Raw genomic sequence first — 120,393 nt, 5'->3', positions numbered from 1 at the left:
GCTTTTAAATGAAGATCCTTCCGTAAAATTGACCAAGTTGTTCCATACGACAGTCCAAGTTGCTGAGAACGGTGCCGAATCGATTCATCGCGGTTTTCACGTACACTCTCTGCTACTGCCGCTATATTCTCAATGCTTCTTGCTGGACGTGGTCTATTCGGTCGAGAATTATCCACCAATGAATATTCGGATTCAAATTTGTTGATGGTATGTCGAATAGTGTTTAAGGCAGGCCGATTATGTTGACCATAATGCGGTCTAAGCGCACGAAAAACATTTGTCACAGAACGCTGATTTTCATAATACAGTTGAACAATTTGTAGACGTTGTTGCGGTGTGAGTCTTTCCATGATGAAATGCCAAACGCTGTTCAACAAATCCACGATGACAGTTTGCCACAACTCGCGCGCGATCTGTAAAAAAAACGGAAATGAAAAAAACTCCTCTTAATTGATCACCCGTTACTTAGGGGAATTCTGGACTCCAAACTTAGCTGGAAATTAAACGTCGAAGAACGGGTAAGGAAAGGGGTAATTCGGCTAAATTTTAGTATAATGTATATCGCTTTGGAAAAAACGGTAAAAAGGGGGTGATAGAGGGGTGTATCCCCATCTTAAAACTGAAAACAGAACCTGCCGGAGGCTTATAGTTTTTAAGTAATTTAATTTTAAAGTTCTATAATTTAGCGAAAAGTTGGTGTTGCCATACACCTGAAATGAAAACAAAGTTCGCACGCAGGGATGTTCAGTGGAAGGTTCATTGTAAAACTGCAGTATTTTTTGCTGTAATTTAAAGTTGAGAAATAATTTTGAAAATAAAAACATACAACTCATTTAAACTTAAAAACAATGATATTAAGCGTATCACAAAAAATAATAAAGTAATTAAAATTAAATTAAATTAATTAACACAGTATTTTTGCGTGGAACTCCTTATCGCGTAGGCGGCCTTCGGCCGCGTTAAGAAAAAATAACCCTCATCAGTCCAACTCCGGCTACGCAATGCACAGTATTTTTGCGTAAAACTCCTTTCCGTGTTAAAACTATTGAACCCAAAATTAAAACGCCATATGCGTGTATGTAGTAAGCAGACACAATAACCCCCATTCCCATCATTAACACTAAACTCAAGTATTTAATTTTTGTTTTCATTTGCAGGCATCCGGCAACACCATACTGTTGTAATTCCAGTATTCTTCTTGTTCACGCTTAAAATTGGAATGTGATTGCTTAGGCAAATGAATTTGCATTTAATTTTAATAGATATAATTAGAATATTAGCATAAAAATCGGTACAAACACGCGTGGGAGTGTATATTTGGTGAATTTTAGTGAAATGTTAAAAAATATAGAGTGTAATGTGGTAAATTATAGTGAAGTTCCCGAGGGCATTTTGAATGTAAATAATTAAAAAATTATTATTTCCCGAATAATTTAAAGTTATAAAGAGTGTTCCTTAACACCTCACTATCATCTCCACCAAGTTTCATTAAAAAAAAACATTATAGTTTGCCAGAAATTCCAAAATATACATTGTTCTAAATTCCAGCCGGTAATTCTGGACTCCAAACTTAGCTGGAAATTAAACGTCGAAGAACGGGTAAGGAAAGCAGAAATTGCTTCATATGCCTGTAAACGTATGTTTGAAAGAAGATGGGGTCTTCAACCTAAGCATACATTATTATTGTATAATGCGGCTATTGCATGAGTGCATTTAGGTGAAATGAAGAGGGAAAGAAAAATAAGCGTATGGTCACGCGAGTCTATTATTGCGACAAACTCAGTTAACCTCGGAGAAGACTCAATACATCGTCCCAACGGTAACTTTCAACAGGAATTTTGCAACTCTCTTTCTATCTAAGGAGGAATGGAATAAGGGATTCTCACTAAACAACTTCGATACTACAGTCTATACAGATGGCAGTAAAATGGATTGTGGTGTTGGAGCTGGTATATATTCTCATAGACTTGGAATTGAAAAATATGTGCGTCTCCCTAATACCAGCAGTGTTTTCCAGGCGAAAGTACTGGCAATTGGGGAAGCTTGTAGGCTACTAACCACAGATTTCTCTTTTAAGGGCAATATCGCTGTACTTTCGGATAGCCAAGCTGCAATCCAAGCACTGGATTCAGTTACAACAACTTCTAAAGTGGTTGAACAAAGCCTTACCACCTTGAGTGAAAATCATAAAACTACTTTAATCTGGGTCCCAGAACACCAGAACTTAGAAGGTAACGAAAAAGCGGACGAACTGGCAAGAAGGGGATCTGCTATGAATAATGTTCTTGCAGTGCCGGTATTAACAAAATTAGGTGCAGTCAAAAATGCAATTTCCCTAAACTACCTTCGAATCCCGGATTTTAGATGGAGAGACCAGACGAAATGCAAAATTAGCAGAACGTTATGGCCCACCTACAACCTCAAGCAATCGTCGATATTGATAAACATGAAACGACGGGACGCCTGGAGACTAACGGCAGCCATAACTGGCTTTTGGTCTATCGGAGAACAAGCCGCCAAAATGGGCATCCCTCACAGCACATACTGCCATAGTTGTAAACAACCGGAGAAAAAGGAAACAATCTTCCATTTCCTCTGCGAATGTCCTGCCCATGGAAGGACAGAATGTTAACCCTGGGCAAACTGCTGTTCGCGAGTCTTGAACAACTATCTGGTTTAGATGTTAACAACCTAATAAGGTTCCGCATAGGCATGTATATAGTCATACTGTAAATAACTGTTAAACAAGTTGATAACGAGGATGTGGCAACAAAATGGTGCGGAAGCGCTAGTTGGATTCTGGATGAATCACAGTACTAACCAACCAACCAACCTCTTTGATTGACGAGCATTTCTGCCCAGATAAAATTTCATGAAGACCGGTCGCGTGTAATAGCATCCGATGTGCTGAAAGGAAAGGCTTTCTGTACACGAATTTAAGGAAGAACCGCCATTAACTGTGGAGTATGAGATTTCCGTTGTCGAAAGCATTTAAAGCAAGCGTGCGTAATTTTTCGGACTAAGTTCCTTTCACCATATCCAAAAATACTGTGGAGTTATGACGATGCGGATGCCGGTGATGCTCATAAGTAAGTATAAGATTATAGATCTCGTGTCTTTGACTTCCATGTGTTGGAGTTGGAGATCTTTAAAGTTAATGGCGTTACACAATCGCGCAGATCGCACAAGAGGCTCATTAAGTGCATTGTTAGTTGTATTATTAGAGAGGTTAGTTAAATGATGCGTTCTTGGACTATGAAAAGAAATATGGTTTTGAAATTGGCTTAATAACTCCTTACAGTCGATATTACCATTAATTATATAATAGACAAAGATAGACAAATATAGGGTTTTTCAGTAAGAGCGCTTCAACTTTTGAACTTTTTTGAATAAAACACAAACGGTTTGATTTTTTTAACTATAATAATTTTTTTTTTATTTTTCTCTTTTGCATGACCACCGCGTGCACGTTTTACGTCGTTCCACGTCCAATCGTTGAACCTAATTTTCGACCACTCTTTTGCATAAATCGGCCGAAATTCCAGCAATTTCGCGTTCAATATTGGCTCTGAGCTCACAAATCGTCGCCGGCTTGTTACTGTAGACCAATGACTTCACATAACCCCAAAACCGGACGGCTTGTTAAATGGACCGTAAAATGGTCGTAATGCTCTTAAAGTAGCAGCAACAGAACGGTTATTTTCATAAAAAATTTGTTCCATGATGAAATGTATACTAATGAAGTTTACAAATGACAAGCGATAAATAAAAAATATTGCGTCGTTCGCCCTCCCTATCGGAAAAAAGTTGAAGCGCACTTATTGAACAACCCTATATATTCGCCCATCATGTAATGACTGTAAGTCAAGTAATTTACGGCGACTTATATAGGTAAGGTTAGGCTAGCCTGGCTGGCAATAAGCCACGCATAGACCTTTTGGTCCCTAGCGACACCAGATGGAGACCGACCTCCATGAATACAGAAATTAGATGTGGAAAGTAGATCATGTAGGATGTCAGCGCTTTTGACGAATCTAAGCAGAGCTGTGAGATCCACTTTTGAGTCGTCCCAGACAATGGGGCTCCCAGGCATTTAAACGCGTTTTTAACCATCCCGGACAAACGTACAGAAGGTGTTCTAAAGTTTTATTAACAGTCTTTCTGCATTTCCTGCATTTCCTGCATTTGTCCGTGTTAGCAATCCCAATCTTGTACGCATGTGCAGCCAATAGATTATGACCTGTTAGCATATCTAGGTATAATAGTTCTGCAGTCCGTTAAACATTTTTGGACTTAATACAATATGAGTTTATTGCTTTTATTACTGCTTGACTGTAAAAGTATACATATATTAATTAATTAGTTATTTTTTGTTTTTGTTGTAGTCTGGCTGCTTGATAGGCTGTCTTATCCCTAGTTTTGAGCAGTAAATACCCGCTCCCACTCCGTCTAAAGTTTTAGAGCCGTCTGTATAGGTGTGAAAAGTCCTATGGCCAGGCTTCATGGCTTTGTGCCATCCCTCCTCTTCAGTTGTAGTACGAAACCTTCTCTGCCAATTAAAGTACGGGGTCATGTAGTCTGTGAAACCTGAACTCCACTTTCCAATTGAGCTGTATCCGAATGTTCTACAGGTGAATACTCCAGCAGTTACTAACCTCCTCGCGGATTTCGCTGCCAGGTTTTCCGCCATACCAGTTAAACTTTTCGATTGAACATACGTGCTTTTATTAGCTCTTGCTTTGTGAAAGTTTCGTAGTGAATCTACCAATCGTACAATATTTAAAAACACACAGCGATATAGACGCTTGAATACTGCAAGACAATACATCTTGTGCTATTTTAGCCAAACTTTTGTTTTGCAAATATAAATACAAACAAAATAAAAACATAAAAATAATAAAAACCACTAGTAAAAAAAAAATTAACATTTAAAATGCGTGTGGGGCGCTCTTCTCCCAAAGAGAGGCTCCGCTCACCAGCGTAAAAGCAACTAACAAGTGCTAACTCCAGCTACAATGTTCCGTTCTCGGCAAGTGAAATAAAGAGTATGTCATCAGCTGTACAACCTCACCTAGCAACCGCCGTTAACTCCATAACCACAACCCCTCTCTCATGGAATGAGCAATGCCAAACTCCAACTGATCCAATCAGCATTTCTCATCCCACAACTTGTCTGGTAGCTCTCACAAAAGCAGGTGAGAACAACAAGGAACTTTCTCTTCCAAAGAGAACAGAATAAGAATACAAAAACAACCAAAACCACCAAAAAACATAAAACATTAGCAAACCAAAAAACAATTACACTAGTAGGTCGTAAGGAAACCAACAAATAGCAAATGAATCCCGCATACTCTGACATCAAACAGATTTGATATACTCTCTCTTGATGATGAAAAAGAAAAAAGTAACACAAAACAGTGGGATAAACAACACTAATCAGCAGCAAAATCTAAAACTCTAAAACCACCACCTATATTTGTACAGAATGTTGAGTACATTAAGTATTTGACCGATGCGCTAAACAATCTTCCGAATTGCGTCTTTGAACTGGAAGTCCTGCAAAATAATCAAGTAAAAATTCAACCCAAAGAGTCATACCACTATACACAAATCTCTAATTTATTAAAAGAAAAAAATACTCGGTATTATACATATAAGCCCAAAGAACGAAGGGGATTTAAAGTGATACTGAAGAACTTGATCAACTCCACAGATGAAGATGAAATTGTAAAAGAATTAGGTGAACTTGGACATGAGGTTACAAATATTCATAATACCTTACACGCTACTACCAAAGCACCTTGGCCACTGTTTACACTTGAATTAAAAACCAAACCCAACAACAAATATATTTTCACTATTACACATCTACTACATTGCAAAGTTAAATTTGATTGATGTGGGGGACATCAAAAACGCACTTTGCCTCAATGCACAAACTGCCAAAAATACCGTCACACAAAAAATTTTTGTTTAAAACACCTGAGTGTGTCAAATGTGCTGGAAGTCATAAAGCCATAGAATGTCCAGTAAAGGACATTAACGAAATAAAATGTGCTCTCTGTGGTAAAAGCCACACAGCCAATTACCATGGCTGTACGATTTGTAAATCATTAAAAATACAGCAATTTCCAAGTCTCAGACAGAAAAATCCCACCACAATTACAAACACAGAAGAAAAAGTTGCATCCCAAACTACACTAGACAATATGACAACCCAACTCAGTTCTAAAACACCAAATTTATCTTATGCCCAAATAACAGCCCTAAACGCTAAAAATCATGCTCATCTATTGGAGCAACTATAAAGGAAAACAAAGAAATTTCAGAGTTGAAAGATATGATGAAACAACTAATCTCACAAATGTCTGCAATGATAAACACGATCACGCTACTTTTCGATAAATTTAATGAACAAACAAGATAAATTAAGAATTGTTCTGTGGAACACTTATGGTCTAAACTAACATCCACTGGAACTGAAAACATTTAAAAAAAAATAACATAGACGCAGCTCTAATATCTGAAACACATTTCACAGATAGAAATTATTTAAACGTTGCTAACTATACTATTTATCACACCAATCACCCTGATGACAAGGCACATGATGGAATGGCAGTAATTATAAACAAAGACATTAAATGCATTGATGTGAACCACTATAGACCAGACCACTTGCAAGCGACATCTATACAAATTCAGGACTTTAGTGGACATTTAACTTTTTCTGCCATATATTGCTCTCCTAAACATAAAAATTCTAAGACACTATACTTTGAATTTCTTAAAGCTTTTGAAGGCCGTTTTATTGCAGGCGGAGATTTCAATGCAAAGAATACCTTATAGGTATCCAGAATAACAAACACGAAAGGAAAAAATCTTTACGATGCAATAATAGAAAATAAAAGTCTCTTTTTAAGCTCTGGAGAACCAACTTATTGGCCAACTGATAAGCGGAAGCGACTTGATTTAATTGACTTTTACATTCCGAAAGATATTAAAACTGAGCAACTGGAAATAACTCCAAGCTTTGACCTCTCATCTGACCATTCTCCAATATTATTAAGCTATGAAACCAGACCTATCCTAAGCTACAACACACATAAATTTTACAATAATTATACGAACTGGGACTACAGGGTGGCTGATGAATTTTGCTACATTAAGAAACTCAAATAACTTTTTTTTAGTGTATGGAATTCATTTATTTTTTTTTTTTCAAGTTGAAGGTCATTAAATTTTATTAAATGTAGCTTAACTAGTTTTAAAAATAATTGAATTTAAATGCCCCCCATGCTCGTTGACACAAGTGCGGCATCTTAGTAAAAAGTTGTTCATTGCTGCTTTGAGAGTTGCGACAGGAATAGCCGCAATTGTTGCCCGAATGGATTGTTTTAGTTCATCCAAATTTGTTGGCTTTGTTTTATAAACTTCTTGTTTACATAAACCCCACAAGAAAAAGTCAGGTGCAGTAAGGTCAGGCGATCTGGGGGCCAACGAAATTCGGAGTTTCTTGAAATCAGTTTATTGGGAAAATTTCGTCGCAACTCTGTCATAACAGTCTGGGCTATGTGAGACGTTGCCCCATCTTGTTGAAACCACACAGAGTTGAAAGGAATTCTCTTTCGGCGTAGTTCTGGATAGAAAAATTCGTTCAGCATTTTCAAATAACGGTCTCCAGTAACCGTAACGGTGTGACCATTTTCTTCAAAAAAATAAGGCCCGACAATACAGCATGAAGAAACCGCACACCACACTGTCACGCGAAGAGGATGCAATTCCGTCTCGTGGAGTATCTGTGGGTTAGAAGTACTCCATATTCGACAATTTTGTTTGTTCACATTGCCGTTTAAATCGAAATGGGCCTCATCAGACATGAAAAGGCAGTTTAACATGTTTTGGTCTTCTTCCACCATTTGCAGGATCTTCTGGCAAAATTCCAAGCGAATCGGCAAGTCTGCTGCATTCAGTTTGTTAACCATTTGAATTTTGTAGGGAAATAAGTCTAAATCTTTGTGCATTATTGTTTGCAAAGACTGTCGGCTGACACCTAGTTGAGCAGATAAGCTTCTTGTTGAAACCCTTGGATTGCTTTGTATAGCTGCAGCTATAGCAGCGATCGTTTCCTCCGTCCGAACTGGTGGGTTTCGATGATAAGGCCTTCTTGCGACTGTTTCTTGCTCAGCAAAATTATTCACCAGTCTCATTATGGTCCATCTGCTCGGGGGATCGCCGCCAAACATCCGCCTGTACTCTCTCTGTACCAAAACTACGGACTCCAGTGCGTGATAGCGGCGGACTATCCAAATTCTTGTTTGCGTATCCCAGTTATCCATTTTAATAAATTTTAAAGATCAATCTGCAAATTAAAACAAAAATGGAACAGATAACTTAAAAAGAAAAAAAGTTATTCAATTTTTTTTTGGTAGCGGCTTTCATCAGCCACCCTGTATTTTCGTGAAATTATGGAGCAAAGCCTTAGCATTAAAGTTCCCCTAAAGAGCGAAAAAGAAATAGACTTCGCAATCGTACACTTCAATGACAGTCTAGTGTATGCAACAACAACTTCCACACCTATAATCAAGATGAGTAACAACAAACACAAATTACCCCATAAAATCTTGGAAAAAAATCAGAGGAAAACGAAAACTAAGGCAACAGTGGCAATCTACATGTTCACCAGATATTAAAGAAAGGCTGAATATAGCAACAAAACAAATTAAAGATGTATTAAAAGTGGACAAGGACGAAAAATTTGGAAAATATATCGCATCAGTGGGAGCTACTATACCTTTTCAACTTCAAATTGGGACTAAACACATTCAAATTGGGACTAAACAACTTCAAATTGGGACTAAACAACTTCAAATTGGGAATAAACACATTCAAATTGGGAATAAACACATTCAAATTGGGAATAAACACATTCAAATTGGGACTAAACACATTCAAATTGGGATATTAACACTTTAGAGTATCAGTTAACAGCAATAGTACAAGGCAGTAACACCAGAGAATGTTAATGCAATGAGAAGGTGCAAATGTTACTGTGAGCTTTTTTTAGTACAATTGAGATTTGAAAGATTTGTAATAAGGAAATTTAGCACACCGAGTTTATAGACGCCACACTGAGTTTTGCCCACACAAAAATTGAAAACACCACACATCTTTCACCTCAACACACAACACATTTCTCACCTCGTCATTAAACCAATTAAATTTTTACTATTTTCGTATTTTTGAATAACACTGTGGAACAAATTCAGGTTAGCAAAAGTTAGGTCCATTCTGAGAGTGGCGGGTGAAAATAGAGGCGAAATTAGAAGACCCGTATCGCGGCGTTTGTTTATGTTAGTTCGAATTTTTTTTTAATCGGCCTTCGAAGTTTGCAGTCAAATGCCGATTTTCAGTATATTGTTTATATGGTTTTTTGGCTATAACTCGTCGACTAATTGATATTTTTTCAATCTGTAAAAGCCAAATTATTGCTAGAGACCTGTGCAATAATAACAATTTTTGAAAAAATTGATTTCGAAAATTTTTATGGTACTTATGAGGCAAAATGTTGGAAAAATTATTTTTTTTTCATGTTTTTTGAAAATATTTTCAACAAAACTAAGTCTTTTTTACATTTTGTGTGGTCTATAATATGCTTTTCAGTTTCTTCAATAAATGTAATTTGAAAAGAGAATTACGGGATTAAATACTTTGGCAGCTACTTTGACGAAAGTCACAAAATGTTCGAAAAATTAACGTTTTCCTTATTATTTCTTAATATCTGGCAAGCAACTCATTTTTTTCGCTTTTTTTCTTATCTAAAATATAGTTTTCAATCCATGACATAAATATCATGGAAAAAAATATAGTATCAGTCGAAAATTTGTGCGATATACACACATTCATTACATAAAACTAATGTAAAAAAACCCAAAATTCCTAGTAAACACATAGTAATTAAAAATCCCCAAAACCATTAAATAAATATCGATTTCGGTAGAAGTAATTAAAAAGAGAAGTTTCAAGAATTAGGAACATTCCAAAAACAATTAAAGAAAAGGAAATGCTAAGTATGGATTAAAAAAGGGATTTTCCGAGAAGAAAGCATGCTCCAAAAATAATTAAGGAAAAGGAAATTCCCAGAATACAATTAAGAAAGGGAATTTCCAGGAACAATCAATAGCTATTAAAATAATATTTGTAAACATTTGTGTTGCATGCGAACTAATTTTAAAAATAAAGATTCAGTTAAGACTCGAAACTCAGCCGAAGCTGATGTCTTTTAATTTTCGCTCGGTCGTGATAAAATTTGCTATTCATTCTTTTGGAACCTATTTCATTTATTGAGTGATTTAAGTTAAGTGTATCAGTTTCATAAAATTAACAAAAAAAAACATTCTATAATATATATTGTATTAAAAATGTCGGAACCAACATGTAAAATGAACCATTTTTGTAATATTTGTGGACGTTTCATAGTAAGCGATGAAAAATGCGGCAATGTGACTGATTCTTTTTTGGAAATCTATAGACAATATTTCTCGCAAGAGTTTATCAATGACGTAAACTATGCCCCTAAAAAAGTTTGCTTTAATTGCTATTCAATTCTTATGCAATGGAAAAGTGAAAAGAAGAAGGCTATGCCTTTTGGTGTACCAATGATTTGGTCAGATAATAGCCCACATCAAGAAGAAAATTGCTATGGATGTACCAACTACAATAAAACTTTGAATAGAAGGAAAACAAAGAATAAAACTTATGTAGCAGTGTCAAGTGTCCAATTACCATTACCGCACTCAGAATTCGTTCCAGTACCAACATACCGAAGTACTGATCTTCAAACAGGTATCAGTACTACAACCACCCCTGCCACACCCATGGATTTCTCCTCAGAATTCAACCCTGGTGAAGGTACATCAAATAAAACATCAAAGGACCCAATCCTAATAACACAAAACCAATTGGATGGAATTGTTGCAAATTTGTGTTTGACTCAGAAAAAATCAGAACGACTGGCGTCATTTTTGAAAGGAAATAATTTGCTGACGAAAGGTACAAAAGTAACAGCATATCGAAAACGCCAAAAAGAGTTACAAAAGTTCTTCAATGTCAATGATGCAAAAAATTTCGCTTATTGCAACGATATTGAAAAGTTAATGGAGGCGATAGGGTTAACCTATAAAAAAGATGATTGGCGTCTCTTTATCGATAGTTCACTAATCAGCTTAAAAGTTGTGCTTTTGCACAAGACAAATAGAATGCCTTCTGTTCCGATTGCGTATAGCACTGACACTAGTGAAACTTTCGATAAATTGAAAGACATTCTGGAAGTAGTCGAATATAACGAACACCAATGGTGCATTTGCTGCGACCTCAAAGTAGTTTCCTTGATTACAGGCTTAACAGCATCTGGCCGTCCAAAATATCCGTGTTTTTTGTGCGATTGGGATTCACGATACGGAGAAGGTATTAAAGGAAGAAACCAGTACAAACAACATAACTGGAGTAGTCGAATTGGGCGAAAATGGCCTAATGACAATAGGCTACACGAAAGTCTTGTTCCTGAAATGAAAATTTTGTTGCCGTTGCTCCACATTAAACTTGGCATTGCTAAAAATTTTTTGAAATGTATCGCAAAAAGACCAGCAGTATTCAACCGCTTGAAAGATATTTTCCCAAGACTAAGTAAGGCCAAAATTCAGGAAGGGGTTGTTAATGGTCCCGACATACGGAAACTAATGAGTCGTCAAGATTTTGAGCAAGTTCTGACAGACCGAGAATTAAATGGATGGCTCACATTGAAAGCAGTCATCAAAGGACTTTTGGGTAAAGAACGTGAAGAAAACTACAGGCAATCTGTTGCAAACATGTTGGCAGCTTTCGCTGAAATTGGGGTTAATATGTCATACAAAATTCATCTCTTGCATCAGCATCTTGAAAAACTCGCTCAACAGTTGCCAACTGAATCTGATGAGCAAGGCGAACGTCATCACCAAACTGCGCTTCCATTTGAAATAAGGTAACTATAGAGTGTGCATATTTTGAATTCCTAGATTTTTCTAATATCTTGGTCAGAGTGCACAATTTAAACATGTTAACGATTGAAAACTATTTTCGTTTCAGGTACAGAGGAAAGAAATCTCCAGATGCGATACTCGCTGAAATTTGTTGGTGGTATAAAAACACCTTTGAAGAAGAGGAAGACGAGGAAACAGAGGAAGAAGGGGAAGACACAGATGAAAATCCAGAATATCTGTTGGACGAAATAATCGATCCCTCTGATGATGATGACGATGACCAAGACATTAGAGAGAGCAGTGATGTTGATCCACAGCCGCCTGCTAAACGGCAGCTGGCCAAATTATTAATTTAATTTATTTTATTTTTCTACTTAAAACTTTTCATTATTAACATTTCAAAATTATATTTTTTTCCATATTTTTATATTTTCTTTTTCTATGTTTCTTCAAAACCAACACTGAACAAAATTGGTAAATAAAAAATGAGAAATAAATTAATATTAAGCTCAAAAAACGCAAGTTTTGTATTATGACTGTATGCCTAAAGCGCAAATTGTCGACTAAGACAATTTTTTTTCAAATTACATTTATTTAAGAAACTGAGAAGCATATTATAGACCACACAAAATGTAAAAAAGACTTAGTTTTGTTGAAAATATTTTCAAAAAACATGAAAAAAAAATAATTTTTCCAACATTTTGCCTCATAAGTACCATAAAAATTTTCGAAATCAATTTTTTCAAAAATTGTAATTATTGCACAGGTCTCTAGCAATAATTTGGCTTTTACAGATTGAAAAAATATCAATTAGTCGACGAGTTATAGCCAAAAAACCATATAAACAATATACTGAAAATCGGCATTTGACTGCAAACTTCGAAGGCCGATTAAAAAAAAATTCGAACTAACATAAACAAACGCCGCGATACGGGTCTTCTAATTTCGCCTCTATTTTCACCCGCCACTCTCAGAATGGACCTAACTTTTGCTAACCTGAATTTGTTCCACAGTGTTATAAGCGAATACGTAAAATTTATTACACAAAATTTTTTTTCAATTACATTAAAAAAAACTAATTAAAAAAAAAAAAAATTATAAAAAAAAAGTTGGCGCCGGGGATTGATATCGAGTCTAACATGTGGCGAGGAAAAATAGGCGAGAATTGATGGCGAGTCACGTGGGGAGGATAAATACGCAGAGCGTTTATTTCTGCGCCTGCGTTGTGAACAAAAGGTTTGTGATGTCTACGTAGATACATATGTATGTATGCGCGCGACGCGAATAAGTTTTAATAAATTCTGAAAGTAATTCATGAAGTTTTTCATTACATACATTCATAAATGAACGTATACTCTATATGTACATATGTACATAAATGATGGTATATGACAATATACATAATATGTATGTATATGTCAATAGGAGGTATTTGCATTCAGAAAAAAAGAACGGTTTAAGATAAATCAACACTTATTTTATATTGTATGTCAATTTATAGTTTATGTATTCGACAGCATTTACATACATATGTATGTATGTACATTTGTATATGAAAAACAATAATGCACAAGCGCAAGAACATCATATCACATATGCAAGTATGCCCAAATAACCTTGACTTATGTATGTACACATGTCACAACACATCACATTCTTACAAGAAATCAAATACACATACGCACTAGTGAACGAGTTTCTTCCTAACAAGTGCAAAAACAATTCTGCTCTATGTATGTATATATACCCACTTTATGTCCTAGCATATATACATACATATACGAGTATACCTACTTGCCTTCTAAACTTCCTACAAAATAATTGTATTCATATGTTACTGCATCCATGCACGTTCATACATTCATGCATATATGCGCGAGCACAGCGCTCCCTTCTTGCTTCCGTGTACTTTTGTTTGCTCACATTTTCGGCGGTTTGCAACACACAGCATCTCTCTAAGGTTTCAAAACGGATAAATAATATTCTCTATTGACTGTCTGGCCCGATGGAAGGTACTCATGGTGGACTATGCCTTGGCAATCGAAGGAAACAGTGAACATCACCTTCCCGGTTCTTTTTGCTCATAGGGTATATATATCCCATCTTTTCACTGACGGACAAGAAGACGGTCGCAGTTGTTGTTTTTTATATGCATACATTTTGCGTTCGTTGAAGGTTTGTATATATTTATATAGGTACATATGCGTGTATGCGCGTTTGGCTTTCTGGATGCATCCATGGATATTAGAATATTTTCGCATCAATATGTGTATGTAAGTAGTTCAGATTTGACAAAAGAGATTAAATATAGGAATGCATATTCATATGATTGCCTTTATGGCTGTTTTACATATAAATCAATTCAAAAGAAGTATGAATAATTTTATATAGAAAATAAATTTTTAAATAACAGGTATTAGAAAAACCTGAATACACTATTTTAAATCAATTCTAATTAAACCAAATATAAAAAGTGAAATAAAAATATCGAACAAAAAACTGTGTACAGGACTTGAACTTGAGTCAAACACGGGACGATGTACTGCATACACAACACGTCTTTCACGATTGCGCTAAACTATAATTACTAATGAACTTTTCTAAATCACTCATTTATTCGATTCGCAGTTTTATATGCACATATTCTGCGTTAGTTGAAAGTTTGTATGCGTAATTATATGCATATGTATCTGTGTATGCGCGTTTGGCTTTCTGGACGGATATTAGAATGATATTTTCTCATCCATATAATTTGGATTTGATGAAAGAGATTAAAGACATATGTACATATTTTCTGTTTTGATTGATTTATATAAAAATCAGGTCATATCCAGTATGAACTATTTTATACCGAAAAGAAATTTCCATTTATGAAATACAAAAAAAACAGTATTTTAAAGAAATTTTAATTAAAATAAACTCAACAATTTTACCAAACTTTCCTGGTTTGAATTGTAAAAAAAATGTGCAAGAAAAAAAATATGACTTCAGGACTTGAACCTGAATTAAATACGTGCCAAAAACAAAACGAATAATTCCGCCGACTTTAGCTTCTGCACCACAAATTAACTGCCGCGCGGCCTTCTTAATCGCAAATTTATTCGCTTCGCTGTGGGCATGAAATAAGTCGATTTCCTTAGTAGTGTGCCGAAAAATCTTATGAACTTCCTCAGTAGTTTGGTAAACGCAGAAAAAATCTGAATTCCTGTCCTAGCGTGGTAAGTAAATATAGAAACCCTCCACTCGCGTCACTCGCGTGGTAAATATCTGCAATTCCCCACTCGTGAGGAAAGTTGAATTTGAAATTACCTTAGTTTGAATCTACAAATTAGTACTCGAAAAAAGCTCATTTAACATTTGCTCCTTCTCATTGCATTAACATTCTCTGGTAAAACAATACAAGATTTCTATCAAGAGGTTTACATGCACCTTTCATTAATAATTAATAAAATTTCCTGCATGGAAATCGGAGCGGAAGCCATGCAAATATTAACTAGGACATACAGAAATAAGGCTCTAGACACATTCATCAGAGGGCTTAAAGGAGACTTACCTCGTCTATTAGGTATTCGTGAACCGGTAGATCTTCCACAGGCCCTTCAGTTATGCCTTAAGCTTGAGAACCAACAATTTAGAGCACAATTTTCGGCCTACACTCATAATAATATTGCGGATAAAAAGCCTTTAATCCCACCCCGTGGAAATAATTCAAATAATCACCCAAACAATTTTACCCTCAAGCAGCTTACTTACCACAGTTACGACAAGCGAACATCCCAACCTGGCCACAAAAAAATCCAACAAACTTTCAACAGTTTAACAATCAGAATAAGGTCCGACCTTATCTTCCACAATATAACAATTATGACAGTAGACCACCACCGAGACCAGTTGCGCCTAAGCCACTTCCGGCTCCAGGCCCCATGGAAATCGATCAAACCTTCAAAATTAAAGACGTTAATTATCTAAATAACCCTAGAAATAATAACAAAAATATAGGTAAACGACCTCTGCAGCATCTTTACAAACACAGGAACCACATAAATGGCAAAGAAATTATCACATTGACACTCTTCAAAGTAATGACAGCAACGAAGACTATGACAACGCGCAAATCGCGACAACAGAAACTTTGAATATGACCAATCCTGGGAAGAATATTTAAACGAATACCCCGAATACGGAAATAACGTCAATGAATCCACTGACGATAATACCGATATGAACGATACTGATCCTATAGAAATCCATTTTTTAGAATAACATGCTCGTCCTTGCTGTATTTTGAATGTAAGACGAGCGACAATAAAATTCTTAAATTTTTAATTGACACCGGGTCAAATAAAAATTATATTCAACCGGCTCTTATCAAAAACCCAATACCTAACGACAATATCTTTCACGCTACTTCTGTAGGTGGGAAAACGAAAATTACCCATCATTCTTACATAAATCTGTTCAATATTAAATCAGTCAAAGTTAAAGTATTTTTATTACCAACATTGACATCATTTCATGGAATTTTGGGAAATGATTCCTTGAAAGAATTATCTGCCATAATTCACACCAAAGACAACTACATGATAATCAACAATAGCGTTAAAGTCCATATTAAACAGCAAGCCTCTCAAGCAGTAAATAACATAAACATTAGAACGTCGCATATGACAAGCGATCAAAAACAGAAAATTAATAGTTCAGTAAAAAAATATCCCCAACTTTTCGTCGAACCTGACGAAAAGTTAACTTTCACCACTGCTGTCAAAGGAGAGATAAGAACGACCACAAATGACCCAGTTTATTCCAGATTCTATGCATTTCCAGTAACACTAAAAGATGAAATTGAAAAACAAATCAAAGAGTTATTGGATCATGGCATAATACGACCTTCACGGTCTGCATATAATTCGCCCGTTTGCATCGTTCCAAAAAAAATTGGACGCTTCAAAGAAAAAAAAGTATAGAATGGTAGTCGACTACAGAAAATTAAATTCTGTTACCATTCCCGATCGGTACCCCATTCCGCAAATAAATGACGTATTAGCGCAATTGGGGAGAAACACATATTTTACTGTAATAAATTTGAAAAGTGGATTCCACCAAATACTTCTAAAGGAATCCGATATAGAAAAAACCGCTTTCTCCGTGATAACGGAAAATATGAGTTTACACGACTCCCATTCGATTTAAAAAATGCTCCCTCGATATTTCAGAGGGCACTCGATGACATCCTGCGAGAGCATATAGGAAAAATTTGCTACGTCTACATTGACGATATAGTAATTTTTGGCGAAAATGAAGAATCTCATATCAAAAACATAGAGACAATTTTTCAGACATTAGAAGCAGCAAACATGAAAGTTCAGCTCGATAAAAGTGAATTTTTGAAACAAGAAGTTGAATTTTTGGGTTTTTTAATATCTTCCCATGGCATAAGAACAAACCCGGCTAAAGTGGATGCAATTAATAAATTTCCTGCTCCAAACACTCTAAAAGATTTGCGATCTTTCCTTGGCATGCCTGGGTTTTATAGACGCTTCATAAAGGACTATGCGAAGATTGCGAAACCCTTAACAGCGATTCTCAGAGGGGAAGAGGGACGACTGTCCAAAAATATGTCCAAGAAAAAAATAGTACAACTTGACGCTAAAGCAATCGATGCTTTTAACAAATTGAAATGTTCTTTGACATCACAAGATGTCATGTTATCCTATCCAGATTTCTCTAAAGAATTTCAACTGACAACAGATGCGTCAGACTATGCGATAGGTGCTGTCCTTGCACAAGACGGAAAACCGATTATGTTCTCGTACCCTTAGTAAGAGCGAAGAGCACTACGCAACAAATGAAAAAGAGATGCTCGCTATCGTATGGGCTCTTAAATCATTAAGAAATTTTTTATATGGTTCCGCAAAAGTCAAAATATTTACAGACCATCAGCCCCTAACATATGCCTTAAGCAACAAAAACACAAATTGCAAATTGAAGAGGTGGAAGGCAATGATGGAAGAGTATAATTATGAACTGAAATTCAAACCAGGTACAACAAATAAAGTTGCCGATGCTTTGTCAAGGCCACGGGATAACTTCCAAATTAATTCAATGTCTGCTACTCAACACAGCGATGAGAGTTCATCACAAAATACAATCCAATTTACCGAAGCTCCCTTAAATGCTTTTAAAAACCAGATATTCCTCTCATACGGAGAAAAGTCTTATTATAAATTTCAAATAATTCACCCGACCTACCATAGACACATAATTAGAGAAAAGGAGTTCAATGAAGATAAAATCTTGGATATTTTCAAACGTTACCTAAATCCTTCTGTTACTAATTGCATTAAAACCGATGACGAAATTTTAGGCAAACTTCAAGAAATATTTTCCATTCAGTTCAGTCGATACAGAGTCCGTTATACCAGGAAAATACTAACCGATCTTACTAACGAAAGTGACCAAGAAAATGAGATAATAAAAGAACATTTCAGAGCTCACAGAAATGATAAAGAAAACAAACTGCAATTGTTGGAAAAATTCTATTTTCCACAGATGGCAGCCAAAATTAAAAGAATCACCTCACAGTGTAAAATCTGCAAAGAAAGTAAATATGACCGCCATCCAAATAAGATCGTTATTCAAGAAACTCCTATACCAAAATTCGCTGGGCAAATTATTCACTTGGATATTTTTATCACCGACAAAAAGGTTGTGCTCACCGCGATCGATAAGTTCTCCAAATATGCGCAGGCCCGGATTCTTAATTCAAGGGCTTCAGAGGATATTAAAGAACCATTGAGGCAGATACTTTTAGCTTTTGGTGTTCCCGAGATAGTAGTAGTAGATAATGAGAAATCCCTGAATTCGAGCTCTATTACGTTTATGTTGGAAAATCAATTTAATATTAAAATCCATAAAACACCACCTTATACCAGCTCTGCAAATGGTCAAATCGAACGATTGTATTCTACACTAACAGAAGTCATGAGATGCTTGAAAGCAGAAAATACTTACAAATCTTTCTCAGAATTATTGGACATTTCGCTCTATAAATATAACCATTCTATCCATTCCACAATAGGGAAGAAACCAGTACAAGCGTTTTTCGGGAAAAATTCAGAAAACGACTCTGCAAAACAGAAAATTGAGAGGAAGGACATCATAAAAAAATTAAAACAGAAACACGAAGCAGACATTTCTTATCATAATAAAGAGAAATCCCCATTCAAATCATACTCAATAGGAGAAATAATCTATGTTAAAATAAATAAAAGATTAGGCAATAAGCTATCACCCAGATACCGAAAAGAAATAGTGAAAGAAAACAGAAATAGCTCAATTGAGACGGAAACAGGAAGAGTAGTTCACAAAAGCCTAATAAAGAATTAATTCTATCTACCCCAATAGGTTAATCATCCCACTGTGCCGCGCAGAAACACAAATTCTGGACTACTCCAATTCACAGCTAGTTACAATAGATGCGGGAATCGAAAAACTACAAAAAGGATCATTCAAAATTATTCACTGGATAGATTTAAATGAATATGAAAAACTCATAGGAAAAATCGAGAAAACCATACAATCAGTTTTGAATCCTACCCATCCTTTGTATTCCTTCTTATCCTTCGAAACAGAAAATATAAAAAGTCATTTAAATAGATTAAGAACGAATAAAAGAAATAAACGATCAATAGATGCGATTGGCACCGCATGGAAATGGTTAGCTGGTAATCCAGACCATCATGATTTCGAAATAGTGACAAACAAACTCAATAATGTACTCGAGAACAATAACAATCAATTGATTATATAATAAATAAATTAGCTGTTAAAAAAATCAACGAATTATCCAATGTTACTAATGAGATCCTTAAGAGTATTAAAAATGAATCAAACATTGTCACTGAATTAATACTAGAATTAAAATTTAAAATGCAAGTTCTAAAGGAAGAAGTAGTAAATATAGAGTATGCCATTCATTGGGCAAATTCCCATATTGTGAACTCTTACATCCTGTCAAACTCAGAAATCAATGTCACAGAAACTGTATTGCAAAAAGAAGATTTCCCTTACATAAATATTGATGAGGCTTTAGAATTTGCAGAAGTTCGTATTGCTTCTAACGGAAGTAACATCGTTTATATTGTAGATTTGCCAACCACTCAAAAGGATAATTGTAGAAATTTAATTATACGAGCGGTAAAAATAAGAGAAAAAATTAACAAAATATTGTTTAAATCCATTTTGAAATGTAGCGAAAATAAAATATTTGGAATTTCAAATAATTGTAAATCCTATAATAATCTAATAATATGTTCTAACGCTAAAATTATAAATATAAGCAACACATCATGCATACCAAACTTGTTGAACAGCCGCGCCGCTAACTGCAGTGTAGTGAATAATCAACACATTCCTACAGTCGAAGAAATATCACCCGGAATATTGTTCCTTAATCAGTATGAGGGAAGCATTCGTGTGAACGGCGACCTGATACCACTAAAGGGCACCTTTATAATACGGCATCACAATGCCACTATCCAAGTAAACAACAAACTAATTGCAACAGATGAAATAGCGAATCAGCATCCAATGCCAGCGATTCTCCAACCTATGGCAAGCTCGGAAGTAATTGAAGAAGTGCTTTCTTTGGAAATGTTAAAACAGCTACGTGTGAACGACAGTAATTACATTGACACTTTGAATATGGGAAATAAAATACATTTTTTTATTAACGCTATACTTATCTTATCGTTGATAATGATACTTGCGTACATCGGATACAAAACATACCAAAACCGTAGAAATCAGGATCAGCCACCAATCCTACAATCTAGAGATAAAAACTCATCAGCGCTTACCATAGGAATAGAAGATTTACCAAGTCAATTTCAACCAACGTCATCGAACGTGGACGCTCGAAATTGAGGGTGGAAGAGTTAACTTCACACAAATTTAGTGCCCGCTTTGTTGTTCCCACGCGCAATAAAAGTAACCAAACACCGCTTCCGCTGGAATCGTAAACAACAACAACGCTCACGGGCAAACAGACATCGAACCGTGAGAAAGATACCTGCTGGAATTTGCTGACATCGCTCTACTACACCTCACTGCAGTCACGCGGCCCATCTACGTGACAAATTCACGATATTAATTGTAAGCAAATTTACTTTTGTCAAAATTTAAAAATTGTAAGTCAGTCCTCAAGTAGCACTCAATAAAGGAAGTCGAAACACAAACACAGTGTGTTTTGATTCGGCTGATTTGCATAATACCAAAACAACAAGACTTTAGTCAACGTAATAGCAAGCAAGACAACATGATTAACCACGAACTGCAACCGACAAACAATATAACAATAGAAATACACAATCACTAAAACAAACAATAACAACCTTAATAGTTATCTACTACTAAACAGATAACGACCTACGCATATCAATGGTATAAGTAGTGCTAAGATTGATGAAATCGAGTTAGTCTAAGACTATGAATAAAGATGGCACGGTTTGGTGCCACAAAAATTCTCTTTCACTCGAATATAAATGTTAGATATTAACTCGCGCTCTCCGCCTTCTATCTCGAAAACGGTTCACCGTATAAAAATTTTTTTTATTTTACAAAATAAGCGTCAACGTAATAGCAAGCAAGCATTCACGTTGGTTCGGCAGAAGGTAGCGAAACCTATCACTAGCAAGAAAGGTTCGACGGAGGTCGGATCGAAAAGCTTAAAGGACAAGCCAGTGTCATCAGGTTGCAACCAATATATCAAACGAGGTTTGGCGGAGGTCGGATCGCGCAGCTTTAAAGGGTGAGTCAGCGTCAGCAAGCTGAGGTTTATTAATTGGGGTCAGGTCAGGTATTCAAATACTATTCATTAAAATATTAAATAGAGGCAAGTAAGCCTGAGTTGTAAACCTAATTAGCAGATGTTTTGAACAGAATTTTAACAAAAGTGGCAAATTTTATTTGAATAAATTAATGTTGTAGTATAAGGGCAACCTGACGTTAATCAGTGGTTGCAGGAGTTCGAGGATAATGCAGCGGTCGTCAATTGGAATCAATTGCAGAAGTTTATGTAGGAAAAGCTATTTCTTAGGGGTGCGGTAAAGATATTCGTAAGAAGTCAGATAGCAGTCAAGGATTGGAACTCGCTTAAGTCCATCCTTAAGGAAGAATTAAAGGTTAAGGTTAAATTCATCGTATACTGAAGAATAGGCGTAAGCAGGTAAATGAAGGTTTATTGGAGTATCTATATTCATTGATGGAGATTGCCCGCCAGGTCAATATGGATGACGAGAGCATTATCGAATATTTTACTGTTGGTATCCCTTATACGCGTTCCAATAAGCAGATTCTATATCAAGCTCGTGATTTGGAAGACCTCAAGGAGAAGCTGCGTATCTACGAGACGGGTAGAGGGTCACAACCCAGTGTAGGCAGCAGACCATTCATTCCACAGTCTTCGCAAGATAAAGGCGCTACTAAAAATGAGGCACACAGCAATAGGACGTGTTTCAAGTGTGGAAGAGTAGGTAATCTTGCTGGCAATGTTCTCAATCGGGGATTCGGTGTTTTAAATGTAGTCAAGTCGAACACAAGGCATTCGAGTGTAAGCAGACGATACCGCGAGTGGAAGAGAAGAAGAAAATCAAAGAGTAAATGTAGTTACCGACGGTAAAGAAGAAACCAAAGCGAGGCCAGCATTAAAGGATACGTCTCTATTCCGCAAATTGCAGATAAATGGTTACAGGTTTTCAGCATTGTTAGATACGGTATCTGTGTTGTCAGATATGACACCCTACTCAATATCGGATACGTCGATTTACATCTCATAATTAAAAAGTTGTATGACATAGGCGAAAAAATTATAAAAACTATTAGGTGTTTCACTGCGATTATAGATTTGGATGGGGTCGAAGTCAATATTGAGTTCCACGTTGCTAGGGAGCGCGATATTTTGTACGACGCGATTTTGGGCAAAGATATACTGATGCAAGTAAACGTCGTCATTGACAGTGAAGGGGCGAGGTTCCAAAAGAAAAGAATTCCCGAGCAGAAGGCAAAATCTAAGGAAGTTGGCGTGAAAAGTGTGCGGAGTGAAGACGCGAATCACATTGATGAGTTCGCAAAGGAGTTTGGACAAATCCTACATTCTGTGTCCTGCAAGAGTTGCAGGTTGAACTTGATCCTTTGCCAACTGCAAAAAAGAAAAGCGTGCTTAGCCTGATTACGAACTACAGAAGTGAGAAGAAAAAGCCATCGCCAATCGAAATGAGGTTCATCTTGTCCGATGAGGTGCCAGTATATCAAAGAACGCGTCGAATGTCAGACGTCGATCAATGTTTAGTTGAAAAGCAGGTGGCTGAGGGGATGGTCGACAGTATTGTTCAGGTTAGCACATCCGAGTATGCATCTCCGATAGTACTAGTGACAAAGAAGGAAATTTGAACGAAAAGATAAAACGTGACAACTTTCCGATGCCGTGAATCGATAACATTCTGCAGAGACTTCAATCGACTACTTTTTACTCAACTTTAGATTTTCGTAGCCGATTTTTCCATTTGACGTCAGTAATTCTCTAGCGGTTTCCACGTGGTACGTTTATGCTGTGTAAGGCGAACTTATTCGGAGTAATACAATAATAGCCTACATGGACGATATAACTATTCCTTCAAAGCGTGTGGTGGAAGGGTTAACTAGTTTGGAGAGAGTGTTGGAGACGGCAGAGTTGTATGGGCTTCGAATAAAATCGGAGATGTGTCAATTTTCGAGGAGTCTAGTTACGTTTTTGGGCTATGTTGTTGAGACGTCAACCATAAAACCATCGCGAGAGATAGCTCAGGCAGTAAATGATTTTCCCATAACGTTTGCAACGTTTTGTCGGGCAGACGTGATATTTTTGTCGTTTCATTCCGAGATATTCTTTGGTCGCTAAACTATTGACTGATCTCATGGGGCAATATGTAAAGTTTCGAATCGGGGATGAACAAATAGCAGCGTTTCCACAATTGAAGATTGCTTTAGCGAATCTTCCGTTGCTAAGACTATACGATCCACCCCAGCAGACAAAAGTGCACACTGATGCATCCATGTTCGGGTATGGCGGAGTTCGTTGCAGAGAATATATAAGTAAAAAAACTATGGTTGTGGAACAGAGGTACCCCTCGTTCATTGGGCGTTGTTCCTTTCATACTATCAATACGAGATTGAGCACCATTCAGGAAGTCAGATGAGACACGCATACACTGCTTGACGATGACGGACACCTTGCGACATAGGATACAGGAAGCACAACTAAAAGACGACAAGTTGGCAGCCGTACGGAAGATTTTAGAGAATGAACTTATGGTAGTACCGACTTCGATGAAGCGAGAGGTTATCCAGATAATTCATAGAAAAGGGCATAACGCCGCGAAAAGTACGAAAGATTTGATGAAGAAAGACTTTTTTATTTACGATCTGGTACCAAAGGTAGTGCGAGTAGTCAAGAGTTGCGTAGAATGCTTGATTGCAGAGGCTTAAGCTGGGAAGAAAGAAGGGATGCTTAAACCAATCAGAAAAGAGGACAGACCTCTTGTAACATACCATTTAGACCACGTAGGACCTGCGGAAGAAACAAAAAAGCGATGTAACTATATTCTAGTAGTCGTCGATGCATTTTCCAAATTTGTTGGCTGTATCCCACTAGAAGTACCGGAAGCGATGAGGTTTTAGAGCGTTTAGAGAGGCAGATAACAACGTTTGGACATCCACTTAAGATCATGATGGATAAAGAAACTGGTCTTACTTCAAATGCATTCAAGGATTATTGCAAAAAGGAAAACATCCAACATCTAGTTACAGGGTTTGATTGAAAAGTAATGAGCCTTCCCGCGCGGAGCGTCTGCCAAGCGATCAACCGAATCGTTTGGTGGGGGAAAATGATCGCTGGACCTTCCCCTTCCACTAGAAACCGGTCCCAGTTCGCAGGCAACAGCGGTGCAGTCAACATCGCTCCGCGCGTGAAAGCTGTTTTAAAAGTGTGTTAGGATTTTGCAGTGGCGAAAATGCAGCGAATTGAACACGATTCCGGCGGATAAATTTAAAAAATGTTTCCTGCAGTGGAAGGACCGCTACCGGTGTATTGACACTCAAGGGTCCTATTTTGAAGAATATTAGTTGCATGAGCCAAAAGGTTTAATAAAACTGCTTACAAAAAATAAGGCTCATTACTTTACAATCAAACCCTGTATAACAACTGGAGTTTCGCGTGGGAACGGGCAGGTAGAGAGAGTTCATAAAATTGTCGTACCAATGTTGACGAAGCTATGCATAGAGAATCCAAAGCTATGGTATAAACACGTAGATAGAGTGCAGCAAGTAATAAACTCTACACCAACGCGAAGCTCGAAGTATTCTCCGTTCAAACTTTTGACAGGTGTTGATATACGCGTTAACGAAAATAACATTCTCAAGTTGTTGGAAGAATCGACTACAGAAGAGTTGGAAGAACAGAGAAGTAAGGCACGAGTAGAAGTGCAAGATAATATAACCCATATGCAAGAGGAGAGTATTCGAAATTTAAATAAAAACCGCAAAATACAAACCGAGTATGTGGTTGGAGAATTAGTCGCCGTTAAGCGCACTCAGTATAGCACCAGACTTAAGCGCATGCCAAAGTTCTTCGGACCGTACAAGTTAAAAGAGAATAGAAACCATGGTCATTATATCGTGGAAAAGATCGGCGATATTGAAGGACCGAGAATAACGCATACAGTGGCAGAGTACATGATGCCGTGGAACCCTTCATTGGAGGCGAATGAAACATCAGGGTGATCGAATGTGGGATTGGCAGACGAACGGAGGACTATTAGAAGAGAACATAACTTTTAGATTATAGCATATGTATAAGTAAATGGCCGCCGTAGCCGAATGGGTTGGTGCGTGATTACCATTCTGAATTCACAGAGAGGTCGTTAGTTCGAATCTCGGTGAAAGCAAAATTAATAAAAACATTTTTCTAATAGCGGTCGCCCCTCGGCAGGCAATGGCAAACCTCCGAGTGTATTTCTGCCATGAAAAAGCTCCTCATAAAAATATCTGCCGTTCGGAGTCGGCTTGAAACTGTAGGTCCCTCCATTTGTGGAACAACATCAAGACGCACATCACAAATAGGAGGAGGAGCTCGGCCAAACACCTAAAAGAAGTGTACGCGCCAATTATTTATTTTTTTTTTTTATAAGTAAATGCATCTCCGCATATTTAACGAACTTAATTGTAATGAGCATCACTGACCGAACAAAAATTGCTCGGAACTAAAACGTTAGAAAAAACGGACATTCATTCAAACAGAGGCACAGGACTGGTCGGACGCGTTTGGTTGTACCATTAAATAAAGATTGTAAACGAGTAAACTCGATTTTTTATTTGAACGGCGGAAAACGAATCCCACATGTGTGTTTATGTTGACGATGTCCAGTTATCTAAGTTGTCCATTCGACTCAATTAATATGCGAAACCATTGAAAATCTCAACAATGACTTAAGTAATGTTAATAAATGGGCTGAAAAATTACAATGAGCTATTTATAAAAAATACTTTCCTCTTGACCAATACGATAAAATTCAATATGAACAACTCTGAAATTCTTTATGTACATTGTACAAAAATTCTAGACCTCATATGCCACAAAATCCCTATTATGTGATTCTGTCTTTACTTTTTCTAAAACCATAAAAATTAGAACTAGTATGTTCTTGCTGTAAGCTTCGATTTTAAAATACAATATTGCTCTTCATTATACAAATGTATAATAAATATCAACTGATTGCCAGCTTCATAGACTTAAAATATTAAATAAATAACATGTATTAATATTTGATTAATTTTTCAGAATTCGAGCGGACTCATTATCCAGATGTATTTGCACGTGAAAGGCTTGCTGAAAAAATTGGTTTACCCGAGGCACGTATTCAGGTTTGTCTTTTCATTTTTATTTTGAAGTTTGGTTTCTACTTTTGAGTTATTGCTTTCTATCCCCATTATTATTTTATTATTCTACGATTAACTCCGCAAGGGATTTTACGGCTGTGAGCACCGTTTCAATGCAAACGCTATCGGTATCGTGAGATCCAGCTCAACTTTCTCTTAATTTGATCGTTAACATTTCCATGAATATAAGTCGGCTCATCCTTTGTAGAAACACTGAAGAGAGCTATTTTCGCTTTCCTTAAGCTTCTTAGTTAAACTTTTCCTTCCCAATGTGGTGATAGTGGCAGCGAAAATTTTCAAAACTCTACAAATTATTCCTTCTTCTGACTATGCAGATTTTTCAAGATAGATAAGTAAGTTAGACTTTTTTTATCATCTAAATTTTTTGGCTAATCTATCATCTGATTTTCCAATGAAAATTTATCTAATCTAATGTTAAGAACGTCTTTTTTAGCAGAATTCAACAAAAGTAAGTTACTCCCTTTCCATAATTGTTTATGTTTACACACGGCGTAGTTTCCAGAAATGTCCCTGTGACCGGGAACCTATGCTGCGTGGCCGCATCAAAATCCTAATTATGAAATTTGTTTAATAATACGTTCACATATGCATTAATCACCTATAAATCCATCCGTTTACATATGGCAGATTACCTGCAAAATTTACAATCAGCTGCCAATTCTGCTTTGAGAGATTTTTCTTCATAGAAATTATTTTAGGGGAATATTTCGGTGTTTTTGGTTTCTTTAATTACACTGAGCTACAAAAAAAAAAAAAAAAAAAGAAATACACCTGACAAATTACACACTGTAGGTTGTTTATATGGTCGAATAATGCAAGTTAAGGCAGCTACCTGACTGCAATACGCTAGCAATGCGTATCAGATGACACATGCGCAGCAGCGTTAGTATATAACCGCCGCTGCACCGTGTGAACCGCTATGTCAGCAAGTTAAGGCAGCTACCTGACTGCAATACGCTAGCAATGCGTATCCGATGACATATGCGCAGTAGCGTTAGTATATAGCCGCCGCTGCGCCGTGTGAACCGCTGTGTCAGCATTATGTTAGATTAAGAATTAGGCTTAGCTTAAGTATAATAATAAATTGTGAAGTCACTCTAAGTTCTGGACTGAAGGAAACCGCAACAGATTTTTACTTGCTGGAAAATAGGAGTAAGTATGAAAAAGGGGCCAAGTGGTTGGCCCCCAACTTTAATTTTTTGGTGCTCCCTGAAGGGAGCACCTTAACTGGCGCCCGAGCAGGGACCCCTCTTCTTTTTCAAAAAGATGGGGTACCTAACAAGGATCTCCGCAAAGGAATCCTTGTGGTGTAAAGGAAGTGGCAAAAAGTGAAAGTGAAAAAGTGAGTGCGCCGTGTTATAAAAAAATGTGATGAAATAGAATAAAATGAATGGAAAATAAAATTAAGTCTTATAAAATAAAATAAATCAAATTATAATTAAAACGAAATTAAAATTAGACAGGAAACTAAAAGCTAAAGCTAAAGTAAATTTTTTAATGTAAATTAACACAAAATAAATTAAGTTCAAATGAAAAAATGGAGTTAACAAAATAAAATGAAATTAAAGTAAAATAAACTAAAATAAAATATAATGATATGAAATAAAAAGTAAATATAAATTTAAAATTAGAATTAGAACTAAATAGAATTAAACAAATAAAGTAAATGTAATTAAAACTAAAACTATTGTAAAAATAAAAGTAAACAACTTGAGTGAAAACTAAACAATAATAGAAGATAACTAAACGGAAATTAAAACTGAATTTGAAATAAATTCAAATTAAATCAAATTAAGTGTTAAGCCAAAAAATTCTCGACGATTCACGGCGCAAAACGAAAAATCACGAACACTTGAAAATGCCCTTCCGCAATGTGAAGCCGCACTTGTGCAAAATAACAGCCGCAATGCGGGCTTCACAAAGGATTTCCCTGTTTAATAAGGGAATATCCGGCAAAATGGAGCGGAGTGCGACGATAATTTTGTGAGGTGCAGTGAAGGGTGAATGCTCGGTGAAAGTAGGTATCTTTCTCTTTCGAATAAAAAAATAATTATAAAATAAATATAAAGCTCGGAGTATATTGCTCAGCGATTCACCACCCACGGGGGGACCCTCCTGGCAATTTACTCACGAGGATGAAAGAATATAAAACAAAGTGTTACTTGTTACTGCACCACAGCGATTTTTCGTCTGCGCTCGGTGAAATTAGAATTGCCACAGGAGGCCGTATGCCTACGCCTGCTAGGACGGACTCCTGCGACTATAATGTCGGCCGGTTACAGTCATGTGTGCCCGCAATAGTAGTCATGCTACACCTTCCACATTGGAGATTGCATGGGGCCAAGTACTGGGTGAAGCAAGCTGTGCCTTAGTAGGTTGTCCGCAATCTGATTGCGGGTGACTAAAAAGGATAACATAGCCCTTCCGTGACCTAATAATAAAAAAAAAAGAAAACATAAGACTTTGCTTTCCTAAAAAAAAAACAAAAAAAAAAAAAATTTTATTAATTAACACAAATATTAAACAATTAAAAAAATAGTAGAGAGTTATACAAGATAAAAACTCGTTTATTCTCATCTATAGGAGAGAGAAGAAAACAAAAGGAAAACCAAAACGGAGGAAAGAACCCGAATGGAAAAAATTCTGTAAGGAAGCAAAGTCGATTAAGCAAAAAACAAATCCGTGCCGTGCCGTGCCAATAAAAAAAAAACAACAAAAAACAAGGTAACACTCAAATTTATTCATTCTTTTTTCTATTGTACTGTGCCTTAAGGTTTAGGGAAAGTATTTAAAAAATGGAGGACCTAAAAAACTCAATTACTGAATTAAATGGGGCGGTAAACGCTATCCTCGATCAACTAAAAAATTTCCATAATCGATTAGGAGCATTGGAGGGCTTAAATGGCGAATTGGGGCGGCCGATCTCGCTCATAGAGAAAAAACTGGCAGAGAAGATATTTGACTTCTCCCAATTGAGTCCTGCCAAAGAAGTAGGGCCCACGGTTATTGCTAGGGCTCCGATAACGGAGGAAGAGCTTAGAGAAATAGGCAGACTCCCCGACTGTGTAAAAGAAATTCAAGTTTTTGAAGGGAACCCCTCACAATACATTTCCTGGCTCAACAATGTAGAGTCAATTCTTAGAGATTATGAGACAATTAAAGGAAAACCATTGTATAGGTCAATAGTGCAGCATATAAGGCAAAAAATTAGGGGTAGGACCGATGCCGCCCTGGTGTCACACAATATTTTCAATAATGATTGGTTGGAGGTAAAAAGAGTGCTGTCACTTCATTACGCTGACAAGAGGGATATCCGAACCCTCGAACACCAATTAAACCAATTGATGCAAAAGGGTTCGAAACTTGACGAGTTTTATGCAACTGTTAACCATCAGTTGTCACTCATAGTCAATAAAATTAAAACGGACGAGTACTCTGAAGAAACAGTAAATGTCCTAATAGGAACTTATAGGAATCGGGCGTTGGATGTATTTATTGGTGGTCTGAATCCTGAACTTTCGAGGATGTTAATTATACAAAAGCCGCGATCGTTGCCAGAGGCATACTCAGCCTGCCTCGATATACAAAATTTGACAATGAGGAATACCCTTATCCACGCTAACACCTTTAATAGGGTAGTTGTTCCAAGGGATACCATGTCCGCTTCAAATCAGCGACCCCCAATTCCACCCAGGACACGTTTTTATAACAATTGGGCAAACAAACCATTTGGCTCGGGTCATTTCCAGGTGAATAATAATAACATGCAATGGAGAGCTGGCGGAGTCAATAACTCGGAAAATCCGGTAGTTAAAATGGAAGTGGATGGAACGGTTCAGACACGACAGGCCAATTATATGAACCGCCCGAGGAAATGGAATGCTGATAAAAGGGGACCATCTTCGTCAGCCGGGGGACCGCCAAAACAACAATGTGGGCAAAAACTCGAACAACACGATGAGACCGAGGGAAATTTTTTAACAGAGGGTCTTCCTGCTTATTTCATATAGGTGAGAAGACGGAAATCCTGTCAAGTGTGCCATATTTTACGTATGTGGCCACGAATAACAAGCAACTTAACTTCTTAATAGACACAGGCTCCAACATGAACTATATAAAAGAAAATCTGCAAACCAACACCAGATTAATCGAATCGCCTTTTAATGTCCAAACAGTAGCAGGACCACTGACAATAAAAAAAGTAGTAAGAGCAAAATTATTTAAGTGTGTGGGAAACGAGGACATACTGACCTTCTATGTACTCCTAGGCCTCGAGTCATTTGACGGCATTATTGGGGACGATACCTTGAAACAACTTGGCGCAGTCATAGACAGGAAAAATCTTATTTTAACTATTAGGCCGGGGATAAAAATAACACTTAGAAATAAGGTAGTAAACAGTCTCCACCTATTGCGGACAACGGACATACCGGACAACGCAATCGAATTAGTAAACTCCCTGCTTGGAAAATACTCTGGACTATTTGAACCCTTAAGCGACAATATTAGTGCAAAGACTTCGGTTAAGGCCGAGATAAACACCTCAACTAATGACCCCATTTACACAAAGAGTTACCCCTATCCTATCAATATGAGAAGTGAAGTGGAAAAACAAGTAGCCGAATTACTGGCGGAAGGCATTATCCGCCTTTCCAAAAGCCCCTATAATTCCCCAATATGGGTTGTCCCTAAAAAACCAAAACCCAATGGTGAAAAGCAATATAGGATGGTAGTGGACTTTAAGAGATTAAATGCAGTGACAATCTCAGATGCTTATCCAATTCCGGACATTAACGCAACATTGGCAAATTTAGGAAATGCGAAGTTCTTCACCACAATTGATTTAACATCGGGTTTTCATCAAATCCTGATGAAGGAATCTGATATTCAAAAAATAGCTTTCTCGACCATGAACGGGAAATACGAGTTTTTGCGACTTCCTTTTGGGCTGAAAAATGCCCCAGCCATTTTTCAACGTATGATCGACGACGTGCTAAAAGAATTTATTGGAAAGATATGTTACGTTTATATTGACGACATCGTCGTATTTGGGAAAGACCTTAAGGAACATGTCAAAAATGTCGCCAAGGTATTTGAGAGATTAAATGAATCTAATTTACGAGTAAATTTGGAAAAAACGAAGTTCGTAAAAACCGAGGTCGAGTTTCTAGGTTACATTATCAGTTCTGAGGGAATTCGCCCGGATCAATCCAAAGTCAAAGCCATTATCGACCTACCACCCCCAGAATCCTTGAAGGAATTAAAGAGTTTCTTAGGTATGACTTCGTATTACCGCAAATTCATTAAAGACTATGCCAAACTAGCTAAGCCACTTACCAACCTAACCCGTGGAGAAAATGCACAGATAAAAGCGAATCAGTCAAGCAAAGTTTTAATAACACTAGATAATCCGGCTTTAAGAGCTTTTAATAGTTTGAAGGAACTCCTCACCTCGTCTGAAGTTCTTGCATTTCCCGATTTCGAGAAACCATTCAATTTAACGACAGACGCGTCAGAATATGCCATAGGAGCCGTCCTCTCTCAAGGGGAACACGGCAAAGATAGGCCAATTGCCTATATTTCCCGATCCCTTAATAAATGCGAGGAAAATTACGCCACCAACGAAAAAGAAATGTTGGCTATTGTATGGACGCTGGATAACTTGCGCTCATACCTGTATGGGGCTATGAAGATTCGAATCTTTACAGACCATCAGCCCCTTACCTTCGCTCTTGGGAATAGGAACTGTTAAGAGTCGGAAGACTGATTTGTCTTGACTTCGAATTCACTTTATTTCGCTAGTGTATTTTTTCTAATGGTAATGTACATTAGTTGAGTAGGACCTTATATAGCAAAAATGTATGTACAAGATGTTACAGTAAATTAGAAACGAATATAAGTAATAGGCAAAATGATTAAAATGAGAGCGCTTAATTGGTATGTGTGTATGTATGTAATATAAGTATGCATTGAGTGTAAATGACTGTAAATGACAACAAAACGAAAGAAATTGCAAAGTCAAAGTACTGGGTTCTATTCATTGCAGCGGTTCCCAACATCCTCCGCCCGTTGAAAGTTTTAGCTTTCAAGATGATCGTCTAATGGCAACAAGCACAATTTAGTTATAGCTCTTTTGGTGATTCCTGAAGTTGTTTTTAGGCTTGCTACGCGTACTACACTATCTGGTCCAGGAATTATGTCAATAACTCGTGCCAGAGGCCAACGAAGTGGCGGCAGATTTTCGTCTTTTATGAGTACTAGAGCACCTTTTTTAAGTCCTTCCCTATGGGTTCGCCATTTGGATCGTTGTTGTAATTGGGTAAGATATTCTGTACTCCACTTCTTCCAAAATATTTGTTGCATGTGAGAAATTCGCTGCCAACGACTGAGCCTGTTAATATTCACATCAGTGATGTCTGGTTCTACTGTAGCTGTGAAAGGGCCGCCAATCAAAAAATGTCCCGGCGTAAGAACTGCAAGATCATCAGGATGCTCTGTAAGAGGAATAAGAGACCGTGAATTAATTACTGCTGAGATTTGGCAAACAAGTGTGCGGAGCTCTTCGAAGGACAGCCTCGAAGAACAAACGACTCTGTAGAAATGAAATTTCACTGACTTAACAGCAGCTTCCCAAAGTCCACCAAAATGAGGAGATCTTGGCGGTATAAACTTCCATTCGATTCCATCTTCGACACAATGTTTGGCCACTTCACGTTAATGTTCGCTACTCAGAAATAATCGCTTTAGTTCCAGCAGCTCGTTTTTGGCTCCAACAAAGTTTGTTGCGTTATCCGTCCAAATTGTTTTAGGTTTACCTCGTGCGCTGATGAATCTTTGCAACGCAGCTAGAAACGCGGGTGTCGACAAATCCTTGACGAGTTCAAGATGAACTGCCTTCGTGGCAAAGCATATGAACAAGGCGATGTAGCACTTCAGTGGTTGCCTGTTCCGAATTTCCGACTGATAATAGAACGGGCCACAAAAATCTATTCCTGTAGTAAAAAATGATCTGGCCGCTTTTACTCGTTCGCCCGGTAAATCTGCCATGATTTTTTCCATGAATTTTGGTTTCGCACGAAAACAAATGATGCATTTGTTGATAACCTGTGCCACCGTTTTCCGACCACCTATTGGCCAATATTGTAAACGAATCGTTGCAAGCAATGCCTGAGGACCTACATGTAGATATTTTAAATGGAAATAACTAATCATAGATGTTGTAAGAGGATGATGTTTTGGCATTATAATAGGATGTCGCGAATGAAAATCTAAGTTGTGTTCTTGAGACGGCCACCAACTCTCAGAAGCCCAACCGGGTCCAGAAAAGGTGATAAAGAAAACAATGCACTTTTAGAGGAAATTGTTTCTTTTCTTTGAAGTGAGGTATACTCAGCTGAAAAGTGTACCATTTGTATCATGCGAATTAAGAAGTATGTTCCATTCTGAATGTGACTAGGTGTTAAATGACCTGAGATATCCTTCTTCACAAACTTGTAAACGTAACCGTAGATGCGTTGCATAGATGCAAAAGAATTTACGTATTTGCAGTTGATTGACATATCAGAAGCAGAGCGCGTAGTTAGCAAAAAGGTTTTGCGTATTTCGGGAAGCTCTTGAGTTCGAACGCAGCATTTAGGCCACTCATTGTGCGGATTAGACAAAAACGGCGGTCCATGTTTCCACAACGAAGAATTTAGTAATTCTGTTGGTGTGGCTCCGCGTGATAGTATATCAGCAGGGTTTACAGCTGTTGGGACATAACGCCACTCCATACCATCTGTGAGATTTTGAATATTGTTAATGCGATTAGCTACGAATACGTTGAACCGGGATGAGTCCTCCTTCAACCATGAGAGCACAATACTGGAGTCTGACCAACAATAAAACATACAGCTGAAGATATTAAGTTGAGCGATGGAGTGCACTAACTGAGCAAGCAAATAGGCAGCACACAGCTCGAGCTTTGGCACAGTGAGAGATTTAATCGGAGCAACTCGCGACTTTGAGCAAAGCAGATTTATACATACGCTCTTACCATTGCTAGCACGTATGTAAACACACGTACCATATGCAGACAAACTGGCGTCACAAAAGGCATGAAGTTCCAACAATGCATTCCTTTTAGCGATGAAGCGGGGAAATGTCAAATGTTTGACATCGTTGAATTGGCTGCATAGGTTCTCCCAACTTGTTTCATGAGACATCGGTAAACTTTCGTCCCAGTCAAGTTTTTCCATCCATAGACGCTGAAGAAATATTTTTGCCTTTAATACAAATGGGCCGACTAAGCCGAGCGGATCATACAAACGGGCAATAATGGAAAGTGCAGAGCGTTTCGTTATTTTTGTTGGTTTCTGAAATGGGGTAAATGCAAAGAAAAATAAATCATGATCTGTGTTCCATTGCAACCCTAGTGCCTTTGTTATGTTGCTGCCGTCGTCAAACCTTAGAAGTTTTTCCCTATCAGCTAGAGGAATCTGCGCTATTACAGCTTGATCATTGGAGCACCACTTTCGTATTTTGAAGTTACCCTTTGCAAGTAGCTGCGAAGTTTGCCCCATTATTTCAATTGCCTCCTCAGCAGTATCGGATCCAGTGATCATGTCATCAACATAAAAATCCCGCAGTACTATCTGAGCACCAAGGGGGTAAGATTCGGCTTCATCGTTAGCAAGCTGGTGCATAGCTCTAAAAGCTAAGAATGATGCTGGTCGTGTTCCATAAGTGACAGTCTCTAATTTGTAGGTCTTAACATCTTCCATCGGGTTTTCCCTCCAAAGTATGCACTGAAGATAGTCATCTGGTGAGGTGATGCGTACGCAGCGGTACATTTTGCATATGTCACCTGTTAATGCGATGGGCCTTGACCTAAAACTAATTAAAGTTTCTGCAAGTTTTGGTTGAATTGTTGGACCTGTCATAAGAATTTCATTCAGAGAATAGTTACTTGTTGTAGAAGCTGAACCATCGAATACTACCCGTAATTTCGTTGTTGTGCTATCTTCTTTAAAAACGCAGTGATGAGGAAGATAATATGTTGGTACATTGGGGAGAGCATCCACAAGAGTCATGTGCTTTAAATCGAGATATTCTCGCATGAACGCTGAATACTGTAATTTTACGTTGTCGTTTCGCTGCAAGCGTCGTTCTAGAGAGATTAATCGGCGTAAGGCATATTGATATGAGTCACCAAGCATATTTGGACTCAGTTTGACAGGAAGACGGACTGAGTACTCGCCAGTACCCAAACGGCAATGGTTTGTTTGGAAATGTATTTCACAATCTAGTTCTTCTTTTGTTACCTTCGTGGTTCCTTCGAGACAATTTTCTGTTTCCCAAAAACTGCGGACCATTTGATCAAGTGATCCATGTGGTTCGTTGCTTTCGACGAGTTTGGATGACACCGCGCACGAAGAGCTGATGTTGCAGCGTTGTTTACCGCCAGAGACGATCCACCCGAGACGTGTCTTTTGCAAAATGTGTGTTGGTTCCTTAAGACGTATTTGGCCGACACACAACAAGTCAAAAAATATGCCGGCTCCAATTAAGAGGTCAATCCTACGAGAAGTATTAAATGATGGATCGGCCAATTTTATGCTCTTAGGTATGACCCATTGCGATATGCTGAAAGTGGTGGTTGGTTGCTGCTCAGTAATGGTGGGAATTATTGACGCCGTAATAGTGTTTGTGTAATCGCTGTGAATAGATTTAAAAATAATATTGATTGTGTACTCAACTGTTGTATCTGAGTCTCCAATTCCCGAAACTGCTACTGGGAACTTCGATTTCTTCAATTGTAGTTGGTTGGATAACCTGCTCGTAGCGAAATTTAGTTGCGAAGCTGAGTCTAAAATAGCACGACAGGGGATAAAACATCCAACACTGTTTTTTACAAACACCGTTGCGGTAGCTAGTAGTACGGATTCGTTTAGTTTAATGCTTGAGTGCTCGTTTGATATGGAGGCGCCATGGAAACCAAAGATGCTGCTGATCTGGTTGAGGAAACCTTTCTGCCAATGAGGCATTTTGGAAGGGTTGCTCTGGAATATCCTTATGAAAAAGGGTGTGATGAGCACCTTTACAACGAAAACAGTGAGTGGATTTGCATTGTTGTACTCGATGTCCAAGCTTAAGACAGTTCAGGCAAAGTTCAGCATTTTTTGCCTCTTTCCAGCGCTCGCTTGGGGAGAGTTTCGCAAATGACGGGCAAGTATAAATGAGGTGATCAAGGTGTTTGCAAAACACACATGACCTTTGCGCAGGCTTCGAGACCACAAAAGACTTGTTGCGATTCACATATTTGCTCACCTGTTTAGTTGGAGTCTTACCGAGCGTAGCAAACGCAACATTCTCCAGAGTTTGACACCTTTTTTCTAGGAACAACGCCATGCCTTCCCAAGTGGGTAGCTCACTGGATGACATTTTTTCCTCCCACATGTTTTGAGTAGCGGAGTCAAGTTTCTGCATAACGATGTGTATCAGCAAACTGTCGGCCAATTGTTCTATGCTGCCTAAAGTCTGTAATGCACGAATATGTGACAAAAATTTATCCGTTAACCGCCGGAGATTTGTTGCCACCTTTCCTTCGACACTTTCTAGTCCAAACAACTCACGGATATGTGCCTGAAAAATTAAACGCTTGTTATCAAATCGGTTATTTAGTAATTCAAGAGCTTTATCATAGTTAGATTCGCGAATTTCTAAGGACTTTATGGTGTCCAACGCGGCATCTGCAAGGCATGAGCGGAGATGTTGGAGTTTTTCCACTTTAGTTAATTCAGCTTCTCGGTCAATTATGGTGCGAAACATGGAGAAAAATTGTGGCCAATCTGAGTAGTTGCCTCTAAACGTTGGCAACTTCAGTTCCGGTAAACAAGATTTTGGTTGCTTAAGAACAACCAAGGCGAAAAATTGCGTGTGGTTGAATGTAAATGGCTATCTAAGCGGTTGGACTGTAGCTCGCGAGTGATGGCGCCTTTGACTGAAATAAATATGTTCAAAAACTGCTGTCGAGCATCAGTATCTAATTCGTCAGGATCTTCTTCTTCCAGGCGGTTTTGTGTGAGCTCAAAATTACTCCGTATGTTGTCTACCAGTTCCAATTTCAACGTGAGATCTACATGATCCAGTGAGCGTAGGGCTTCGGTTGTTGCGAGACGATGTATGGATTCCATTTGCCTAAAAATAGCTTCACTTTTCCTTTTCAGGAACCATCCTGGTCGTGCGGATAGAGAGTCTTCATTCCTTGACATTTTCACAGTGCCTTTGATAGCGATTACAAAAATTCCCAACTGTATGCGGTATACAGTACTAAGTTAGCGGTAGGATGGCGTGAGTATACAGCTGCAAAAGTAAATGCAAGTCCCGTAGGCTAGGTAGCTGACCGTGTATGCAACGGTTATGCAGGTGAATGTACTTAAGCACACGGTACTTAAGATGAGCAACAACGTTTGCTTATTAGTTTTTAGTTTTTTTTTTTGTTTTTGTTTTGTTTGTACGACGTATCAAATGTATGATCACGTCGGGGTCACCAATGTTAAGAGTCGGAAGACTGATTTGTCTTGACTTCGAATTCACTTTATTTCGCTAGTGTATTTTTTCTAATGGTAATGTACATTAGTTGAGTAGGACCTTATATAGCAAAAATGTATGTGCAAGATGTTACAGTAAATTAGAAACGAATATAAGTAATAGGCAAAATGATTAAAATGAGAGCGCTTAATTGGTATGTGTGTATGTATGTAATATAAGTATGCATTGAGTGTAAATGACTGTAAATGACAACAAAACGAAAGAAATTGCAAAGTCAAAGTGCTGGGTTCTATTCATTGCAGCGGTTCCCAACATCCTCCGCCCGTTGAAAGTTTAAGCTTTCAAGATGATCGTCTAATGGCAACAAGCACAATTTAGTTATAGCTCTTTTGGTGATTCCTGAAGTTGTTTTTAGGCTTGCTACGCGTACTACACTATCTGGTCCAGGAATTATGTCAATAACTCGTGCCAGAGGCCAACGAAGTGGCGGCAGATTTTCGTCTTTTATGAGTACTAGAGCACCTTTTTTAAGTCCTTCCCTATGGGTTCGCCATTTGGATCGTTGTTGTAATTGGGTAAGATATTCTGTACTCCACTTCTTCCAAAATATTTGTTGCATGTGAGAAATTCGCTGCCAACGACTGAGCCTGTTAATATTCACATCAGTGATGTCTGGTTCTACTGTAGCTGTGAAAGGGCCGCCAATCAAAAAATGTCCCGGCGTAAGAACTGCAAGATCATCAGGATGCTCTGTAAGAGGAATAAGAGACCGTGAATTAATTACTGCTGAGATTTGGCAAACAAGTGTGCGGAGCTCTTCGAAGGACAGCCTCGAAGAACAAACGACTCTGTAGAAATGAAATTTCACACGTACCATATGCAGACAAACTGGCGTCACAAAAGGCATGAAGTTCCAACGATGCATTCCTTTTAGCGATGAAGCGGGGAAATGTCAAATGTTTGACATCGTTGAATTGGCTGCATAGGTTCTCCCAACTTGTTTCATGAGACATCGGTAAACTTTCGTCCCAGTCAAGTTTTTCCATCCATAGACGCTGAAGAAATATTTTTGCCTTTAATACAAATGGGCCGACTAAGCCGAGCGGATCATACAAACGGGCAATAATGGAAAGTGCAGAGCGTTTCGTTATTTTTGTTGGTTTCTGAAATGGGGTAAATGCAAAGAAAAATAAATCATGATCTGTGTTCCATTGCAACCCTAGTGCCTTTGTTATGTTGCTGCCGTCGTCAAACCTTAGAAGTTTTTCCCTATCAGCTAGAGGAATCTGCGCTATTACAGCTTGATCATTGGAGCACCACTTTCGTATTTTGAAGTTACCCTTTGCAAGTAGCTGCGAAGTTTGCCCCATTATTTCAATTGCCTCCTCAGCAGTATCGGATCCAGTGATCATGTCATCAACATAAAAATCCCGCAGTACTATCTGAGCACCAAGGGGGTAAGATTCGGCTTCATCGTTAGCAAGCTGGTGCATAGCTCTAAAAGCTAAGAATGATGCTGGTCGTGTTCCATAAGTGACAGTCTCTAATTTGTAGGTCTTAACATCTTCCATCGGGTTTTCCCTCCAAAGTATGCACTGAAGATAGTCATCTGGTGAGGTGATGCGTACGCAGCGGTACATTTTGCATATGTCACCTGTTAATGCGATGGGCCTTGACCTAAAACTAATTAAAGTTTCTGCAAGTTTTGGTTGAATTGTTGGACCTGTCATAAGAATTTCATTCAGAGAATAGTTACTTGTTGTAGAAGCTGAACCATCGAATACTACCCGTAATTTCGTTGTTGTGCTATCTTCTTTAAAAACGCAGTGATGAGGAAGATAATATGTTGGTACATTGGGGAGAGCATCCACAAGAGTCATGTGCTTTAAATCGAGATATTCTCGCATGAACGCTGAATACTGTAATTTTACGTTGTCGTTTCGCTGCAAGCGTCGTTCTAGAGAGATTAATCGGCGTAAGGCATATTGATATGAGTCACCAAGCATATTTGGACTCAGTTTGACAGGAAGACGGACTGAGTACTCGCCAGTACCCAAACGGCAATGGTTTGTTTGGAAATGTATTTCACAATCTAGTTCTTCTTTTGTTACCTTCGTGGTTCCTTCGAGACAATTTTCTGTTTCCCAAAAACTGCGGACCATTTGATCAAGTGATCCATGTGGTTCGTTGCTTTCGACGAGTTTGGATGACACCGCGCACGAAGAGCTGATGTTGCAGCGTTGTTTACCGCCAGAGACGATCCACCCGAGACGTGTCTTTTGCAAAATGTGTGTTGGTTCCTTAAGACGTATTTGGCCGACACACAACAAGTCAAAAAATATGCCGGCTCCAATTAAGAGGTCAATCCTACGAGAAGTATTAAATGATGGATCGGCCAATTTTATGCTCTTAGGTATGACCCATTGCGATATGCTGAAAGTGGTGGTTGGTTGCTGCTCAGTAATGGTGGGAATTATTGACGCCGTAATAGTGTTTGTGTAATCGCTGTGAATAGATTTAAAAATAATATTGATTGTGTACTCAACTGTTGTATCTGAGTCTCCAATTCCCGAAACTGCTACTGGGAACTTCGATTTCTTCAATTGTAGTTGGTTGGATAACCTGCTCGTAGCGAAATTTAGTTGCGAAGCTGAGTCTAAAATAGCACGACAGGGGATAAAACATCCAACACTGTTTTTTACAAACACCGTTGCGGTAGCTAGTAGTACGGATTCGTTTAGTTTAATGCTTGAGTGCTCGTTTGATATGGAGGCGCCATGGAAACCAAAGATGCTGCTGATCTGGTTGAGGAAACCTTTCTGCCAATGAGGCATTTTGGAAGGGTTGCTCTGGAATATCCTTATGAAAAAGGGTGTGATGAGCACCTTTACAACGAAAACAGTGAGTGGATTTGCATTGTTGTACTCGATGTCCAAGCTTAAGACAGTTCAGGCAAAGTTCAGCATTTTTTGCCTCTTTCCAGCGCTCGCTTGGGGAGAGTTTCGCAAATGACGTGCAAGTATAAATGAGGTGATCAAGGTGTTTGCAAAACACACATGACCTTTGCGCAGGCTTCGAGACCACAAAAGACTTGTTGCGATTCACATATTTGCTCACCTGTTTAGTTGGAGTCTTACCGAGCGTAGCAAACGCAACATTCTCCAGAGTTTGACACCTTTTTTCTAGGAACAACGCCATGCCTTCCCAAGTGGGTAGCTCACTGGATGACATTTTTTCCTCCCACATGTTTTGAGTAGCGGAGTCAAGTTTCTGCATAACGATGTGTATCAGCAAACTGTCGGCCAATTGTTCTATGCTGCCTAAAGTCTGTAATGCACGAATATGTGACAAAAATTTATCCGTTAACCGCCGGAGATTTGTTGCCACCTTTCCTTCGACACTTTCTAGTCCAAACAACTCACGGATATGTGCCTGAAAAATTAAACGCTTGTTATCAAATCGGTTATTTAGTAATTCAAGAGCTTTATCATAGTTAGATTCGCGAATTTCTAAGGACTTTATGGTGTCCAACGCGGCATCTGCAAGGCATGAGCGGAGATGTTGGAGTTTTTCCACTTTAGTTAATTCAGCTTCTCGGTCAATTATGGTGCGAAACATGGAGAAAAATTGTGGCCAATCTGAGTAGTTGCCTCTAAACGTTGGCAACTTCAGTTCCGGTAAACAAGATTTTGGTTGCTTAAGAACAACCAAGGCGAAAAATTGCGTGTGGTTGAATGTAAATGGCTATCTAAGCGGTTGGACTGTAGCTCGCGAGTGATGGCGCCTTTGACTGAAATAAATATGTTCAAAACCTGCTGTCGAGCATCAGTATCTAATTCGTCAGGATCTTCTTCTTCCAGGCGGTTTTGTGTGAGCTCAAAATTACTCCGTATGTTGTCTACCAGTTCCAATTTCAACGTGAGATCTACATGATCCAGTGAGCGTAGGGCTTCGGTTGTTGCGAGACGATGTATGGATTCCATTTGCCTAAAAATAGCTTCACTTTTCCTTTTCAGGAACCATCCTGGTCGTGCGGATAGAGAGTCTTCATTCCTTGACATTTTCACAGTGCCTTTGATAGCGATTACAAAAATTCCCAATTGTATGCGGTATACAGTACTAAGTTAGCGGTAGGATGGCGTGAGTATACAGCTGCAAAAGTAAATGCAAGTCCCGTAGGCTAGGTAGCTGACCGTGTATGCAACGGTTATGCAGGTGAATGTACTTAAGCACACGGTACTTAAGATGAGCAACAACGTTTGCTTATTAGTTTTTAGTTTTTTTTTTGTTTTTGTTTTGTTTGTACGACGTATCAAATGTATGATCACGTCGGGGTCACCAATGTTAAGAGTCGGAAGACTGATTTGTCTTGACTTCGAATTCACTTTATTTCGCTAGTGTATTTTTTCTAATGGTAATGTACATAAGTTGAGTAGGACCTTATATAGCAAAAATGTATGTACAAGATGTTACAGTAAATTAGAAACGAATATAAGTAATAGGCAAAATGATTAAAATGAGAGCGCTTAATTGGTATGTGTGTATGTATGTAATATAAGTATGCATTGAGTGTAAATGACTGTAAATGACAACAAAACAAAAGAAATTGCAAAGTCAAAGTGCTGGGTTCTATTCATTGCAGCGGTTCCCAACAGGAACCATAACGCGAAACTAAAACGGTGGAAATCTCGCATAGAGGAATATAACCACGAATTGATTTACACTCCGGGTAAATCAAATTATGTGGCTGACGCCTTGTCAAGGATACGAGGACAAATCAACCACACGACTGCTACAAATTACCCTCAGGATGATTCTACAACTGAAACTGCTAGCGAGGGAAATGGTAGCCTGAGAATCGATAGTGTTGGCGATTCTTCCACCGTTACAGCAAGCGAAGCAGGCACCATCCATAGTGCAGATCAAGATGCATCAGACCTCATCCCTCATGTAGAAGCTCCAATCAATGTATTTAGGAATCAAATAATTCTCAGGGAAGGAGGTGATTTGATATGCACAGAAAATCCCTATCCAGGGTATACCAGGCACTATGTAACCCTTCCAAATTTGAACAGCAATACACTCACCGAAGTGCTGAAAGAACGCTTAAATCCATCGGTAATCAATGGAATAAAAATTCCAGAGTCTCGCATACAATTGCTCCAAGACCTATACTTACGAAATTTTTTATATTACAAAATAAGGCTAACACAAAGAATAGTTGAGGATGTAGCAAACGACGATAGAGTGGTCAGCATCATAGAAGAGGAACATAGTAGAGCTCATAGGAATGCCAAGGAAATGAGGGAACAAATCCTGGAAAATTATTACTTCCCAAAAATGGCGAGCTTACTACGAGCACACGTTACTAGGTGTCAAATCTGCTCATTAAATAAATACGACAGGCATCCACCAGTCCCACCGTTAAAAGAGACTCCAGTGCCGAAATTTTCTTGCGAAATAATTCACGTAGATATCTTTGAGTTACAGGGCGAGAAATTCCTTTCATGCATAGACAAATTCAGTAAATTCGCTAAGTTTTTCCATATCAAGGACCGTTCGGCAATCACTCTTCGTACCAAATTTGCGAAATTACTTCATTACTTCACAGCTCCAAGGATGGTGGTAACCGACAATGAAAGAGGATTCATGAGTCCGGTGGTGACCAACTATATCAAGGGGCTAGGTATAACCGTTTACCAGACGCCTATTCAGAGAAGTGAAGTAAACGGGCAAGTAGAAAAGCTGCACTCAACGATCCTCGAAATATACCGCTGTCTGCGACAGGAATTAAAAAATGTTAACCCAAAGGAATTGCTGTATATTGCAGTAGATCGGTATAACACCACAATTCATTCTGTCACTAGGCGAAAACCTAGTGACATATTCTTCAATCGGTCTGCTAGAATTAATTATCAGGGCCTTACTGACTTTAGGAAAAGGATCCACAGAGAGATACGAGCACAAATTAAGAAAAACCAAGAGCAGCGAAATCTCAGACTGAACAGAAACAGGAAACCACCCAAGAAATATGGAGTAGGGGATAAGGTGTATGTAAGGGATAAACAGACAAAAGGGAAACAAAAACCCTTGTATAAAAAAGCGACCGTGAGTAGGGATAATAGAGTTACTATACAAACAAGCGAGGGGCGAAAGATTCACAAATGCCAACTAAAGACCAAAGGATAAGAATTCTTCATTCTTTTTATGGGGGGAGGCACAGTACAAAGAAAAGCAGCTCTCTTCCAATCCATAAATTGGTGGATATTCTTTGAATATCGGGGTTCGAGTCCTCATAAGGAAGAGTGAATGAGTAAAAAATATATATAAAAAAATACATATATGTATATTACAATATATAAAAATGGCACTTTAAAAGGCACATTAAAATTAAAAATACAAATATTTTTTGGCACGTTGAAATAAAAAATAAATATAATAAAAATAACTCTCTCAACCCATAAAATTGGTGGATATTCTTTGAATATCGGGGTTCGACTCCTCATGGGTATGATGAAATGAATAGAGAGCATTCAAGAAAAAGAATGGCACTTTAAAGAAGAAAAAATTATAATTAATTTTTTTTCTTTTAACTATTAAATGGAACGTTGAAAACGTAATAAGAATTAATACACAAAATTTTAAAGTAAAAGTAAAATTTAAAAGAAAAATAGAACATATCAAAATTGCCTAGAAGTTTAAAGCACTACAATAGTTTTAGAACAAATTATTATAAGAATATCTTTAAACTTGAAATTTCATTGCAAGATAGGTTAATGCTAATCCCCGCCTCAATCGGATTCAGCATTTTTCAATATGAATCCCCAATCGTTACGGTGGAGCACGGTAGCGGCTATGTCATCAGCGGACATTTTAAATTAATCCACGCTATTGACCTAAAATACTTCGACACCGCGTTGGCAGAATTAACAACTCTGTCCAAGAAGAGGATCGGAAAAGAAGCAGCCAAATCACTCATCGACTTCCAATTAAACCAAACACGTCTGCGCCTCATTGAATTGACAGGAGAAAAAACAAGAAAAACACGATCCATCAATTGGATTGGATCCGCATGGAAATGGATTGCGGGATCCCCTGATGCCGCAGATTGGGATTATATCGTTAAAAACCAGAACGAATTGATGACGAATGACAATAACCAATACGTTATAAATAAAACGTTATTTAATGCAACGTAAGAAATAATCCAGATAAAAATTAGGCTTAGCTTAAGTATAATAATAAATTGTGAAGTCACTCTAAGTTCTGGACTGAAGGAAACCGCAACAGATTTTTACTTGCTGGAAAATAGGAGTAAGTATGAAAAAGGGGCCAAGTGGTTGGCCCCCAACTTTAATTTTTTGGTGCTCCCTGAAGGGAGCACCTTAACTTGCATAAAAATATTTTTGTTATATTTTTGTACCCTCCAATTTTTATTTATTTATAAAAACCGTTTTCTCAGACTTTGCGCGGTAATCTACGGATATCTCAGTCATTTTTCCCCCGATTTTCAATATTTTATATGTTTTGAAAATGATATTGTCAGACCTTTCAAATGATGTACAACAAGTAATTATTCAAACTAGTTAGTTGTGATTTTTATTTGATTAAACCTGGAGAAAGTGCTTTTTTATCATTTTTTTAACTTTAACAATTTTTTATTGCATAATTTTACAACAAAATTAAAGATGTTTGTTAATATTCTTTGAGTGGATTTATTAACGAAGAAATTAATGCATTACTTTCAATAATCGGATAAAAATGGCGTAAACTACGCTAGTTTTTCGTTAATAGGAAATATGGGTCATCATGTGTATTGCAGTGTGTGCAATGTATTGGTCATACATTTTTTGTCAACTTTGAAAATTGGGATGAAGTTGTTCTGACTTGGAGTAAAAAGAACAATCATATTGTTTTTTATATAAATTTTTTTGTTGATTTTACATACCTAACTTTTTCTAAAAATGTCGTTTTAAAGAAGAATCGCTCGTCTCGCGTTTGAGCGACCAACAGTAATCCGGCAACATATGTATTTTGTTTTTTCCGAGGAAACGTTTTTCAATTGAAGCAATTTCTTAATGAAACCTTTCCCCTTCTTCACCGCTGAATTATCACCCTAAGGATCTTTGCCAAAGTTTCGTATGTCTCTTTCATATCAGTAGCATATGCCAAAGGCACGGATGGCAACTCGTTGTCCTTGTGTAATAAGACAGCTTTTAAACCTAACAAAAAGCATACATCAAATTCAGGACTTATGTTTACAGAGAAATCTTTGTTTTTTAAAGCGTAAAATCAATGAAATACTCACTTTTGCACGATCCATCGATGAATAAACGCCAATTTTTCGATTGATGTTCCGTGTTAAAGCATTGAAACAATTTTTCAACATCTTTACAATAAGCAAGGTTTTGCTCATCGCCATCAATTTCAAAATTGTTATTGAAAATAGTCCGCTCAGAGTTTTTCCTTGTTAATGTTATTTTGAAATCATTTTCTACAAGATTCCATTGTTTTAATCGTGATGCCAAAACCTCAGCATGTCTGTATGAGTGTTCAAGATCACGTATTAAATCGTTCATATCTGAATTCGAAACAAAATGCCGCTCTTTTGATTCTAACGCAGCTGTGATAAAAGGTTCATCACTATGTGAACTATTAGATGAACTGTTATCACCGCTTCTTGAATCATCTACTTTTTTTACTTCAGTTAGCTTGTTTTCATTTTCTCTTAAAGATGGTTTCGTAGCAGTTAGCACTTCGGGATACTTTATACTGTTTTGAAGCGCTGACCTTGGAGGTTGGTTTGGCAAAATTAGCAGTCTTCTGGTCTGTGAATGACTTGATGATGCCAAACCATTGGGCTCGAAAATGGCAAACGATCTTTAAAACACTGACTAGATTTCCACTTTTTTAGTGATATGGAGCACGTGGAACATATATATTCTGGTTCATACCAGCGACTTTCACTATAATTGCACTCAAAGTGAAGATTGTATGCTTCAACCACGATAGTATTTGTTTTTAATAGTCTAATAGCTGTTTCAGACTAAGGTGCGTTTCATAACTATAGGACACATAACATGAATATTTAATCTTTACTCCAAACATATGTAGGTACTCTGTAAAAATAAATGAATATATGGAATAATACCGTTATTCTTCTTAGTATCAATAAACAACAACTTTTCATCGTGGTGTTTTTGTGTTTGTTTGCACCGTTACTTTGAGCACGAGTCAGAGCAATTCGTTACTACTTTTGCCGTTTCATAACTATAGATCGCATTAGGAATTGAAGCTTTAAAGTGCATTTATGTGTTCGCTGAGTACAACTTTTAATTTAAATCGTTTTTTAAGTAAATAAATATCAATATGCCACGCGGTTCAAAACTTACCGAATTAGAGAGAGGTAAAATTACTGCGTGGGAGAAGGAGGGTCTCTGCGCCTCAGAAATCGCGCGAAAATTATGTCGCAAAATTATGTAGAAACACGTAAACCTTTCATTTGTAATTTATGATAAATTGTCATTGTCAAACATTTATTTTCAATACATAAAGAATGCAATGATTTTTCCAAGTAAATAATCATTAAGGACAAAAACTGTGGTTCCACAAATGGATAGATATTCAAGGCATTTTTTTCTATTTACGGAAAACTAGCGTAGTTTACGCAATTTTTATCCGATTATTGAAAGTAATACATTAATTTCTTCGTTAATAAATGCACTCAAAGAATATTAACAAACATCTTTAATTTTGTTGTAAAATTATGCAATAAAAAATTGTTAAAGTTAAAAAAATGATAAAAAAAGCACTTTCTCCAGGTTTAATCAAATAAAAATCACAACTAACTAGTTTGAATGATTACTTGTTGTACATCATTTGAAAGGTCTGGCAATATCATTTTCAAAACATATAAAATATTGAAAATCGGGGGAAAAATGACTGAGATATCCGTAGATTACCGCGCAAAGTCTGAAAAAACGGTTTTTTATAAATAAATAAAAATTGGAGGGTACAAAAAATATAACAAAAATATTTTTATGCATTATTCGACCATATAAACAACCTACAGTGTGTAATTTATCAGGTGTATTTTCAGTGTTGCACCGTGTTATTATTAACGATATGAAGAAAATACAAGGAGACGGAATAGCTAATTTAATTGAGCAATTAATTGGCTTCTGATAATAAACAGTTGGAGGAAATCCGTATGCGACATTTTACTGAGGTTGCAAAAAATTATGGCAGCAATGGGTATGGGATATTTAATATAACATTTTATAATAAATAATAAGAGGACAAAACGTTTATGGACACACGCTTTTTACTGTAAAATTAATCCCTAATTAATAATATTTAACAAAAATTTCATTAGAATTATGTTTACAGACCTGTTTTCTTTACCGGCATCCATTTCAATTAGTTTTTATTTTGCTGTTTCTCCTTACATTCGTAATAATAATTATCGATAACACAGAAAACACAGGGTTGTATGTCGAAAAGTATCGTTATTACCTAGGATTATTTTACAATCTCAGATTTTGGGAGAGAAATTTTGTATGGGAAATCGCGCTTTTTAATTACGGATTTTGAGTTAAGCGCGAAAAAGTAGATCATCTATGTACTTATATGTGAATATATTATAACGCGCTTACGATTATTCGTACTATTTCATTCAACCGCTTCCGCCTGGCTGAGTGTCGTTAAGTGTTAAGTACGTCAAATTCAAGCGATTGAGATGAAAGTTGTATTTACATACATTTGCATATACTTGCTTGTCAAAAATCGAAAAGTAAGTAAACAATTGAAAGGGATATAAACGGCGTATTGAATTAGCGCCCGGTCCTAAAAATTTTTGCAATTTGTGATAAGTTCAACATCTTTATGAACAGCAACAAAAGCAAACCAAAGCAAAATAAAAAATATTATAATAAAAAAAACAATAGAGCCATAACAATAATAAACTCTCAAGTGTCACCAATTTTTATTCTGGGGAAGCGTGTTTGAACTAACCTTAGCGTAGACTTGTTATAACATACATACATATGCATATATAAATGGCAATAAAGGTTTATTTCTAAACAATCTGGAGTTACATACTATCCACAATGCTTAAAGAGGGAGAAATGGCAGATTACTATGAAAACAATTACTAAAAGGGTAAAAAATTTAATAGGAAAGTACGGGCGAATGTGTGTGCACATTTATGTATGGGCATTTGATAGATACATATTTAGCCATAACAATATTCAAATATGCTTGATTTGTATTTTCTTCTTCTGTTTTGTGGCTGTAGGGATAGATATCTCGTAAAGTATCGATTAAACAATTTGAAGATTATGCTCGTTGTCAAATGACATTTCACAAAACAAATTTATTTATTTATTCATTGTTATACTTTATAAATTAATTTATATTTTATAATAAAATTAATTAATTTGAATAATAATATAAATGGGGCTGGGCTACTTAGGCAAGAAGTTTAGACGTCATGGATCTTATTATGTTTTGATAGGATATCATTTATAATTTCAATCGTATATTCTTTGCTGCAGTCGAGTGTGTTTTCTAGATCTATGTGGTTTCGCGATTAAGGGCAATCCTCTATCATGTATTTGACTGAAAGTTTGGTATTACAATGGTTGCAATTTGGTCTTCCATCATTAAAGTAGTGTTGTGTGGTAAACAAGTTTTTTCTAATATCGGTCGCCCCTCGGCAGGCAATGGCAAACCTCCGAGTGTATTTCTGCCATGAAAAAGCTTTTTATAAAAAATATCTGACGGTTGGAGTCGACTTGAAACTGTCGATCCCTCCATTTGTGGAACATCATATACATATATATTGTATAATGATGACTTTTTTTGGATTTACTATCTGCCAGTTCGTTGCCCGTTATCTTAATGTGGGCAGGTATCCATAGAATGGTTATTTGTTTACTTGTTATGGTTCTGTCCAATGCAAAGCGTCGAGATGCATTGTTCTCCCCGAGTACTTTGAGAACACTAAGTCAATCCGAGCATATTCTATGGTATATATACACATATATTATTGGCGCGTACACTCTTTTTGGGTATTTGGCCGAGCTCCTCCTCCTATTTGTGGTGTGCGTCTTAATGTTGTTCCACAAATGGAGGGACCTACAGTTTCAAGCCGACCCCGAACGGCAGATATTTTCTTATAAGGAGCGTTTTCATGGCATTAGAAAAAAACTTTTCCTTAATTTTAGTCATTTACCGAGATTCAAACAGAATGTAGTTTCTGAATTCCGAATGATAGTCACGCACCAACCCATTCGGGGTTGGGTAGAGCTTGCTGGATTATGGTGAACGAATCACCCGCTTGTTCTCTCACAGCGTATGATGATGCCTCCCAAGAATATCCGTCGGTATAGCAGATGATACGCGGTGATACACTATTCTTATATACCACGCGTCGTTCTTTTTTTGGGTATTTACTGATGTGTATATTGTTGGCTTATTTCCGGTAGTTTTGTTGGCATTGGTATTTATACTTGATAGATGCTGGGAGGTGTATTGTACGTTTGAAAAGTGTTTGTATGTCCTGACATGCTATGTGATTCAGATGTCCATCCGTACGGCGTGATGCAGTGTTGAACTACACCTTCTGCAGGTGACCGACATATTGTATGGGCGGTATCTATCACTTTTTCCGGGTACAGATGTTTTTTAATAGATTATGGATTTGGTTAACTTGCCTGTGATTTTTTTGGTGTGCTCGTTTCATAATAGACTTCTTGTGAACGTGACTGAATCCTAGAGATTCTCATGCTTGTTTCGGGTTGATGTGCACGTTTCTCACGGTAATGTTGGGTTGGTCAGCAAATATGTAGTGCTTCTATTTTGTTGGCAGGTACTATTGCGGCTGTTTCTAATACCCACGAGTGGATTTTATTATCAAGCTGATTTAGGCTTATGCTAATTTCTTGTGTCATCCCGAAGGCTAGGGCAAAGGGCTAGGGCTAGGATTGTCGATTCAAATATTGCTCATTTGTTAGTAGTTTTATCAAAGTGTTTGCCTAAAAGTTAAAGAGCAGTCCAAGAGGGGGAACCCTTGTGGAATGCCGTTTTCTATTTGTGTGGTATTTGATCGAAATCCATCTACTTTGACAGTGATTCTTCTGTATGTGAAAAGGGAATGTACGAGCTTAAGGATGGTTTTTGGTACGCCTCATTCATTAAGTTCTTGTATAACTTTTGGTGCCAAGACTCTGTCGAGGGCTTTTTCAAGATCTTCCAAAACTATTACACTGTGTTTTTGATTGTTCATATTTGTTTTTACGTGTGATTCTATATACATATATAAATGGCAATAGTGTGCACACCTTGTCCTAAGTTGTAAGCGTGTTGAATGATAATTATATTCTTCGGGTACTTAGTCAAGAGTCTCTTAGTGAAAATCTTGTCTAAGATTGGGTATATTCCGGTTTTGAGTATTTCACAGTAGAGTTAGCACAGTCTGTGTTTCAAGGGGGATGATGCATTTCTTACTATGTTGGACGCATTTTATCATGTCCAGGCGTCGTTCCTTTAGGGCTTTTGAGTGTCATATTTAGTTCTAGTAGTGTTATTTCGTCCAAAGGGTAGCAGGTATTGGTGCTCCTGGTTCGTAGTTCTTCTAGATAAAATGCTTTTTCTCTTGGACTAGTTCCATGTTCAGTCAGTTTGAGCTTATCTCACTCCAATGTTCTGCGAAATTGTTTGCTATTGATATCGGGTGGGATATTGCTTTTCCATTCTCAAAGATTGGAGGGAAAGTGGGAGACACTCATGAGTTATTTTTCTTACCTTACAACATAGCGTTTTTGTGTCTAAGTCTGGACTAAGGGAGTTAAGATAGTTTGCCCACGATTCTTGTTTTGCTTTCTTGTAAGCTCTTCTTACCTGAGCGCATGCCTTTTTGTAGTTTAGAATACGAGTAAAGTTTTTAATTTCTTTAAATTTCTTCCAGGCTTTGTATTTGGCGTGTATTAACCGGTTTATTTGTGCGTCAAACCAGACTGGGATGCTTTTTGTCTTAGCTGTTTGCTTGTTCGCATCGATTCGTTTGCAGATTTACGTATGATCCTCTTTATTTGCGCTGCCTCTTTGTTGATGTTTTTAGATTCTTCGATCTGACGATATATGTGTTCAGTCTTTTGTTTGAAAATATCCCAAGTTGCTCTACTTTACTTGTATCTGCCAGTGAAATTTGCATGCTTTTTGGGATTGTGTTATGGAAGATGATTGGAAAATGATTACTTGTAACAGTCTCCGGAAAACAGATCCATGTAAATCGTGTTGCTAGCTCAGCTGTCGCCATGTTGTTGTTGTTGTAGCAGTAACCTTGCCATGTCCGTGTAGTGTAATCACCGGTCGTCTTCGTCTAGCTCATCTAACGGTAGGCCTAGGAAACTAGCTGTTTCGACAGGTTTGGTCCAGAGGGAGAGAGATGTAAGATGAGTGGTTTTGATGGGGCATGTGAAAATTTGGTTAGTGTCGTGCGCGGTGCCTTCACATGCCGGACATATGTTTAGTATGTCGGGGTCGATTCCTGATAAGTGGGAGTTTAACCTGATACAGTATCCAGAACGTAATTGTGCCAAGGTTACGCGGGTCTCTCGAGGAAGTTGGAACTTTTCGTCTGCGATGGATGGTGGTTGGACTTCGATAACGGCATTCGCGGTTCGGAAGTTTAAGAAGGTGGTAAGGTCTCCCGATTAATGTCGGTGATGGTCTGTCTGCACACTGTCCGATCCAGTAGCTATCTGTCTGTTTTGTCTTGGATCTCGTCCGCGTAGTTGAGGAAGTGCCTCCTGACACGCCTGAACAGTGGTTCAGGCTCAAGTAGATGTATACATGGGTGAGACCTGTGGAACTGCTTGCTGAGCAGTTTGCTATGCTCATTCACGCAGCAGATTGGCCTCGTCGTGTTGGTGTTGTATCGGGGACATCATCAGGTTCCAGGCGACCAGAGAGACGCAGCATAGTTTAGAACCGGTCAGCCTATTGCCTTGAAAGTCGACAGCAACATTTCCTTGTTTTTTTCCTAAGTCCTGCCGGCAAGCGACTTGAAGACCTTATTGCGATTCTGTACTTTAGTCGCAATAGCGGTTGTATGCGCTGAGAAGGAGAGCAAGCTGTCAAAGGTAACTCCCAATACTCTGTGGTTGTTTACCGTCGGAATTGGTGTGTCATCGACTTTTACCTTAAGTCACAGCTTGACTTCCTTTGTTCAGGTGGTGGTTCAGTCGTCGGCGTAGGAGACCAGAGAGACTCTTTCTGGGGATTTTCGAGATGTAGAAGTTAAAAAGCAAGGGTGAAAGGACACTACCCTGCGGAACTCCTTGCTTTATTTTCCTCCGTTGGGATGTTTGGTCTCGAAATATCACTGACGAGTGACGACCACTCAGGTAGTTCGCGGTCCACCTCTTCAGCCCTGGCGGGAGTGTCGACTGTAAAATGTCATCTAGTATCGTGGCGTGGCTGACAGTATCGAAAGCCTTTTTTAGGTCCAAAGCTAGTGGCGGTTCTCTCGCAGTGGCGATTTTGGTTAAGTCCGCGTTTTACCTGGGTGTTAATGACGGTGAGTGCCGTGGTGGTGCTATGCACTCTTCGTAAGCTATGCTGGGGTGAGGCTGGGGTCAGGTGGTTCGTAAAGAGTGGGAGTAGAAGGGTTTCAAGAGTCTTAACTTCTTGGGATAGGAGAGATATCGGACCATAGAACTCCTTTTGGTTGGCGGGTTTCCCAGGCTTCAGAAGTAGGACCACTCTCCCTAATTTCCACTTGTCAGGAATGATAGACAAATTGAATACCTTGGTGAGGTATTCCACTCCCAATGGACCCAGCTGTTTCAGCATCAGCATGTTTAGTCCGTCAGGGTCAATGGTTTCATGTGGTTGATGGCCCCCTGAACCTCATCGCTGGAGAAAGCAAGGGCGTACTGTTGTATGTCATTTTGTGCAGCTGTCGGGCGGCATTACGTTTAGATAGCTCGCGCATATCTTCGGATCCGACAAAGTACAACCGTTGAAGGTGATATTCACCTTGTCGTTGTGCTTCGTCGGATTCGACAGGGACCTTACGGTAGACCAGAGCTTGCTCACACCAGAGGTGAAGTTGCAGGACTTCAGAAGCTGTCGCGCTCGTCACGTCTACTGATGTCAGTATATTTCTTGTGTTGAGCAGTGTAGACGATCCATCATTTCATATAGCCTGGTTCCGATTGTTGGCAAACTGCTCCAACCTTACCGACTATAATATGATGATGATCTGAATTTATTTCAGGAATGTCGTTAAGTATATTTTCTGTCATGTTCACGTCGGTTTCTTTGTATATGTTCGTAAGATATAGGTCTTTGGCTTCGTGAATTTTAATACAGGGTGGGCCATATAGCGTTTGCTTTTTGAACCACCTATTTTTTTGAGAATGGTAACACAAGTGACATGTCAAATGTGTTCATAATTTATTTAAAGGCTTGACATTTACGAAATAGCGTCCCATTACGCTTGAACAAAATTGTGAAATATTGAAAACCTATTTCCATAGAGGTGTGTCTTCTTCTTCTTTTCTGATTTTCACATCGGTGGCTACGTCAACAAGCAAAATTGTCGGATTTGGGGCTCAGAAAATCCACACGTTACTGTAGAGAAGCAAATGATCCACAACGAGTCACTGTTTGGTGCGGTTTTTGGTCTGGCGGAATCATCGGGCCATTTTTTTTGAAAATGAGCGAGGAGCCGCGGTTACAGTAAGTGGTGAGCGTTACCGTGACATGCTCAACGAATTGTTTCCAAAAATTTAAGAGGATGACATGGAGGACATTTGGTTTCAACAGGACGGTGCAACTTGTCACACTGCCAAAGTTACACTCTTTTGCACACTTTAAGCTACCGTTTTTGAAAACCGAATAATCAGCCGAAATTCCGATATCAATTGGACGCCTCGGAGCTGTGATTTAAGCCCGTTGGACTATTTTTGGTGGGGAGCCGTTAAGGACAAATGCTATGCGAGCCATCCAGAGACGATTGATGCTTTTAAACACGAAATCGAAGTTGCCATTCATGAAATTGCAGCCCAAACAATCGAAAATGTGCTTAAAAATTGGGTTGATCGAATGGCCTACTGCAAAGCCAGTCGTGGCAGTCATTTGAACGATATTACTTTTTATTCATAAATGACAATGTTCAATCTTCAAAATAAAAAAAAAGTTTGAAAAAATATTGATTAGTTTTTTTTTTATAGCGGATACAAAAAGCAAATTTTACATGGCCCACCCTATAGTTTGATGTAGCTGTTCGTTGGTGGAGGTTAAGTAGTTTGATGCATTTATCGTGTTTTTAATGAAGATTAAAACCCCTGAATTTGCGTAGTTGTACTTTTTGTTGTGCTGAAATATTTTGTCTTTTTGAAGATATTTTTGTTTACTACATGCGTTTCTTGAAGAAAAATGACTACAAGATATCCTAAACCGAATTTGTTTTTTATATTATAAATCCTTGGATATTTCACTGGAGTATAGTTATGTGTATACCAAAGCTCATATGTTTGTTCTATCTATGTGTGTTTAGTGTTTATTTGGTTGTGCGTTTAATGTTTTTCTAAATGGGTTTGGAGATATGGTTACTTCTTATTGTGGGAATTTATTGATTAGCCCTGTGCACAGGGACATGCCCACGTCGTTTTTGCTATTTTTGGGATTATGTTTTTCATATGTGTTTGTTCGTGTTTTGTCTGCTTCTTCTGGGATGTTGTTTTTAACTGTTACTGTTTTTTATTGTGGTTGTGTGTTGTTGAATTTCTTCCGTGTTGTAATTTTTGATGGTGTAAATTTTGATTTTAGTTTTGTATAATTGTTTTCTCTTTCTTATGTACTTTGGCCTTATTTTATTTACTGACTTGAGTTTAAGAAAACTTGGGCATGTGGGGTCGTCTGAACGGTGACATATCTCGATGTTTTTGTATGTGTTCTTCGTATGCCCATGTTTCTTGTAGTTTTTGCATCTCATAGGGTTCGGACTGTACTCTTGTACAGGGTGAGTCATGTTTTATGTATGTAAACGCTGAATAACTTTGTCATATACCAACCGATCGACTTCAACGTACATGTTTTCGATACGTCTATTCAGTACGATTTCAACCATGGATAGCTTTACACCGAAACAAGGCGCTAAAATAGTGGCGCTATGCATCGAAAAAAGTCGCCCTATTGTTCTAAATCAACGTGCATATCGCAAAAATTATTGCGGCAAACAGGCACCGTTGACAATACTATTCGTCGTTTGGTGCCGAATATTTTTGAGCACGGGACAGAAGGAAATCGTCAACATGCCGTTCATCAACGACCAAGACGTTCCAATGAACTTGTTGAACCAGTGAGGGAGAGCTCTCCCCAGGAGCCAACAGTTTCGTATCGTCGTCACACTCAACATTTTGGCGTCAGTGAAACCACATTGCGGCGTATTTTAAAGGATGATTTAAATTTGTTTCCGTATAAAGTGCAATTGACATAAAGAATATTGCCGACAGACCATTCACGTCGCTTGGAATACGGTCAAAAAGTCGCTCGAATGGTCGACACTGAACCCAATTTTTGGATGCAAATTTTAATGACTGACGAGGCACATTTTAACATCTCTGGCAGCTGAATAAACAAAATTGCCTCATTTGGGGAATTGAGAATCCATACGAGATCCATGAAACGCCATTGCATGACCGGAAAGTAACTGTTTGGGCCGTTATTTGCACCAAAACCATCGTTGGACCATATTTCTACCGAGAAAACGAAACGGTCGATGGAAAGCGATATCGATGGATGTTGGCTCATTATATCTGCTAGCAAATGCTTGAGAAAGGTTTAGACGGTTATTGGTTTCGACAAGACGGTGCGTCATGCGACACTGCGAATGCAACAATTGAATTTCTGCAACGACAATTCCCGGGACGTCTAGTGTCAAAAAGAGGCGACATCGACTGGTCTCCCAGATCGTCTGACATAATCCCCTCGGACTTCTTTTTATGGGGTTATCTGAAAAGTAAGGTTTACGCCAACAAGCCGCCAACTATTGGCCAGCTTAAGCCAAACATTTGTACCGAAATCGACGCTATAACACCCGAAATGCTTGACAAGCGCACAAAAAGGATCGCAGTTTGTGATTGCTAATAAAGGTGGCCACTTGATTGATATTGTATTCAAAATATAGTTTTAATAAACTGTAAATAGCCAAACCAAATAAAAATACCTCACTTATAAAAATCAGTTGTTTTTGTTTTCAAAGTTATTGAATGTTTTCATACCGACACAAAATATGGCGCACCCTGTACATTTACGTGACTATTGCTGCTCCAATGCAGATTATTCTCCTGTCAACTCTTTTCGGGAGCTTTCTAATTTCTATGACTTAAGCCTTCGGATGCGATGTTTCTTAGGAAGGTGCGGCTTTGGGTTGAGTTAAGTGTTTTATGTGTGGTGATTTTCACAGGAACTTAACGCGACCCATGTGGAATCGCTACCGAGAGCTAAGAAAGGAAGAGAGACGTATTATCTGACAGAAGAGACAAGAGGCCGACATACTTGTGTACGAGGAGCTCGAGATGCTGGCCAATAATAACGGCGCCCGAAAGTTCTACCAAAAAGTTCGGCAGCTTAGAGAAGCTTTCAAGACCGGGGCGTTTTCCTGTAAGAACAACGACGGCGATCTGACGACTGACATCCAGAGCATACTTAAATTATGTTAGAGAAGATTCCGATACCCCAATCGTTGACGACGGAATTGTCGTTCCACTACCCGACCATGGCGAGGTGAGAATAGCGATAATGCGGCTAAAGAACAACAAAGCCGCGGGGGCCGACGGCTGAGCTATTCAAACATGGTGGCGAGGAACTGGTAAGGTGCATGCATCAGCTTCTATGCAAACTATCGTCGGATGACCGATGCAAAATATGCCGATTGGAATTTAAGTGTTCTCTGCCCAATCCATAAGAAGGGCGATCCTGCAATTTGTGCCAATTACCGCGGGATTAGTCTTCTAAATATCGCATGAAAGGTTCTAGCGAGCGAATTGTGTGAAAGGCTGAACTCCACCGTCAACCAACTGATTGGACCTTATCAGTGTGGCTTTAGACTTGGAAAGTCTACCGTCGACCAAATATTCACAATACGCCAAATCTTGGAAAAGACCCATGAAAGGAGAATCGACACACACCAACATTTTCGTCGATTTCAAAGCTGTATTCGACAGTACGAAAAGGAGTTATCTGCATGCCGCGATGCCTGAATTTGGTATCCCAGCAAAACTAATACGGCTTTGCAAGATGACGTTGCTCAACAAGAGCAGCGCCGTCAGAATTGGGAAGGACCTGTCCGAGCCGTTTGATACTAAACGAGGTTTCAGACAGGTTGACTCTCTGTCGTGTGACTTCTTTAACCTGATGTTGGAGAGCAACGTATGAGCCACAGAACTTAATCGCTGAAGCACAATTTTTTATAAGAGCGTACAATTGTTGGCGTATGCCGATGATATTGACATCATCGGCCTTAACATCAGCGCTGTTAGTTCTGCCTTCTCCAAACTGGATAAAGAGGCAAAGTGAATAGGAATAGCATTAACACCGATAACAAAGTCAACCTTGAAATTCAACGTAGAATCTCTCTTGCCAATAAGTGCTACTTTGGATTAAGTAGGGAACTGAGAAGTAAAGTCCTCTCTCGACGAACAAAACGAACACTGTGCAAGGCTCTCATCATGCTCGTCCTAACATATGGCGCAGAAGCGTAGACGATGACAACATCCGATGAAGCGACTCTTGGAGTGATTAAGAGAAAGATTCTGCGCAAGATTTTTGGACCATTGCACGTTAGCAACGGCGAATATCGCAGCCTATGGAACGATGAGCTATATGAGCTTTACGACGACATAGACATAACGCAGCGAATAAAGATCCAGCGGCTTCGTTGGCTGGGTCATGTCGTCCGAATGGATACAAACGCTTCGACTTTGAAAGTATTCGATGCGGTACCAGCTGGTGGTAGTAAAGGAAGAGGAAGGCCTCCTCTGCGTTGGAAAGATCAGGTGGAGAAGGACTTGGCCTCACTTGGTGTGTCCAACTAGCGTTGGTTAGCGCGAAAAAGAAACGATTGGCCCGCTTCGTTAAACTCGGTCAAAATCGCGTAAGCGGCTATCGTGTCAATTAAGAAGAAGATGAAATCAATGTATGCAGATTTTATAAATTTTTCTGGTTTAATTAACAGGTTGCCGGATCTTAATTCCGTTACCACGGTGTATTCGGTACTTTTATATCTTAAACCCTTTTCTATGTGGAATACATTGTAAAACGATAGATTTTGTCGGAAAGGTTCGCGTCGGGGTCTAAGTCCCTGAGCCTGTTTCTTGCGGGGTGTTTGGCCTCCTTCTTATTTTTTTCACTGTTTTTTCACTTCCAATTTTTTGTTTCAAATATTTGAGTATGAGTAAAATGCAGACTGTCTTATTAAGTCTCTTTATGTTTTTTCCAAATTCACTATTCCACTTTCCGTATATATATAAATACGTCTTTACGTGGCAATTGCCTGAACTGAACTAACAAAAAACAAAATTATGTAGCTGTTTTTTGTTTGTTCCGTTCAGTTCTAAGTTACGGGGGGTTAACAATGGACAACAAAGATAAATTTTGGTACATTTTACGACTTTTCTTTGATAGAAGCAAAATGCAAATCAGTCGCTGAAATTAAGGATGGTGCTTGTGGTACCGATACTGTAACAGCTATGTAATTATGTGAAATTTTGGTTTCGCCGATTCCGTTCAGGAATTTTTAATGTTAAAGAAAATGTCGATAATGTCGAATCACAGAAATAATCGAAGTTGACCGGCATGTTAGTAGCATTGTCCAAGAGCTAATGATCGACCATACGATCATAAAACAGTTGTAAGCCCTTTTCGCAAAAATTTTACGCAAAAGCAATGGATTTCTTTTTTCCCAAACTAATATGTACATATTATTTTTTACTGAATCGAGAAAGATAAATGTATGTATGCCAAATTGATGATTTGATGAGACAAGTCTTTCCATCCGTCCGTCTGTCTGTGCGTAAAAATTAATGTATGTATTGTATTATATTTCAATCAAACGCAAGTAAAATTTGGAGAAATGTGCGGTGCAACGCCTACTCTTGGACAAATGCGTGTATCTCGATAACGACTTAATACAACTCGACCAAACTTGGTATAAATATTGTTCCCCTCATTTGAATCCGACATGAATATTATTTAGATCGGATAAAAACCCGGGTCTTGTAAACGTTCCACCGATAGTCGGTTCTACGTTACCGGAACGACACGGATTTACTATAGATCCGGCCAAGGACTGTCACTCCAGCAGCACACTCCGTACATGTATGAGGGATGTTTTTGCTGCTACAACTACAAAAATAACAGCGAGTCCTGCAGTTTCTTGCAAGTACTTGTACAGGAACATAGAAATCAATGATCTCTTGCAATGTACCACATACTCTTATAAACCACAAAAGCATTGTGTTACACAAATTAATGGAAAAGTAAATAAAAGCATTGTGGTTCAATAAACTCAAATAAACTTCATTGTTTTTGTTGTAACAGCATAAAATAGTCCCCAATCATCGCCTAAGTTGGCTTGACAGTCCTTCGCCGAATATAAATTCGGGACGCTCAGGTAACCTAGAACCGAGGTTGAAACTTTTCTCCAACCATGAAAATCACGACATCTTCAATTTTTGACGCATTGTATCCAATGAGCTCATACGGAAGCAGGAATTATAATTTGGAATGTTGAATCATAAGTAATTCCTTCTAGCAAAGTTTTCAATGTATCTCTTAGTAGCTCAAGCCCATGTAGCTTAACTTATTCTCGCGCACAGTACATTCCCTGACTTTCTTCTTTAAATTTCATTATTTTGCAGTGTTGGTACACTTTGCCCGATCTTAACGAATTTATCTACTGAATGCAATATCCATTTCGTGTGATAGGAAGTTCGGTTATTTAGATATCACAACTGCATAAAACTTCGCTGCTGATCCAATTGCTGTTAGGGTTGTTTTATTATTCTTCTCTTTGGTTCAACTCTTAAGACTCTAAGCCTTTCTTTCCTCTGATCTGCACACTCTTAAGATCTCCGTTGAGGGGTGACGACTCCTATAAGTTCATTATTGCCCGAACGTTCTTTGTTTTTCTAATTTGATCGAACTGGCTGCTTGCTGTTCATCGGCGAGTACTCGTACGATGAGTTAAATTTTAAGGTGGGCGAGTCATGATTACTGACTTATTCTCTTTATCTCAAACCCCTACTGGAATTGGTGTTTAAATTCTCCATTTCAAGTGAATGCAATATTTAAACAAATTTGTTATTCGTTTTGAAAAAAATATATCGATTGGTAGCCGTTAAGTAGCGGAAGGAATCAATTCTAGAAGCTAATATTTAAAGTATTATAGTTACGTTTAATACGAAGCAATGACAAGCAAAGTCCACAAAAAATATGCGTGAGCTTTAAAGCTAGTAAGCTCATATACAAAAATATTGGTGTCGCAAAGCTACCAATTAGTGGAGAGTTCTCAATTGTTTATTAAGAACTAGGTGGGGAATAAGTTCGTAGCGTTTTGATCGAAGACTTTTATTAAACAACTAGCAAACCCGGCCCCCTTCGCTGGGCACACTAAAATAGAATAGATATGGTTTAAAACAGAAAATATATGGTTTTCATATTATTTATTTCTTTATTCTTTATTCAAGCGCTTTGGCATAAACAATATTTTTTGTTTTTCTATTTGTTTTTGAGTAAATATAAAATATAAATTGAAAATCAGGAAAAAAGAAGATTGTTTTTAAATTTCAAATCAACGCATATGAATAAACAATCGTCTTTTTTCCTGATCATCCATGAATTTTTCGTTTCAATTTATATGTTTTATTAAGAATTGGAGCTTTTTTAACCATTATCCATTTATATTTTTCAAAAAAAAAAAAAGAAAAAAATTGTTTTTTCCACGAACACATAATTTCATTCGGATTTCACATTAAATTCTCAAATTTCGTAAGAAATTATTCACTGTTCCAAAATCCACTCCAAAAAAATTCACAAACAATTTTTACATGTTGCACTTACGTTTTTTCCTTATGGCATCCAAATCAGAAAGAAATATTGACACATTGTAACTAACACTGTCAATTTGACAGTTCAGTTCCGACCCAAGCGTTAAAAAAGTAAGCGACATTATGGCTGGCTCAAAAGAACGCTGTACCCGTTGTCACTGCTCCGAATTACAACCAAACTTTACGAAACCCATTTTCAATACTTACTTAACAATGTGCATAAGTTTGGTTTAATTCGGTGCAAAGACACGGCGGGTCCACGTTTTGGCATATATTTCGAGACCCTAGTCATCAATAGGTATGAAAATTACCCCGTATTAAAGCACTTATCAACAGCTTTCATTTGATACCTATATTGTGCATACACAAGCAAAGGTTACCCGGGTCCACGTTTTGACCTATATCTGGAGACCCCAGTCACGTAGCGGCATGAAAAATACTCTGTACTAAGGCATTCACCAACAGTTTCAGTTTGATATCCATATTGTACAAACACATTCTAGGCTCCACGTTTTGGTCTTTATCTCGAGATCCTAGTCACGGAGCGGCATGAAAAATACTCTGAACTAAAGCATTCACCAACAGCTTCCATTTGATACCCATATTGTACATACACGTCCGAAGGTTACCCGGGTCCACGTTTTGACCTATATCTCGAGACCCTAGTCATCAATAGGTATGAAAATTACCCCGTATTAAAGCACTTATCAACAGCTTTCATTTGATACCCATATTGTACAAACACATTCTAGGGTCCACGATTTGGTGTCTATCTCGAGACCCTAGTCACGGAGCGGATGGAAATACTCTGAACTAAAGCATTCACCAACAGCTTCCATTTGATACCCATATTGTACATACACATCCGAAGGTTACCCGGGTCCACGTTTTGACCTATATCTCGAGACCCTATCTACCAATAGGTATCCAAATTATACGGAAACCATCTTCAATACCTCCTTAACAATGTGTGTAAGTTTGGTTTAATTCGGTGCAAAGACACGGCGGGTCCACGTTTTGGCATATATTTCCAGACCCTAGTCATCAATAGGTATGAAAATTACCCCGTATTGAAGCACTTATCAACAGCTTTCATTTGATACCCATATTGTACATACACAACCAAAGGTTACCCGGGTCCACGTTTTGACCTATATCTCGAGACCCCAGTCACGTAGCGGCATGAAAAATACTCTGTACTAAGGCATTCACCAACAGCTTCAATTTGATATCCATATTGTACGAACACATTCTAGGCTCCACGTTTTGGTCTCTATCTCGAGACCCTAGTCACGGAGCGGCATGAAAAATACTCTGTGCTAAAGAATTCACCAACAGCTTCAATTTGATACCCATATTGTACATACACATCCAAAGGTTACCCGGATCCACGTTTTGACCTATATCTCGAGCCCTATCCACCAATAGGTATCCAAACTATACGGAAACCATCTTCAATACCTTCTTAACAATGTGTGTAAGTTTGGTTTAATTCGGTGCAGACACGGCCGGTTAGCGAACACACACAAAAAGTTGACTTTATTTTATATATAAGATTTTTTTCAGTTTGTGTCCGAAAAATCCAAATATCTTACGGAACCCTATTTTTTCCAAAATAAAATGTAATCCATGTTACTCTTGGAATGGTGAAAGAATTTTTAAAATCGGTCCAGTAGTTTTTGAGCCTATTCGTTACAAACAAACAAACAAACAAAGTTTTCCTCTTTATAATATTAGTATAGATAAACATTAATTATATCAATAAGCTAATCAATTATATATTCGCCGTTGCTGTTTACAACCTTTTTCCAACTCTCGTCTAATTTGTTGATGCCGTTTCGCCAAAAATGCCCTGGTCTAGTGTCAAAGAAGTTGTTGAGCCAGTTTCTAAGGACCTCTTTCTTATCGAAGGTAACGCCCTTCATATGGTTTGACAGGAAGCGAAAAAGATGGTAATCGGGGCAAGGTCCAGAGAATATGGCGGATGCTGAAGGGCCTCTCATTCCAGCTCTTGGAGTGCGCCTTTGACGACTTGTGTAACATTGGGCCTGGTGTTGACGTGAAGGAGTATGGTTTAACCATGTCGATCAGTCCTTTTCAATCGAATACGCTCATTCACGCGGTGTAGCTAGTCAATGTAGAGCTGCTTGCTGACCGTGGGATTCCTTTCAAACATTTTCCAGTGCACCATGTCCCAGTCCCACCAAACAAATGTCATGATTTTCTTTGGATAAATATTTGGCTTGACTCTCGGCGTTGGCGAATTTTCTGGATGCACCCACTCCTTTTTTTGCTTGATATTTATATGTAGGCAGCCGCCGTGGCCGAAGGGGTTGGTGCGTGATTACCATCCGGAATTCAGAGAGAGAACGTCGATTCGAATCTCGGTGAAAGATCAAAAATTAAGAAAAAGGCAATGGTAAACCTCCGAGTGTATTTATGCCATGGAAAAGCTTCTTACAAAAAATATCTGCCGTTCGGAGTCGGCTTGAAACTGTAGGTCCCTTCATTTGTGGAACAATATCAAGAAGCACACCACAAATAGGAGGAGGACCTCGGCAATAAAACAATTTGCCTTCTAGGTATCTCAACGGGAAACTTAGGAGCTGATCGACCAGGGTTTATTGTTTTGTATCTATTGGAATAATTTACCCAGTATAGATATGAAGATTTTAAGTTGTGGTTGTAAACTCCTATTTTGGTTAGTATGTTGGTCAATTCCAGTGGTGATCTAGTTGCCATTTTTGCTGGATTATCCGCAAGAGTGTTGCCCGCTAGTGGCTAGTATGGAGTACGGCTGCTGCCTCAGTGGTAAAAACAGAGGCCTGCGGAGGTAGTAAGCCCAGCATGATGGTGGATTCATTGTCAATAACACTGTTACCAAATATAATACTTCATTCTCTTTCGATGCATCAGTATATATAAATCTGCTGATGGTGAAAGAGTTACTGATATTTAAAAATTCTTGTATGAAGACGCTGGGAGTTGTGTTTTCCTTTTTGCGATTTAATATTATTTAGCTGTTTTGAAGTAACTAAGGAGGGGAATGTATGCTGAAAAAGCCCTTAAGTTTAAATGAATATCCATCCAATAATTATATTCAATCTATTTTGAAGTGATGAACATAAATATTTAACATGATCGTTCCATGTGTATCTATTATTAAATATTATGCCAAGGATTTTAAGGCAGTGAACATTTTGTACAATTTGATTATATATAAATAATTGGCGCGTTTTGAGAAGCTTTTTCATGGCAGAAATACATTCGGAGGTTTGCCATTGCTTGGGGAAGGGCGACAGCTATTAGAAACAATTTTTTCTTCATTTTGGTCTTTGCCCGAGATTTGAACCTTCGTTCCCTCTGAATTCCGAAAGGTAGTCATTTGATTATTGAAGCTAATTAATAAGTTGTTACGTGAGAGTTTTTCTGTAAATGGTAAGATTTATAAAAATTCAATGAATGCATTTCTTTTGGAAAGTTTAGCCTTCCTTTTAAATAAGGTATTTGCACGTTTGTATACCATCATGTTTTCTTTTTTAGGGTTACGTTTGATACTTTACTACATCTTGAGTTTTTACGCCTAAGAGAGGATAATTTATCGTTCCACCAATAGGTTTCACGGTAACGAGAGGCTGCAAGTGTAATTGGAATGGATGAGCTTTGCGCTTTGACGAATTTTCTTTTGTAAGATTGCTGCAGATTTGTTAACACTGCAGTTAAACGCAATGTTAGCGAAATGCCGTTGTATCGCTCCTTGATAGGCATACGAGTTTGCCGAATATAATTTGCATCTTACAGCTTTTAGCGCGCCTAGTCGCGATGGTGGTGAAAAGAGCTGGATAGTAACCGAAAAATGGTCACTACCATGCGGCTCGTCGGATTTCATTAATGATTAGGTAATATTTAGAGGTGGCCTGCAAATGCTAAGATCTATGTGGGAAGGGTATTTCGGGTTGAGAAATGGGTTGGCGATTTTTTGGCGTCAAAAAAGTATCAGATTTGTGTTTTGAATAAATTTTGTTATAACTCTTCCTAATCTTTTAAAACAGGAAGTGACACTGGTTCAGTTGGTGAAGATAATACTCAGATATAATGTCTGTAGGAGAGATATAATTGCTAATTACAGTGAAAGTTGTATGGGGTTTGATTTTACAGCTATGGCTAGTACCAGAGAATGTTAATGCAATGAGAAGGAGCAAATGTTAAATGAGCTTTTTTCGAGTTCTAATTTATAGATTCATAATAAGGTCATTTCAAATTCAACTTTCCTGAAGAGGTCGGAATTGCAGATATTTACCACGCGAGTGACGCGAGTGGAGGGTTTCTATATTTACTTACCACGCTAGGCCAAGAATTCAGATATTTTCTGCGTTTACCATACTATTGAGGACGTTCATAAGATTTTTCGGCACACTACTAAGGAAATCGAAGCGAATAAAATTGCGATTAAGAAGGCCGCGCGGTAGTTAGTTTGTGGTGCAGAAGCTAAAGTCGGCGGAATTATTCGTTTTGTTTTTTGGCACGTATATAATTCAGGTTCAAATCCTGAAGTCATATTTTTTTTCTTGCACATTTTTTTTTTTTACAATTCAAACCAGGAAAGTTTGGTAAAATTTTTGAGTTTATTTTAATTAAAATTTCTTTAAAATACTGTTTTTTGTATTTTATAAATGGAAATTTCTTTTCGGTATAAAATAGTTCATACTGGATATGACCCGATTTTTATATAAATCAATCAAAACAGAAAATATGTACATATGTCTATAATCTATTTCATCAAATCCAAATTATATTGATGAGAAAATATCATTCTATCATCCGTCCAGAAAGCCAAACGCGCATACACAGATGCATATTCATATAATTACGCATACAAACTTTCAACTAACGCAGAATATGTGCATATAAAACTGCGAATCGAATAAATGAGTGATTTAGAAAAGATCATTAATAATTGTAGATTAGCGCAATCGTGAAAGACGTGTCGTATATGCAGTACATCGTCTCATATTTGACTCAGGTTCGAATCCTGTGCACAGTTTTTTATTCGATATTTTTATTTCATTTTTTATATTTGGTTTAATTGAAATTGATTTAAAATAGTGTATTCAGGTTTTTCTAATACCAGTTATTTAGAAATTTATTTTCTATATAACATTATTCATTTGAATTGATTTATATGTAAAACAGCCATAAAGTCAATCATATGAATATGCATTCCTATATTTAATTTCTTCAGTCAAATCTGAACTACTTACATACACATATTGATGAGAAAATATTCTAATATCCATCCAGGAAGCCTAACGCGCATACTCACATATGTGTTTAAATATATGCACAAACCACCACCATTCTAACAAAACCCAGAACACAAGCTTCTGCGCACACTTGACACATGGGATATGTATACCCTATGAGCAAAAAGAACCGGGAAGGTGATGTTGACTGCTTCCTTCGATTGCCAAGGCATAGTCCACCATGAGTACCTTCCATCGGGCCAGACAGTCAATAGAGAATATTATTTATCCGTTTTGAAACCTTAGAGAGATGCTGTGTGTTGCAAACCGCCGGAAATGTGAGCAAACAATTCTCAGATTTTGCATGATGATAACGCGCCATCGCACTGATCAAAGAGAATACAAATCGGCCTGCCGGGGGTGTTTGGAGGACTGGGTTAAACGTTGGCACATGTGTGTTGCTTCAGACGGGTCATATTTTGAAGAAGATAATATAAATTTGCCTTAAATTTAACTCTGTTTTGTTTAATTTAAACATTCCCGGTACTTTCTGATCATAAGGTACATACTTGCGGCTTTGCGAACAGCAATGTGTGATTCGCTGGAAGTCGCATTAACTCGCGACTGTCGCACAGTTAGAAGACATATTTACATACATATAAGGGTGCATACATACATACGGAGCCGCGGCCACTCGACATGACAAAAATTTAAGATTTATCAAATATTGGCAAATAATTCCACGCGAAATATTCCAATATTGACTATTTTCGAATGGTCGCGAAAATTGGTATATGGGCGGCTCGTTTTATGAATGAAATTGAAATATGAGCTCTAACTTATGAATGAACTTTTTGTTTTTCTTCTAAATTGTTCAGCGCAGTCGCTGATAGAATTATGGCCGCTGCGACTGCGTCTACGAATGTATTTTATTTTTGTAGTCGCCAGGCTTAGATTTTAGCTTTGGGCGACATGCGCATGTGAGGTATGTGTTTTTGTTGTGTTCTAGAACATTTTAGAATGTGCGGTGGCAAAGCGGCCATGGCGTTGCGCTTGCTGTTGCTTTTGCGTCTATCAAAGTACATATCGTGTTTTTGTAAGTACAATATTAGGAATATCGACTGGTGAAAGACAAAAGTACACCGAAGCAAGAAGGGAGCGCTGTGCTCGCGCATATACATATGCATGAATGTATGAACGTGCATGGATATAGTAACATATGAATGCAATTATTTTGTAGGAAGTTTAGAAGGCAAGTAGGTATATATGTATGTATATATGCTAGGACATAATACATACATAGAGCAGAATTGTTTTTGCACTTGTTAGGAAGAAACTCGCTAGTGCGTATGTGTATTTGTCTTGTAAGAATGTGATGTGCTGTGACTTGTGTACATACATAAGTCAAGGTTATTTGGGCATACATGCATATGTACATATGTATGAAAGGAAGATGATGTTCTTGCGCTTGTGCATTATTGTTTTTCATATACAAATGTACATACCTACATATGTATGTAAATCCTGTCGAATACATAAACTATAAATTGGCATACAATATAAAATAAGTGTTGATTTATCTTAAACCGTTTTTTTTTTCTTAATGCAAATACCTCCTATTGACATGTACATACATATTATGTATGTATATTGTCATATACCATAATTTATGTAGATATAGAGTATACGTTCATTTATCAATGTATGTAATGAAAAACTTCAGGAATTATTTTCAGAACTTTATTAAAATTAATTCGCGTCGCGCGCATGCACAAAACCTTGGTTCACAACGCAGGCGCAGAAATAAACGCACTGCGTATTTATCCTCCCCATGTGACTCGGCATCAATTCTCGGCGCCAATTTTTTTTTTTCGTTTTTAAATTTTTTTTTTTTAATGTAATCGTAAAAAATTTTTAATAAATTTTATGTATCCGCTTATCATTTCAAAAGTAACAAAATGGTAAAAAAATAAGCAGTCGAAGAAATAAATGCACCGCCTATTTTTCCTCGCCACATGTTAGACTCGATTTCAATTCCCAGTGCAAACCTTTTTTTATTAATTTTTTTTTTTTTAAATTCGTTTTTTTTTATGTAATTAAAAAAAAATATGTAATAAATTTTACGTATTCGCTTATTATTTCAAAAAATACGAAAATAGTAAAAATTTAATTAGTTTAATGTATTTATCCTCCCCACGTGACTCGGCATCAATTCTCGGTGCAAATTTTTTTTTTTTTAAATGTGTTTTTTTTAATGTAATCGTAAAAAATTTTTAATAAATTTTATGTATCCGCTTATCATTTCAAAAGTAACAAAATGGTAAAAAAATAAGCAGTCGAAGAAATAAACGCACCGGCTATTTTTCCTCGCCACATGTTAGACTCGAGTTCAATTCCCGGTGCAAACTTTTTTTTATAAATTTTATTTTTTAAAATCGTTTTTTTTTTTTTTAATGTAATTGAAAAAAAAAGTATTTAATACATTTTACGTATTCGCTTATTATTTCATTTTATTTCATTTATTATATTTTACTATTACGGAAATAGTACAAATTTAATTGGTTTAATGTCGAGGTGAGAAATGTGTTGTGTGTTGAGGTGAAAGATGTGTGGTGTTTCTAATTTTTGTGTGGGCAAAAGTCAGTGAGGTGTCTATAAACTCGGTGTGCTAAATGACCTTATTACAAATCTTTCAGATCTCAATTGTACTAAAAAAAGCTTACAGTAACATTTGCACCTTCTCATTGCATTAACATTCTCTGCTAGTACACTATTATTAATGGTGTCCAAATTGTGATGGAGTGTGCTACGTACTAATAACGCAACTCCCCTTTTAGCGATTGTGCTATTTAGAATCAATGTCCTTTTTATTACATAAGTTATAACTTTTGGGTAATAAGTTATAGCGTGGATTGGAAAAAAGATCGATTTATTGAAGGGATATAATTTTGTAGTTATTAATTTTTAAGAGTAGAGTAAGCTCATTATAAAACAGAAGAGGACTGGGCCAATCATCGACTTACACAGAGAGAATATAAAAAAAGTACGGCAAGCCAAACTTGAATCCTATAGAAATTTCTGCAGTAACGTCGAAGAAATGAGGCAAACAGCGAGACTTTGTAAGGCCCTTCATTTAGACCGCTCAGTAAGGCTGGATTCCATTCGAAAACCTGATGGTTCATACACCATTTCCAAATCGGAAACGTTTAATGCTCTACTCGAAACCCATTTTCCGGGTAGTAGAACTCTCTCTGAAGCAGAGAGTGGCATGAACAATGACGGTGGCAACGGTGGAACCTCTAGGTACAGCTGGTATATTGCTAGTCGGATAGTGACAAGGGAATCGATAAAGTTTTCCTTATCTTCCTATGAGAACTTTAAGTCCCCTGGACCTGACGGAATATATCCCGCAATGCTTAAAAAAGGAGGAGACAGGCTGATTGAGGCCCTGAAAAGGATCTTCACAGCCTGTCTTGCATTTGGTTATATACCATCCCAATGGCGACGCGTAAGAGTAGTATTTATTCCGAAACCAGGAAAAGATGACTATTCCCTAGCAAAAAGTTTTAGACCAATCAGTTTGACATCGTTCATGTTGGAAAAGTCTGGAACGAGTGGTGGAGAAACATATTCGAGTGGGGGTATTGCCGAGAAGTCCACTTGGTAGAAATCAACACGCTTACCAGAGTGGAAAATCATGTGAATCAGCCTTACACGATCTTGTTAGCAGGATTGAAACTGGGCTGGATGCTGACGAATACACAATGGGCGTGTTCGTGGACATTGAGGGGGCTTTTCATAATGCCACTTTCGGCTCGATATGTTCTTCTGCCGAACGACACGGAGTTAATCAAGCCATTATAAAATGGATATACTCCATGCTCTCTGAGAGGCTGTTAACCGCTGGTGGGAGCGATGACGAGCAAATCACAGTCAGGGCCAAGCAAGGATGTACCCTAGGGGGTGTTCTTTCTCCGCTGCTGTGGTGCTTCGTCGTAGACTCCCTATTAGCGGAGATGAAGGAACTCGGCTTTCACGTCCAAGCATATGCGAACGACGTCTGTGCGCTAACATCGGATAAATCCATAAGGAGGCTTTGCACGAAAGTGCAGAGGATTCTTGACAAAATCGATGACTGGTACATGAGACAAGGTCTTTCCGTTAATCCGAACAAAACAACCATAAACTTGTTTACGAGAAAACGGAGATTGGATGTACTCAGTCATCCAACACTGAAAGGTGTGACACTTGGCCTTTCCAACGAAGTTAAATATCTAGGAGTAATCTTGGATAAGAAGCTGACCTGGGAGACACACGTTTCACTGAAGGTGAATCGTGCATAGAAGATTTTTCAGCAATGCCGTAGAGCCTTTGGCAAAACTTGGAGTCTGAAACCTGCTGTGGTCCTATGGATATACACGGCACTTATCAGACTAATCATCACTTACGCTTCTGTGGTCTGGTGGCGACGGAGCATGGTTAAGTCCACAATCCGGGAACTATACAGGCTGCAAAGAAGTGTATGTTTATGCATCACGGGTGCCATGAGTACAACCTCTGGTGATGCCCTTAATGCTATGCTTAATTTGCTCCCCCTGGATCTTAAGATACAACAGGAAGCAATAAAAGCAATGTGTAGACTCCATAAATATGGTTTCTGGCACGAAGATGGAACTTCGGGACACAGAGAAATCTTTAAGTTGCTGTCGGAGCAGTATCCACTGTTTTTGGCACCTAAAGATGACCTGATACCCACAGTTTCATTCGGAAGGAAATTTGATGTCAGATTTCCATTGCGTGAGCAATGGAGGAATCCAGAATGCATGCAGGGAGGTTTGACGGATATTTTCTTTACCGATGGGTCCAAGACTGAAATAGGGTCTGGAGCCGGATGGTACTTAAACGATAGTAATAAGTATCACTATGCTATGGGGAGAATGGCAACTGTTTTCCAAACAGAAGTTTTTGCCATCCTAAAAGTAGCCGAATGGATAATCGAGAGGAGATGGAGCGGGAAACAGATTGTAGTCTTCAGTGACAGTCAGGCTGCATTGAAGGCCCTGGAGAACGCGAAGCAAACCTCAAAGATTGTTCAAGAATGTAAGAAGAAGCTTAATTCTGTCGCAAGACAAAACAGGCTTGTACTTATATGGGTTCCGGGACACTCCGGTGTTCAAGGAAACGAAATTGCCGACGAATTGGCCAACCGTGGATCAACGGTGCTCCCACAGGGGCCAGAGCCAATAATCGGAATCAGTCCCGCAGGAATCAATAATTGGATCAACGATTATGTAGGCAATCTACATAAAGAGCGATGGTCCGGTCTAGAACGCTGCAGAACTGCAAAGTGTTTTGTGACAAGTCCGAACAGAAAACTGTCAAACTTTCTACTAAAACTTAGAAGGAAAGACATTCGGTTGATGGTCGGCATCATTACAGGACACAACCCATGGGGTCAGCATATGACCACCATTGGAATCATCGAGGACCCGGTATGCCTGTCCTGCTTGGAGGAGGCGGATAGCACTGAGCACTTTCTCTGTGAGTGTCCTGCCTTTGCTAGAGCGCGACTACGAGTATTGGGTTCCGATGTCATGGAAATGAGTAATATTCGTTCTCTAAAGCTGGAGGATATTTACAGATTCGCTAAAGAATCTGGAAAATTCTCACAGGACTAACTATCTCTATCTCTGTCTCTATTCTTTCCTATCTCTTTCTCTGATACTTTTCTCCCTCCCTCCTTGACTATCTACCCCCTTTCAGAGCTTTAAATACAATGGGCTTTTTAGCCTGAGTGTTTTAGAGGCCACCAAATCTCCTGGTGCTCCTTGGCTCGACCTCTTCAAATTCAAATTCAAATTCAAGCTCATTATAATTATTGCGATAACCATCATGATTCCATTGAAGGACCTTAAGTACCATATTTGAAAATGAGATTAGGTGAAAGAAAATATCAACTATCGAACGATGAGTTTTCGAATGTAAGAAATTGTTATGTATCCATTGAGTGAGACTTTTCTAAGCTTATGTGTTCGCATGTTGTGAAATCGAGCGAATTCAGATATATCGTTGGCTCTATATTGGGAGATTGGTTGATTTAGTATTGGGCTTAGTAAATTTGTTGATATACTACTGTGGGCAAAAAGTAAGGTGAATTTGGTTGTAAAATGAAAAACATTTATTTACTCCTGTAAATCAATTTCATCCCCTTCAAAATAATCCCCTCTGGATGAAATACACTTACGCCAACTATTTTTCCAATCCCCGAAACATGCCAAATAGTCCGTTTCCGGTATAGCCATCTGCACCTTCTTCGATTCAGCTTTTATCTCCTCAATCGACTCGAAACGCATTCCCCGGAGTGGTCTCTTGAGTTTTGGGAATAGCCAGAAGTCACACGGAGTCAAATCAGGCGAATACGGTGATTGCGGAACGATATGCGCGGATTTTTGGCGAACTGATCACGAAGAACGAGTGCAGTGTGAGACGGTGCATTATCGTGATGCAAAAACCAAGAGTTGTTGGCCTATAATTCTGGTCTTTTTAGACGCATTGCTTCACGTAAACGACGCATAGCGCTCAAATGATATTCCTTATTAACAGTTTGGCCAGGTGGAAGGAATTCATAGTGCACCACACCACGAAAATCGAAAAAAACTATCATCATGACCTTTATTTTTGAACGACTTTGACGTGCTCTTTTCGGTCTGGCCTCGCCTTTAGCACGATATTCGCTTGATTGGTCGGTTGTTACAGGGTCGTAAGCATAAATCCAAGTCTCATCTCCCGTAATGATGCATTTGAGCTTGTCCTGATAGTCTGAAAGCATTGTTTCACACACATCAACGCGACGAATTTTTCCAAGAAATTGAGAGTTTTCGGTACCAAAAGAGATTTGACTTTTCGTAGGCCCAAATGGTCTTTCAAAATGGTTTTCACAGATCCTTCTGATATTCCGATCATATCAGTAAGGTCTTTAACAGTCAACCGACGATTTTTGAGCACTAACTCCTTCACTTTATTGACGTGTTGGTCATCTGTTGACGTCGATGGTCGTCCGGAGCGCTCCAAGTCATCAACACGTTCTCGACCCTCTTTGAAGTCTTTGTACCACTTATAAACATTTTTCTACGACATGGTCGAATCACCAAATGCCTTCTTCAACATGCTAAACGTTTCCGCAGCGAAATTTCATTCCGCAAACAAAATTTGATGGCACTTCTCTGTTCAATCAAATCAGACATTGTAAAAATCGAAAAATGCACTCTTGGTTGTTTGGTAAACACAAGCCTAAATATATTACTGATAATAACATTCACATGAAGGTTGGCCCAGATGTTATTAACAGTGCTGCCAACTCATGAAAAAAATAACTAGAGCGAAATTTTAATCCCGCGAAGTTTGAAAAATAAATTCACCTTACTTTTTGCCCACAGTAGTATTTGTGAGAGATGGAATATTGTCTGATAAAGTATGATCAATAGAGTATTTAGGTGCTGTACTGTTGGATGCGAATGTAGAGTTTTGAAGTGGAGAGTGTTGAGAAGAGAGAGTTTAGATTGAATTCTTGGGTTTGTTATTGGGAAGCGGGTTGGTTATGAAAAACTGGTTTTTAGGAGAATCATGTGAAATTTCAGACGCGTTGGAATTGATAATATTGTTAACAGTGTGTTGTGTTTATTCAATGGATTTGTATTTTTGACGTGATAACGTCTTATAATTCGATTTAGCCGGCTGCATGCACGAAAAAATGCGTCGTTATCTTGCTCATTCGTCGTTATCTTGCTCATTCGTCGTTATCTTGCTCATGCGTCGTTACCTTGCTTGAACTGCAAGCGAGAGCGCAGAACGAACGACAAAGGGCACAATCGGCCCCCGCATTCGGCAACGTTCGACATCTGGCTCTGTCCTACTTGAGTGAGCATATATATGTATGTATATGCGCATATGTATATAAATTCACATATTCGTATTTGCATATGCCTTCTTATTGATTATTATTAATTTGATTTACTTGAAGAATTTTAAATAAAACCAAGTGTATCACCATCATCCTTACCGAATTTATAATTAGTGACAACTAGTTGTTAATAATACCTGTTTTTTAATGTTTTTATTATTAATTTATTATTACTATACATTATATATGAAGGAAAAAATGTATAGTAAGATTTACTACATCTTATATATAAAATAAAGTCAACTTTTTGTGTGTGTTCGCTAACCGGCCGTGTCTTTGCACCGACTTAAACCAAACTTACACACATTGTTAAGAAGGTATTGAAGATGGTTTCCGTATAGTTTGGATACCTATTGGTGGATAGGGTTCGAGATATAGGTCAAAACGTGGATCCGGGTAACCTTCCGATGTGTATGTACAATATGGGTATCAAATGGAAGCTGTTGGTGAATGCTTTAGTTCAGAGTATTTCCATCCGCTCCGTGACTAGGGTCTCGAGATAGAGACCAAAACGTGGACCCTAGAATGTGTTTGTACAATATGGATATCAAATGGAAGCTGTTGGTGAATGCTTTAGTACAGAGTATTTTTCATGCCGCTCCGTGACTAGGGTTTCGAGATATAGGTCAAAACGTGGACCCGGGTAACCTTTGGTTGTGTATATACAATATGGGTATCAAATGAAAGCTGTTGATAAATGCGTTAATACGGGGTAATTTTCGTACCTATTGATGACTAGGGTCTCGAAATATATGCCAAAACGTGGACCCGCAGTGTCTTTGCACCGAATTAAACCAAACATACACAAATTGTTAAGTAGGTATTGAAGATGGTTTCCGTATAGTTTGGATACCTATTGGTGGATAGGGTCTCGAGATATAGGTCAAAACGTGAACCCGGGTAACCTTCGGATGTGTATGTACAATATGGGTATCAAATGGAAGCTGTTGGTGAATTATTTAATCGATTAAATCTTATTAAAAGTCTAACATCATACCACAGTAGCGCTCATCCTAATAGCTTTATTAATATTACAAAGGCTTTGGTGCTTTCGAAAGTTGATTATGGTCTCGCTATATACGGCAACACTTCGGAAAGACAACTCAATAAACTAAAGGGTGTTTACAATGCCGCAGCAAGACACAGTATTGGAGCTTTTCGCATTACACTTATAAAAAATATATATGCCGAGACTGGCATCCCAGATATCATCAGTAGATACGAAGAGATCACATCTAAACAAATCCCAAAAGTTATTTTGTACACGGATAAGCAGTTGGCCACTAATATAAATCAATTGGCCACAAGGAAAAGAGACCTACGATTTCCCCCAGCAATATGTGCTATCATTAAAAATGGGTATAAGATTGGCATTAATATTGAGGCATACAAACTATACTCGCCTTAAAAACCCCCTTGGCATTTCAGTACAAACTCTATAGTCATGGACCTAATGCAGCTACCAAAATCAACAACGAATCCACAAGTCTTTATAACAACGTTTAAGGAAGTGGTTTCCAAATTCAGACTGCAAAACTGGAATCTAATTTATACAGACGGTTCTAAAACGGAGCACGCTACCTCGTTTTCAATTATTAGTAGCGACCTCCGAATTGAAAAACTCTTTCGTCTTGATGAAAACAGCTCTATCTTTACCGCTGAGACTCAAGCATTGCCAGGAGCCGTTAATACGTGTAAAGTAATCCAAGGAAAACATCTGATTTGCTCTGACTCATTATCTACCATAAAAGCACTGCTTAAAATACAACACAAAAACGAGACTATTCAAAAGATCAGAAATGCATTAATCCAATACCCTACTAAGATAAGAATAATGTGGATTCCAAGTCATGTTGGCATCCGTGGAAACGAACTAGCTAAGCAAGCCGCAAAATTTGCTACAACAGCACCTATCATCACTCAAAAAACTATTAACAAAAATGACATCATAAGGTCAGTAAAATACCACTACTCACAAATAAATAGAGATAAATGGAGCAGATACATTGACGGGTACAAAAGTTTCAACGAAGAAGGATTAGCCATTAGGTATCTATATAATTTTTCCAGAAATGAACTTATAAAATATACACGCTTAAGACTCTGCCATACGCGACTAACGCACAAACATATTATGGAGAAAATACCACCGCCAACATGTCAACTTTGTCTAACCAGCGCACTAACTTTCGAACATTTAGTTTACAACTGTAGCTATATTAAGAGTATGCAACTACAATTATTCAATGAAATATGTTTTCCCAAATTGTTAAAAAATGTTACCTCAGAAAACATTACCAATACCATATTGCTCTTAAAAAGATGTGACATTTATTATTCAATTTAAACAACTTTAATAATTATCTGATCAATCTATATTAGGCCGAGGACCACAGTTGTTAGTTGCCTAGTTTTACAGTTTATTTATGTAATTTAATTATGATAGTAAATTTACTAAATAAATAAATAAATAAATAAATAAAATGTACCTTGCTTGAACTGCAAGCGAGAGCGCGGAACGTACGACAAAGGGCACAATCGGCCCCCGCGTTCGGCAACGTTCGACATCTGGCTCTCTCCTACTTGAGTGATATGTATGTGTACGTATGTGTACGTATGTATATGCGCATTTATATATTGTTTAAATTCACATATTTTTATTTGCATATGCCTTCTTCCTGTGTGCATGGTAATGAACCATTTCTCTGTTGAGAATAGGACGATGATAGGAAAAGTAGGAAATGAAAGGGGGTGTTTCGAGTGTAATGTGTCTTGAAAAAGGCAAATCGATGATGTTGCCTCTTAGTGTTGTTGACTTATTAACGTCTGATGCACAATCGACATTGAACATATCTTTCATGAATTTGATAAATGTTTCGTCATTTTTCACGTTTGTGTAAATGTAACTTGACCTATTCCATTGCGATTCCATTTACCTCCTTCTCTATGTCCATACAAAATATCTATCAAACAAATAAAATTAAAATTTTCTTATGAAAATTGCAATCATTACATCAGTATTTTCTTATGATGTTGTTACGTTAAACTATCGTCAGTAAATCGACTTTACAGACAACCTCTTTTTTTTGACAACACCAGGTCGAAAAAAATAGTTTTGAGATAATTGAATTTAAAGTTTTGAGGTGACAGCGTGACGAATCTAACTCTACCTGCTAAAACGTCTGTAGAATTGGAAATAATGTGCATATCCTTCCAAAAATTTGACAGTACATTTTTAAAGGCCACATTGAACGCTATAGTCGCGGATTGCATTGATCATATCCTGCAATTCACTCGGAGGCTCGGCAAAAAGTACTAAGTCATCAACGAACATTAAAAGTTTGATACGAAGATAAGCCACCTTAACCCCACCAGGTAGGAAATCGTTTAAATCATATAAATACAGAGATAACACGGTTGGGCTTAGCAGACAACCTTGTCGTATCCCTTGATTTGCGTAAAAAGCGGTGGAGAGTTCATCATAGAGCCAAATGTGATTTGAAGTATCTTCGTAAAACAGTTTTAATATATCTATCAAATGCATCGAGAGGCAATAAGATGCTAGTTTATAAAAAATAATATCTCGCGAGATAGTATCGAATGCACATGAGAAGTCAACAAAAAATGTAAAAGTTTTCTTCTTATCCTTGAAGTTTAGATGCACAATCGAAGACAGTTTAAAAAGAGTATCTATTTTTGAATATCCTCTCTTGAAATTCAGTAATTATTTTGTTCGCATTCGAGCAAACATTGATGCATATTAAAAGAAGACCCATAAAGGTTTTGTATAAAGTATCAAGTAGGGAAAAGCCCCTATAATTTGAGGTGCGACACGGATCCCCTTTTTGGAATAGACAACAAATTACGGCTTTTCGGAACGAGGTTGGAGTTTGCGTTTTTTTAAATATTGTGTTGAAAACTGATAATAATTCCATGCAAAAAGCTTTCAGGTGCATATTTATAAAATTCGTAATTTATACGATCAAAGCCAGGGGCCTTATTGTTTTTTTATTCCTTTAACGCAGATTTTAGCTCGTGCATTTCAAGAGACGGATCCAGAGATGGCCGGTATGGTCCAATGCATAGGAAGACCGCCATCCTGGCGAAACAATAAGGATTTGAAATGATCGGGAAATTGCAGGGTTATTATAAAATCTGGGCGAAGATTTGTTTATGTTATTAGCGAGTAGCCACCATTCGCAATTATTACTGACTGTATTTAACTAACCGATCTAATTACACTGCTACTCAAGCTTCTTCTGACTGCATAATTTGTTGTAAATGGTTCGGTCGTTTAAATATTTTACTCTGTCTGAGTCTAACATAAACGTACGCAAAAGGTTAAGGCCTTCCAACATACGATCATTGTAAGAATGGCAGTCGCACCATTCATTTTTTAGTTCAAATATCTTCTTCCCCATAATCTTACTTGCTGCAGATTTTATTTTTTCTATGATTACGCAGTTTTTTTCCTCTATTGGTAGGTCAGACCCTTTTTGATCCAGTAGCCGTGACTTCCGGAAACCCGTCGAGGGCAATATTATCTAAAACTTGCTCTATTCCTATACGTGTGTTGAAAGCTGGAATATTAGAACAGTTAAAGAGTTCTTCTAACTTAATAAAATCATTGTTCCAGATTGTGCAGTTTATGTATTGAGGTATGAGCATTGATGTACAATGAATTGGTATTAAAAATAGTTTCGATATTATTTTTGTACCCAAATACATAACCGCCACTGACACGCCCCATTCTATGGACTTGAAGAGCATGGATCCGTTTCAAATTTAAATCTTTTAATAGATGAAAACATGTTGATCTTCTATCCTTAACTAGATGCGTTTCAAACAAGAAAATGATATGAAACGAGTTTATATACTTAAAGAATTCATTCTTCATTCATCTCTTTGATATAAGCACCACAAAAGTTCATTCTATTGCAAGAACGATAGAATACAAGATTGCGCCTTCCGAATTCGCTCTGTCGTCAGGCTCTATGAATATACAAACTAAAGAGAGGGGAATACTTGTTTGTAAAGAGGAAGCAGAAAACGTTAATGATATAGAGAAGTCTCACGAGCTTGGAATAGTGTGAATTGTCAAAAATGAAGTGTAAAGTGTAAGGACTTTTCATCTCGCCCAACTCGACAGCGGGGAAGTTCTTAACAGAGCTGCTTAAGGTGAATTCTGTATATGTACTATAAGTACATTGCAGAGAACGTTAGAGTATAGAGAAGACTCAATGACGGAAACGCATGGAATTTTGCGGGCTACTGGTTTGGCGCGCGTAGTTCACCACAGACATATTTTCCACCAAAAGTTAATAGAAATATACTCAACTGGTCAAATTAAACAGCAGTTGAGTAAAATTCGCTTGGATGAAGAAAGAAAGAATGTAGGCTAGCTGCAGGCACTTTATCATAGAAAACAAATATGTTAAGTTCAATAGTGACTTAGAAACAGCAAATTATCCAAAAATATATACATATATTATGTCTGTCTAAGGCATCTCTGTTAAAATTTTGTTTAATTCCCTCCCTTCACCCAAATCAAATCCTTCATAGAAAACGTTTTATTACCAGGCACACAGGAAGATGGCATACGCAAATTTAAATATGAGAATTTATACATATGCGGCCGCATGCACTTGCCTCAGAAAACATCGTAAAAAATGTCCAAGCATTGTGATGTTGTTATGATTTCCCTTTTTAGATTACAATCTGTTAGTTTTTAACAATAAGTAATTATTTTTAAAGTAGTATTGGAATTCTTTGTTCTCTAACCAATGCTAGATAAACATTAAATTTTGCTTCAGATTATGCTAAATTATATAATTTTCTGTGTTATAATTATTATTATTATTAATTATTATTATTATTTATTATTATTATTATTTTTGTTTTTCTTTATTGTTTTTTTAAATTGTGAGTTCTGTTGGAGTTAATCGTTTTAATCTTCGTTTTCACGCTACCCGCTTTCTCCGATTGTGGTAGTTTGCGCATTTGTTTATTTTGATGATTTGTTAGTCGTTTTATATGCTTGATGCTGTATTTTCTAATTGTGTCATCTATTGTGTCGATATTGAGGTCGCTGTGGATCACGTCGTTTGGTATATACCAGCCTGCTTTTGTTATTGTTCGAAGTATTTTAGATTGCGTCCTTTGAATTATTTTGATATTGGTTTTTTTGCTGTGCCCCAGATTTCAATGCCATATTTCCAAATGGGTGAGATTATAGATTTATATATCACTACTTTGTTGTTAAGGCTTAGTTTTGAATTTTTAGCCAACAGCCAATATAATTGTCTGAACTTCTTTTTGATTTCATTTCGTTTGTTTTGTATATGTCGTTTCCAATTTAGTTTTTCATCAATAGTTATGCCAAGGTACTTTGCACTAGGAAGGATTTTTATTTCATTGTTTTTTATTGTTAATTTATGTTTCTTAGGCTTCCTGTTTGTATATATCACTTGTACCGTTTTATCTTTGTTGACTTCTATTCCCCAATTATCGAACCATGATACGGTGTTATTTATTGTTTGTTGAAGAATGTCAGTCGCGTTTTTTTCTATTTTATCCGATGCCATTAAAACCGTGTCATCCGCGAATGTGGCTATCATGCAATTTTTTGTGGTTGGGATCGGTATATCTGCTGTAAATATCAGGTACAATAGAGGGCCTAGGACACTACCTTGGGGTACACCTGCTGTCATTTGCATCATGCTTGAGCATTCGTCTTCGAACTTTATAAAAAATGTCGGTTTTCCAAATAACTTTTGAGAATGGTGAAGTGATTCCGTGGTAATATTTGGCTGAGCTTATGCAGCAGTCCTTTATGCCACACCCTGTCAAAATCTAGGTAAACAGCTATACAGAACCTTTTATTTTGCATATCATTTAATATTTTGTTTATAACTCTGTGGGCTTGTTGCACAGTTGAATCCTGTCGTCTAAATCCAAATTGATAGCTTGGTATTATATTTTTTTCTATCAAAATTTTGTCTAATCTGGCAAAGAGTATTTTTTCAAACACTTTTGAAAGAATGGGCAAGAGACTGATAGGGCGATATGATGTCGTTTCTGATGCACTTTTACCTGGTTTGGGGATTGCCGTTATTGGTGCAACTTTCCAGAGGCGTGGGAAGCATTGTGTCCTTGATATGCTGTTGAATATTTGTCGTATATATGTAATTGCTACATCAGGTAGTTCTCTTAGTATTTTACCATTTATTAGATCGAAGCCCGGTGCTTTTTTACTGTTCAGATTTTTCAAATGAAATCTGATTTCTGCTGAGGTTGTCATTTTCATTCTCTTTTCTGGGTTACTCGTATTTACATTTTGTTCAATGTGCTGATTGTCTTTTTCGTTTGAGAATATTGTTTTAAAGTGTTCAGCTAATATGTTTGCCTTCTCTTTATTGGTCTTTGCCCAAGTTCCGTGTTGTGTTTTGATGGGAGGTTTATGTGGGACTGCTTTGACTAAGTTTTTAGTTGATATCCATAGAAAATAATTGTTAACTGCCGAGGCCCCCAAGTTACATATGTATGTAATTCTCAAAGCTTTTTACCTTGGAGTTGTTTTAATAATGTTTTTAATTCAGTTGTTGATTTGTTAGGTTTTGCCTTATCTTCGGGATGTGTAGTAGTTTGCCAATTTTTACGGAGCTTCCTTTTTTGTTGTATTATTTTGTATTTTTTTTGTTGAATTTTTATAGTTGGTGTCGAAAGGGTTTTTAATTAAATGTTTATAGTCAATTGTGCTTCCAAACTTTGTCGAAAATAATTCCAGTCTGTTTTATTATTATATAGTCCTCTAAAAGTTTGTTGGTGCAGAGTTCCAAGAATTGTCATTAGAAGTGGTGAATGATCCGAAGATAGCTCTAAACATAACTTAATGGTCAGATGAGTTTGGGGAATATTTTTAACAATACATAAATCAATTAAATCTGGTTGTTATTTGATATCTGTAGGCCAGTATGTCGGCTCTCCGGTGCTTATGAAGTGCCCATTATTTTCTCTTATAGCGTCTAGTAATTTTCGGCCTTTCGAAGTTGTTAAGCTTGTTCCCCAAATAGAATTTTTTGCATTGTAGTCACCTCCAGCGATATATCGACTTCCTAGTCCAGGAATTGATCTTTTGTGTTATTGAATTTTGGCGGACAGTATACTGCTGATATTGTTATTGGTCCATTTGAGCTATTTATTGAAACTGTTGTTGCTTGTATGTTATTTTTTCTACAACCATCAAGTTCGTGGTATTTAATTGTTTTTTGACGCTTATTTCAGTTCCTCCGTGAGCCTTGTTATCTGTGTGGTTTGTGTAGTGTATGAATTGGGTATATTTACAAAAGTTTTATGAGTTGCATGAGTTTCGGATATTAGCATAATATCAATTGCTTTGTCTAGAATAAAAGTCTTGAGTTCTAGTTCGTGACGCGTAAGTCCGTTTGCGTTCCAAATTGCTATTTTTATTTTACTTAGTGCGACCATCTAGCTTCGATACCAGTATGGTTAAAATGTTCATCATGGTGACCATTTGTGTTTTTGTTTTAGTAAGTCTATTATTTTTGTTTAGTGTGTTGTTTCTTTCGGTTGGATTTTAATTCCGTTTTGGCTAAGAACTTTTATTGCAATTTAGTAATATATTTGGCAGGAAATTCAATGCATTTGTTAGGGTACACACATTTTCTACATTTTGTACATATATTGGTGGCGGTTTTTGCGCACGCTGCGTACTTGGATCTTTTTCTACTGGGTTGCTTTCTGGCTCATTGATATTTGATTCGTTATCTACATCCAAGAGATCGAAACTACAGGGTGGCGCACGAATCGTGCTACAAAAACAAAACGTAATAACTTTTTTTCTAATCAATGTATTTAACTTTTTGCTTTTTTATTGTATAGATAATTCAATTTTATTTTATGTAACTAATTAGTTTTGAAAATAATAGAACGTAAATGACCTCCATGCTCATTCACGCATATGCGACACCTGATGAGAAAATTGTCCATTGCGCACTGAAGGGTTGAAGTCGGGATCGCCTCAATTATTGTTGTGATGGACTGCTTCAATTCAGTCAAATTACTTGGTTTTGTTTTATACACCTCTTGTTTGAGATAACCGCATAAAAAAAAATCTGGTGCAGTGAGGTCAGGTGACCTTGGGGGCCAGCGGAAAGTGGAATTTCTGGATATCAATTTATTTCTAAATTTATTTGGAGCTCCTCCATAACCGGTCTGGCTATATGTGCAGTTGCTCCATCTTGCTGGAACCAAATGCTGTTAAAAGGGATACGTCTTCGCCGCAGTTCTGGATAAAAAAACTCCTTGAACATGTTTAAATAACGGTCCCCATTTATAGTTGCTGTTACACAGTTTTCTTCGAAGAAGTATGGCCCGACAATGCACCTTGAAGAAACTGCGCACCACACTGTGACTCGTTCTGGGTGCAGTTCCATCTCATGGAGTATTTGCGGATTTGATTGACTCTATATACGGCAATTTTGCTTGTTTACATTGCCGTTTAGATCAAAACGGGCCTCATCAGACATAAGCAAGCAATTTATGAAGTTGTTGTCTTCTTCGGCCATTTCAATAATTTTTTGGCAAAATTCCAGGCGAATAGGCAAATCCAGAGGGTTTAATTTGCTTGTGATTTGAACTTTGTACGGAAACAAGTTTAAGTCATCATGAACTATCCGCTGCAATGACCGTCTGCTAACTCCAATTTGCGCCGACAAATTACGAGTCGAAACTCTTGGATTTGCCTGAATTGACGATGCTACAGCCGCGATTGTGTCTTCGACCCGAACATGGGGATCTCGATGGTACGATCTGCGTGCGATGCTTCCAGATTCAGCAAACATGTTCACCAGCCTCATAATGGTCCATCTGCTCGGGGGAGTGCCGCCAAACTCCCGCCTAAATTCCCTTTGGACGGAAATGATGGACTGCAAAGCATGGTACCGCTGCACTATCCAAATCCTCTTTTCGGTATCCCAAGCCTCCATTTTTTGTAAATCTAAATACTAATCTGCAAAATAAAAAAAAAGCCGATTACTCACACAGAAAAAAAGTTATTACGTTTTGTTTTTGTAGCACGATTCGTGCGCCACCCTGTATTTGATGAAGTTGGATTGCCTAACCAATACTCTTGTAGAGTTGTTTGTGTGGAGCTTTGCATTTTAATTTTTGTTATTATTTGAGGGTTCGAGTTTGTTTGGTGATTGCATATCTCGGTTTCTCTTTAACTGTGATTGCACAAAGTCTTTTTTTTCGTTTTGCATTTGCATTCTTGTATTGTGCGTAGCTGTTGATGACGATGCGATCAGTGTAGTTGGTGCGCTACATTCAGCACTGCGTGTTGCGGTTTGAAAGATGGGATGGTTTAGCAGAAGTGGATGAAGTTGTTGTTGCTGTTGAGCTTAGAGCTGTTGCTGATGTAGTGATAATGGAGTAGTGAGTACCTGTTGCTGTCGGGCATGATGTTACTGCTGTCTCTTGCGGATAGTTGTAGGGCGTCAAAGTAGTCTTTATTACCGCATTCTCCACTTGATGGTGATTAGCCGTTAACGCTATTGGTGTTTTACATTGATCACCCCACGATAGCGGAATTGTTGATTTTCTTATTTTAGCCATAGTTTCTCTTGTTTCTATTTCTGTTTTATCAGAGTAAGTTGAGCACTGATTTGAATTTGTTATTTGCCAGGTAGATAGCGGTATACTCCGTTCACGGGGTGGAGTGCGCTCTACTGGCATTCTAATTTTGTTTATATCGTTGTTTTTATATTTTTTTTATATTGTTTATTTTACTTATGTTGTTGTGTTTTTTTTTAATAACAATACTAAATTGTGTTTTTAGCACGTTAAAGCGTCTATTTCGCGAACTAAAGATTTTTTAAATTAAAGATTTACCACTTTAAGGAGGTTGCACTCGAGAGTGAGGTGTTAATACGTCCGAACATGATAAATATTTTTAATGATTTATGTCTGTCTATTAAGCCTGCGCCCATTCAGAGGTACATCATTGTATGTACAGTAATCTTGAAATGTCTACAGTAACTTTCAAATACTCTGATTTCAGAGTAAGTTTCTAACCTTGCAGATATATGCATATGTTTTTGTGCACTTTTTATCAGTTGAAGAACTACATACGTAAAGTAATATACTAATTAACTATTTACCTACTAGACTAAGAGCCCGCGACGCCCAGACCTTCGTTAAATTATAAAAGTTGGAAATTTTTCTATATACGTCTCCTATACAGGTATAAGCAAACCCAGATTATTAAACCTGGGTCGCGGTGGCTTTGGCAGGTAACAGGTAGTAAAGGTGAGTAAAATTGAGTCTCAAATTTGTAATAGTATAAAGCTTAGTTTTTATACATTTCAACTTACAATCATATCAGAAACTGCCTCGTCCATTGGCGGACACTTAGGGCGGTAACAACCCCTCCCCAGACACCCTAACATTCTAATTATTTATAAATCTACTTTCGTCATAGTATAAAATCTAATTTTTATATATGTTATTCAGAGATCTATAAAAATAATGTTTTCACAATCCCCAGACAGTTTCGATGGTTCCCCTATCTTCCCAGACATAATGAAGTCCACTCCAGGCGTGAGCGCGATGAATATATATGTACGTTGGTGCGAGTGAAATAGCGCGATTGGTCTACGGCGATCTTTTTCTGCGCATCAGCTGTCTTATATTCTGTATAATACTCCGTATTGTATATTATTGTAGTGTGAACTGTTATACGTACAACAAGCGTTTAATAATTTATTTGCAAAATTTATTATAAAATAAGTGGTCTAGTTGTGATAAAGTGTTGTCATGGAAACGGAGGAACCGGAAAAAAACAAATTAAGTTGTTTTATTTGTAAGAAAAGTGAGGGGAAATTAATATTGCTTTCTGAAGAGACATTAAAGAAGTGCCGAACTGTTTTGAAAGTCAGAAAAAAACACAACCTTAAATATGCGAATGTTATTTTGCCTGATGAATATACAGATGGAGGTTATCACCGGGAATGCCATAAAACATTCACAGGCGTTAATAAACAGTACTACAATTCGGAGCCTGCAGATTTAAAAAAGAAAAAAAGAGTAAACAAAGAGTCGATTAGTGTAGACAATTTATCTCCAGATACACCGATAGTACCTGAGTTCACTACCGAACTCGCAACAAAATCTCCAACATCATCAGAACAAAATTTATATTCTGAATTGATAAAGCTCCAGCCTTCAACCTCCACAGAACAATCTCATTTACCGCCTCAACATACAGAACCTTCAACAATTTCACACCTTCAACAATTTTGCACCCTATGGTTTCACTAGGGCTGGAAATTCTCCATTTCAAATCGTTCCTAGAAAATGATAAAATTACTTTAACAGATGATATGATTGACGAAATAATTGAGGTACGTGAATCTAACAAAGATACACGCCCAGTTAGGAGAATCCATTTGCCGAAGCTTGCCTGGTTTCCACGCAACAACAGGGTGCGATTACAATCCGGCATTATTTAGAAAGGGAAAACTAAGACCTTACAAACTATTAAAAAAAAACGATGAATTCCAAAAAGCTTTTATAAAGTTCGGCGAAAATAAGTTAATAGAGGGCAGCAGTGAACAGAAGAACATTTTCAATAGTATTCAGAAATATATATGCAGTGTATATAATGTTCGGAATGCAATTGATGTCAATTCTGCTCGAGTTCAGATGTTTATAGACTCATACAAAGTTTCCGACATTAATGAGGCTTTCAATCGAAAAAAATTGAGAAACTTTGATGCTAGCAGTTTACCACCTTGTGAAAATGAGCTACTACAGCATTTTTTACGAGCTAATTATATTTGTACGATTTGGAACAATGCTCATTTAAGAAAACCTACTTCACATAAACCTGAAAATAATGGCTGGGTACTGGAAAATGATCAATACCATTTTAAATGGTTTGAAGGAGATCAGCTACCTACTTATGTCGGTGATTCTCTACAAACTTTGTCAGGTATGTTATAATGTTCACTGTTTATGAAGAAATTATCAACCATTCATAATTATTCTAACTTGCTTTAATTATTACAGAAGCTGATGAAGACGATGACATTCATGAGGACAAATCCGCAGAATGGAGTAGCGGTGATGAAGATAATCGAGATACCGACGAGGACGATGAAGTTGATTAAATATTTTTTTTGATTTAATAATAATGTTTGACACATTATATTTTTACTTTGTATTGTAATGGCTATAATTATAAATATAATTGAAATCTTTTTCGATTGGTTCAATTACGATCTAAATTATTCTCTCTCCTTACAGTAAAACTAACATGCATACAAATTTATCTTCTTAACTTTAAACTTCTAGAATTTTACCATCAGCTGTCGATTTTTCGTATTTTTTTCTGCACAATACTAGAAAAAATTTTCGATTGATATTTACAACTTTCGTAGATCTCCACTTGACTCAATAAAAATCGCATTATTGTATTGTTGATTTAATAATTTGTTAATATGAAAATTTTTCTGCGTTCTCCTTTAAAAATTTACTTTTTTTATCTGTTATAAATGTATATAATGAATTTTCTTGATAAATTTAGAGAACAGATCGCACTATTTCACTCGCACCAACGTACATATATATTCATCGCGCTCACGCCTGGAGTGGACTTCATTATGTCTGGGAAGATAGGGGAACCATCGAAACTGTCTGGGGATTGTGAAAACATTATTTTTATAGATCTCTGAATAACATATATAAAAATTAGATTTTATACTATGACGAAAGTAGATTTATAAATAATTAGAATGTTAGGGTGTCTGGGGAGGGGTTGTTACCGCCCTAAGTGTCCGCCAATGGACGAGGCAGTTTCTGATATGATTGTAAGTTGAAATGTATAAAAACTAAGCTTTATACTATTACAAATTTGAGACTCAATTTTACTCACCTTTACTACCTGTTACCTGCCAAAGCCACCGCGACCCAGGTTTAATAATCTGGGTTTGCTTATACCTGTATAGGAGACGTATATAGAAAAATTTCCAACTTTTATAATTTAACGAAGGTCTGGGCGTCGCGGGCTCTCACTCTATACTATCAGATAACATAAAATATTTATTTCGAAATTTTCTCCTGGTATTGAAATGTCCGACACAGAACTTTTTTATAAGCTACTTATGTAGTTTTCTGCGACTTACTGTATGCTCAAACGCGCACTTGACGCACAGCAGCTGCGTTTCATTTTCATCATGAAAAAGCCGACGACAAGTATGTGGGACACGAAGCAAGTACGTGTGTCAACCAACACGCACACATATAAGGACAGCAAATGCATGAGCGTGTTTCCGATGCATTAGGGTGTTTAGCACCATGGCAGCTACGGCTGCGCTTATTAATGCATTTTGTTCTTGTAGTCACCAGGCATAGAATTTTAGCTTTGAACGGCATCCGTATTAACAGGAATAAAGTGAGTAACCCGTGTGTGCGGTTGTGTGTACATGCATATGTGTATACAAATAGAAATTGTTTTGCTGGAAATTCAAAATACAAATATGTACATACATAGGCTAGGGCATCAAGTCTGCATACGCACATACAAATATGTATGTACATGCATATGCAAAAGATAATTGTTTTAGCATTTGTTGGGCAGGAATTCGATCATTCGAATATTTACTCCCTAATTATTGCATGAAATATATATGTACATCAGAGAACTGCACCGGCTCAGTGTAAAACATTCATACGCTTCGCTTTAACAAAAAAACAGGCCTTTGCGTTCAAACGATCGAACTTGTTCAAATAAGTTATTGTCATTGTTTATTTCAGCTCAATCAAATCATGTGCTGCGTTTTAGCTCTCCGATGTTATCACCAATCGTCTTCATAGCAGCCGTTTCGGGTATTTGCTCGTTCGGCTATACATTCATTTTTTTGAGCAAGAATAAAAGGGCTATAGAGCCAAATGAGCCGGTTTGAACACGTATGATCCCGCATGAGTTTTTGCTTGTAACTAACGATAGCAAAGTAAAAGCAAAATTTTATTTTATAATAAAACACGAAAGAAAATAATGTTAATAAGGAAACATTGCTGAAACCAACTAATCCGTTCAAATACGAAACGCAATTTACAGCGTACATTGTACGCCAACACTTGTTTGCTCGAACATGTGCTATTTACAATAATGACAATTACTTCTTTGAACAAGTTTGATCGTTTGAACGCAAAGGCCGATGCTAACTTCATTCAATGCTGCTTTTTGTTCAATGATTAGATTTGAGCCGAAGACATTAGATCATACGTGTTGACTGAGCTGAATTACGCGTTCGCCCGCATGAGCTGACTGCACTTGACCAAATATTTTGGTTCAATTGACTGAATGTGAGCAAGAAATTTAGCGTATGAACAACTCAAGAAAACAGTGAGCCATGCAGGTCTCTGATGTACATATGGTGATGCTCGTGAGGTATTTCATGGTTGCTTCAGTGCATACATATGCGTGCAACACTATATTTATTAAACTAAAATTTTATAATCATTATGCACTTTTTATTTCTGAAGTGTATGTATTGTTTATTAAATATTGCCCAAAATGAGGAACTCCCAGGAACCCCAGGACCTGAACCTTCTCTACAATTTTTCGTCGATTCAGACAAACTTAGGCTTAAAATGTAGGTGACAAAATTGTCTTTCAGAAAACCTATCTTATGTCGATATAAAAAATTTTTTTGTTTCAGAAAAAAGTTAATAAACTTTGATAATTTAGTAAAAAACGTGAAAAATGCCTTTTTTTTACTTTCAACAGCTGGTTTGCGAAAACTACGACTTCCATTGACACGAATTATATGTTGCCATGTAGGTTATATGTGTGCCTTTCGAAATTTATCCACTTCAAAGAAATATCGTTCACTGTTTTCGAGATTGCAAGTAATAACTGCACTATTGCCCCAAAAACAGGTTTTTTGGGAATATCTCGGAAACCGTTCTTTGAAAAAAAAAATTCATTTTTGGTTTCAGCGACCTCAAATTAGTCTAAAAAACGCTTTTTGGTCGATGACCATTTTTGAAAGTGAAAATTCTTAAACTAGTGTAATTGATGAGCTGTCAATTTTTGTCGTGGCAAGTGCCGGCATCTTCATATATAAGGTTTTTCAATAAGGGCGGGTAGATGTTTAAATGGAATAAAATGGAACCACATGTCGTCTAGATCCATATGGTTCAATATGGGCCATAAGAAATTGGAAGGGCCTCCACGTCTACCGAAAAATGGGCGCAATGCGCGCAACGTTTGCGTTAATGAATACCCATTTTGATAATAAAGTTTTTTCATTTGAGCGTGCTGTTCAATCGTGCAACTTGTCATGATGATTTGGCATAAACAACTGAATAATAAACAAAAGATTTGACAGATGTCACCAAAACAAAATGGCTGCCACAGTGCGCCAAAATCGACCCGCGCCAATTAGAAAACGTTTGCGTTAATGAACAGTCATTTTGATAATAACGTTTTATCATTTGAACGTGCTGTTCAATCGTGTAACTTGCCATGATGATTGGCATAAACAACTGAATAATAAACAAAAGATTTGACAGATGTCACCAAAACAAAATGGCTGCTACAGTGCGCCAAAATCGACCCGCGCCAATTGAAAAACCCTTTATTTATGTTCTTTGGTATTAGTTTAGCGGCTGACAGTTATTTGCTTCTAAATAATTGGCTTTGTACTATGATTTTGGAGTTGCTATGGTGAATAAGGAATGTTCCTTGCAGTGAAATGGATCTGTTATCTATTGTTACTTCTCCGCTATGACCATTTAGGAGAAGAATATTGGCTGTTATATCTTCGATTGTTGGTAACTGCTGATTGTTGGTAACTGCTGATTGTTGGTAGTGGTGCATATTGAAGGCAAGCTTTTGATTACATTAGGAATACAACTAGAGCTAGTAATATTAGCAAAGTTTGAGGGTTTACAGTTGATATTTCGTCTAAGGTATTCAACCGTTCTTAATTCTAAGGCTTCTATTAAATTTATAAAAGGCATTTTTTGTTCTTCGAAAAGGTTTTTTGTAGTATTAATTTAAAAATTTGATAAAATAAAGGAGTTGAAAATGCCTGTTTTGGCCCACTGTATTGAGTAATCTAACTGAACCAATTCTTCTTTAATTGTCTTAAGTCTGCGTTCTATATTTCTTATCATCTCTTTTTTTGATATTTCACTTGAACGAACTGCAGAGAACGTTAAATATAGAGAATTCTCACGAGCTACGAATAGTGTGAATTGTCAAAAATGAAGTGAAACCGCGAACACTATTTCACCTCGCTTAACTCGACAACGGGGAAGTTCTTAACAGAGCTGATTACAGTGAATTATGTACAAGTACATTGGCTCTGCTCAGTTTTTGGTTTCTGTATGAAATCAAATTGACGAATGCCGACGGCATTTTGCAAGGCATTTTTGCTTGTGCATTTTTATGTTCCCTTGATAAACGAAAATTTATTCAATTTGTATTCTCAAACAAAGGTGATGAAGAAAAAATGATTGAATTTATTATATGCGCCAACATTTCAAATCAAAGTAATTAACTTTAATATTTTGATTTAATTTACCTCTCACATATTGGTATGTGCGTTTTAGTAAATTTAAAACTAAACAAATTTGATGAAAATTTTTACTAATATTTTGAGTCGAAATTAATTCATAGCATACAAGTATTTTGGTATATCGACATATGTATTTACATTTGAATATGCATTTTTTGTTCCTTTGCCAAACGAATTTTTTTTCAATTTACATATGTATTTTACAGGGAATAATTCATATATGTATGCATTTTATAGATAGTATAAAACTTTGAAATTTAAAATAAATAAAATAAAACTTCAAAGAAACATATTTGCATACATATGTATATGGGACAACTAAGTTCTATTGCATCTTTAATAAATATAGTGTTGCACGCATATGTATGCACTGAAGCAGCATGACCTACCTCACGAGCATCGCCTTATCATATTGCATGCAATAATTAGGAAGTAAATATTCGAATGATCGAATTCCTGCAAATGCTAAAACAACTTCTTCTGCATATGCATCGACGTGTGTGCATGCACACTTGATCCCTACTATACCTATCTATATCTATATCAATTGATCAAATCAATAAATTCTGTATACAAAACGGTTCATTATTACCAGACACACAGGAAGATGGCATATGCAAATATAAATATGCGAATTGAATTCAAGCAAAACAATGCTTATTAATATACACATATGCATGTGCATACAACCGCACACACAGGGCACTCACTTTATTTCTCAAAATGCGTATGTCGTTCAAAGCTAAAATTCTATGCCTAGCGACTACAAGAACAAAATGCAGTCATAGACGCAGGCGTAGCGGCCATCATTCTAGTTGCCATAGCGCTGAACAGTCGCGGCGGCGCCGAACAGTCTCAACTATTGTACTGTGCAACAAAAACTCATCATCAAAAAATTCATTGATAAGTTCGAGCTCATAGTTCTAAGAGCAAGAACTTTCATTCATAAAACGAGCCGCCCATATGCCAATTTTCTCGACAATTCGAAAATAGTCAATATTGGAATATTTCGCGTAGAATTATTTGCCAATCTATACTAATATTATAAAGAGGAAAACTTTGTTTGTTTGTTTGTTTGTAACGAATGGGCTCAAAAACTACTGGACCGATTTTAAAAATTCCTTCACCATTCGAAAACTACATTATCCAAGAGTAACATGGATTACATTTTATTTTGGAAAAAATAGGGTTCCGTAAGATATTTGGATTTTTCGGACACAAACTGAAAAAAATCTTATATATAAAATAAAGTCAACTTTTTGTGTGTGTTCGCTAACCGGCCGTGTCTGCACCGAATTAAACCAAACTTACACACATTGTTAAGAAGGTATTGAAGATGGTTTCCGTATAGTTTGGATACCTATTGGTGGATAGGGCTCGAGATATAGGTCAAAACGTGGACCCGGGTAACCTTTGGATGTGTATGTACAATATGGGTATCAAATTGAAGCTGTTGGTGAATTCTTTAGCACAGAGTATTTTTCATGCCGCTCCGTGACTAGGGTCTCGAGATAGAGACCAAAACGTGGAGCCTAGAATGTGTTCGTACAATATGGATATCAAATTGAAGCTGTTGGTGAATGCCTTAGTACAGAGTATTTTTCATGCCGCTACGTGACTGGGGTCTCGAGATATAGGTCAAAACGTGGACCCGGGTAACCTTTGGTTGTGTATGTACAATATGGGTATCAAATGAAAGCTGTTGATAAGTGCTTTAATACGGGGTAATTTTCATACCTATTGATGACTAGGGTCTGGAAATATATGCCAAAACGTGGACCCGCCGTGTCTTTGCACCGAATTAAACCAAACTTACACACATTGTTAAGGAGGTATTGAAGATGGTTTCCGTATAATTTGGATACCTATTGGTAGATAGGGTCTCGAGATATAGGTCAAAACGTGGACCCGGGTAACCTTCGGATGTGTATGTACAATATGGGTATCAAATGGAAGCTGTTGGTGAATGCTTTAGTTCAGAGTATTTCCATCCGCTCCGTGACTGGGGTCTCGACATAGAGACCAAAACGTGGACCCTAGAATGTGTTTGTACAATATGGATATCAAATGAAAGCTGTTGATAAGTGCTTTAATACGGGGTAATTTTCATACCTATTGATGACTGGGGTCTGGAAATATATGCCAAAACGTGGAGCCGCAGTGTCTTTGCACCGAATTAAACCAAACTTACACACATTGTTAAGGAGGTATTGAAGATGGTTTCCGTATAGTTTGGATACCTATTGGTAGATAGGGTCTCGAGATATAGGTCAAAACGTGGACCCGGGTAACCTTCGGATGTGTATGTACAATATGGGTATCAAATGGAAGCTGTTGGGGAATGCTTTAGTTCAGAGTATTTCCATTCGCTCCGTGACTACGGTCTCGAGATAGAGACCAAAACGTGGACCCTAGAATGTGTTTGTACAATATGGATATCAAATGAAAGCTGTTGATAACTGCTTTAATACGGGGTAATTTTCATATCTATTGATGACTAGGGTCTCGAGATATAGGTCAAAACGTGGACCCGGGTAACCTTCGGACGTGTATGTACAATATGGGTATCAAATGGAAGCTGTTGATAAGTGCTTTAATACGGGGTAATTTTCATACCTATTGATGACTGGGGTCTGGAAATATATGCCAAAACGTGGACCCGCAGTGTCTTTGCACCGAATTAAACCAAACTTACACACATTGTTGAGGAGGTATTGAAGATGGTTTCCGTATAGGTTGGATACCTATTGGTAGATAGGGTCTCGAGATATAGGTCAAAACGTGGACCCGGGTAACCTTCGGATGTGTATGTACAATATGGGTATCAAATGGAAGCTGTTGGTGAATGCTTTAGTTCAGAGTATTTCCATCCGCTCCGTGACTAGGGTCTCGAGATAGAGACCAAATCGTGGACCCTAGAATGTGTTTGTACAATATGGGTATCAAATGAAAGCTGTTGATAAGTGCTTTAATACGGGGTAATTTTCATACCTATTGATGACTAGGGTCTCGAGATATAGGTCAAAACGTGGACCCGGGTAACCTTCGGACGTGTATGTACGATATGGGTATCAAATGGAAGCTGTTGGTGAATGTTTAAGTTCAGAGTATTTTTCATGCCGCTCCGTGACTAGGATCTCGAGATAGAGACCAAAACGTGGAGCCTAGAATGTGTTTGTACAATATGGATATCAAACTGAAACTGTTGGTGAATGCCTTAGTACAGAGTATTTTTCATGCCGCTACGTGACTGGGGTCTCCAGATATAGGTCAAAACGTGGACCCGGGTAACCTTTGGTTGTGTATGCACAATATAGGTATCAAATGAAGGCTGTTGATAAGTGCTTTAATACGGGGTAATTTTCATACCTATTGATGACTAGGGTCTCGAAATATATGCCAAAACGTGGACCCGCCGTGTCTTTGCACCGAATTAAACCAAACTTATGCACATTGTTAAGTAAGTATTGAAAATGGGTTTCGTAAAGTTTGGTTGTAATTCGGAGCAGTAGCAACGGGTACAGCGTTCTTTTGAGCCAGCCATAATGTCGCTTACTTTTTTAACGCTTGGGGCGGAACTGAACTGTCAAATTGACAGTGTTAGTTACAATGTGTCAATATTTCTTTCTGATTTGGATGCCATAAGGAAAAAACGTAAGTGCAACATGTAAAAATTGTTTGTGAATTTTTTTGGAGTGGATTTTGGAACAGTGAATAATTTCTTACGAAATTTGAGAATTTAATGTGAAATCCGAATGAAATTATGTGTTCGTGGAAAAAACAATTTTTTTCGTTTTTTTTTTTTTTTGAAAAATATAAATGGATAATGGTTAAAAAAAGCTCCAATTCTTAATAAAACATATAAATTGAAACGAAAAATTCATGGATGATCAGGAAAAAAGACGATTGTTTATTCATATGCGTTGATTTGAAATTTAAAAACAATCTTCTTTTTTCCTGATTTTCAATTTATATTTTATATTTACTCAAAAACAAATAGAAAAACAAAAAATATTGTTTATGCCAAAGCGCTTGAATAAAGAATAAAGAAATAAATAATATGAAAACCATATATTTTCTGTTCTAAACCATATCTATTCTATTTTAGTGTGCCCAGCGAAGGGGGCCGGGTTTGCTAGTATTTGATAAATCTTCAATTTTTGTCAAGTCGAGTGCCCGCGGCTTCGTACATATGTATGCATCAATATATGTACGTAAATATGTGTATATGTACAATGCTGTGCCTATGAATGTGCGCAGCGCCTATGAGTGAGCGCTGGATTTCTTGAGAAGTCTACCGTTTTATTTTGAGCTGTCGCTAGTGAGCATACATACACACAGCATATACATATGCGCAAATGTATATAAATTCACAAATTTACATTTGCATATGCCATCTTCCTGTGCGCCTGGTAATGAAGCGTTTTCTATAGAGGATTTGAAGGGATTCAACAAAGTTTTACAGACACCAGACAGACAGACATAACATACATATGTATATAATTTTGGATGATTTGGAAAAATTCAAATATATAGGTCATTTTAAAAAGCTACCTAACATTCTTTGCTTCTAATCACCAAGAAATTCTTATCGACTGCTGCTAAATTTACATAATTCAGCCCCTACTGTTAATTTTTGTTGAAAAATGTGTCTGTGGTGAAATTGTCTTCGCGAGACGAGTACCCCTCGAAAATGAACACTTTCCTGTCATTAAGACTTCTCTATATTTAACGTTCTCTGCGAACTGTATTTGAAAACGTATTTCTTATTTACGTATTATTATATATTTATGTATTTACGTTCTCTCCTGGTAATGAAGCAATTCTCTATTCAGGATTTGATTTGGTTGAAGGGAATTCAACAAAGTTTTAACAGTAGATGCCTCAGATAGACATATTTAATATATGTATGTATGCATATATTTTTGGACGATTTGCTCTTTCTAAGTCAGTACTGAACTTAGCATATTTGTTTTTTTGATAAAGTGCCTGTAACTAGCCTACAGCGTTAACATTCTTTCTTCCTTCATACAAACGAGTTTTACTCAACTGCTGTTTAGTTTGACCAGTTGAGTATATTTCTGTTAAATTTTGGTTCAAAAACGAGTACCCCTCAATATTCCATACGTTGTGTAGATTAGGTTTATTCTTGTCTGATGTAGATTTGGTTTATTGTTGTTGTATATGAGGTTTTTGTTGTCAGCTGTTACGATGAAACTAATGAGATCCCCATGTAAATGATAAATCATCACCCTTCCGTTCGGTAGTATCGTAGATTTGATAGTAGGATTTTGGAAATTTCCGTAGAATCGTGTCAGCTGATTGCTCTTTCTCTCTCTTACAAAATAAACTTAGAAAAATTTTAATTTTTATTAAAAATAACTTAAATCAATGTTGAATAATTTAATTATGGTTAAATGAATTATTTTTGGCTTTGGTTTATTATACAATTAACAATTGTAACTTATAACGCGGATGCGTGTGTATGCAAAAATATGAATGGCAACATTGTGTCGATTAACCAAACACAAACACATATAAGCCGATCTATTGTGTAAATATGTTACTAAAATAACATAAGATATAACGTTAGGATAGGTGACGCGGCTTTGCAGAGGCGAAACTGTTTCATTCTAGATTTCCAATGCCTCTTGCATTGATCACTTTCTGATGGTTTTTATTTTTAAGATTTCTTTAGCTTGAATAAATTTGCAGTGTTTAGTTGTATGCCCTAGCAGTAGGAAAATATTATCTTACCCCAAATATCGACCAGGCTATGTCGACTTTGTTAGGCAATTTATATAGATTAAATGTTTATAATAAGGCTCCTGGAGGTCTCAAAATACCATCAACATTCTTTTTGAATTGGAAAATCGATACCACTCCTTGATGACTAAGCTCATTTACAATTTCATCGTCAGGTACATTATTTGAAAACGGGGCAAATACAGTACCTTTTACGTGATGAAGATAATCATGAAAATAAGCTGATACTTCACAAATTCCCACCAGTTTCTTGATTTTAATAGTAAATTTCTGCGCAAATGTGTTACTCTTAACGAGAAGTAAGAGTTTTCCGTCGCGAAGAGTAGAAATTGAGTGAACGTCACTACTTAGTGCCCATTTACACACGGAAGAGAGAAGTGAATTTGTCTCCTGTACTGGCGACACGCTTTGCTCTTCTTATTCGCATTTCCAATCTTAAGGGGGAAGTCTACTGTGACAAGGGAAAAAACAGGCTTATTTTCCGGATTTTATTTCTAACAAAATATTGCTCGTACATAAAATCTATTTAAACTCTTATCTTTATTACATATTTAAGTTTTTGAAAAAAAAAATTTAAGTCAAAATATTCAAAATGGCCGCTGTGACACTTCTGCAAGCGCAGGTCCGCTTTTCTATACGGTGTACACGATATCTCGAGTTCTGATAAATGAATCAGCTTAAAAATTTAATTATATATTCTCTGTAATAGTGTCTCTCGTCTGACATAGGATTTTTTTGATATCGTTATTTGTTAAATTGTTATAAACAATAGTAACATCAATTTTAGGCAAAAAAAAAGAAAAAAATTTCAAGAATTTTTTTTTCAACGCCAAAATTTTTTATCGACATAATCCTACGTCAGACGAGAGTCAATACTATGTATATGATAACAATATTTTGTTTTTTTGTTTTAGATCACCGAAACGTAAGATTTCATGTACACCGTTTAGGCACCTAAGAAAAGCGGACCTGCGCTTGCAGAAGTGCCACAGCGGCCATTTTGAATATTTTGACTTAAAATTTTTTTTTCAAAAACTTAAATATATAATAAAGATAAGAGTTTAAATAGATTTTATGTACGAGCAATATTTTGTTAGAAATAAAATCCGGAAAATAAGCCTGTTTTTTCCCTTGTCACAGTAGACTTCCCCCTTAAAGCAACTTTTGACATTTGCTTCATTTCTCTGCTTGGGAAATGCACGATTATTGTTGGTAGTAAAGTAGTAATAATTTAAAATAGTTATGGGACATGTTTGTGTTGATTTCTAATTTTGCCCCCATTTCTAGATACTCAAGGTCTTTTAATAAGAGGTGTTATTTTGGTCTTCAAAGAAAAATGCTATTTTTTAATATAAATGATCAGATGTTTATTTTATTATAAAGAGGAAGGTATGCCGTTAATAGTGGAAAATAAAATCAGGCAAATGGCCACCACGACCATGTTTACAGGACAATATCCTTTTCAAGAAATTTTCCATAACCGAATTGCAAAGTGGCTGCCCTATGTCGTCGATAGCATCACGAATTCCATCTTTGAGGTCTTGAATCGACCCTGGACTTTTAGCGTAGACCGTCTCTTTCATGTGACCCTAAAGGAAAAAGTCGGAAGATGTTAAATCACAAGATCTCGGTGGCCAATTGTGATCACCTCTACTTTGGATGCTTGTGTGGCACGTAGCACCGTCATATTGAAAATAAGCGTTGTCCATATCAATACAATCCAATTCCGGGTATAAAAAATAGTTAATCATCTTTGGATAGCGCAGTTCATTTACCTGTAACACCTGTTATTGGAAAACCCTATATTATTCCCTTTAGTAAAACGTAAATTGAATACAATTTTGTTCGCCAAAGGAACACATAAATGCACATTCAAATGCCTTGCTGTCGGCATTTTGATTTCATACCGAAGTTGGGCATAGCCAATGTACAGAGAATGCTAATGTATAGAGAAGTGTCACGGGCTACGAATAGTGTGAATCGTCAAAAATGAAATCTAACCGCAAGATGGAAGTTCACATCTTCCGTTCTCGGATCAGAAAAACTTTGCTTGTATCGCTCTGTCCAGTGCTGCCATCGAAACCCCATTTACTTACTAATTCATACTCAGTGCAACTTGATTCAGATATATTTACCAATACTGGTTTTTGAGATTCGAGAATTCGAGAGCAAGTGTGGTCCAACAAACATTGTAAATTAATTTCGGCAGATGATTCTGTAACGCCAATTCCTGTTGGGTAACATACGTACACATAGGTACAGATTAGACCCTATATCAAGCGCAATCGCAGGTCATCGCAGCTGGAAATTATTTTTCCTTAAAGAGGACATACGTAAGAATATTTTAATGTATGTTTCATTTGTGCAGATTCGTGCGAACTTAGTTAAAACTTTACAAACTTCTTATAAAAAAAATAAACGGCAAATTTTAAAGTACCTATTTCGTACGGTCTGAAAACCTATTAAATAATAATTAAAAAAGATAACAAAACGTTTAGCATGTCGTACATACCTGCAACTTGAATTTCCATTGTACAACAGGACATAAACACAGTAATGCTTAGAAAAATAACACTTCCCGGAACTGCGTAAGTACGGAGCGGAGACCACGCTAACTATCACTTTTCAAATTCTCTTACTTTGGAGGCACAATTATAAGTGAATTGTTTGTGCAGTTGAAATTTCTTTTTTACTCTAAGTTACTATGACTAATGAACTAGCATTTCGCTAAATATTGCTGCATAATTTTAACATGACTATTTTCATCCAATGTCCTATGGCGGAACCACTGTGGGGTGTGGTGAAACTTTTAACAGAGCTGATTACAGCGAATTATCTCTTTAGTATATTGGCTCTGCACAGTTTTTGACTTCTGTAGGAAATCAAATTCACGAATAGCCTACGGCATTTTGCAAAGAGTTTGCTTGTGTTGTGAAAATTTATTCAATTTATATTTTCAAACAAACTTAAATGATTGATGAATGGAATGGATAATGATTCGAATATTTTGTATATGCGCCAACATTTAAAATTAAAGTAACTTTAATGTTGGTTGATTTAATTTAAAAGGAAGAAATTAAGCAAAATACATTATAAAACGACCTCACATTTAGGTGTGTGTGCGTTTTAGTAAATTTAAAACTATACAAATTTGATGAAAATTTTTACTAATTTTTTGAGTCGAAATTAATTCATAGAGCATACAAGTGTTTTGGTATACTGACATATGTATGTATGTAAATATATGTATGTATGTAAATATATGTATTAATATATAGTTATTATTATAGTATATTATAAATATATGTATATACTAGCAAACCCGGCCCCCTTCGCTGGGCACACTAAAATAGAATAGATATGGTTTAGAACAGAAAATATATGGTTTTCATATTATTTATTTCTTTATTCTTTATTCAAGCGCTTTGGCATAAACAATATTTTTTGTTTTTCTATTTGTTTTTGAGTAAATATAAAATATAAATTGAAAATCAGGAAAAAAGAAGATTGTTTTTAAATTTCAAATCAAAGCATATGAATAAACAATCGTCTTTTTTCCTGATCATCCATGAATTTTTAGTTTCAATTTATATGTTTTATTAAGAATTGGAGCTTTTTTTAACCATTATCCATTTATATTTTTCAAAAAAAAAAAAAACGAAAAAAATTGTTGTTTCCACGAACACATAATTTCATTCGGATTCCACATTAAATTCTCAAATTTCGTAAGAAATTATTCACTGTTCCAAAATCCACTCCAAAAAAATTCACAAACAATTTTTACATGTTGCACTTACGTTTTTTCCTTATGGCATCCAAATCAGAAAGAAATATTGACACATTGTAACTAACACTGTCAATTTGACAGTTCAGTTCCGCCCCAAGCGTTAAAAAAGTAAGCGACATTATGGCTGGCTCAAAAGAACGCTGTACCCGTTGCTACTGCTCCGAATTACAACCAAACTTTACGAAACCCATTTTCAATACTTACTTAACAATGTGCATAAGTTTGGTTTAATTCGGTGCAAAGACACGGCGGGTCCACGTTTTGGCATATATTTCGAGACCCTAGTCATCAATAGGTATGAAAATTACCCCGTATTAAAGCACTTATCAACAGCTTTCATTTGATACCTATATTGTGCATACACAACCAAAGGTTACCCGGGTCCACGTTTTGACCTATATCTGGAGACCCCAGTCACGTAGCGGCATGAAAAATACTCTGTACTAAGGCATTCACCAACAGTTTCAGTTTGATATCCATATTGTACAAACACATTCTAGGCTCCACGTTTTGGTCTCTATCTCGAGATCCTAGTCACGGAGCGGCATGAAAAATACTCTGAACTTAAACATTCACCAACAGCTTCCATTTGATACCCATATCGTACATACACGTCCGAAGGTTACCCGGGTCCACGTTTTGACCTATATCTCGAGACCCTAGTCATCAATAGGTATGAAAATTACCCCGTATTAAAGCACTTATCAACAGCTTTCATTTGATACCCATATTGTACAAACACATTCTAGGGTCCACGATTTGGTCTCTATCTCGAGACCCTAGTCACGGAGCGGATGGAAATACTCTGAACTAAAGCATTCACCAACAGCTTCCATTTGATACCCATATTGTACATACACATCCGAAGGTTACCCGGGTCCACGTTTTGACCTATATCTCGAGACCCTATCTACCAATAGGTATCCAACCTATACGGAAACCATCTTCAATACCTCCTTAACAATGTGTGTAAGTTTGGTTTAATTCGGTGCAAAGACACTGCGGGTCCACGTTTTGGCATATATTTCCAGACCCCAGTCATCAATAGGTATGAAAATTACCCCGTATTAAAGCACTTATCAACAGCTTCCATTTGATACCCATATTGTACATACACGTCCGAAGGTTACCCGGGTCCACGTTTTGACCTATATCTCGAGACCCTAGTCATCAATAGGTATGAAAATTACCCCGTATTAAAGCACTTATCAACAGCTTTCATTTGATATCCATATTGTACAAACACATTCTAGGGTCCACGTTTTGGTCTCTATCTCGAGACCCTAGTCACGGAGCGAATGGAAATACTCTGAACTAAAGCATTCACCAACAGCTTCCATTTGATACCCATATTGTACATACACATCCGAAGGTTACCCGGGTCCACGTTTTGACCTATATCTCGAGACCCTAGTCATCAATAGGTATGAAAATTACCCCGTATTAAAGCACTTATCAACAGCTTTCATTTGATACCCATATTGTACAAACACATTCTAGGGTCCACGATTTGGTGTCTATCTCGAGACCCTAGTCACGGAGCGGATGGAAATACTCTGAACTAAAGCATTCACCAACAGCTTCCATTTGATACCCATATTGTACATACACATCCGAAGGTTACCCGGGTCCACGTTTTGACCTATATCTCGAGACCCTATCTACCAATAGGTATCCAAATTATACGGAAACCATCTTCAATACCTCCTTAACAATGTGTGTAAGTTTGGTTTAATTCGGTGCAAAGACACGGCGGGTCCACGTTTTGGCATATATTTCCAGACCCTAGTCATCAATAGGTATGAAAATTACCCCGTATTGAAGCACTTATCAACAGCTTTCATTTGATACCCATATTGTACATACACAACCAAAGGTTACCCGGGTCCACGTTTTGACCTATATCTCGAGACCCCAGTCACGTAGCGGCATGAAAAATACTCTGTACTAAGGCATTCACCAACAGCTTCAATTTGATATCCATATTGTACGAACACATTCTAGGCTCCACGTTTTGGTCTCTATCTCGAGACCCTAGTCACGGAGCGGCATGAAAAATACTCTGTGCTAAAGAATTCACCAACAGCTTCAATTTGATACCCATATTGTACATACACATCCAAAGGTTACCCGGATCCACGTTTTGACCTATATCTCGAGCCCTATCCACCAATAGGTATCCAAACTATACGGAAACCATCTTCAATACCTTCTTAACAATGTGTGTAAGTTTGGTTTAATTCGGTGCAGACACGGCCGGTTAGCGAACACACACAAAAAGTTGACTTTATTTTATATATAAGATTTTTTTCAGTTTGTGTCCGAAAAATCCAAATATCTTACGGAACCCTATTTTTTCCAAAATAAAATGTAATCCATGTTACTCTTGGATAATGTAGTTTTCGAATGGTGAAGGAATTTTTAAAATCGGTCCAGTAGTTTTTGAGCCTATTCGTTACAAACAAACAAACAAACAAACAAACAAACAAAGTTTTCCTCTTTATAATATTAGTATAGATTAGTTATGTTTGTGCAAAAGTTCAATTGGATCTTCAATTCTTATAGTGTTACATATGTATGTGCATACGCACTGCAGCAAACATGACCTATCTCACGACGCATCGCCTTATCATATTTACATTTGAATATGCATTTATTTGTTCCTTTGGCAGACGAAATTTTTTTCAATTTACATTTTATTACAGGGAATAATATGTGTATGCATTTTCTAGATAGTATAAAACTTTGAAATTTAAATTAAATAAAAGGAAACTTCAAAAAAAAACGTATTTGCGTATATGGGACAACTAAGTTCAATTGCATCTTTAACAATTTGAGGCTTTGATCTCTGTTGTTATGAAGAAAAATACTGTAGGTGAACACGCCTCAAAGAAGCTTCAGTGATTTCTTCAATATTAAATTTTCGGCTTCATTCAATGAGTAAGTACAGCGCACGCTCGATAAAGTGAACGCTCTAAAGCGTGAACACCCCAAAACATGAACAGATATTTTTGAGCATTGACTACTCTAGACTTTGAACAAACCCAAAAAGCTCTATAACATGAACAATAAACGTTACAAATATTTGAATGTAGTTTACATTGGTCTCAAGTAATTCTGAAATCGGGGAATCCCCTAATTATAAAATAAGCATTTTATTCGTAATTGCATGTAAGGAGTAAACTATTTCAGTTGCGGTTTTGGTTTTGTAAAGAGTGTTTCATCTTATGTTTTCTGGTGAAAATGAGTTCTAAAAAATCGGTGTGCTTGACATTAAAACAAAATGCTAAAATTCTCGGCTTGTAAAAAAAAGGCTTATCTGTGACGATTTTAGCAAACTAATATAATGTTGCTAAATCAACAAATTGTTACATTAAAGCGAAAAAGCAAGCGATTTAAAATGCGTAAACAACACGTATTGTGGACCTGGAAATAGAAAAACCCTGCGTTCTTCAGAGTTGCCCAAAATGGAGAGAGCTCTTTATCGTTGGTTTATCCGAATGCGAGATAATGGCTTCAAGGATTCAAGAAGAGGTATGGTATTCGTCTTCTTAAAATATCAGGCGCAAAACTGTATTCGCAACCTCAGCTAGTGGGTCCGTTTAAAGAAAACCTTAAAGCTAAAATGGCCGAATTGGAGTTGTGCAACGATAATGATAATGATATAATGCTGATGAGTCGGGGTTATTCTGGAGACTTTTGCCAGAGAAAACGTACGCGTCTAGCTTGGAGAAGAGATCCCACAAGCTTAAGCTTTTGGTAATTGGAAAGGCGAAGAATCCACGCTGCTTCAAAAGCTTTCAGTGTCCCACCGACTATAAGAGCTCGAAATCCGCCTGGATGACGTCGGCTATTTTCAAGCAATGGTTTCATGAGTCATTTGTTCCACAGCTATAAGCTTGGTTTCGTGTTGGTGAAGCAACATTAGCTAAGTGATGGAACAGTATTTTAAATTTTGTGGTAAACAATGATGACCCCGAAGATAATATTCCGTTGGCGGTTTTAAAAGAAAAATGGCAAGCTGAACTTCGCACCTTGATGAGCAACACCGTCGATCTCCTTAGTAGTTTAAGTCCAGAGGTTCGTTCGTGTTCGCAGATATTGTATGTGGGTTATTGTACGTTCAAAGATATGTATGTGGGTTATTGTAAAAACTTTTTTTTATTAAAAATTTCAGATTGAATTCACGTTACCAGCCATTCCAGCCACACCAGATGACGATCATCAACAAGAGGACGAATCCGAAGATGACAGCGTATCAGAGCAACTGGAGAAAATTAAGCCGACTGAAGCAGTTGAAATTTTCAACTAGGCGTTAATATAGGCTGGTCATGAAGACGTCGATCAAAATGACATGAGTGTGCTAAGACGGTTAAGGGAGAAAGCTGTGCTTCAAGTTTTAGAAAAACAGAAAATACAAAAAAAAATTATTTTTTGATTTGATTTTTTCTGATTTTTTTAAATAAAACCATCGTATGACTTATTTTAAATCAATTAATATGTAACGAAAACCAAAATAAAATGTAAATTTAAATGTGGAAAAATATATTACTTAGTATTTTTGGGCATTCCAAAACGTGAACACTTTTGTTAACGTGAACTGCCTTGGTTTGAATTGGTTCACGTTATCGAGCGTACGCTGTAATAATATAGAGTTACAATCACTAAATTTTTGGCACTCGGGCATAATGATGCGATCGGTCGGGTGAAACGAAGAGGAAGGATGAACCGTTGTAACAAGTTCGAGACGCGAGACTCATCCGAGCCTTTTACATCTTTTCATTGGGGGGTGTTTTTAAGTGGCTGGTCCTAAACCAAGGGCACAACCAGCTATCCTGAAATGCTTCATCTTCTCATGTTGGCTCACTCCCGAACGGGGGTTCGGAAGCTACGCAGAGGATACTCGTGCTAATCTCGGAAGTTGTGAGCTGCTTGAACCATATATAGAAGACTCGTCCTGGCAACTCCCAAGTGAATGGCGATCAGTAACTTTCCCCACTTGAGTGAACTTCTACTCGTACATATGGAACCCGTCGCCTATATTATTCGACACAATGATTTATATGTCTTTATGTAAAAAAGATGCGGACAGTCTATTTGAGTAGAAAAGGGGTTCCAGTACTGGCAGACACCATACGAAATAGTTTTTGTTCGAGATTGTGACTCTATGTTAATACTTCATCCAAAGGCTGAATTTATGTACAGTAATGATATAATGGGTGCAAACATATATACGGAGCCGCGACCATTCGACATGACAAAACTTCACGATTCAGCAAATATTGGCAAATATGTATTTCTGTAAGAAATATTGCAGTATTAAATATTTTGATTTCATATGTTCAATCTTTGATGTAAATCGTTGCTGGAGGCTTTGTAATCCTTTGGAAAAATTGGCATGTGGGCGTCTCGTTTTATGAATGAAAGTATTTGCTCCTAAGAATAAGAGCTCGAGCTTATCAATGAATTTGTTGTGCTATACAATACTTGAAACTGTTCAGCGTCATGGCAACTAGATTTATGGCCGCTACGGCTGCGCCGTTTGTAGTCACTAGGAATAGAATTTTAGCTTTGGGGGACATACGCATTTAGGGGAATAAAGTGAGTGCCCTGTGAGTGCGGTTATATGAACATGCATATAACGGGTGATTTTTTAGCTATTATCTTTTTAAACAGTTGGTTTAAACATCTGACGCACATTTCGTGTTTTGTTTCACTGTCAAACATCTTCAGTTTGGTCTATAATTTAACCATGAATCGTCTTACAAACGAACAACGCGCTTCTTCCATCTTTATGGTCAGTTTAATCGACCCACTGAAGCGGTTATTCGAGCTATTGTGACTAAATTTAGAACCAAATTTACATTATTGGACATCAAACCACCAACACGCTTACGTAGAGTGCGAAGTGAAGAAAATATCGCAGCTGTATCGGCCAGTGTTAATGATGACCATCAATTATCGATTCGTCGCCGTTCGCAGCAATTGGGCCTCTGTAACTCAACAACGTGGGAAATTTTGCGAAAGGATTTAGGTGTGAAGCCTTTCAAAGCTGGTGCAAGAATTGAAGCCCAACGACCTACCGCAACGCAGAATTTTTGGTAAATGGGCTCTTGGAAAGTTGGCCGAAGATCCACTCTTTTATCGAAAAATTGTGTTCAGCGACGAAGCTGATTTTTGGATTAATGGGTACGTACGAGTAAATAAGCAAAATTATCGAGTATGGAGTGAAGATCAGCCAGAAGAATTGGAAGAGCTACCAATGTATTCAGAAAGGGTCACAGTTTGATGCGGTTTATGGGCTGGAGGTATCATTGGACCGTACTTCTTCAAAGATGCTGCGAATCGTAACGTAACTGTGAATGGTGAGCGCTACCGTGAAATGATATCCAACTTTTTTTTGCCCAAAATGCAAGAGCTTGACTTGAATGGCATGTGGTTTCAGCAAGACGGTGCCACATGCCACACAGCACGCGTAACAATGGACTTGTTGAGAGGCGAGTTCGGTGAACATTTTATTTCACGTTCGGGACCTGTCAATCTGTCAATTGGATACCCAGATCGTGCGATATAACGCCTTTAGATTATTTTTTGTGGGGCTATGTTAAAGGTCATATCTATTCAGACAAGCCTGCTTCAATTAACGCATTGGAAGACAACATTAAAGCATTTATATGTGAGATACCGGCCGAAACATTGGAAAGAGTATGCCAAAATTGAACTAAGCGGATGGACCATTGAAGCGCAGTCGCGGTCAACATTTGCATGAAATAATCTTCAAACATTAAATTATGTGGACTGTACTATCGATTTAAATAAAAAATCTTTTGAAAAACTTTCCTATAGCTCTTAAAAAATCACCCTTTACATTTTTTTGCTGAGAGTTCAGAATAAAAATATGTACGTACATAGGCTAGGGCACCAAGTGTGCATGAGCACATACAAATATGTATGCACATGCATAGTTAAAAGAGAATTGTTTGAGCATTTGTATGGCAGGAATTCGATTATTCGGGTGTTTACTCCCTAATTATTGTATGTAAATATGATAATGCGATGCGTCGTGAGGTAGGTCATGGCAACACTATATTTGTTAAATATGTAATTGAGCTTAGTTGTCCCATATATCCAAATACGTTTGTGTGAGTTTTTCATTGTTTTTTTTACTTTCAAAGTTTTGTACTATCTAGAAAATGCATACACATATAATTCCCTGTAGTAAAGAGTAAATTGAATAAAATTTCGTTTGCCAAAGGATCAAATAAATGCATATTCACTGCTGTCGAGCTGGGGCAGGTGAAAAAGTCTTCGCGGTTAGACTTCAATTCTGACAATTCACACTATTCATAGCTCGTGAGACTTCTCTATATCATTAACGTTCTCTGCATACATACATATGTAAGCACATCCATATGTATGTAAATATGTCTTCCAAATGAGCGATAGAATGACGACAGTCGTAGCGATGATGTAAAAACGGCCGCCGTTAGCTTAAAACAAGTTTACTTATTTTAAATTTTTCGAAGTTTATTTTGTTAATCATTTTGAAATGTACTGTTTTGCAACACTGTGTGGTGAGTGAGCAATCAGCTGATATATTTTTACGGAACAATCCAAACTTTTCATTTACACACGTACACGATCCACGATACCCACGTAACAGAACGGTGGTGAGATTTCATTTACATCTGGCTCCCATTAGTTGGTTTGGGCCAGGTGACATGGTATGTACGTTTACGTTAGTGAGTGCAAGCACCATTCCACATTTCGTACTATTGAAAATTTCAAATCCACAAACACAAAACCAAAAATGTACGAAATAAGTAAAATAGCAGTGCAATTAGACATATACTTTGAAACCAGATTGCTGTTTTTTTTTTTAAGTGAAACTTCTTTACGCGCGTCAGAGTATAATTTCAAGGCCGCGACACACGAGCTAGCGTTACGAAAAACCGTCATGAAATATAAGGCTACGGAATACAAACTATTCTCTTTCTCCGCTTTGTGCGGTGCTTCGTAGTCTTCCCACTCGGTTGTCGACCGCTTGCACCTCGACGGAGCTCCGTAGTCTCACCACTCTGTAGATACGTATTACAGAGTTTACACTGACAATATACACTTCTTCTGTCATTGAACAATTCTCCATTTCAAATATTTCTAACCGGGCCGGCAGGATGTGAGAAAACTTGTATAATAATATTAATTATGGAAATATACAATCGCTACACAAACAACGATGGGATCTGCAATGCTTACATTATTTGTGCTTCCATTGGAAAAGCAGCAGTATGATGGCACTACAGTACATACAGCTCTGAAAATTTCTTTATCCAATCTTCATCAATTGCATACTGAAGACGTTTATCAATATCGAGCTTTATTCAAATACGACAAAGATTTAATCACTGATGAAATCAGCATGATCAGTGCGGAATTACCGGGAAGTATTGATGCAGGCCTGAAGCAAATAACTGGTAATTATAATACAAACTTTGGAGGATTGGACATGATCTTGATAGGAGACTTACGACAATTGCCTCCAGAAGAGCTACTCCGATTTATAAACAAGTAAAACAAATAATCCACGTACCACTGTGGCAAGAACTTACGTTTTACCAACTAGATGAAGTGATGAGACAAGCTAATCGGACTTTTGCATCAGTGCTGACGAAAATTGGAAATGGTAAACAACTTGACGATAACGAGATACATCTGATAGAAGCAAGGTTTTTTACAGAGGAAGAAGCAAATCGACGAAGTTCTCACGGAATCAAGTTATTCAGTACCAACCGATCCGTCAATGAGTATAATAACAGGATTTTAAATTCTGTTCAAGAAAAAATAGTTTCCACTGCAACAGACATTTATACGGGATGTCATAGAAATGAACAACAGGCGTTTGTCGGACAAATACTCCACAAAATGTATCTCATCGACACAGCCGGATTGCCATATCAGACTATTTTTGTGAAAATTGTGTCCTACATGATTACGACGAACATTGATTGGCTTAGCAAATGGCGCCGTTGATAAATTAGTGCATATAGATTAGCTGGAGAAGTGAGTTTTGTATCGCTTGATTTTCCTGATACTGCAGTGCACATATGATAGCTAACAATATTAGTAAAACAATAGTACCGATAGCTAGACTATCAGCAACAATAGCATTAAATCACAATAAAACTATAAATGCAAAACGTACACATTTTCGTGTAGTTTGAGCATGTGCCAGTACCATACACAAATCTCAGGGCGGTACATATTCTGAAATAGTCTATGAATACGATAAAAAGCAGTCACAATCGTAAATGTATTTCGCACTGTCACGTGTTGCTTCAATTGATGGATTGTTTATAATTACACGCAATGATGATTTGAGATTCTACCATGGCCGGAGACCATCAACAACAATGACATCATTGCAAGCAGAATTTCGAAGACTGTCGATGAATTGTGTGGAAACTCTTGATCAACAAGATATTCAATTTATACAGCAAAGATAAGGATTGTCGATATACTCTTTTAATTGTGAAAGTCTACGTGCTCATGCTACTGACGTATTGAATCCAGTTATGGAAAATTTCAATGTGGTAGTTTTTCATGAGACTTCGTTGCGTGAAGACGAGGAAATCAGTTTACCAAATTTTAACTGCATCATCCAGTATAAAAGAAGTAATGTTCGAACCGGAGGAGTCGCTATCTACCACAACAAAAATGATACCGTATATCCTCACACCACACTTACGATTTACCGCGGTACAGTCAGCATCAAATGCAGCTATAGCAGAAGATGTCGGTGATATTTGTATTTCTGTGTGCCGTGCGATAAATGGAGAAAACATAGTAATTGTGGGTGTCGACATAACTCCGAATTCATATATCACATTTTTACATGGTTTGTTATTAAGATACACTCGTGATGGTGGTAAACTTCTTCCTCAACGCGACGATCTGAAACCTCTCATATTAACTGGAGATTTCAATGCAAATTTAGCATCGGGCACTTCCATGAAATTAATAGAATTTTTAAAACATCAACTGAATTAAAAAATGAGTAATAACCGCTATATTTCAACAACAAAATCAAGAACAACGATGGAAGCCATATTTTCTCGCTATATTGACACAATCGAGTCAAGAACATATACATACCTATACCCTATTTCAGTTACCACAAACCGATTGTATCCACTGCTGATATTGCACCATCAATACAAAATGTACCAGCTATTGAAGCACGGACTAATGTACAAATTTCAGAAATAAATGAATAATAATATTATCCACTATTATTGTATGTAATTCTATAAAAAATCATTTCAATCCTCATTAAACTATTTAAATTTAATCCAGAAATTAAGAAGTTTCACTTCAAATATACGCACATAGTGCGGCTGGCCTTTTTTTGGTGCAGTGCCTATGCACCATATACATTCTGCCGTGCGCCCGGCGCAGAACTTGGTTGGCTGCGTCGCACAGTGTCTTCTCAACGGGCACAAATAAAAAGTTATTGTCCTTGTGTCAGCTGATGCGGGCGTACGTTTCCATTGGTGAGTATGAGCACTATTATCCCCTGTCAGCTGTTACGATCAAACTAATGAGAACCCCATGTAAATAAAAAATTCCTTCCTTCCGTATCATAGTATCGTAGATTTTATTTCACGATATTTGAAAATTCCCGTAGAACCCTGTCAGCTGATTGCTCTCTCACCACACAGTGTTGCCAAGCAGTGCATTTCGAAATAATTTACAAAATATACTTAGAAAAATTATTATTCTAATTAAAATAACTTAACAACACTATTGAATAATGTTAATTATAGATAAATGAACTATTTGCATTTGTTGGTTTTTGGCTTTGGTTTATTAAACAATGAAAAATTGTAACTGATAACGCGGATGAATGAAAAAGTGTGTAAGCAAAAATATCAAACCGATGTATTGCGTAAATATATAATTAAAAGAACACAGTTTTTCTCACGGGATGGGTTTTGTGCTCGTTAGGGACTGCGGTAAGGGACTGCGTACGTCGTTTACTGTTTTCAGCATAAGGCATTCTATCTCTGTATACTTTGAGACAAATAAATGCCTTACTAAACAGCTGATAATTAACAAAGCATTATATACGTAGAATCCGATTTTGATGAATTTACCTTAAGTAGCGTGGAAGTTTTTGTAGAAATTTTTCATATATGTAATTTTTTATTATTTTATTATTTAAAAAAGAGGAAAATATTCTGAGCGAGAATCTATTTTAAATTTGACTTGTACAAGATTTGTTTTTTTTTTTTTCAATGAAACTATAAATTTAAAATCTTTTCTGTTGTTTAGAACTACTTTTTTAGTTCTTGTTCAGTTTCTCTGTTTATACATGTACATCTAGCCTTACAATCATTGTCAAAATTAACACTATTACTCTTCTTTTTATTATTCCCCACAACAGGTATGGTTTTCAAATCGGCGGGCTAAATGGCGCCGCGAAGAAAAGCTGCGAACGCAACGGCGCCCAGTCGATCATATAAACAATAATGGCGGTTCCGGCGGTCGCTCCCGTAGTGGCAATACCTCTGCAATAGCTGCTGCCGCCGTAGTCAGTAACCAAAATGGCTCAGGGGCCAGTGGAGTTGGTGGGGTTAGTGTGGGTGGTGGTGCCGCGGCCGATATTAATGCGGCTAGCCACAACGGTAGCACGGCAGAAGGTTCGAATGGTGGTGGTACGAGCGCATCTGCAGCCGCGGCACTTCCGAACACAAGTGGTGGAGGCGGAGCAGCAATCCCAACGCTTGGAGATGCAGCAACCGTTGGAGTAGTGGCGGCATCAGCCACTGTTAATGTCAGCAACCATAGTAGCGGTCACGGTGGTTCCGTGAGTCCGCCACTACAAGCCGTCACCTCTCGCCTTCCCCTAAACTCTGGTTTCAACACGATGTATTCATCTATGCCACAACCTATCGCTACAATTGCGGAGAGTTACAAGTAAGCGGTCCATATTACTTGCAAGTGTGCATAGGTATATAAAGGGTGGTTAAATTTCAAGAGCCGATGTTGAATGTGAACCACACCTAAACATCAAGTTTTTTTCTGCATTTCATTTGATATTTTTCAATTTCAGACTAACGCAATTGGAACCATGGAAAGATAATATACACTATAGAGCAACGCGTTGAAGTTTTTTTGTTTTTTTTTTTTAACTGGCGGTTACACCCTTTTTGGGTGTTTGGCCGAGCTCCTCCTCCTATTTGTGGCGTGCGTCTTGATGTTGATCCACAAATGGAGGGACCTACAGTTTCAAGCCGACTCCGAACGGCAGATATTTTTATGAGGAGCTTTTTCATGGCAGAAATACAATCGGAGGTTTGCTATCGCCTGCCGAGGGGCGACCGCTATTAGAAAAATGTTTTTCTTAGATTTGGTGTTTCGCCGAGATTCGAACCAACAAATTCCGAATGGTAGTCACGCACCAACCCACTCGACTACGGCGCTAAAGTTATTCAGGCTTATTATGAAAACGGGCGTTCAAATCAAAATGCATATCAAAGAAAATCATCTTCAGTGATGAGGCACATTTTCACCATTTGGGCGAATGATAATCCAAGAGTGATTGCCGAAAAACCAATGCACTCAAAAAAGTGACTGTTTGGTGCGGTTTATGGGCGGGCGGCATCATTGCAGTTACTGTGAATAGTGTTCGCTATCGTGAGATGATAACGAACTTTTTATGGCCCGAATTGGAAGATATAGACCTGGCCGATGTGTGGTTTCAGCAGGACGGTGCCACTTGTCACACAGCTAACGAAACAATGGCTCTTTTGCGCGAAAAATTTGATGGCCGAATACGCTCACGTCGCGGCGATGTTATTTGAAAGAAAAGGTGTACGTCGATAAGCCAGCAACAATTCAAGAGCTAAGGGATGAGATAATTCGGCACATTAACGGCATAGAACCTCAATTATGCCTCAGCGTCATCGAAAATTTGGACCACCGGATGGTGGGTATGCCGCCACGGCCATACCAATTTTATCATAGTAAAGAGAAATGACAATAATTTCCTAAAAAAATTGTATTTTATTCAAAATCAATAGCGGCCCTTAAAACTTAACCATCCTTTATATATATGAGATACGAAACACTTAAATATATGATTTTGTAGCTTTGTGCTTATTCAGACATACAGTTAGTAACAGAAGTAAGTATACACCGGACACGTTTTCAATTTTCCTCCAATCGATTCCTTCAAACAACCTAAGTTATAACAAAATTGTGTTTTATTTACATGAATGAAGTACAAAAATCATATTTAATCCAAAAAAATTACAAAATTTTAAAGAGGAACAAAATTATAGCTTTTTATATTAAATTTTATAAAAATTCATATCTCAAAAATAAGTATACACTTCATCATAACGGGTCATCAATCATGAGGTGCTTTTTTCAATAGTTAAAAAAAAAACAAAAATGTAAATTATGTTCAAAACCTTTATTTATCATTTGAAAGGACATTTTTTGACATTTACTTTTTCAATATGACTTCATTCAAATGTTGGCCACAACTACGCTTAAGGTGGTCCATTCTGAAGGTCCAATTTTCAATCACTCGTTCGAGCATTTCGACTGGTATGTCGTGAATAACACGCGTAATGTTGGCTTCCAGAGCTTCAATCGTAGCTGGTTTATCAGCATAGACCTTGGATTTCACGAATCCCCAAAGAAAAAAGTCCAAAGGTGTGATATCATAAGATCTTGGTGGCCAACTCACAGGTCCTAAACGTGAAATCAGCTGCTCTCCGAAATGACTTCTCAATAAAGTCATTGTTTCACGAGCTGTATGGCAAGTGGCTCCGTCTTGTTGAAACCAAATGTCGTAGAGATCATTAGATTCAATTTCATGTAGCAAAAAGTCCGATATCATGGTACGGTAGCGAGCACCATTCACAGTTACGTTGCGGCCATCATCATTTTTGAAAAAATATGGACCGATGATTCCACCAGCCCATAAACCACACCAGACCGTTGTTTTCTCTGGGTGTAAAGGTAGCTCTTGAACCTGTTCTGGTTGCTCTTCATCCCAAATACGGCAATTTTGCTTATTGAAGTAACTATTGAGCCAGAAATGCGCCTCATCGCTGAACAAAATTTTGCTCGAAAACAGCGGATCTTCTTCAATCTTTTCAAGAGCCCAATCAGCAAAACGGTGACGTGCAGGAAGGTCATTTGGCTTTAGTTCTTGTACGAGCTGTATTTTGTATGCTTTTAAAGTTGTTCCTTACGACAGTCCAAGTTGCTGAGAACGGTGCCGAATCGATTCATCGCGGTTTTCACGTACACTCTCTGCTACTGCCGCTATATTCTCAATGCTTCTTGCTGTACGTGGTCTATTCGGTCGAGAATTATCCACCAATGAATATTCGGATTCAAATTTGTTGATGGTATGTCGAATAGTGTTTAAGGCAGGCCGATTATGATAACCATAATGCGGTCTAAGCGCACGAAAAACATTTGTCACAGAACGCTGATTTTCATAATACAGTTGAACAATTTGTAGACGTTGTTGCGGTGTGAGTCTTTCCATGATGAAATGCCAAACGCTGTTCAACAAATCCACGATGACAGTTTGCCACAACTCGCGAGCGATCTGTAAAAAAAACGCAAATGAAAAAAACTCCTCTTAATTGATCACCCGTTATTATTAATTTGTGAAATCAAAAACACAATAGTAATATATTTGGTAGGATAACCATTAGATTTTACAGCCGCTTTAAGTCGTGATGGAATTTATTTCAGCAAGTTTTCAGTCACAGCTGGTGGTATTTTATACCATTCCTCTTGAAGGACGTTTTTCAGTTGTTCCTTATTTCTAATCGGATGTTTACGTATTTGCCGCTTTAAATGTTCCCATAAATGTTCGATTAGGTTGGTATCCGGGGACTGTGGCGGTGTTTTCAATTGTTTTCGCACATTGTATAACAGCCACTCTCGTACAATGTTGGATGTGTGCTGGGGTCATTATCCTGTTGGAAGATAAACGTTCCTCCAAAGCCCAATTTCGTAGCCCTTTCTTTTAAATTATTTTTCAAAATATTTAAATAACCATATCGGTCCATAATACTTTCGATAAATAACAAATTCCCAACCCCGTTCGCACCTATACATCCCCAAACCATCACAGAGCCCCCTCCATGCTTCACAGTGCCCGTCATATTGTTTGGATCCACTGCCACGTTAACTTTTCTCCAAACTTTTTCACGGCAATCAGATCCACAGATACTGAGCTTACACTCATCAGAAAATATGACTTGGTTCCAAAACGTTTGGTCATATTTTTCATGATCTTTTGCGAATGAAATCTGATACTCACGAAGGGCTTTTTCCTAACTTTGTGCCCATGATAACTAGCACTATGCAAAGCCCGGCCAATAGTTTGGGTGCTAAATTGTTTTCCAGTCTCATTTTCAACTTCAGATTTCAATTTGGGGGCACTTATTTTGGGGTTTGTTCTGATTTTCCGTACGACCAAGCTTTTTTCTCTGGGACTTAAGAGCGGCGGACGCCCACAACGCTCTTTGTTAGTGGTGCTTCCCCTACTTTTATATTTATTCACAATCTTTTGAACTGTAGCAAAACTCCTATCTATCAAACATCCGATTTCTCGCAATGATTTATGTTCCTTGTGATATTTTATAATCAGTTTTTTTTAAATCATCAGAAAGCTCTTCTTCTTCTCTAAAATTTTTATACTCGCTTTAATTATTTCCTTTTAATAGCTTTAACTTTTAATCAATACGTAAAAATAAATGTTATGCTAACTGAACAATCGTTTGCTGTATACTAACTTTTGTGACATAAATATCGTTGGCATCAAAACCAAAGCAAAGCGTGGATAACGGCACCTAAAATTTACAGCTAAATCAAGGCGCATATCAAAGCTTATCCCAGTACACAATTACCATGTGTAAAATATTTTGATTACATATTAAGGAAAGCGTTAGCGTCAAACAATTCCTTAAATCAGGCTCCTGTATACTTATTTAAGTTACTAGCTGTATATAAAAAAATTCAATACTAACAAGATTTTAAATTTACCAGCTCAATGACCTCATCGCTGAGCTCGATGACGTCTACCTGTTTGCAGCAACGTGACAGCTACCCATACATGTTTCATGATCCACTCTCCTTGAGTTCCGTGCCATACGCAGCACATGCGCGCTCTAACTGTAATCCCGCTGCTGCCCACCAACAGCCCCCACCACAGCATTCTACGGTGTATGGCGGCGGTGCTCCAAGTGCATCCAGTGGTACAGGTAAAACTACCTGATCACCTTTAATATTATCAATAATTAATTAATTGTATAATTATTACTGTTATTATTATAATTATTATTATTATTATTGTTCCCTCGCCACTTTCCCCCGCATACCGCGCGAGGCGGGGTGCATTTCGCCAAAGACGACGGGATTTAACGAATGCAAGTCGTTTTGGCACTATTTTGTTGATTACGTTTTATTGCTGGTTTAAACATGTTCGCGTGTGTTGCATGTTTTTAAAATAATAGGTTTTTGAGCTTTGTGATGTATATCGGCTTTAATGTACAAAATTTTGAGGTTATTGATAAAACTTTGGCGAACTATCTCAGTTGCAGACATAATAAAAGGTAAGGTTTTTACTGTATTATGTTTCCAAATTCTTTTCACTTATATTATTAAGGCATTGTATTTCTATAGTTTTTCGGTATATTTTCTGTGTATATTCGTATACGTGTGCTTATTGCAATAAAAATGGTGGTTTTAGTTCGTTTGTTTATTAGCGTTATATCCGGTCTATTGTGGGTGATTGTTCTGTCTGTTCTTACGGCGATGTCCCAGTATATTACGATGTAATTTTCTATGTCTTGTTAGGTGCTTTCTGGCGGTTATTTCTATATTGCTTTAATCTATTTATAGCTTTAGTAATATTTTTAGAGTTAAGATGTGTTTTAAGTATTACAATGAGGCTTTATTCATATTGCCTGCATATTTGTTTCTTTATTAATGTGTGGTCTATTCTGGTACTCTGTTGAAATCCTAAATATTTGTATGACTCGTTTGCTTCCATGTTTTCTAATATTTCCTCGTTCAGCGTTTCAGTAGGCATTTCTACCCATTTTCCTTTCCCTATATTTTGTGATCTGCACTTGCTCATTCCAAATTGCATTTTTAAATCTGCAGTTACTGTGTCAGTTATTTTTAGGAATCCTTTTAGGTGTGCTATTTACTTAGATTATTATTATTATTATTACTACTACTACTACTACATAAAATTAAGTAAACAGTTATTTTAAATAAACTACTTGTCTGCAATTAATATTTCGATCCTTTCTTCCCTTTTCGTC

At 37.4% G+C, this 120,393-nt stretch overlaps 1 protein-coding gene across 1 annotated transcript; it reads left to right on the top strand.

Annotated features, from left to right (window-relative positions):
- The first annotated feature begins 22,302 nt into the window (after window positions 1-22,302).
- LOC129250097 (paired box protein Pax-6-like) lies at window positions 22,303-119,339 on the top strand. Its single transcript, XM_054889737.1, has 4 exons — window positions 22,303-22,549; window positions 26,890-26,972; window positions 114,471-115,003; window positions 119,111-119,339. The coding sequence occupies exons 1-4, from the start codon at window positions 22,303-22,305 to the stop codon at window positions 119,337-119,339; spliced, it is 1,092 nt and encodes a 363-aa protein (XP_054745712.1).
- The last annotated feature ends 1,054 nt before the right edge of the window (window positions 119,340-120,393 follow it).

The sequence above is a fragment of the Anastrepha obliqua genome, chromosome 6 (assembly GCF_027943255.1).
Source record: "Anastrepha obliqua isolate idAnaObli1 chromosome 6, idAnaObli1_1.0, whole genome shotgun sequence".
Taxonomy (NCBI): domain Eukaryota; kingdom Metazoa; phylum Arthropoda; class Insecta; order Diptera; family Tephritidae; genus Anastrepha; species Anastrepha obliqua.
Note: the sequence above shows the minus strand (reverse complement) of the source record. Positions and strands in the feature narration are given on the sequence as shown.

What these genes read in the sequence shown, in the direction of transcription:
- LOC129250097 (XM_054889737.1), top strand. Translation starts at nt 22,303, where the DNA reads ATGGATGACGAGAGCATTATCGAATATTTTACTGTTGGTATCCCTTAT. An exon ending in TTTCAAGTGTGGAAGAGTAG is followed by an intron (nt 22,550 to 26,889) that starts GTAATCTTGCTG and finishes TTAATTTTTCAG; the next exon opens with AATTCGAGCGGACTCATTAT. An exon ending in TACCCGAGGCACGTATTCAG is followed by an intron (nt 26,973 to 114,470) that starts GTTTGTCTTTTC and finishes TCCCCACAACAG; the next exon opens with GTATGGTTTTCAAATCGGCG.